The 134,809-nt window shown below is 43.2% G+C and overlaps 1 protein-coding gene and 1 long non-coding RNA gene across 6 annotated transcripts; one reads left to right on the forward strand and one right to left on the reverse strand.

Moving 5' to 3' along the window:
• Positions 1 to 21,568: 21,568 nt before the first annotated feature.
• On the forward strand, positions 21,569 to 25,611 carry LOC136390830 (uncharacterized). Its single transcript, XR_010748771.1, has 3 exons — positions 21,569 to 21,841; positions 23,697 to 23,874; positions 24,543 to 25,611. It is a non-coding gene; the product is annotated as an uncharacterized lncRNA (long non-coding RNA).
• Positions 25,612 to 44,568: 18,957 nt separating this feature from the next.
• Positions 44,569 to 105,319, reverse strand: CD46 (CD46 molecule). 5 transcript variants are annotated; one of them, XM_066361841.1, is made up of 13 exons: positions 105,080 to 105,319; positions 94,516 to 94,704; positions 94,152 to 94,245; positions 70,841 to 70,926; positions 70,059 to 70,256; positions 63,036 to 63,218; positions 62,060 to 62,104; positions 61,906 to 61,950; positions 60,843 to 60,890; positions 59,133 to 59,168; positions 58,587 to 58,647; positions 50,452 to 50,543; positions 44,569 to 47,675 (listed from the first exon to the last, which is right to left on the reverse strand). In XM_066361841.1, exons 1-12 carry the CDS (start codon positions 105,201 to 105,203, stop codon positions 50,492 to 50,494), a joined length of 1,161 nt encoding a protein of 386 aa, XP_066217938.1. In that variant the 5' UTR covers positions 105,204 to 105,319; the 3' UTR covers positions 44,569 to 47,675; positions 50,452 to 50,491. The 5 variants fall into 5 exon arrangements, with proteins under 5 accessions (XP_066217938.1, XP_066217940.1, XP_066217937.1 ...); XM_066361843.1 differs by lacking the exon at positions 50,452 to 50,543 and adding an exon at positions 57,985 to 58,023; XM_066361840.1 differs by lacking the exon at positions 50,452 to 50,543.
• Positions 105,320 to 134,809: the final 29,490 nt, after the last annotated feature.

Genomic DNA, 134,809 nt, shown 5'->3' on the forward strand with positions numbered 1-134,809 from the left:
TTCTGCCACAAGCCAGCCCTGGGACCAGGGGCGATTCCAGTTTTCCGTCTGCAGGATAATGAAATTGAACTTGAGCAGTGATTTCAAAAAAATATTTTTTTTACTGGAATGAAACTTTTTTTAAATCAAATAAAACATTGGATAGGTACAGAATATGAAACAGTTAAAAAACAGAGATATAAACTTTCAAAAAATAAAGAAGGAAAAGTCTGAGGCCGGTCACACTTCTCTGTGAATTGTCCGCAAGCCGCATAGCTCTGCTTTCCTGCTCGTCATTCCTGCCCCATGTCATTCCTGCCCCATGGCTGCCTTCGCCGCTGCCTTAGCCCCTTCTGTTTGTGTCCAAGGTTTTGCATTCTTCAGAGTCCCTCAGCCTCTGTCTCCTTCGCCTCCAGTGAATCTTGTGCCCTCCAGGATTCTGTTGTGTCTGTTAACTGTTTCTCTCATTGGGCCCTCCCATACTGTCTAGTGATGGCTTAAAAGAATTTATGTGTATAAGATATTTGCATATATGCATGGCATTTACATATATACAGTAGCACATGTTTCCATAGGCACTTACATATATGTCTGTATGCATGCATGTGTATATACTCAGAGCTTTTATTTATAAAAAGGCCATGTCTTTGTGTCCCCCGGCACCTGGTACATAGTAGGCCCCCGGTAGAGTTTTGGTTGTGAGGGTCATCGTCTGTGTCCTCCCTCCCCAGTATCTTGCCCAGGTCAGGTACCCAGAAATACTAGTGTCAGGTGATTGTATGATACGTTGTGTTGTGTACCTGGGAAGTGCTGCATATGAACCTTAGTTCTTCGTGTACCAGTTGTATAACTTCGGGAAACATATTTATATTTTCCTAGCTGTAAGTTGGAGACGATAATGCCTTCTGCGAGTGTTTACTGTGTGCCTACTGTATCCCAGGCGTTACTGTAGGCCCCGGGGATTCAACAGTTTACAGAGCAGATGGACGTGGCTGTCCTCGAGGAGCTTACCCTCCAGCCAGTTTCAGGAAGAAATGGAGGACTGCTGGGAGATGAGGAGGAGGGAAAGTCCTTTCTGCTTGGTGAGAGGCAGAACTGCAGCCGGGGTGGGGCTGCCGCAGGGTGGAGGCTGCCCTATGACCTGCGTGGGGCTAGGACGGCCTGGATAGGCTTTCCACTCAGAGAGGAGAAGGAGGAGGAAAGGGCACCCAGACTGGACTGAAGGGGCACCCACCCCACCCCACCCCAGCGTCTTGTTGTGCAAGATCCTGAGGCTGCCCTCGCCCCCCCCCCCCACAGCCCCTGTGGGCAGGAGGAACAGCACCAGGTAGAGAGGCCACATGCAGGCCAAAGCCCCAATGCCCTGTGCCCACCTGTGAGCGGAGACATGCCAGCTTCCGGCTCCAGCCCTTTGAGGGTTTGTCTGGCACAGGCATAGAGGTGGTCTGACTGTCAGGAACACATGGAGTCTCCTGGCCATGCAGGAGATCATAGCCATGCAGAGATGGGAAGAAGAGGCCATCTGACACACCAGAGATTTTTCTCCCCAGAGTGTGCCAGAGGCAGGCTGCTGAAGTCGCCGACCCCCCAGTGGCCTGGGGTAAATGGAGATGCTGGTGAATTTGCTGTGGATTTGGGTTTTCCATCACCTCACGCTATGACAGTTGGCTTTTGCTCATACACATGTCCCTTCCCTGCTTGCTGCTTTCTTCCTAGAATGAAGGAGGACAGCCTTGGGTGATGTTGTACCTGCCCCTCCATGCACCTCTTCTGCCATGTGGGAAGTGTCTCTTCTGGAAGTAGAGGAGGGTGCTGTGGTTATGGACAGCCCTGCATTTGACTCTGCCCATGACTGTGGTCACCTCTCACTGACCTGCTGGGCATCGAAGCCCATACCAGCCTTTCTGACAAGGATGCCCAATGTCCCTGTAACTTGTGTACTTCATTTAGGGTGAGTTTGAGTAAGTTTTACTTGACTTTTGCAATGCCTCAGTTTCCTCATGTATAAAATAGTACTGGCTGATAATAATTGGACTTACTGGGGTTTTTAAAGGATTAAATGAGCTGGTAAAGGCTGAAAGTAGCGTTTGGCTCATAGTAAGTGCTCTGTCTCTGTTAACCCTGCCACATTTGTGTTTTTATTGATGCGCTTGTTTGATTGGCCCTATGGCCAGAAGCTCACTGTGGACAAGAGATGTCGTACGTGTTCCCGTGGTCTCAGTGCCTGGCGCAGTGCCTGGTACATTGTAGGCCTTTGGCAAATACCTGTTAAGAAAACAGTGACCACCAGGTTTGGGCTGAAGTGAGGGGGAAGACTTGTCATAAGTGGAGGTATAGAGGAGGAGTGTGTGCGGAAGGGGCGGTAGGCTGGATCAGAGGGTGCAGTGTGGGAGATGAGAGAAAAGTGAGGTGGGAGGGGTCAACTGGGACCAGGTCCTGGGGGGCCTTGAGCCCTAGGAAAGTGCCTCAGCGGGGCATGGAAGGTTTCAGAGCAGGGGAAAGACATGACGGTCCAGGATTTCCAGGTAGATAGCTGTACAGGAATCTAGACTCGATAGGAGAAGAGATAACCTGGAGCTAGCAGGGTGGCCAGTCAGGTGACATTGGGGACACGTGGCTGGCAGTCACGAGCTGTGTGGGCAGGTAGCACTATCTGTTCTCCCCTATGCCCTCAGCACACGAGGAGCCGGGCCAGCCCGTGGACCTCCCCCCACCAGCCCCGACTGTTCCAGCCCTGGTACTTATCTACGTCCTACTCACTGACACACCTTTCTCAGGTTGCCAGGTTACCGCAGCCCGGTGCTGCGTGAGTCCTTGTGCCGCAGCTCCGATGCCACTTAATTACCCTCTCACTCTCCAGCCTCTGTATGTCCATGTGTTTATTATTTTAATCTTAAACCGAGAAACAGCGAGGTTGCTGGAAGTAGGCCATGAGCTTTTATTTGCTCTTCTCACCAAGGACAGGCATGTGCCCAAGCACTAGGAGCAGAGACCAGGAGCCCTGGGGGAGGGAGGTGCGAGGCGGCACGTGGAGGAAAGGCGGCCGCCCGCCCCCGGGAGGCACGAGTGTGCTCAGCCTGGCACAGGCCTCAGCGCGGCCATTTTGTTGGTGGCCACGCCTGCAGCTCGGAGCCTTCTTCTGCCTCCTTGTGGGGCCCTGAACGTGTTCATCAAGGCAGATGCCACTGCTGCAGAGTCGCTGTGTTCGGGAGTCTGGTCTCCCAGCCTCCCTGGCAGGGGAAGACAGGTCCTGGCTGTTGTGAACCCATGTGGCAGCTCGGCCCCGCCTGTGGCACTGGGCTTGGTCTCGCCGTCCGCGTCCTGTGACCTCGGCCACAGCTGTTTGGAGCTCTGGTGCTGCGTATGAGGAAGTTACTTTACACTAGCCTGTGTTAAGCACCTGCTGCACAGAGTTTTGTATCTGGTCTCCACTCTATACAGCCGGACGGAGAGTTCAGGAGACACCGGAGTTCTTGCCTGGGCAGTGGAGTTCAATAAAAATAACTGCCATTTAATGAGTATTTACTATGTGTTGGCCAGTGTGCGAAATACTTTGCATACATCATCTTATTTAGTCCTCACGGTCACCACATGCCACGGTAGTTATTAGCACTGTTTTACGGATGATGAAACTGAGACAGGATGAGGTTAATGAACTTGCCCTGGGTCACACAGCCAGTGCATGTGAGTGTCCCTGAGTCCTAGGCCCCGACTGTCAGCCCTGGTGCTTCTCTCTTGGTGGGAACCCAGAACACAGGACTGGCATTTGGAAATCCTGGGATCAGTTTACTTCTCTGCTGCTGACCGGCTTGCTGAGCTTGGCCAGCTCCCCTCACTTTTCTCATTTGCTCGTCTGCGAAATGGGAATCGTTGTGTACACTTCACAAGGCTTTGAGGGGGAAGGAAACAGGCTAATTTGTTACAAAACTACTTGGTACACTATAGGAGTTACACATACATTACACCTCATTAAATAAGTCAAACTTCTTTTATATTAAAATGAGTAAAAACTTATTTTAAAAATACTTATTTACAACAGAGGCACATGTGTGATTGCTGTTTATTTGTTAAAGGAAACATGGTTAGCCCCACCTTTTTAAAAATTATTTTTATTTTTATTTAATTTGTGTTTACATAGATTCTAGTGTTGCCCTGAATGCATCCCCCTTCCCCCATATTCCCCTCAACATCTCCCTTGCCCCCCTCCTGATAGCTCCCTCCCTCCTTCCCTTAGGTTAACTTCCATTCCTCAGTTCACATTGTTCCTTGGATTCCTCAAATGAGTGAGGTCATATGATATTTTCTTTCTCTGCCTGGTTTATTTCACTTAACATAATAGTTTCCAGGTCCATCCATGTTGTTGCAAAGGTAAGATTTCCTTCTTTTTCACGGCCCCATAGTATTCCATTGTGTGTATGTACCACTGCTTTTTAATCCACTCGTCCACTGACGGACACTTGTAGCCCCGCCTTTATACCAGGAGCTGTCAAGTGTGAAAGGGGGAAAGGAGTTGGGGGGTAGTCTTCTAAGATGCTGCTGCTAGCTTCCCTCTCTCAGTGGTTAAGAGTCCGGTTAACTGGCTGTATACTGTTTCACAAACTGCTCAGTTGCTGACCTGTAGAGCGGAGGTGGACATTGCCCGGGCTTCGTAGCACCATTGAGAAGATGTGAGCTGTGGTCCAGGCAGAGGGCTTGAGCATCAGGCCTGATGAGTGTGTAGTGCTTGATGGAGGTCGAATCTGCATTCATGATGATGAGGATGCTGTCTGGGCAGATAAAAGGCAAGGGGCGTTCTAGTTTGGGGGCTTGGTTGCATCTGAAGGCTGTCTCAGAATAGCGACGAGGGGACCATCCATGTCTGGTAGAACTGAGTGCTGAGGCCACAGGGCAACCTTTGGAGGAAGCCAGACAGACCACTGCTAGGGTTCTAAGCCAAATGAAGACTGTTTCTTCTATTAGTCCTCATCTCCCAAAGCTAGGGGTCAGCCGGGGTTGAGGATGAGGGAGAGGGAGGTAGCCTCTGTCAGAAGTCCTCCTACATGCCCCAGGGAGATGGCCGTGTCCTAGAGGTCAACTGGCCAGAGTCCAGCTTGAGCCTGAGCAGGTTGCAAATCAGCAGGAGGAGGGATGTGTTCTGTGGCGTAGCTTGGCGTCCACATGTTGGCCAAGGAGCAAAGTTTACTCACCAAGAGTTCCTGCCACTTTTTAATTTGTTACTTGGTTCTCTGTGTGAGAGAGTGTAAGGAACCAGGGGAGCCAGAAGTGGGGTGAGAGGTTCTCGCTGGGAGCAGCTTGCAGGGACACATTGATCTCTTTCCTCCATGAAGGTGACAGAATAGCCTCATGGTGTAGGTAGTGGTCAATTAATATCTGGGTGTTTTGTGATTCTGAAAACGAGAGGCAAACGTTGGTATTTTGGGTGTTTAGAAGTAGGCCCCAAAGTGGTTGCACAGTGTCTCTACTCCCGATCTCACCTGTCCATTCTGCCAGCAGACCATGGCCAGGAACGCATGTGCCATCCTGGCGGCGTAAAGAGCTGTGAGACGCAGTCCAGGGCCACACGAAGCTTCCTTGCAGTTAGGCTGTTTTATAACTGTTCCCAAATCATGTTAGCTCTGGAAGCTATTTTAGGAACTCCTTTGGTTATGAACCATATCTTGTATTTAATTTTTATTCTCTTTCTCCTCCTGTCCTGGATTCAGTAGCAACGTCAACAAACACTGTGTGCCTGGCATTGTCTTAGGTGCGGGAAGTATTGAGGAGAATCAGAGATACTTGGTAAGAGCTTGTTAATGAACTAGAGCCAGTACCTAGAGCAGCCTCCCAAGGACCTTAGGCCTTCTCTGCGCGGTCACCAGTGCTCCTGTCTCAGAGTGCCCTGAGTTTCTGTCGGGAGCCCACCAGGATCTGTGAGAAATGGCTGGAGCCAGCGCAAGGCTTTTCCTTGGTTGGTGCGTGTTCATAACAGCAAGAATTCCATCCCACCTGAGGAGGCAGCCAAACACAGGCAAAGCTCTGCCTTTCCACCAGCCTCCTGAGGGCTGGGGATGGTACTCCTTTGCTCCCTTCTCCCCTTCGCCTGCTGCTGTCTCAGGTGAAGAAGGGGTTCCACTCTTTCCTTAGCCCAGATCTAGTAAGTTGCCACAAGGAGCTGTTTGAGTGTCTTGTCTGCTCTTTGACTCTTTGGATGAGAGTGGGTTTGATAGCGCCTTCCCACCTATGAGATGTGGACAGTTGATTTCTGTCTCCTCCAATCTCAGGCTCACGTGGGGCTGCATGGAGAAGGAACCCGCATAACCAGTCCCCAAGGTTCAGAGCTGACATTGCACTGTATTTACGTCAGAGCATGTGCTTGCAGCATCCAACAACCGGAGGGTGAGGGGATCGCTGGTGTTTGTGAAAGCACAGATCAGGTGTCCCTTTGATAATTGCCTGGGGACCCTTTCCAGAGACTGGAGTAAGAGGAGTAAATTCACATTTGACAAGTCTAGATCAGCGGAAGGAGAGAGGAGCAGAAGTTGCAGAGGACCAGTGCACCAAGGAAGGGACCGGACCAAGTGAGCCCGGTTCCCATGTGTTCCTCTCCGGAACGTGGGCTGGTTGTATCGACAGGCAGGCCTCATCTAGTGCAGTCGGCCAATCAGCAAGTATTGGTTGAGTGCTGCTGGGAGCTCGGCTTGGGGAGAATGAAAGAGAGTTGTAAAGCTTGCCTGCTCCCTGAGAAGTTCAGACTTTAGTTGGAGGCACCAGATGAGCACACATGATGAGATATGACAGTGTATTGTCAAATCTCTAAATCATAACATGGGGTCACACATGTTACTGGCATTTGAAAAAGGGAGAACAATCACTGTGTCAGATGCTAGGCTTCAGGATTGTCACCGACCCAACCTGGGAAGGAGTGGAAAATGAAGGTAGGACAGACTGCTTCGTCCAGTGGAGACCACGGGCCTCAGATTCTCATCCAGAGTCAGCAGTGGCAGAGCGCCTACTTGGAGGAGCTTGGCCAGGCGGGAAGGAGCCCCTGGTGAGTACTCAGGAAAGGAGCAGGTGAACTCTGGGGTCAGAGAACAGGCTTTGAGTCCCAGCTAAGGGAAATCGAGCAGATTAGTGGAGGTGATATATGTGAAAGCACCTGGCTCGTGTTTTTCTTACAGAAATAATCAGCAAAGGTTTATTGATTTTTTTCCTAAAATCACAACTGAGAGAGTCCTGATGAAGACACCATAGCGGTGGGAATGAAGAGGCGGGGTAGCCGCCCAAGTAGACTAGTGAAAGGGCGTGAGCTACCAGAGGCAGTGGGGAGGGTGTGGGTGTGGGTGTGGGTGTGGGTGTGCTGATTGAGGTCAGAGTCTGCTGTCCCCTGGCCGGTTCAGGCCACTTTTGGAGGATTGTTCCAGTTCTTGATCCCAATTAGAAGGGAGAATATCAGAGCTTAGAACAAGTTCCAGAGAAGGATTGCTAGCGTGTGAAGAATGGTTAAAAACATGGGACTATTGACCGCAGAGAGGAGAGAATTTCAGCAGAGGGGGTTTGCTGGGCATAGTTTTGCATATTTAAAGAACTGTCATGTGGTATAGGTGTCATGCTTCCTTTGTGGCACTCCAGAGGGCAGCCCTGGGGTCAGTGGGTACAGTGACTGGGAGGCTGGTGTTGATGCATGAAATTGGGTTATTTTCCCGTCATTTGAGCTGGGGGTGGGGGTGCAGTGTGAAGGATGGAGGATGGGTGACTCTGAGTAGTGAGCTCCTTCTGTGGGGCCATAGTGTTAATAGGCAAGCGGAGTGTCCCTCACACAGGACACTAATAATGAAAACAATAGTAACAGCTACCTCATGCTGAACACTTGTATACCAGGCAGTGTTACCAAGTTCTTTACTCATATGGACTCATTTAAGCCTTAAACACCACAAGGGGTACGAATAGCTTTTTCATCGTGCTTTATAGATGAGAAGATTTAGGCTGAGAGATAAAGTATCCACCCAAGGTCCCACCCTTGGCCTTGATCCCAGGCTGATCTTGTATTGGTGAAAGGTGAGGCCAGATGACCGCTATAGAACTAGGACTCTAAAGGCTCCCTCTGGCGGGTCATCCTGTTCCATTTGGACGGGTTTGGATGGCTCTGTTGGGTTTGGGGCAGGAACGGTGCTTGCTGGTCTCAGGTGACTTCACTATGGGTGCTTTGGCCTGACCTCAAGGTTCGTGGGAGAGGTGCGGTCGGCAAGGGTGTTCGTTGGCTGTTACAAAAAGGCCTCTCTGGGGAAGTGGCTGGGGATTCCCAGGCTTATCTCAGCATCTCAGCTCCTGCTGTCCTGTGTCCTCCAGTCCCCCGGTGACGGTGACTCGGGGCTCTCGGAAGCACCAGTGGTGCTTTTCTCATGTCAGCCTTCCCAGAAGCTTCTTGGCTGTCAGCACACTGAGCCGCACGCGCCCCACCCCCAGCTCTGCCCCTCCAGAAGGGCACAGAGTAATGTCTGGGTGCCGTGACCCAGACGGGTGACTGGACTCGAGCCGCCTGATTGGATTCCTGTCCTAGTGGATTCCTAGGTCACCAGCCCCTGCTGGCCACGGGCAGGGTTCTGAGAGTGCGGACACATGGTAGTCCCTAACACATTTTTAGGAGTAGATAAATGCCCATTTGTGTAGGATTCACCTGCTTTCTCAGTGTTCACCTTGACCCCTGAAGATTTTGGAGTTTTCAGAGGAGGAGGGTGTCAGAGAGTGTCAGGGTGCTCCCTTCCCCCAAACCACATGGTATTGGGGAAAACATCTCAGTATAATCTTTCGTTTCTGAAGGCAGAGCTGTTACTGCTGTCTGGTTTTAGGGAAAGAACATTGACCCCAGAGGCTTAGGCCAGACCCTGACTTGAGAATAACAGCTACCCACCAGTCCCAAAGGGCTTCAGAGAGCTGAATCTTCTAGAGGGCTATCTTGACACCTTTTCTCTAAATCAAGTAATCACAGGACTGCCTCTCACCCCCAGGATTCCAGTCAACAGCCCCTCCCAACTCTCCAGCTGTCTGTAGGCAGAAGATGTAGTCACATCATAAAAGATTTTTTGGACCCTTAATTTTGTTAAAGTGTCATGTTATAAAAACAATATAAAATGCATAGCAGATGTTGCCCCAAAGTGGCATGAAATGTGATGTTTGAGACTGTCCCCAGCCCCTTTGCCACCCGTCAGCCCTGGAGGCCTTGTCCCTGACCCAGCTCCCGGCGGGGCTGGCCCTTTGTGGGGGCCCAGACTCACGCCCCGGTGTGTGTGATGGCCCCCATGTCCTGCCTCTTTCCTCTCTGGCTGTGGGTGTAGGCACGGGCCTGCCCCGTGTTGGGGGGGGGGCATATGGAAATTAAAGCTCCAGCCAGAGTGGTTTGGGGAACTCCCTGTCCTACTTGTGTTTGAGACTCTTGCTGTCTAGATCTGACTCAGCTAAGCGAAGCAATAGTTTGTTCTGGAGCAGGAAAGAGACTCCGTTTTTTAGTCACATGGTATAAACTTGTGGTCACACAGAGGTCAGTACAGCCCACATGTCATCACTCACCCAGTCTCTCTGTACCCTAAAGATATGTCCTCTGTACAGAGCTTCACTCCTTGGTCAGGAACAAGAACCCCAAGAGCAGCAGGAACATGTGAGAATTCCAGCCTGTGCCTGGAGGGGGAACGGCAGGACACCTCACTGTCCCCTCTCCGGGCAGGTCTTGCCTTTGGCACGGACTGCAGGTCTCACCGTGCAGGGATGGTGTAGAGCTCCCTTTAGTCCGACTCACATGGCCCAGCCACTCCGTCTCTCTGGAAATTATTTCCACTCGTTGACAAGGCCAGGATTTCAAGAGGAGCTAGCCAAGAGGCATGCTGGCTTACTGTCTGAGTCCCAGGAAGATTTTGTCCCCCTCCATCGTGGGCGACACTAGAAGCCTCTGGTCCAGGGGCTTTGGCTAGTGGAGTGACCGTGTTCACTCAGCCCCAGCCCACTGTCAGAACAGCAGGTGCCAGTCCCATTGCAGTCTGGGTTTTGCCCGTGACTGGGGCAGGAACTTCGATTTAATGACCAGTGGCCTAGGACAAGACAGACATTCTGGCCTCTTTTCACTTTCCCAGGAGGTGATGGAAACTAGCTTGGATAGGACATTTTGGAGCCTGGATTTTTGGCCTGAGTGGCCAACTGACTCAGTCTGCCCGGGAGAGAGTGTCTACTTAGAAATACCCCACCCCAGACCCGACCTCACCCCTAAATGAATGTGCCCCATCGCTGTATTGCCCGCGGGCAGATTCCGTGCGGAGTCTCTGTGGGTGCAGGGGTTTACTTCTATTTGTGCTGAGGATTCAGAACTTGGCTTGGCCTTTGCTCATCTTCCTTCACCCTGCAGTCATGGGAGTCCTGTGTGCTCAGGGCCAGCATCTGCCAGGCCACTTACTGTCTGCCGCCTGGCTCCGGCTCCCCGTCTGAGGCAGCATTCCGTGTCTGCAGCTGCACCTCACCTCGGCCAGGACCTGCCCTCCAGCACAGGCTGTCCCCAGCCCCTGTCTCTCAGACTTTCACTTGGCAGATGGCACTATATCGTGTCCTTTGAGTGTTTGTTGTCACTACTGGGCCTTGTTTCACATTAGTTCAGCAACCTAGGTGTCATGGGCCCTTGGGTTGGGGACTCAATGGGAAACACTCAGGGGCTCTGAGATTACCCGTTCCAGAGACGGACAAGCTGTGGTCTCTAGGGCTGACCATATCATGGTCATTATTGTTGATCGGAGCTGGTGACTGCTCTGTTCTTCACGAACCATCTCCCCGTGAATACTAACCATCAGGCTTTCAATCTGTGGGGTAACATTTCTGACCCCCTTGACTCAGTACATTTTCAGACTTATTCTGATTATATATATTTGTAGATTCTGTGCTTTTGTTTCTTTTTTCTTACCAAGAGTTTAACTGCCTAGCAATGTGGTTTTTACTTGGCGTCGCGAACCACTTTTCTCCAGGTTCCTCCTTTGTCGTGGGCCTACCACCTACACACGCTTGATCTTGTCTGCTTAGTCTTGCCAATATGAAGGTGGCCCTGGTTGGGCCTGGTTAGTACTTGGATGGAGGGTGGAGAATCCAGGTACTCTAGGTTTTTCCAGATGTTCATAGGCCATTCTTTCCAGTGCCTGGTATGGTACCAAGCACTAAATCATCACTGTCCATCGTCGTCATCATTGTATCGATAGCTGGCATCAGTTAAGTCTTTACTTTGTATTTACAGGCCATTGTATTTACAGGCCATTACAAGGCTCCCGTGTCTCCTAACATCCCCACCAAGAAAACTGCTAGGACGTATGGAGGAAGCTGAAACTAGAAACTGAGATCAGAATTAATCCAGTCTGCATAACTAGTGAAGAGGCTGTCCTAGACCTTAGGTTCAAACCTGTCTCATTTTAGAGTCTGAGTTTTTAACCACCATATATATTATCTTTGTGCTGTTGCATGTACTCACTTAATGTCTGCTGAACAGCAAGATTGCTCCAATAGTCTGCCTGGTCGCCATGGTATCACTAGCTCTGATGAGGACAGCACCAGCAGTTTCGAGTATTTACAATGCTGGGCTCTTGTATTAGATGGCATACATCAATTAAACTAATTAATCTGTACACATCAGTGAGGAAGGTTTTCCCCATTTTGCAGATTAGGAAACTGAGGCTGAGAAAGGCTGAGCTAACTTGTCCAGAGTCACACAGCCAAACAGAATACATTCAGGATTTGGATGTAGGTTGACTCTGACACAGGATGGGTCTATCCTGTGAATCACTGAGTTAACCAGCTACAGAACTCCAGATGCGTTTTTACCTGTGCCCCTTTTTTCCTGCTACCTACTCCTTACCTTGGATTTATCTTTGTTTATTATTCCTTCTCATTTGGTTCTTTCTCGGAGGCCTAGAGTGGAGCATCCTCTCAGACTATTTGTGTCCACATGGAACTCATTTTGCAAAACTGGCTCTTCGATTGATGTTTTCATAGACTTTACTTGTAGATAAATCCTCATGATCAATCACCTGATTTAAGATTAGTGCTCCATAATAGACCCATTTGTCTATCTTATTTTTGACCAAAGGAATGGTACAGGGAGCCCAGAAACAGACCCATACATATCTGGACACCTGATTTATGACAGAGGGGCCACTGCCGAGCAATAAGGAATGGACAGTCATTTTAATAAACAGTGCTGCTCTGGGACTGTGGATATCCACGAGGAAAGAGATGAATCTTGACCGCTACCTCGTGTCACACACAAAAATTTTAGAGAGATCATCAATCTAAATGTGCAAGTAAAGACAAAATGAAACTTCATCTACGTGATAGCACAGAATATTCTCATAACCTTGGGTGGCCACACATTTTTTAAAGAAGACACCAAAAGCACTAACTATGAAGGGTAAGATTGGTAAGTTGGGACATTAAAATGAGGAACCTCTGATCATAAAAAGACATTAATAAAAGAGGGAAAATGCAGGTGGTCCCTATAACTGGCAAGTGGATTTGTATCCAGAATATATAAAGAATCCATAAAATCCGTAAGACAAAGAACCCTTCCCCCAAAATGGTCAAAAGCATGCTCCCTACTTACCAATTGTGGGTTGTGTGCAGTTTTCTTCTCCCAATTCCAGGTTTTAAGCAGTTGGTCCTGGATCAGTGGCACAGCCTGGTGGCTGGCCGCGGGAACTGTCTTGTCCGGAGGCTGGTCTTCCTGTGTGTGTGGACCCCAGACCCCCCTTCGTAGGTCCCACTTCACTCGGCTGTTTATTTGGCCCCAGGTGCCTCTTTGTCATGAATGCATAATAGATATGTCTCTTCCTCTTTTCCTTGGGCTTGTTAATTTTTGATCAGCTATTTTAAGAATATTTCTCTCCGGCTTCCCCCCACACCCCCATCTCCTTTTTTCATTTCCCTTTTTGTACCTCCTTGTTTAGCCTACAAACTTGTAGTTGTAAAAGTTATCCTAAAATATCTGAAAGCTTCGGGGGAGGGGGAGGAGTAGACTTGTTCCGTGGGCTCCCGAGGCAGAGGGAAGACCCGAAGGTTAGTTGATAGTGACCTTAGAGGAAGATTTCCCTTCTGTTATATTCCAGTTGTGAGACCTCTAAAGGTGGGGTGGTGGTTACGGGGTCACGTAGAGGCTGAACCACACCGTGCCTGGGTCATCGTGTTGTTGGTGGAGGGCCCTGTGCCTTGAATGGGTGGCTGGATTAGGATAATCCCTTCCTATTTTATCAACAAAGCCCTGAGCAGACCCTTTGAGGGTGTTCAGAGCAGCACCTCTCAGCTGGGAGACTCTGGTTCTGCTGGGTCAGGCTGGGCACACGTAGCGCTTGAATTGAATGGTGTTGTGTGTCTTTAAAAATGATTCTGAGTCCCCCTTCTACCTGCTGCCCCCAACTCAGAGCTGGTTGACAAGCAGTGAGTCAAAGGTCATGGGTCCCCTCATTTTCCTCTGTGTCATTCTTGCCTCTAGTAGCAGCCTCCGAGGCAGAGTTTTCTGTTCTGTTCTTTGTTTCTTTATTTTAGTTGAATCCTCACTCTGGCAGTGCCTGTTCTTATTTTTTTCATTGCAAATGTATCGTATTTTGGATTCATTGCCACAGAGACGAAAACGTGGCAGGTCTGCAGGTATGATTTAGCTTTTCAAGTTTTGGGACATTAAAAATCAAGAGTTTAATATGATAAGTCTGGGTTTCTGCCTTCTCCCGAGAAAGTGGGTGATCTGGGCTCTGGGGCCCCCATTCCCAGCTGGCCCGCAGCAGGCAGGGCTGGAGGGCGGCTGCCTGTGAGGACGGGACGCCTGCCATGGGGCACATCCTCGCCCCCCACCCCGGCGGCTTTCCCTTTACTACCTGCCTGCCAGCCCACAGGCATTTGTGTTTGCGACTTCCTGACGTGGCTAAGATAGGCTTTTGTGGGCTACCCTGGGAACGCAAACAATATTTTTAATATATTTCAATGGGAAATGAATTCCAGCTTTTAAAGAGCAGGTTTCTGAAATATCAAAAATACAAATTTGGGGATGCTTATAGGGTCCTCAACTAGAATGGGTCCTCTGTGTCTTGTGATGATGGCCTGTGTCTTATATTTCATGCTGTAGTTGGCTTAGCACCTAGTAGGAACCTAATAAACGATTTCCTGAGTACTCGTCGTCTGCCCCTCCCGGGCGGTGAACAGAAACACCATGTCACTGTGGACCTGGGCCTGTCACTTCCTCCTGAGACTGGAGAGCTGCCTGATCTATCTAGAACACCCACTCTAGCCCTAGATACTCGTGTGCAGTTTGGGATCTGTTCCCTACACAGCTCCCGTCTCGAGAGAAACAGTTTCTTTCCTGATTAAAGACCCCGTCCCTGTAGAGCGGTGCTAATAAGGAAATGAGAGGACAGAGGCCCGCCTGAAGCCTGCTTTTCTGGCGGATGCCGGCCGACGAGTCTGTGGCAATTACAGGGTGCTTGCATTCCAAACCCTGGACAAGGGCTGGGTAAAAGTTCAGCTTATTCCCTTTAAAGAAAAAAATTTCTAAGTCTTTGGCATTGCAGAGTTTTGACCCAGATCCGTTAGAGGCCATGGAGAGCTCGCGATGTTTGGAGAGTGGGTCTTGTTTCTGAGGCCTGTAGCTGCAGAGGAGCCGAAGAGAGCCAGTGACCTGCTGGGCTTGAGTGGGAGCCCTGCCGTTCCAAGTGTGCCCTGGTCCAGCCTCTGCGGGCCCCAGAGGGAGACAGAAGGGGACATTTGATTATGCCCAAAATCAAATACCGCATGCAGCACTCTAAAACTGCTTCCTTGTAGGTCCGAGCGTGCTTGCTAAGTAAACATCCTCCCCTGTTTTTGGAACCAAATTCATTTCCGTTTACTGGTCATCTCTTTTGGGTGTTTCTGTTCTTGGTGCCATGCAGAATCAGGTTAATAGAAGAAAGAGCTACATTGGGCAGAGGCACCTATTCAATCCTAGTAAACTTGTAAGGACAGTGACGGTGTTATAGGAAGAAGAAGAAAAGACTTAGGTGAAAAGTGAAATCAAACAAAACCTTCCCAACTATAGTGCTGTCATAATGCTCTGCAAGTTGGAGTTGGTCCCGGCTGAGCCCCTGAGATGGGAACCTTTCTCTGCATTGACTCAGGCTCGGTGACCACGGTCGGCTTCTGTCTGTAACTTCGGTGGCTGTGTATGGCCCTCCTCTGACCCGAACTTGCCCTTGCTCCATCTCTCATGACTTAACCTCTTCTCTCTCACTTCCACCCACCGTGCCATCCCCATTGCCATGGCAGTGAGCAGCCACGTCATTCACCAAGTCACCGGGTGATGGGCCAACCCTGCGCCGAGCCCCATTTCCCTCTGGTTCTCTGTCCTGAAGCAGGAGGCTCCCTGGCAGAGCTCAGAGCCCTTTGTTTATTTGATCCTGGGCTCTTGGATAAATCAGGAATGTCCTGACATGAACTTAGGCATGTTTTTCTTCCATGGAAAAGGAAACTACGGCAAATGGTATTTAAGTAGGCAGAGGACCATTCCGGGGGACTTGCTTTAGTGCCATCAAGGCCACATTCCTTTGGTCATCAGACCAGTAGGTGACTTCTTTATTGGCATGCTCTACCCTGGAGCCCAGAAGGTGTGAATTTGAAGCACTTTCCCCCCTGCTGGGAGCCTGGCACAGATGCTCTGGGCTTCTTTTAAAACCGTAGCGTGCCATGGTTGTCTTCCAAGTGGTCTTCTCTCTGCTGGGTGAAACGCTGTCGGAGAGAAGTTGCTTAGAGAAAGCTGCTGGGGAAGCAGGGTACGGGATAAGGTGGCTGCCTGACCTCTCTCCAGCCGTCTTTCTGGGAGTTGCAAGGTTCTTGATGTGGTATATACTTTATGAGTCAACTACCCTAGGACCTGAGTATCTCTCTCACTTCCGGTCAGGTGTCTAGGCTTATACGGTACAACTGGTTATCAGAAACCTTTTTGGGTCTGCAATTTTTGGATGTTGCAATATGAAGCCCAAGGCTGCCTGGGCTGTCTAGGTACACAGGGTCCAGTGCTAGCACTGGGGCTGTTCTTGAAACATTTCTGGGTCTAGGGGGCAAGAAAATGTTGGGAGCTATGTGGTTTGCTGCAGGGGAGACCTGTCAGTGTCCAAAAACAATCTCAGGCAGTCTCCAGAACCTTGGTGGTCACCTGCAGCCCCCACCCCACAATCTAGGTGTGTGATTGCCTATGCATTAGCATCGTAGGGGCGGTGGGGGTGGGCTGGTGGCTCCTTCTCTCACTTGGCTGCCCACCTGAGAGAAGAACCCAGTTGCTGGCCACTCCAGTCCAGGCGTGGCTGCCACTCTGTTTTGTTGCTTTTCATGTTGTCAGAGAATCTTCTTGGGAACAAATGACTCAGCAACCTGGGTCTCCGGCTGTGCCTTTTGCGAAGTGTTTGCACATACCCACCTCGGCCCTGAAATTCTGAGCTCAGAAAGAAGGGAGATCCAGACAGTTTTATTCTAGATTTTTCAGGCTGCAGTTCAATGGGGTTTCTCCGGTTCTTGCCCCGATCGAGGATCTCACTCATGGGAGAAGCAGGCAATGTTTTAATTACACTTTTTGTCTTTAGGAAATTCCAGGGAGAAAAAGGTCCTGGTTGGTGGCCAAAAAGGCAGAAACAACAAAAGTCAGCTACGGCTGTAAATCTGGACTTGTCTGTGGCAGAAAAGAGTTAACAGGACGGTGGTCTCAGGGTGAGGACCGTTTTTTCCTTATGGCTGGGAGAAGCTCACATGGGTCAAGAAAAAGATGACGCAACATTTAGTGTGGGACAGCCCCATCTGCCTTGTGGGCACTGTCACTCAAAGAGTTAAGCTAGGTCTGTGGCTGGGAAGCCCGCAGGGAAGGTGTGAGCCTGCAGGGACCAGTCCCTCTATGCCCCAGAGTAGTGAGGTGCGGGGTAGAAATTGGACTGAAAAGTGTGGCCAGGGAGCGGAGTATAGGCCCAACTTTTTTTTTTTTTTTTTTTTTTTTTTTTTTTGCCTTGTTTGACCAGCCTTGGCACTGCCCTCAGGCTCTCCAGGGGAAAAGCTGCAGTTCTGCTCTTGCAACACAAGGAGCAGACTGGAGAATTTAGATCTGCGTCACAGAGCTCAGAGAGAGAGAGGGAGAGGGAGAGAGAGAGAGAGAGAGCGCTCCGTCGATAGGTCTGCTAGCAACAGCCGTGCTGCAGCAGAGAGAGAGAAATCAAGAAACAAGTCATAGCAACACCGGGCACCAGGTTCTGCCAGCTCACTTGCCAAGCGTTCAGAAATCTGTCAGGGGCCGGAGGCCTCTGGGTAGCCTAGGCTAAGGAGATGACACGCAAGGTGGCACGGGCGGTTCCCGTGGGGAGGAGGTGGAGTGGTGGTGGGGGCAGGGGTAGGAGCAAGAGGTTGTGGGGCAATGGTGGAAGGCTGAACGGGACCAGTTTCTGGAACATTCGGGACTGCGGCACCTTACAGCCAGACCAAGCTTTAGGTCTGCGCCGGCAACGATGGGTGGTCCGATGGGCTTCAGGACTTGATGGCGTAACCCCCTTCTTCCCCCACGTACGTATTTGCTGGGATCGGGGGTGATGTCTCTGCGTATGTGGGCGCTCTCTGTCTTTCTCACCTTCTTTCTCACTTTTTGCTATTTTCTTCTCTGAGGGAGGGTTTTTTCTTTTCACTTTAATTTCTTTTCCCTTAGCGTCAGCTGCTCAGACTTGACCCGGGGAGAGGAGAGAGGAGCAAGCTGTCCCCGGCGTCCCACCTGACCTGCCAGGCTTGACTCTCATTTGCTTCTATTGGACAGACACACAGACTGGTTTTCCAGGTTAAGTGTCAGCATCTGTCTGTCTGTGCAGTTCTCAGGTGGAAGGTAGGGAGTGGGGAGGAGAGGGGCTGTGAGGAAGGCCAGGGTACAGTTTCCCAGGGGCTGCCTTATTGAAATGTTTGGCCCAGGGAATCGGGCTGGCGGGGAGCAGGTGGGCAGGATGGGGCGTGGGCTGGGAGAAGTGGGGTAAAGCTGGTAGGTTTGTCACTGCGTAGTTGGGCAAAGTGGGGAATGGTGACGCAGTCACTGTTGCATCTTGTTAGGAGCTCTAGGGGGACAGGTAGTGAGGCTCCCGGGGTCTGTAGGGCCAGCTGAGAGGGCTTAAGGATGAGCTGAGAAGGGAAGCTAGCATTTAGAGATTAAATGTCATCCTTTTGGCGTTGGAAAGTTGTTTACCTTGCGCTCTCTGTGTCTCCATGTTGGCACCCTTCCAGTTCACATGTGATGGCCTTCCTTGTACTGCTGCATCATTAACTAAGTGACTGAGCTGGCCTTCCATTGGCCAGGGGAGGGCTCTCACTCGAGATACTTCCTCTGATTGGTGGGTTGGCCCATGGCAGGTGAAAACCTTTTTTTGATTGGCTGAGGGCAAGGTATCAAATCTGAATTTGCATTTCACTTGCTTAAAGGGGAGGGGGGAGAAGCCCAGCAGCTTTCTAAAATCTGTTTAGGGGTGTGCGTATGTTCCTGTGTGCCTGCTTTTGACTGACCAGTGGAAGCCTCTTCGTGAGCCTTTTTTTATTTCATGTATTCTAAGGAAGAGGAGCTTAGGGTACCCCAAACTTTTTGGAGGGAGAAGGGTTGGGGAGATGGGTGCGCAGATGGTTGGCCAAACTGGAAGAAAATATTTGTCCTTTAGTTTGGTGTCAGAAAAGGGAATTTTCCAATCAGCCACACCTCAGTGTTGCGGCAAAATAATTCTTGGCTCCCCTGGAAACGCACGGGCAAGGTAGGGCAGAGCTGCTGCTGCTGATATTGCCACCACCCTGGGCTTCCTGCTGACTCTGGGCTACTCCCAGGGGACAGAGATTTGCATTGCCTTCTGGGGCTGTTCAGAGCTGAACCCAGTATGGGAAGGACCTGCCTTCTGGACGCTGCTGCTTGGAAAGGTGAGGATGGGGACCGACCCCAGGATGTTGCTCAGAAGCTGCGTATTTGGTAGGATTTCGGGGAGACCCACTAAGCCATATGGGTTTCGAGGTCCCAGGTTAGAAAGGCTTGTCATTCTGGGGAGTGACAAGAGTGAGAGCAAAACTAGGACAGCAGGCTGTCCTTCTCTGGTTGGGGGTGGGGGATGTGGAAAAATCAGGGTCCCAGCTCCCCATCCTGTCCTTGGTGTGGGTCTCACGTTTGTGAGGAGGGGGTTTCCGAACCCCCGCACCGTGCGCAGTGGCCCCCACCCATGACTGCGCATCTGGGAGCGCAATGCGCCCTGGGTCTCCGGCCTAGGACAGCACCGCCCTTCTTGTTACATAACGGAGGGCACGGCTGTGCCTTTCGGCCCTTCCTTGCAACCCTACCTCCTGGCTCCCCCGGGCCCACGGAGCTGAAGGGGGTCTTCTCGGGGAGCGGTGCAAGATTTCACTCTCTTGGAAGGCTAGCCCTTGTCCGGTTAGTGGTAGGAGCTAGGTTTGAAGACAGAAAGGGACTGCTGTCCCTCATTTTGGGGGATAGGATGTAGAATGTCCTTCTGAATGCCTGGTGTCACCTATGGCATCACCTATGGCCCCAGGACCTCTCGGGGCATGGGGCGATGCCTTTCTTTTCTTCTTACGCTTTCTGGCTTTTGAGAGGAAGTCTCTGAAGGGAATAATGTGACAATTGGGAGAGTGAGGAAGGGTGTGAGGGGCCCAGTTGGGAGGTGGTTGACAGTTAACTGCCCTTGTTACTGGCTTTCCTTTCCCTAGGTGGGTTGATAATATTTTTTGGACTCTTTTTATGACCAGGCTGCCATTTTGGAGGTATTTCTACTGGTCTCTGACATGGTAGCGTTGGTGTTTCTGGTCCTGCTGAGTCTGTTCTGCAGAGTGGGTGAGGGGGCGGGGGCTATGATGGGGGGGCACGGCGCAGTAGAGGCGGGCACAGTAGTGACTGCCGCAGTGAAGGTAGCCCCAGCGGTCGGACTGCCCAGTCCCACCCTCAGACACAGCCCTGGGTGGGGCTGTCACTACGTGGGGCCCCGGCTTTACCAGAGCGTAGGCACTGCTAACCGAAGGCCTGGCTCTCTCCTGCCCTCAGCCAGAGGCTTACAGCCGTTCAGTGAAAAACTGAATTGGGGGGGGGGGGGTGGAGTGGAGGCAGAGACATGGCAGCTGATCTGAGACGTATTGGATCTGTGGTTGGTGTTCCCCAAATAGGTCTGCCTCCGGCAGTCTCCCCACAGGGATGGGGGGGTTCGTGGCAGCTTCGAGGATGTGTTCGGGTGTCCCTGCCTTTTTACCATTTTCCTTCTCTGTTTGTCCTCCTGCCCCTGCCAGTGCCGAGGTTCCAGATGTAGTCCAGCAGTGAGGCTCCCTGCTGCCCGTCCCTTTCCTCTCCAGGCCTTCTGCGTGCAGCGGCCATCTTGTCTTCCTTGCCCAGAAATTTAAAATGGTTTCTCCCCATTTCCAGAATAAAACCCCTTCCCTGTGGCATGCTGCCGAAGGCTCTCTGTAACGAGCAGTCGTTCCTGTGCAGCCTTCCCTCTCTCTGAGTTTCCCTAGGTGGACCGTGTACTCTAACAAAACCAGGTGACTGACTTTTTCTTGTTTTTCCCATTTCTCTGTTTTCATGGGTGGTATTCTCCATGGCGCCCACCTGCGGCAGTGTGCCGTCCTCCGTGCCCCTTCCCTGCTCATCGTCACAAGAAGGGGTCCTCATAACCACCCCTGACCCCTTCGGCCAAACTCCCATGTTCTTGATTCCTCCTGTATGCTGTTTTAGTTGTTATTGGTTTCTTTGTGTATAAATCTTATGTCATCTAGTAGATTGTAAGCTCCAAGAGGCTAGGGAGAGGAGGGAAACTCATGCCTAGTGGGTGCCTTCTGTCCACCGGGCACACCATCAGGCTCGTCCACGGCAGGTGTTTTGTTTACTCTCCTCACCACAGCCCTGCGAGGAGGGTCCATGGCTGGTAAGTGTTCTGATCATGGTTAGAACCCTGGTTTCTGAAAGCCTTTGCATTCTCTCTCTCTCTCAGTCCTCAGTGTCTGCAAAATGCCTCTTAACAAGGTAGATCCCCAAAACATGTCTATTTAAGGACTGTTGTAAATTCCTAATGTACTGTGGGAGTTTGGGTGGCCGATCCTCTTGGACCTGAGGTCTCGGTCACTTAGCTGTTACACCACCCTCGCTGCTACCTCATTCACTTTTTTCTCTTCCTTTGTGGCCAGTTTCACTCATGACGCTGACTTTTTTCTGTAGCTGAAATGGATGGATTGACAGGCTCCGTCAGCCTGGTGCTTCCATCCTGGAAGAGGATGTGGAGGTGGGGTGGGTTGTAGTATCTTCAGAACAGAAATATGCTCCCGGACCCAGAAATGAGTAGAGACCGTAGAAGGCTGGGAGTGGGGACAGTGCACTTGGGTAGATGCAGGTTTGTATCTTGACCCTGCCTCACCTTTGCTGGGTGGCTTTAGACAAATCATTTGATCTTCATGTCTTAGTGTCCTCAGTCAATGAGATGGAGCCACTATAACTTACTGCATAGAAATGCCTAATGTATTGCCAAGCAAACAGGTTCCCAAAAGAAAGCGTGACGCTCTTCCCCCTACCCATTTGTTTATCAGGGACTTAAGGAAGGAACATAGCACTTGACTCGGCTTGAGAAGAAACGGGGGAGAAGGGAGCTGCCGTGCCTTTGTTGGTATAAGAGACGGGCAGGAGAGGTCACTAGGCATCATGCACCTGAGGCCTGCCAGGCCGCGCCATTCCCCCACCTAGAGCAGATACCCCTTTCACTTCGGCGTCAAGAAGACACTGTGGGAATGAAGCCGGAACCGGGAGGACTGGTGGTGGCAGAGTGAGGGTTAACCGGGCGCCTTCCTGGGAACCTTTAGATGCCAGGTTAGTTTCCCTCTTCCCCTCGCAGCAGTGGCTGCCTGCCTCCTGACCCTGGCATCCTGGGGGAGGGGCGTTGGGCACCCTGAAGCCCCTCGTCACTGGGGCTGCAGAGCAGAGAGTGACGACAGCCCATGAGTCGTCAGCCAACGGCAGTGGGGACCCTGGTGACGGCTGCTTTGTTGTTTTTTTCCTCTCTGGATGATGACTCAGTGTGTCGAGAGCAGGGAGATGGAGCGCTCAGCTGAGTGGCCAGGACATTCTGTCAACATGAAAGCAAAAACAGCTTGTCGGGGCTCAGAGCTGACCCTTAGGCTAGGTCATTTTCAGGAAGGGCTTGGCAGCAAGAAGCCCACCCCGGACATAGGGTCGGAGGGGGGGGGCAACACCAGGTGACTCACCAGGGTTCTGTGGACCCCGGAATTTTAGAATCTGAAAAGAAAATGCAGCCGTTTGTATTTTTAGATGAGCTTGACAAACATGGTCGCTTCTACGGTCCTCTCTCGTTAGTCCCACACGAGAGACATCTTACCAAGGCCCTTGGGGACCAAGGCACTTGGCCTCATTGCCTTGGACAGAAGGCATGTTTCTTCTTGGGGTCAGGGTGGGCCGAGCAGGCGCACTCAGGAGCCGACAAGCAAGGGCCCATCATGGGGAAGCGCATCTCGGGTTTCTTCAGCTGGTATCCTGTGAAGAAGGTGGATCCACATCTTTGGCCTGAAGTTGAAGCCCAGTTCTTGGGCAGCTTGTTTCAGCCTCCCCTTTCCTGTTGTCCCAAACCAAAGCTTACCTCCTCCCTTTCATCTTGACTTCCTTCTTAGGAAGAAACGTGGGCCTTGAGTTTCTGACCCGAGTATCTGTGTGTGTCTGCGTGTGTGTGTTTGTGTGTCATCATGGCGGCTCAGGGTTCCAGGCTTTTCTTGAATCTGCTGCATTGCGCTGTGTGCGCGTGACGGTCCCGCAGGCCCCGCCCGCCCTCCCGCCGCGCCCCGCCCCACCCTGCTGTGCCTTCTTGGGAGCCAGAGAGAACATGGACGTCCATTGCCTCTGCATTGTGGTCAGACCATTACCTCCAGCGTCTGACTTCCCTTGCTCTCCTCTCCTCCAGTGTCTTGGGGCAGAGGAGCAAACAACCTGAGGGTGGGGATGAGGGACAGTCAGGCTCCGGAGCTCCCTGCCTCCTTTCCCCGTGTGCCGTTTTTCAGTCTCGCGTTCCCCTAGATGATGGCGGCACTGACATTTGTCACCGAGTGCCTCCTTCTTTCCCCCAGGGGCCCCCTGGCGTGACTCGCTGGGGATCTCTGGAAGGGGCGGCTTTGGGGCCTTGAGAGCCTGAAGGAGCAGGGAGACCTGACCGAGGTCAGAGCAGACAGTTGGCCAGGGCAAGGGATAGGAGCCAGGCGTCCCCACCCAGAGCGCACAGGCAGCCCGGCCCCTTCACGTCATGTCTTTCTGAGCCTAAGTACAGAGTAACTTGACCTAAAAAAAATTAGATACATGTGGGTGGTGGATCCTTTGAGCCTTGTGTTTCTTTGTCCAAAAGCTGTGCGTATGAGAAGAGCCCAGATTCTGTACTTGAGGGAGCTCTGCAGTCCTTCAGGTTTGTTTTCTCAAAGAGCCTACGGACAAGCCCTCCTTGACAAGACCCTGTGCCCTCTGGTACTGGTCTCTGTCCAGGCTGATGGGCCACGGATTGTCTTGCTTCTGTCACTGGCTGGTGAGAAGCAGCTGAGGGCCACAGTCCCTGGGCCACATCATAACCCCAGATGGGACCTTGATTGGAACCTGCACAATAAATTACTTGAGGTGGGTGGGCCCTGTGAGCTGAGACCACCCATCTTCCTTTTGCTTCTTCCCACAGAGAACTCAGGAGTTTAGTTTCCATGAGTAAGTGACCATCTCCTGGAGACCAGGCTCAGCTGGGAATGGTGCTGGTATGCAGAGGACAGCCGCCATACTGTGGGATAATGTGTGTACCCATTTGCATTTATTTGGAAAAACAACAACAACGACAAAAAAGAGATGCCTGGCTTTGTGCAGTAAGTATTTGTCTGCATTCTTTTATTTCTTCAAATATCGGAAGTGGATAGATGTTTATCGAACCTGGCCAGCTGCTGTGCCTTCTCCATTCTGTTCCCGCACACCCCCATCCTCGGTCCTCCAGAAGAGAGGACTAGATCAATTTTCTTGTGCTGCCAGAGAGCTACAGATTCGCTAGAACTCAGTGTTCAGCCACGCATGTCCCCCTCACATTTAGGAGAAGTCAATTTTCCCTAAAATGGAGCCAAAAGCCCGTGTCCCTCAGTGCAGAGTGTTAATGGACCAAATGGAAGGACCCTGTTTGCCCTCATTGCCCCCAGCAGGGAGGTGAGGCTCTCAGTTGGCTGGCTGGGGGAGGCTGGCCCTTGCCAGCATCTAGCATGGTTCTCTGCCAAGTTCTAGCTCCAAATCTCTAGGCCGGTTGGAACCTAGACTATATATAGCATTGTGCTAAGCAGTTCTTATCGGACGTGTCTGCCCTCCCCTGTGGGAGAGGAATACTTCTATCAGAATCAGAACCTAGAGAGTGAGACATCTCCGAGGGACCTTTCATTCTGGGAAGGGTTCGTTTGCGTGTTCTGTGTGCTGAGCACATATGTACATGCGTATGTGTGTGTACACCCTGTGTCTGATTCAGGGCTGCCAAGCTCTCTTTCCCCTGTTTCAGATGCTGATAGATTCAAAGGTCATATGGATGAGGTACTGATATGGGAGGGGCTGACGGTTCCCGATGGATTTGGGGTTTGGATGAAGAGAGACTGGGTGTACCATGTGGCTGAAGGCACAGTGTGACCCATGGTAAAGACCAGCCTCTGGTATGTCTTCTGGGTTTCCTGTTTGCCTTGCTTCGCCCAAGGATGTCTTCTGACCTCCCTCTTCCTTCTTTCGGACCTCTTTTCTTCCCTGCCTTTCTCCACGCCTTCCTCCTTCCTTTGATTTTCTTTGGGATATATGAGGCAAACTCAGCTCCGGTGTCTGGGAGCTCTGTCTGCTCCTTGTCCTCATCCCCACTTGGGGTTTGTGGAAATCTGCCTTTACTAGTCACAGGTGCCAGTTGTCTTGAGGAAAGTCAGGTGGTATAGAGAGAATGGGCTGGACAGCTGCCTTCTTCCTCTCACAGGTGCTGTTGAGCCACCACTCTGTGCCGTTCTGTGACCCAAAGTGCTGCTTAATGGAAACCAGAAGCAGCATGGAGAATACGGTTTAATTCCTGCCTCCCAGGTAAGTCAGGTGTGGGCTGCCTCTTTTCCATTGTCCCCGTACCCCGTCTTTTCCCAGGGAGACCATTTTCCTTATTCAATAAGGAGACCTTCAACGTCTTCATTCGGAATCTCCTAAACAATTGCTATTTTCTTTCCATTCTCTTCCTCCTGGCTTTTCTGTGAATGAGCTTAGTGACCAGTAGACACTTGAGGAGTGGTGGCCAGCCGAAGTGACCAGGCTGCTAGGATGTGTGGGAGATAGCTGTGGAGGTCGCTGGGTGTGGCAGTGGGCAGAGCAGTTGGCTTCCTGTGGTCACTGACCAACACCTTGGCCCCCCAACACCTCGCCTGAGATTCTGGGTTTAACCTGTCAGGGTCCTGGGGGCTCACACTGGGGTATCCTCTTCCCTGTGTCATCCCAGGGGACACCCTCTCTCTTATTCTAGACACCTTTAGCCTTACTGGCCTCAGTTTAGGTCTGAGGTCTGGAGATTAGACTGTGGTCTGGGCAGTAGATGTTGGGGCGCGCTCTCTCTCTCTTTCTCTCCTCCCACTCTCTCTCTCTCTCTCTCTCTCTCTAGTGAGTCACTTTCTTCCTCTAGGCTATTATTGCCTTCGCCTTAAAAAAAATCCTTGGCCGAGGAAGCCATTGCTGAGCATCTGTAGGCAGTTGATGTAGAAATGTTTTTCTCTGCCTCACTTGATGATAATAGCAACGGTGATTAAAAATGATGACGGCCAGCAGAACTGGGGAGGTCTGTCGCACGGTAGAGACAATTCAGAAAGCAGACTCTAGGCGCTTGCCATGTCACCGGGAAATCTGTCCCCTATCGAGTGGATCCCTGCAACATTCCGGGTCAACAGGGCTGCTTGGAATTAGCCGAGAGCAGATTTATCTGGGGTCTAAAGATAAAAGGAAGGGTGCTGCGTGATTTTATGATGCTCTTGGCTGACGTCAGGGAGCTACTGTGGGATCCCACTGCTCTGCTCATGTCTCTCCTGCACCCCACACCCACCGCTCTCCGGGGAAGACTGGCCAGTTCTGCCGCCCAGCGTTTCACCTTCTCTTCCCACCTGAGATGAGTCTGAATCGGCTCAGCAGCCTGAGGTCCTCGCTGACTGAGGAATCCAGGGCTGTGGGGAAGAGTCCGGTGTATCTGCCTTCAAGGAATTTGACAAGTCTCAGCCCCTCCGGCACTAATGTAGCAGGGGCTGGCTAGGGGTGTTGGATCTGGAACACAAATAAAGAAGAGGGACTGACTGTGGTGCAGCTGGGGAGAGGAAGAGGAGCAGGCCAAGTCCCTCCAGTCGAGTCGGCTCGAGTCTGGCCAACACTGGCTATAGGACTGGAGCCAGAAGGAAGCTGTTGGCCACGCTGGGAGCCTCTGTTCTCATATGTGTGGTGTGTCCCTAGGCCTGGCTCTGGTGACTGCTACTTCTATTCATGGCCCTGCCTTTGTCTAGGTTGGGAGGCTGGGATGACTAGGGTGGGAAGCAAAGGGGCCGTTGGTTTTGCTCCTTGTGACGCAGTTGTCCCTGTTGCCTCTGCTGTTTCCAGAGCTGGAGTTGGTGCTTCTCTGTTGATTTTCCTATTTGTATCCCTCACCTAGTTCTTTTCTCCCTGCTCACCAGCCTAACCTCTGCTGACATGACATGGGGCATTATGTGTCGCAAGTCAGGCTAGCAGAACAGTTGACACCTCTTGGGGGGGCAGGCATATCTGGCACCTCTTTCTTGACCTTTGGATCCTTGTGGTCTGGAAGCCAGGAGGAAGGGTGGGGCCTTCCATCTGGGTCCAGCAGAGGTTAACAGGGCTGGTGGCGCTAGAGCTGTGGTGGTGTGGCTTGGCCAGCAGGCGTTGGGGGCGGGGCCCTGTCAGGAGACCTGATTGGTCAGCACCTTCTTGATTCCATTGAATTCTGGTCTGGTCAGGGCAGGGAATTGTTTAATGCATGTCTTGGCTCTGTCCCCTGGCAGCCGGCCCCCCCACCCCAAGGCTGCAGCCACAGCTTTAGAGAGGATCTGCACCTTGTGCTGGTCACTTTTTTGGGTACATTGCCTCCCTGTGAGATATGTAAGAGATACTGCCCTTTTCCACTAGCTGGCTGTCCATGGGAGGCCCTCATTCGGCTTTGCTTTTCCAGGACTTGGAGTGTCTGTGAGGAAAGCAGAGACTGGGTCTGGTTTCTTGCTGGCTTCTTCCACAGGAGCCGCCTGTGGGCTGATAAAGTCCGGGAACACCACCAGGCCCCAAGGCCTGTGCAGAACCCGAGGCAGTTGTGTTGAGCCTGGGCAGGGGAGGGCTGGGGGGGATGAGGATGGGGAAAGCCCCGTGGGGCGATGGCTGTGCATTGTCCGACCACAGGATTAAGGCCAGGAGGGTGTGGGAAGATATGTCCAGTGTTCAACCAGGGCTGCCAGCTGTGGCCTCCAATGGATCTGTGTGTGCAGGGAGCCTAGATCAGGGTCTGTTATGAGACATAAAGGCATGAGATGGGCACCAGAGTTCCTGGTCTCAGCGTGCAGTCCACGGACAGGGAACTGACCTTTCTGAGGGGTCCCCCTTTGCTTATCTGATTTCACTGGCAGAACAACATATGAAGTAGGCGTTAATTCCATTTGATGATTAAAGAAACTGTGATTATTAAATGACTTAATCAAGATCACACACTTGGTCAGTGGGGTTATTGAGATTTAAAGCTAGGCACTTCCAAAGCCTGTACTTTTTTCCCCATCCTCTTGGGCTGAAGTGAGACATTCTGGGGAGCTAAGACCTTCAGAGGATAGGCTACCAGGAGAACTGACGTGAACCAGAATGAAAGGCCAGATGCCAAGAGAATTCTGCAGTCACCGGGGTTGGCTCTGCCACGTCCCTTTCTGAGGAGACAGGGCTGAGGAAGACTCCCGTGGGTGTCCACGGACAGGCAGGGCTGAGTAGGCACACGTGTTCCTTCCGCAAATCTGGGTTCGGCCTGTGCTGTCTACCCTGGATTGGACTAGGTGTTGGGGATGTAGAATTCAGCCACATTCCAGTGTGGGAGAGGTCATAAAGGATAATAAACAGAATGAAAAGCATACGGAGTAGATGTTGGTCAGGATCCCCTCTTCAGGCTCCGGGACCTGAAGGACCTCAGCCACACGGCAAAGCCATGGTAATCGGGCCTCCAGAGAGAGAGAATCCATATGGACGCCGACCCCTCTTTTTCTAACACAGAAAAATTATCTAGAGTCCCCATAGCTGAAAGAAACTTGCAGTGAGTGAGGGACGAAGGTGGCAGTAGACCACAGGCCTTTGGTTCCCAGAAGACTAGGGTTTTCCCCACTAGCTGTGGCTGCTCTTGGCCTTCCGTCTCCCACCCCCGCCAGGTGCCAGCTGGTGTCTCTGCTGCAGCCTGGTCACCATGCTCCTCGTGTCCACGCAGTCCAGGGGAACTCTCAGGTTAAGGCTTTGCCAAGTCACTGGTAGAATATGCGCCTGGGGGAGGCTGACCTCTGTGCCCAGCCTCTCCTGCCAGAACACATGATTCTGAGATTGTCGTGATAGGGAAGGGACAGGTGGAGGGGAAGGGATGAGAAGTCACCTTGTGTTAGATGCTTGGACGAGCTTTTGTGTCTTGAGAGGTTGAGGCAGGTTGGCGGTTAGGGATGTGGGAGGGACGCTGCCAGCGAGTGCGGCTCGCGGGCTAGCACTTGTTTACGTGGTAGAAGTGGAGCAGCAGCTGGCCCACGTGAGCCAGGCCACGTGAGCTCTCCTTTCCTCCTGTGCCCCATGGGCAGGCGGGTGGTGGGGGAGGGCAGCTGTGGAGACTGCCATCTGCTGCCAGGGGTCTGCTATTGCACAGGGTGCAGTGTGGTGTGGGGCTCCGGGCAAGTGAGCCTATGTTACCCAGTGTAGAAGAGTCAGCAGGTCTTGGCTCCCTTAGGGAAAAGTCACTTCCTTTTCCTCTTTGGGAGTATCTAAAAATGAGGGGATTGAATAAGAATCCTTTTGGAGGTTCCTGCCAGCTCTGACATGGGAGATCCCTGGATGCTCATGGAGGTATTGCTTAGTCGGAAATTTGGGACGAGGAAAACTAGACCTTGGTCACAGAAGCGGGGCAGGATCTGGAAGACCCGCGAGCAGCTGCAGGTCCGTTTTCTGAAAAGACCGCTGTTCCTGTCAATTAGGGCAGGTAGGTGAAGACAGTTTTTGAAGGAGCCCCTCCCCCAGAAGTAAGTGGGCAGGAACATGAAGGTGGCTGACCAGGACCATCCAGCTGACAGGGACGTGAGCTCTGGCTCCCACGGGGAGGCTCGTCTAGAGCTGGGCCAGGCGTGTGGCCCCTGCGGGGCTGGCCGTGCTGCCTCGGAGGACTGGAAGTGCCGTGCTCTCGGGAAGATGCCTCGTCCTTTCTGGCCTTAAGTCCGGTAGAGAAAGTGGAACTGCGGTTCTGGGTGTCCTCTGCGTCCCTGAGACATCTGTCAGGGTCTCTTCCCCTTGCTGTCAGGAAGTTTTCCTTTATATTTAGCCTCTTTTCTCATGTGGTTGTTGAAGCCATTCTATTTAAGAAGAGAGAGAGAGAAGAAAAAAACAAAAACAAAAATATCTCAGAGCTACCAGTTCCACTTTGGCTTTTTAGTCTTGAGTCACTAGTTAAAAGGTAGCAAAAATAAAACACAGGCAAGAAAGCTCAGTGTCCCAAGGTCCCCAATCTTCCCAGGCTGTTGTGCAAGGCCAGCCCGAGGCTAGGAGGCTGGGGCCCGGGGGCTCTGGCCTAGCTTTTCCAGGGCAGCCTCCATCCCTGGTGTCCATGGCTTCTCCAGGGCGGCATGGGTAGGAGCCCCTGGGGCTGAGGTGCAGCTCACCAACCAGAAGGCAGAGCTTTAAAATAGCTATGTTTTTCTAAGATACTCTTCGCTCACTAGACAATTACCTGGGCTTCATCACTGGGAGCTCAAGCCCCCCACCCCCAAAACGATGGCGTAACCAGGGATTTGGGCTGGGACTGCAGCCGGAGAGGAATTGATCAGCAACCATCTTCTCACATGCACCATGTGATGTTTCACAGTTCTTTTCACATTTCCCAGCTCATTCGGTCCCCTACACAACCCTGTGAGGAGGTGGTATTATCCCTGTCGTGGATGAAACTGAGCCAGAGAGCATCCTGCCAAGATCTGATTGCCGGTGCCTGCTGATTTGGGTCACCCACCCAGGTCCCCTGACTAGCTGTCATTTCCTTTGGTTCTAGTGTGTTCTTCCACTGAGCAGTGGGGCGGGGGCAGCGATGGGGAGTGGGTCCAGGCAGCTGACTCGATCTCTGGAGGCCGTAGGTCCCTTCTCCGAATATCCGGATTCTCCTGTGCGCCGATCTTCTCAGCTCCTCGGAGCTCTCGCGAGGACCGGCTGGCGCTTCTCGGCTGGGAAGCCAGCCATTCACCATGTGTCTGTAGTGAGGTTTCTGCATGCTTCACACCATTCTGCTCGTCTGCACGGCACTTTGTGCGTGTGCAGAGAGTCCTGTTTCTGCTAAGTGGCTGTCTCAGACATGGGGCCCTATCATGGGACCTCTGAGATTCTCTTCGACAGGTTTATGAGGTGTGCCCAGAGCTTTGCCAGTGTGCGCATGCGCTACGTGTGTGTCGTACCTGTCTGCTGGCTAATGGACAGTGTGAAGTCAGATACTGGAAACGCTGGCTTCAGCCCTGAATGCTGGCTTCATAATTGACTTGAAGAGGCAGACCTTACCCATGGAGAGGAAGGCGGGTCAGAGAATTCTTGGGCATCAGTGTTCCCTGAATAGTGAGCACGATGCCCCACTCTTTATAGGGGTGCTGAGGCAGAGCGGGGAACGGCATGTCTTCTTTGCCGTGTGGCCCTCTGAGGGATCTTCATCTGAATGGACCCAGAACTTGCGTGAAGAGGAAGAAAAGTGATTTATTTTCATTTCCATCACCTTTAGCCAGAATGGATTAGGCTTCATCTGCAGGTGTTCCTTGAGGAAGGTGTGGGACTGGACAGGGGGTGACATGCACGTGTTTGCACAGGCCTGCCCATCTGAGGTCCCTGAATGCAGCCTCAGTTTGTAGGGAAGCCCTGTGATGGGGAATTCACAGGGGAGTTGTGTCGGTGGCTGAAGCCTTCAGTAAGGTCACTTTGAAGGTTTGTCCTCTTGGGCCCAGTTCTTTCTGTCCACCTGAAGGGTGAGAAGGATGGCTGAACCTGCAGCAGGGAGGGGGGTTTAGGCTAGGCTTCAGGGAGAACTGTGCATGCCCTTTGCTGAGGGCTCCCAAGGAACGACGAGTTCCCTCTATCTGAGGGAGAGGCAGTGTCCTTCCAGTCCTGGTCTGTGGGACTCGTGGACTACCTGGAACAGCACGAGGTCGGGGTGCCAGGATCCAGGATGTGCTGTGTGGCCGCGCTGTCTCCCGTCCTGCCGTTGAGGCCAGCCTGCGCTGGGGGGTGGGAGCCACATGAGCATGGGGCCTGCAGTCTCACCTGTTCCCCTTTGCAGGGACAACTTCAGAACTGACCTATAGAACCATATCATTTGTAAATAAAAAAAAAGACAAAGAAGTGTTCCCCCTCATCTCTAGCAGGAAAGAGCCCTGAGCTGCCCTAAACCTGTCTGCACCCCCATCACTACCACCACCCTGAGCTCCCCGCAGGCCTGGGACCTTCGCTAGGCATTGGAGATGGGGGGGGGGAGGGGGCAGGGCCAGACACGTTTTGCTGGATAGAACGTAGGAGGAGGTAGAAGGGGAGCGTCCCAGGCATTTCCACAGCTTGGGGGCCACTGGCATTACCTGCTGTGCTGAAAGCACAGGTGTGTTAGCACCTGGGCCTGCTATTTAGAGGAAATTCAAAATCTGAAATAAATCAGCAAATGGCTAAATGAGGGTACGATTAAATACGGAGAACCATATCTCCTTTTCTGTTATTACTCCTGCAGATTAAGCTTCAGATGGCTAACAGGTTGGGGACATTGCCTTGGGCCCTGCTGTCTATAAGATGATGCTTATTTAATGTTGACTCCTTGTCTCCTTTTCTGTTTTTACTCATTTATTCCTTAAGTATCCATGTATATCTGTCCATGCATTTGTGTTATTGGCAGGGGGGTGTACAGTTCTTTTTGTGCCTCTGACATCATTGAATGTTTTACTTTTATTGCACGTGAACAAACCACAAGCTCACTGCAGACGGCAGCCATCTCTGAGACGGGGTGGGTGCCTGTGGACCCTCCCCCGCCCCCCAGGCATCCAGCCCCGTGGAGATGAGCACCAAGGGTGCCGGAGGTAGCCCACCTCAGGCCCCTTCTTTGGGGTGGGGGTTGCTCCAGCATGGATCCCCCAGACATTTTAACTGTTTCCTTTTTTCAGTTTAAACCCTGAGTAGTAGCTTTGCAAGTCTTGAGAGAGCACATGTTACCCTGCTAGGTGAGAAGGGGCCGGGGTCAGAGGGGAAGGGAGCACAGGCTCCTGGCGACTGGCCTCTCAAGACAGGTGAACTCTGTGTTCAAAAGGAACTCATTTCATCTTTTGGACCTAACGAAAGTTATTTGTATTTTCTCTCCCTCTCTTCCCTCCTCTCCCTCAACCCCGCCCCCCCCCACCCCCAGCCTCCAAAAGAATTTAATCTGCTGGACAACAAACAATACTGTTATAAAACTTGGAAAACAAGAGGGCGAGGCCTCCCTGACAAGGAGAAGGGCATGCTGGGTAACAGCAAGGGAGCCTGCCAGGCTGAGATGGAGCCGGGCAAGAGCCCAGTTGGCTAGATACCTGGGTGCCAGCTCCCGCCTAGCCCACCAGCCAAGCCATGCCATCCCCAGTCCAGAGGGGAAGGAACCAAAACGAAAGTGGGGGGAGAGAAGCACTTGAAAAGGGGAAGTTGTATGTGTTCCCCCTTCTCTGATCTGATGGGAATGCACTAGACTGTGAAACTTCCTCCTCCACCTCCCGCCCCTCCCATCCCTTGCCCTCCCTCCCTCCCTCCCTTCCTTCCTCCCTCCCTCTCCTCCCCTCCCCTCCCTCTCCTCCTGCCTCCTCCCGCCACTCACTGTTCCAGGTTCTGAGACTGGCAGACAGAGGCCCTGATAACAGAATGAGGCTGGTCGTGCAGCCTCAGTGTAGGCACAGCAACCAGCCTGGCCAGCTTCGGGGAAGCAGGAGAGGAAGGTGCCCTGAGTTGGCTTTGGACTCTGGACCTATCCTCTGTCTGCGCAGCCTCCCTCCCCCCCTGGGGAAGTGGAACCATGTCACAGGGTGTGCCCCTGTCCATGTGCTCAGCCAGGTGTGTCCCAGGTACGGGGTAGAACCACCGCTTGGAGGTTAGTGGGTAGGCCTCGGGCTCCCCGGTGCCGGCCAGGCCTTGTTCCCAGGAGGATGGCCGCCTTGGGGGGAGGCTCTGCTCTCCCTCCAGGAGCAGCGGGGGCCGTGCTGCCAAGACGGGGCGTGCCAAGAGCGGTCCTCCTGGGGACAGGAGCGTGCTTCTCCCAGCAGCAGGCCTGAGGCCCTGTGAGTGGGGTGCCCATGGGATACTCTTGTCTGCTGGTTGCTCTGACCGGGGAGGTGGGGAAGCTGGGCCCTGGGCCTTTCTCCTTCGACCTCTGGAGTTAGGTTTCACCTGAAACTGAGTTTCCCTTCTCTGTCCATCTTTACTGAGTCCAGGAGATGCTTCGGATCGTCATTGGTTTGGACCTAGGCACTGTGTGGTGGGCGTGGTGTTTGTGTAACAGGCATGCTCCCTTTTCCTCTTGCGGAAAACACCAGCTCAGGGCCCTCCTCGGCCCGGGCTGAGTCATTCTCTGGAGACATGGAGACATCCATCCTGTATCCTTCTATCCTTCACTCTATCCCTCCTCCTCCCCTTTGCTCCCCACTGCCTCCTGCTGCCTCCCACGCCTCACTGCACCCCAAGGGCAGGGTAGCCCTGGGGCATCCTGCCCTGCAGCCAGCCTGCCCACCTGCACCATGGTTCCCTGCCCTGGACCGAGTGGGAGATTTCCAGAGCCAGCTTCTCGCTGGTGGTGACAAGGAAGGGACAGAGGGCCTGCCTTTGTGGAAAGCCGCTGCCTGGGAACATAGGTCTCCACAACCTGGCCTCCGGGGAGCCCAGAATTGCTGGTGCTGGGCCCGGGCCCACCGAAGAGGCGGACTCCCTGCCCTGATGCCTCAGTGGAGCGTGTTCCTCCCACTTTGGGATCTGGGACCTGGGAAGTACGGTGGTTCCTGGGGAACAAGCTGCCCAAAAGACAGAGCCCTTCCCACGCTGGCCTCCACCCCAGGCCCCCGTACGCATGCCCTCCATTTCATTACCCTTTCCTCTGATCCATTCACCACAGCTAATTGGCAGAGGCTTCACCCTGACAGCTCAAGACAAAATGTCCAGGACTCTGGGCCTGGGCTGGAGCGGGGAGTGACAGGAAGTTGGGCTGGGCCTCTCAGTCATACGTACAATGGTCTGGGACTGAGGGCAGAACGTTCTCCTTTTTCAGGAGGGCCTTCCCCGGGCCCCTCTCTCACCAGGATGACTCTTCCTCACTGCCAGGAACCCTGAAACCAGCATTCCCAGGGGCAGGAAGAAGGACGATCAGGGCGATCAGGGCTCTGCTTCCGGCACCCCTCCCCCGCTCTGGCTGGAACTTGCGTCAGTCACGTAAGTAGCTGTGACTCAGCACCCAGCCCTGTGGGGAGGGAGAAACTGCTGTCTCGCAGGAACCATCTCAGCGTTCTGGATTGGAACACGTCGTGGTTGGGCAGAACAAGCCAGTCAGCAGCCTCAGGTTCCTGGGGGTGAATATCGTTTGTTCCATGGGTTTGGTTATGAATGTCATAAACAAGGATGCTGTTCCTTCCCATTTTCCTCCTGTGTTAGTTTTTGGGCACCATGCTGGGTATACAGTTTTTAGGACTTAAAAAGACAGAATGACACAGAGGATCTCCTTGCAGCCTCCAGACTGTTCTGTCACCGACAGCCACGAATTACATTTAACCTTCGGATGTTTTTGTTTGGCCTGAACAGTTGTTGGGTTTTTGTTTTAACGTGTCTGGTTTTGCATGCCTTTAGACAAAACCTGGCCTCTCCAGGTCACGCCGCTTCTGCTGCAGGCTGTCGCCGCCTCTCTGTCTTAAGTTTCCTGCCGGGCCCTCGGAGCATGTGAGCGCACGGTGACCTGTCTGCGCCAGCCCTCTTCTCAGATGAACGTTCTGAGGCCCATTCCAGGGCGGTTCTCACAGTCCGGGCCGAACAGGAAGTAAAGCCACCACATGCTGATTCTCTGCGTGGTGACCTTTCCTCCACACGCAGGTCCCTGCCCAGGCCGAGGAGTGTCTTGGGCGTGGGGCGTAGACAAACCTGCAGACAGACTGTGGGCCCAGAAACGCCCTGGGGCTGCAGTGGGGCTCCTGAAGCCACCTTTCGGGATGGTGGCACCTCCCAGGGTGTGGGTGGTCGGTTTTCCACCGCACGCAGCCCACCCGGCCCTTCTCTACAGGCAGTGTGTGTGTTTGGGGCCATTGCGCCAGGGTGGAAGGACCCTGTCGCTTGCAGGTGACAGCAGAGCCCTCAGCAGGCGCTCCCCTCTTACAGACCAGGTGCCCTGGAGCAAGCCCCTCCCGGCCCTCATCAGACCGGCTAGACCCGACTAGGGAACAAAAAGAGCGGCTTGTTTCAGGTAAGGGAGTCGTTGCTCAGCGGACTTCGAGGGAGAAGCCCAGCTCTGCTGGGAAGGCTGGGGCCTGAACAGACCCTTTCATCTGGTAGGATTGCAGGGGCAGAGGATTCGGGCACTAAGATTACTTTCTCTCCCCTCTTCTTCTTTTAGAATGTTTACAGTGATGCATTTTTAATGATTCTTTTTCTTTTTTTTATCTCTTCTTCCAGAGAACTAAGAAGGTTTTAGAGCTCAGAAGTTGGGAGCCCATACTCGGGTCGGTGTTCCGTAGTTCCGCAGTGACACTTGTCCCTGGGTTGTGTGCGGCCCCTCCTCTGAGCTCCTGGTTGACGTTCGCTTGGTAGCAGGAGAGACATGAATCACCCTGATGACCAGCTGTCATAGTGTGTTCGGAAGGAACAGAACTAGAGGCTGTAGGATGCTGACTTAGCCGCCATCTGGGCTGGGAGCTGGGTGGGGGGCTTTCCTCAGGAGAGCTGAAGGAGGACATCAGGCCACCTGGGTTACATGGGGGAGGGGGGTGGGGAGGGGGAGGGAGGGGTGGGGTGGGTAGACAGGTGGTAACAGTGGGAGAATAGATGGAGAATGTTCCAGAAAGAGGGGACAGCATGTGCAGAGGCCTTCTGGTGGGAGGAAGGGTGCCGTCTGGATCGCTGAAGGATGTCTGTGCGACGGCATCTTAGGGGAGGGTTTTATGGATATTAGCAGTTGGAAGTTGCTAAGGAAGAAGAATTTGGCTGAGGTAAAGAGCAGAAAAGCTGAGAATTACCAAATGTAGATCTCTTCACTTTGTGAGATTTAGACCCCATGGTAATGACTGTCATTGAACACTCATTCCTGACCCTGGAACCCTAGCAGTTACCTGGTTGGTGGGCCCTGCTGGTGACAGCAAGTGTCCTCACTCAGAGCCCCTGCGGGCAGAGCCGGCCCCAGCTCCCCGTCTGCAGCTGAGGCCTTGCCAGGCCTCACGGGCCCCACGGGCCACGTGCACTAGTGCGGCATCAGGATCACTCGGGAGTCCTGACAGCAATATGGGGAGGTTCGTCTCCTGCGGTCCCCTCTCCAGCAGCCGTGCCCTGGGCCACTGCAGGGGCTCCAGAGGTGCAGGAGACCAAGGCAGGCTGCCACCTACCCGGCCCCTGCACAAGCAGCCATGCATTCTGAGCTCAGCATGCTATGTGGTCGGGGACATCCCTCTGCCAGGTAGAAATCATGCCTCAGATCCCCACCCCGACCCGGTCACCCCTATCCTGCTCATAATTAAGTTCAACAGAGGAATGAGGTGCTAGTCCCGCGATGGAGCAGGCAGCAGGGCCAGAAGCAGACTTTACGGTTAGATCTGCGATCTACCCCATTTATTAGTCATGTGACTGTGGACCATTACTGAGCCACGTTAAAGAGCCATTTCTTCTCCAAATATGGGAGTGATGTCTGCTTCAAATGACTATTGTGAGGATTAAAGATACAACTCAGTGTTCAGATGTTACCTGCTTCTCTTCGCCCGAGCAGGACACCGTTATTTCCAGGAGCCGTAAAAAAACTTGTGAGCCTACATACCACCAGGCCTGAAGGATTGGCAGGCACCTGAAAGGTACAGATTCTACTGTTTCCTCCGTCTGGTGGTTACGGTCCCCAAGGAAATAGAGACATGTCTCCTTAGCTTCAAACAACCAAAGCTGATGATGTAGTTAGAAGATGGGAAATCTAACTTAAACACAGTTTGAAAGTTTTATTTTCAGGCAAATTTTGAAAACCAACATGAAACAAAAGTCAGTTCTTATGTGAAAGTGTTATCTACTCAATACAGTTTTAGGGCACTGGATTTTTGTGTCAGACCAGATGTTAAGTAAGATTGCCCATGTTATGAGACTTCCTTATGTTTGGGAAGGGGGAGCCCATCTGCTTTCTGAATACGGACCTGCAAGAGTTGCCCTGGCCCAGGTGAAAGGCACCTTTTTTTGTAGCAGCCAGAGCCTCACAGGCAGACGGGGCTTGTTTCCTGATGGAGTAAGATATCAGAAAACATTTTGCAGACTTTGTAGTATTTCACAAATGCGGGGCAAGAGTAATGTAGAAATGCATTTTAATAATAGCTTTGGCTGTTTTATCTCACAGTGTGTATCACGTAGGGGCTAGTTGTGAAACTTAACAAATTAACGTAGAGTGTATGGATGTTGTACTGCCGCGTGGACGTGGGGCGTCAACCGTGACTGGCGTGCTCCTGGAACATCCCTGTGGAGCACTGCCCTCGGCCTTTCCAGTGGCTCGTGACATTCTGGGACGTCACAAGTGGACCTGCAAGAAGACATGCTCCTCGGGCTGGGCCGAGGCCAGGCCTCCAATCGCATCTCCCTTTTTCCTTCAGTGACATCCTCTTCTTCTGGAAGCTGGTTTCACATGGTGGCTTAGATTTTTCCATCTTTGTATCTAGCACCATTTGAAATCAGTGTTTTAGGAGTAAGAATTGCAGCACAGCCAAGGGCCGACGGCAGGGGAGCTGCTGCTTGGGGACTGGCTCCTCCTGCCGCCTGAGCCGGCCCGACGGAAGCTACTTGGAAAGCCAAGCTCACCCTTGAGTAGGTTGCGACTGGGGGTAGCCGTGTGTGGGGGAGGGGTTGTGTTTGATGATACTGGGGGGGGGGGGTTGAGCAGGGGCAGAGGTTGCGATACTCATTGTGTTGACAGGTAGCCGCAGTCACCTGTCGGCGGGGCCTTTGAGTGCGGTGATGGGCACTGCTGGATTGGGCACTTGCTTGTGTAGCAGGGAAGGGCAGAGGGCTGTGTGCCCGGAGGACCGTTTTGTCCGCCATCAGCACTGTCCGCCTGCTCCTAGGTCCTGGAACGTTCAGCTGCACTTGCAGCGCAGCTGATATCAGACTTGCCACCAGGAGCACCACCGGACCCATCTCTTACACAGGCTGACCGATTTCTCCTGGTGTTCAGAGTCTGTTTTTGTCTAGCACCATTTGAAATCGGTTATGATGTAGGGGGAAAAGCAGCAGCCTCGAAGCCTCGTGCCAAGTATGCTCAGCAACAGCCTGTGGTTCCCTGGAGGACGGATGGGCAGGGAGTGGGGACGGGAGGCCACACTTGCTCCTACTAACTTCTTTAACTGCATTTACGGTACTTGACTGCAGAGGTAGGAGGTGATTTCATGGATTTTTAAAAACAGGTCACTATAATTTATCTGAGGTCTTCAGTTGCATTTACTGAAAAGTGGTAATTTATAATTCGATAAATTAGTTGCTTGTTGACTTATCTTTCTGTTAAGAAGAAACGATTCATGCATCTGAATTTAATAAACATTTACTGTATTCAATTTATCATGTCTTTGTTTTTTATTATTTTCCATTCATAGTTCTGTGATAATCAGAAGCAGGAACCGGAAAAGCTCATTTTCAATGTAAATCTTCTACATTATGAAGCATTTGAGCCCTGGCTGGATAGGTCGATGGTTACACCATCGTCCTGAGCACAGAGATCGCCAGATCGATCGATCCCCAGTCAGGGCACGTACAGGAACAGCTCGATGTTCCTGTCTCGCGTTCTTTCCTTTCCTCTCTCACTAAAATCAATAAATAAAATTTTGAAAAATAAATGAATAAATAAGTAAAGCATTTGAGTGCGTTATAGCAGACAGACAGTTATAAAGGAAGTCCATTAAGACAAAAAGGGAATTCTAGGAGCCAAGAAATAAAATGAGAGAAAAGATGACAAGCGTTGGTCCCCTGGGCCTAGAGGGGCTCCTACTGATGGGGAAACTGACCTGGACCCCAGTGGGCCACAGCCTTGACCTCCTGACAGGTAGTGTCGTTTGCTTAACTGAACATGTGGTCACACGGCCCCTGCAGGGGAGCAGCTTGATTTCAGTTGCCTTATATGCTATGCAGGAGTTCTCTCGGTTCTCTGTTCCGATCAGCCCTCGAAGACGGGAACACCTTCTGTAAAGGAATTCAGCAGTTACCCAGATCTGACGTGGTGTGAAACCTGTGGGATCGTCGGGTTGCAGGGCTGTGGCCCCTCGTTTGAGCCTTTGGCACAGAACACGCCTGGCCAACCGTGAAGGACCTTCAGTACTTTTACTCCGTGCCAGTGCTTCCCAGTCAGCGGCGGCAGCTAACTCATCCCCAGGGGGCTGCGGGCTGGGCGCTGCTGGCGAGACACTGCAGCTCCAGTGCTATTTTAGTCCGTTGAGTGAAGAGCCCATGTTCTCATGTCCAGGGTGTTATGCTGGAAATAGTTAAGATCCAAACATTTCATTTGCTCCTCTGCTGAGGTAGGCGAAGATAGTTCCTCTGGGTTTAGAAGCTTTGGGTCAGTTGTAATAAATTGAACAGGTTTTGCTCCATCTACTGGATCCTAAGCTCCAGCCTAGTTACTGGAGGGGACAAAAACATAAAAATAAGACATGGATCCTGCTGCCAGGCTACTCTGATTCCAGTCCCCAGCTGACTAAGTGCTGGAAGCGTGAAGCAGTGAGCAGAATGCTGCTTTTGGACACATTGAACCTGGTTTCCGAGGCCCTGCTTCCCACCTAGGTAGAAAATGCTTTGTCGGGGGCCGGCCCCACTCAGCTGAGCTGTGCCACATGGTTAGTGGAACTGAGTATTGGACAGAAAGCACACTCAAGCCTTGTGCAAGTAGTACTGGAAATAAATGCTGATGTGTTCTTAATAAGCATGAGAGAGATCGAATCCCTGAACAATTTAGGTGAAACAGATACACTAAATCTGGAACCTGGTAATTCTTCATGTGAGGTGTTGGCCCAGACCTCATGGAGAAGCTGGTATATAGTTTCAGGGGGCCCCAGGCAGATGAGCGTGTCTGTATTTGGGGAGCTTAAGAGTTTTCATTGAAAGCAAGGAAAGTTACGTTTTGGGTTCACTTGCAGGCGTCCCCAAACTACAGCCCACGGGCCGCAATTTGGCCCCCTAACACCATTTATCCAGCTCCCGCCACACTTCCAGAAGGGGCAACTCTCTCATTGGTGGTCAGTGAGAGGAGCACTGTATGTGGGAGCCCTCCAATGGTCTGAGGGACAGTGAACTGGCCCCCTGTGTAAAAAGTTTGGGGACCCCTGCATGTGATTGCTCCATCCCACCTGAATAGTTTCACCTAAGGAACCTTTACATTAGTGATCCTGAGAGTTGACAGTCACTCCTCTGTGGTCCTGCTTCTAAAAGGCTTTGCTATGCAAGAGTGTGCTGAGGACAAATGGCATTGGTGTATCGTTTCCTGCGACTGTTGTAACCACAGCAAACTGGGAGTCTTGGTCAATTTGGGCCTCTATAAAAAATACTACAGACTGGGCAACCTCAAACCAGAATGTATTTCTCACAATTCTGAAGGCCAGGAATTTCAAAATCAAGGCGCTGGCACTTTTGGTGTCTGGTGAGATCCAGTTTTCAGTTCATGGACAGTGACTTCTAACCGTTAACTTCACAGCGGAGGGGATGAGGGATTTTTCTAGGGTTTCTTTATAGGAACATTAATCCTACTCTTAAAGCCTCAGCCTTCATAACCTAATAACTTCCCAGTGGCTTCACCTCTTACTACCATCATCACCACAGGGATTTCGGAGGGACACAAAACATTTACAATGTCCTAGAACAACACGCATTTATTCTTTTCGTTATGGAAGTCAGGCTTGAAGTCAGTTCCTGCGCTGAAATCATGGCATTGGCAGGGCCACGCTCCCACCAGAGGGAACAGGAAAGAATTGGTTTCCTTGCCTTTTCCAGCTTCTAGAGCTGCCGTCTTAGCTTGAGCCTCCATCCCCCGTCCCCCAAGCCAGCAGCATTTTGCTTGAGTGGTCACATTGCCTTGTGTTGTCAAATCTCCCTGTCTTCCTCATATAAGGAGAGTTGTGCTTGTATGTAAGGCCCACCCCACCCAGAAAATCCAGGGTAACCGCCCTAACCAATCTCATCTGTGAAGACCTTGTGCCATACAGGTAACACCACAGGCCCCAGGTATTAGTACTGATATCTGTGAAGCCATTTTACAGGATACCACAAATGTGGAACTCACAGAACTACAACAGAATGTGGAACTCACAGAACTAACTGCAAACCCTGGTTCCCCTTAAGACCAACCTGATCAGAAAATGCATTTTAACAAGATCCCCATGTGATTCACCTGCACATTAAAGTTTGAGAAGCAGAGCTCTATGGGATCTTATCCAAGAATTCTCTCATAATTGAATCCATTGTCAAATACAAATTGAAGGAGTATCTTCCTAGGAGCATTTTCAGGTGGTGGTGGGTGACCAATGACCATTTTCCTGGAACACCATAAATAAGTGTTCATCTAAACATCAGATTACAAACCTGACACCACAAACCCTAACCTGTGTCCCAGGATAGCAGAGCTGTTGCTTGTTTCTGATACTTGGTACATGTTCCTCCATGTAACATACAATAATTGAGTGTTTTTAATAGCTGCATAAATTATATGTGGCTCCTGCAAACATCGATGTTACTACCTGTGCAGGGGTTCTTGGGCCAGCAAGTCAGGAAGCAGGGTGGGTAACTTTCTCTATGTGATCTCAGTGTAGGGCATTTGTTCCCTTTCTGCTGGTATGTAAATGAGAGGGAAGGAAAAATAGTTGACTGAGCTCAGACCCTGTGTTATACTTCCCCATATTAAGCAATACCGGACAGAGTTTAGACATTTAAAAAATGTTACTTTCACAGAAGGAAACCAGAAAAGAGCCAGCTGATAACCAGATCCAAAGTGAAATGATAAAGGGCTTCTGGTAATGACTGAAACCTCTGGTATAAAGACAATTTGAAGGGCTAAGGAAGGGCTTGTCAAATGCCCTAACAGTCCACAGGAGGGCAGCAGTGCTACGATTTACAAAGACAGCACATCTCAGTGTAACCTTCCATGGATGAGCCTGGAAATGATGAAAGCCTTGTTGCTTAGAAAAAGAGTAGTCACTCAATTTTGCATGCTTTTTGGAAGTCAGTACACTATGTTAAAGTCCCGCTATTGAGTACAAATATACAGTCTTAAAATATGTAAAAAAGTTCATTCTGGGTTTCAAGATTAGCTGTCAGGCCAGAGATGCCCACTCCCCTTAAACCTAGAATCTGCTTTAACAATGCAAATTAAAATTCAAATTCCTCCTGTTACAGGTCTCTTCAGCATTCTCGCAGAAAGCGTATTGTTAGTCACCTTCAATGTTCTCCTTGCATATATTATACCAATATGCAAGTATAAAAAACTAAACCGAAGTTAAAGCCAAATGAGATTTGTTAAAATGCTTTACTTATATATAGTCAAGCTAATTTTCATCTATTGGAATTAGAAAGATTGCTTCTGTGTTTTTAAACCAGATAATTTTGTTTGGTTAGCCAGGCCATAAACCCTTAATTCAAGTCTTGGGCATTTTCTGATTTAATAGATTGACTTAATAAAACCTTAAATTTCTTAATATAAGCCTTTTCCTTCTTCCTTTATAAGTTTCTATGTAAAAATGGACTGTGGGAGTTGAGAGTCTCCAGTGAAGAGGTTCTCAACCTTAGCGACATACAGTGTGTCCGTAAAGTCATGGTGCACTTTTGACCGGTCACAGGAAAGCAACAAAAGACAATAGAAATGTGAAATCTGCAACAAATAAAAGGAAAACTCTCCCAGTTTCATACCTATTCAGTGCAGTCCGATGTGGGCTCACGCACAGATTTTTTAGGGCTCCTTAGGTAGCTATCCCGTATAGCCTCTACAGACTCGTCACTGACTGATGGCCTACCAGAACGGGGTTTCTCCACCAAACTGCCGGTTTCCTTCAACTGCTTATCCCACCGAGTCATGTTATTCCTATGTGGTGGCGCTTCATTATAAACGCGCCGATATTCACGTTGCACATTGGTCACGGATTCGAATTTAGTGAGCCACAGAACACACTGAACTTTCCTCTGTACCGTCCACATCTCAACTGGCATGGCCGTGGGCTGCTCCACTGTATACACGGTGTTACGTCATCATCTGCACATGCGCACATGCTGTCACATCATACTACAGAAACTGGGAAGGTTTTCCTTTTATTTGGTGCAGATTTCACATTTCTGTCGTCTTTTGTTGCTTTCCTGTGACCGGTCAAAAGTGCACCATGACTTTACGGACACACTGTATTAGAAGCAGGTGGGGGCTGTAAAAGAGCTCTGGGTGAGAGCTCTCAGGTGACGAGTGCGCCATGGTTGACAGGCTGAGGCTTAGCAATCTGATTTAATGCCAAGAGCAAGAATTTTTTGCATAAAATGTAACCCTAATATTAGTTACACAAATAAAATTTTATAATTTCACTGCTGGACTTGGATTAAACGGATGCGGAAGTCAGCAGGCAGGTGTGCACAGAGACTTAGATGTGGTTAACTCAAGCTAGGGAATGTGATACCCGGCAGGAATCAGAAGCCTCAGGGAGTGAGCTGGTCTGAGGAGATGCCCAGGGCCTGACAGGACCATAGGCATTTCAGGCACCAGGGAGCTAGGATACGCACAGGGCAGCTGGTCCGGCTGGACCGAGTAGGTTATCTGAAGAAATGCAGCAGAAAGAGTTGGCTTGGGAAGAAATTTGGGATTTAATGGTAGAAAGTCTTTCAGCATCGTGCTGAGGAACTTGGACTTCATGCTGTGGGGTATGTGGTGTCACTGGACACCTGAGAGCAGGAGAGGCCCGTGATGAGCTGAGAGTGGAGAGGCCCGGATGCTCTTCAGGCTCTGAGATGTGGGGGCAGGAGTGCCGACTGTGGGGTGGAGCCGTCAGAGGGGACGGACCGATTTCTGATGTGAAAGAAAACACACTGGAAATAAATACATTAACACAAATTAAACTTCCCCAATTCCACACTTTATTTTTTTCTGATTTGAAGATACAATTTTCAAAAATTGAACAATAAAGACCACCATACACAGGGCTTCCCATTTCACTGCAAATACATTCTTCCAATTTTAAGAGACTTTTAATTCAAATAAGCTTACTTCTCTATTATTTAAACAAACTTTTCTCCCAAGAAACTTTTTTCCATAATTTTCAGTAACAGAAATTATTTGATAGTTATACATATACATATATATATATCAGTATCTCATATATATTAAATTGAAAAAAGTAAAAAAAAATTTAAGAGGAGGAGTATAGTGAGACTCCTGCATGTGCCCAGACCAGAATCCACCCTGTAATCCCCTTCTGGAGCCTATGGCTAAATCAACCGAGCTATCCTCAGCACCTGGGGCTGACGACCTGGGGTTAAACCAATCGAGCCACTGGCTGCAGAAGAGGAAGAGGGAGAGAAGGGGGAGAGCGAGCAGGAGAGAAGCAGGCGGTCGGTTCCCATGTGTGCCCTGACTGGGGATTGAATCCGGGATGTCCGCACACCAACCAGGGCCAAAAAGAAAGTACATTTAAAGCAAACACTACTATAGAAGTGAAATTATTTTGGTAAGCATAACAATCTTTGGTTGAAAAATACCTTAGTCTTAAAAAAAAAAATAAATAGAACAGACAGCCTAGCTTCTATGCAAGTACTACATTCTTGAAAATATGTGAAAATGGGTGCAGTAAACTTCTGCATTTAATTCAGAATTTCAGTTTATTTCTGCTCAAACTCTTCTTTCTTATGCCCTCATCTGATTAAAACAGGAAGGAACACTTTATAGAGTAAAACAATATTTACTCTGGTCCACTCTGACACCCAATCATGTCCATCTCAGGGCAACGTGTCTTTGGCTCAATTTGTGCTACTAAAATATAAAAGTGTAAAACAAAACTTGTAAGGATGAATGAGAGTAGCAGTCCCTCCTCTTTGCCCACTGGCTCATTTGAAGGAAACCTCACCTGGTGTGAGGCCTCGGAAGAGGGGGAATCTATTCCACCTGAGTGTAGAGTGCTACCTGAGCTAGTTGTATTCTCTCCCCTTTCTAGCACCAACCAACACACAAAGTGAGGTTTCCTCTTCTGAAATTTGTGGCTTAATAGTTAACTCTGTCTTTAGCAGGTGAGGGGAGATGCACACACAGATTACTTCTGATACAACTTGAGGTTATCTGAGGCTACTCCCTACAAAGCTCCCTACTGTTAGGTGACATGTTTAAGTGAGATAGCTTTTTATTCAAGAAGGGAGAGAAAACCACCAACACCAGCAGGTAGAGTGGATTCTATGTTTCTCAAAGAGTGGGATTTTCCCTAAGAAATCTGCAAGGCCACAGTGTTCACTTTGAAACAAACTGGCATTCTTGTTATGAGTGCTAGAGCCCTCTAACTTTTTTACAGAAACTGATACTAAATTTTTATTGTTCTGAGACTAGTTTGGTATTAAGGAAGATGAAGAACAAATGCCATGCATTAACTTTATAGCTTCTCTAAATCACCAAAATGTTGTAAATGATAGCATTTTAACCCATTTACTGTATGAGTCCTTTCCAGTATTTTTTTTTTTTTACTTATTCATTTTAGAGGAGAGAGAGAGAGAGAGAGAGAGAAAGGGGAAGGAGCAGGAAGCATCAACTCCAATATGTGCCTTGACCAGACAAGTGCAGGGTTCCAAACCGGTGACCTCAGCATTCCAGGTTGACGCTTTATCCACTGCGCCACCACAGGTCAGGCTTCCAGTAATATTCTTAGTTAAGGAAGTCAAACTTACTAAGTTAAATCTCTAGTTTTCAGTGATCTTGTTTTTTATGGCTGAAATGGTATATACGTATCTGTACAGACTCTTTACAATAACCTATATATAAACATAATGGAGTTTAAAGAACAAATCTTAAGAACTGGCATTACCATTTGAAAAAATTTCAAAATCACACTCTTTACAAATCTCATTTTGAACTGTATTTCTCTAATTTTGAAATTTTATAAAAACATCACTTATTTACCTTAATTCAACCAGGGCTACTCTATTAACTTGCCCTATAAATCCAAGTGTTCTTTAAGAGAAAACAGACAAGATGCTCATACCAAGTTCATACGTTTCAAAGTACCAATAGATCATAACTACTTTCAAGTGACATTAAAATGTTAGTATTATGTCTTAACAGTGCACTCGTGACAGTGAAAGAAACCAGAGAACACCTTTGGAGATCTTTTCTCCCCTTCTAGTTTTATTAAGATATAATTGATATGTAACATTGTGTAAGTTTAAGGTGTACAGCATAATGATTTGATATGTATATTATGAAATGATGATGAGCATAATAATTTTATCAATTCATATAGTTCAAAAAAATTTTTTTTCCTTGTGATCAGGATTTTTAAGATCTGTTCTTTTAGGAGCTTGCCAATATGCAATGCAGTATTACTAGCTGTGCTCACCATGCTGTACATTGCATCCCAATAACTGGAAGTTTGCATCTTTAGACCAACCACTTCCACCCATTCTGCCCATCCCACCACCCACCCCTGGCACCACAATCTGATTTATATTTTGTTTTTTATACTTTACAGAGAAGTGAGATCACACAGTCTCTTTCTGTATGGCTCATTTTACTTAACAAAATGCCCTCACAGTCCATCCATGTTGTTACAAATGTTGGGATTTCTTTAGGACTGAATAGTATTTCTCTGTACATGTACACACTTTCTTTATCCATTGATCTGTCGATGAACACTTAGGCTGTTTCCAGGTCTTGGTTATTGTAAATAATGCCGCAAAAAAAAGGGAGAGGCAGAGATGTCTTCCAAATAGTGATTTTATATCATCTGGATACACACCTATAAGTGGAACTGCTGGATCATTGATAGGGTGGTTCTATTTTCAATTTGTTCAGGAATCTCCATACTGTTTTGCATAGTAACCATATGAATTTAGTGCAGATCTCAGCATTTGAACATCATCAAAAGATAAAGTGTGTTACAGCAGTTTCTGGAAAAACATTTAGCATGTCTAGTCTGCTGGAGTGGCTGATTTACTCTGGCAAGCACTGTATTCAGCTTTAACATCTGCTTTCCTACAAGGCAAGATAGAGAGTAGCATCAGAGACAAACATAATTAAGTCCAGAAATGAACTTCAGAAGTCTACTTAGAAAGTGGACAATGAAAATAAATTGTACTGAGTTCCTGATCTAGGAAATAAACAATCCTTTCCAAATAATTTCAAATGTTCAACTCTCCTCACTCTAGAAACCCTTTTCCCCACATTATTTATTCCCTGCAAACAAGAAACAGAATAGCTGCAGATAAAGTACTTAGTCAATATGTCACCATTTATATTTAGGGCAAATGGGAAAGACTAAAGAGAAACATGTATTCTCCTAACATCTCAGTTTTAAATCTACCTCTGAGATGAAACTTAAAAAGGTGATGATACTAACAGTGTTCATGTTCAATAAAGCCTTTACCCATATTGTCAAGGAGATCAGGGGTTCTGGTAAGAAATTCTCCTAAATAACTGAAGTTTATATCACATTTCTGAAACAATAGATAGTTTCCAAAAATCTATTATTCTAGTCCAGCACTGTCCAAAATATGAGTCATATGGGTAATTTAAAATTTTCTATAAGTCACATTAGAAGAAATGGGAAAAATAATTTTTGGTATATTTTACTTGACCCAATACAGTGAAAATATGAACATTTGCCATGATTTTACATTTCTGGTTTGAAATCTGAAATCTGGAGTGCACTTCACACTCATAGCACATCTTGCATCGGACTAGCCCCAGCTGAAGTCCTCAGGAGCCACATACAGCCTCTGATTTTTAACTAGGAAAGGCAGTGGTTGTCCCACCTCAGTAAACTGGCCAGAACAGGCAGACTAAACCGAAAATTGGCTCAGCCAACACTTCCGCGAGGCCTACCCAGGGTCAGAGCTATGAGTTTCATTTGGATACTTGAATATATAGCTCTCTTTGTGGGGGCAGCGCTGTGAACCACCACAGCCAAGGACTGCACTTGTACTAGAGCAACTGCCTGACGACTGCTGTGGGCCTGACGTAATAATTAGGCCTGTCATTGAATTCTCCAACACTGATTTTTCTACTTTTTGAACTCAATTCATTGTTTTTTACTGTAAAAATGGAATCCTTTTCTTTACACAGAATTTGAAACATAATCCCAACATTGAGAAAGATCGAAAGGATTAACATAAATTTCTAAAAAACATTTACTTGATATAACATGAAGCTATTTAAAGGTGATAAAAATCTGAAACCCAATTACTAATTGTTTTATACATAACTTTGGCATTAAATTAACTTCAACTGTTTTTTAAATTTCATTTAGAAAATTAAATTTAATGGGGTGACTTTGATCCGTAAGAGTACATAGGTTTCAGCTGAACATCTCTCTAGTATTTAAACTGCTGATTGTTTTGTGTGCCTCTCAGCCAAAGTCAAATCATTTTCTACTACTGCATCTTTGTCCCTCTTTAAGGCCCTCCCCCCAGACCCCATCCCCTCCCCCTGGTAACTACTTCACTTCTATCTATGTCCAGAAATATCATTTTTATATCCCACCTATGTATGAAATCATATAGTGCTTAGCTTTTTCTGATTTACTTATTTCACTTAGTATAATGTTCTCAAGGTCCACCCATGTTCTCTTAAATGGCATATGTCTTCATTTCTTATAGATGAGTAGTATTCCATTGTATATATGTACAATGGATTCTTTAGCCAATCCTCTATCGAGGGACACTTTGGTTGTTTCCATGTGTTGGCCACTGTGAATAATGCTATGAACATGGGGGTACATGTGTCTTTGTGTACCAATGTTTTTGAGTTTTTTTGAAGGTGATAAAAATCCGAAACTCAATTACTAACTACAGTTTTTTGATATTAACTTCAGCATTCATTAAATTAACTTCAACTGTTTACAGACACCTTGAAGCTCATGACAGTCCCAAAACAACTTTCCTGCTTGGCTTTAGCCTCAAGAGACTCCTAAGAGACCAAGAAGAGAGAAAGGGCTGGGAGGCCCAGACTGCCCTTCTAGTTGGGGTGTTTTGTCTTCCTCTTTGCCCCGGGGATCAAAGACACCACTTTACTTTTACCAAACTGCCCTTCCCACTGGGCCTTGTAGAATCTGCTCCCAAACTCCTGATTGTACCCTTGGGTACAATCACATTACAGGTGTTGGGATACATACCTCCCTCTCTTCTCCCCTGTGCTGATACCCATTCCAACACAGAGTGACACTCTGTTCATTTCATTCATATAGAAGGTAGAGGGGTCAAGGGGTTTAAGGTAAAGCACCTCAAGATTTTTCAAAATCTGAATTTTCATTAGATTCTCTTTCATATACTAAAAATATTCTGGTCAAGGGAAACAGACAAATGCCTTCAAGTAGTCAATGTTTCTAAGTTAAAATTGAACACATTTGCAAAATTAAGTAAAATGTGTTTTGATTTCTGTAAAAGTACCCCCCCCCCCCCCCCCCCCCCCCCCCCGCCCAGACTTAAACAGAACAGATTCTGTGACTATTTCCCGTTCGGCTGAAACACTCTCCCACCTCTGGATTCACAGCTGCTCGAGGGCAGAGCAAGCAGTCTGACAAAAGGACAAGGGAACACTACTGGAGTTCCCCTCAAAGCTGAAGCCTGTCAGTCTGTATTATTTTACATTAATACTGGTATGGTATAAAAAATTATTTAGCACAGGAAGCAGGAATTAAGTGTTCTCTTTAATGTTTACTCATCATATCTTAGATCAGATTACTGACACCTACGTAATCACTGAACATTTTTCAAAGACAGGACAACTGAAAAGAAACACAGGAAGCAGATACCTTTTAATGATAAAGGCAAACCTTTTCTCATCTCTTCTTCTCAAAGACAAATAAACTTTACTTCTCTGTGGCTCTCACCAGTTAGGTAGGTGCTGAACAGAGGAAGGGAAGAGGGCTGAATAAAATAGTGACAACAAACCAAAGGAAGCCTGGCATAATGACTGGGGGGAAAATCACTGGTAGGGGAGTATGGCAGGAGGCTGACTGGTTCACACGTTATGACTTTCCTGGTTCTGATTTAGGAGCTGGAAAGAGAAAATGTTGTACAAGAAGCTACTTGAAGTTTGAAGTCTTACAGGCCATCCAGCAGATAGATGAACAGATTCTCAACTTCAGTGCAGGCTGTTTATCTCTGAAACATTGAGCCTGCTATGTATACTGTAAACTCTCACAGAGTAACAGGTTGGGGGAGGAGAAATGGCCCCAGTCGCTAGCACCTTAGATTTTGTGGGGATACACATGCATGGAATACTGCCTTAGAAATCTGTTTTATGACAAGTCAGAGCTCAAGGTCACTGGCATGAGCAAGGGGTCAGTCTACTGTAGCCCCCTGGTCAAGGTATATGAGAAAGCAATCAATGAACAACTAAGGTGCCATAACGAAGAATTGATGCTTCTCATCTCTCCCTTGTCTGTCCCTATCTGTCCCTCTCTCTGTGTTACAAATATATATATATATATTAGAAGAGTTTGTTGAATACTCAAGAATTTGATAACCAAGTAGAAAAATGTCCAAGTTCATTTGATTCTGCAGGTTTTTGGGTCATGTCATTATACTGCCCAACACCTGACCTGGCCATTACACCTGTATCAGTCATTATTTAATATTTAAGATAATATTAAAAATAGGTTTAAATATCCTTAATAAAAAAAAAACTAGTCACAGGTAATAAAATACATTAAGTTATACAAAGACCTCTAATTAATTTAGCAAACTTACTTATCTATGGATGATATAACCACAATACAGGGAGGGGGTCCACAGGTTACGACAGTCTCGACATACTATGTTTAGAGTTTACGAAGCTCACTCCCATAAAATCATAAAAAAATTAAGACGTGAGTGTTCCGGCTTATGCTGTCAGAGTCATAATGTGGCTGAACTAGTTTCATGCATGCGGCGGAAGAATTCATAACTCAGCGTATGAGTGAGGGAGTTAGCATCCCCTAGTATGCTTACTTACGCCATTTTGGACTGTTAAAAGCGTAAGTGTTCCATTTGTGTTAGGCTAGGGTGTGTTTTGACTTACACCAAAAATCGGGTTACTTCACTGTTGTAGGAATGGAACTGTGTTGTAACCCGAGGACCCCCTGTAAAGGGAAAAAATCATGCATCTGTGAAAAAAGTATTCACTACAAACAAGACATTAATGTAAACAAAATGCATCTGGTTTTTGGAAGCACACAGTCAAGACACGCAAAACAGGACTGCAGGAGCAGCAAAGGACAGGGCAAGCAAGGCCTGCAGATTCCAAAGGGGAGAGAGTGGGAGAACCAGCTCACGGCCACTGGGAGTTGGAAAAGAAGGAGTGTGTAGATGGGCCCATTGAGACCAATCTGGGATCCTGGTCCATTAGTACTCTTAGCTGAGAGCTAAGAAACAAAACTATACTAGAATTATTTTATAGCCATTTTCATTATTTAAATGATGTTTAATGATCTTAAAAATGACATCCTATTTTGTACTTTGTCCTCTTTAATTAGCCAATGGATAAGGGACAATTTTATTTTGACAGTGGTTCCCTTATATGTAATAATTTTTTATGACATTCTCCTATACAGACTCCCTAACATACGCTTTTTAGGAAATAATGTAAGGGCGTCTAATTTATTCTCTTACCTTCATATAACCCCTACCGCAGGTTGCCCTGCACAGTCTAGCAGTCATTTCTCCAGAGAAGTCTAAGGTATAATCAAATCTTACATGTATATGGGCAGCATTTATGTTTCTTTTGCTATACTATGTCTCATTCTTTTCATTTTTATGTTTCTTGTCTTCATTTCAATTTACCTATCACCACAAGCCCCTCCCCCTTGGCAACCCTCAGCTGTTCCCCGTATCTATGGACTTTTGTTTTCTTTATTCGTTTTGTATTTTAGATTCCACATATAAATGAAATCACATGGTATTTTGACTGTGACATATTCCACTTAGCATAATACCCTCTAGGCACGTCCATATTGTTGTAAAAGGCAAGATTTCATTTGATTTTTTCTAATTGCTGAGTATTATTTCATTGTATACATATATTTACCGTCATCTTCTTTATTCATTCTCTATCAATGAATGCGTAAGTTGCTTCTGTATCTTGGCTCTTATAAATAATACTATAATGAACATGAGGTTGCATAAGTCTTTTCAAATTAGTAATTTTGTTTTCTTTGGATAAATACCAGCAGTGGAATTGCTGGATTATATGGTAGTTCTATTTTTAATTTTTTTGAGGAATCTCCATACTGTTTTCTGTAGTGGTTGTGCCAGTTTACAATCGCACAGACAGTGCCATCATCCATCCTCACTAGTATTTATTTTGATAGTCATTCTAACAGTTATGAGGTGACATCTTATTGTGGCTCTAATTTGCATTTTCCCAATGATTAGTGATGTTGAACATCTTTTCATATGTCTGTTGGCCATCTTTATGTCCTTATGGGATGTCAATAGTAAATACTTCCTCCCATTCAGTAAGTTGCCTGCTTTCTTGATGGTTTTCTGTGTAAAAACTTTTTAGATTGATGTAGTTTCATTTGTTTTTTTTGCTTTTGTTTTCCTTTCCCGAGGCATATCCAAACAGATATTGCTAAGGCTGATGTAGAAGAGTTTACGACCTGTGTTTTCTTCTGGGAGTTTTATGGGCTCAGATCTTACATTTAGGCCTTTAATCTATTTTGAGCTTATTTTTATGGTGTAAGAAAGTGATCCAATTTCACTTTTTTTGCATGTATCTCTCAGGTTTTTCTAATACCACTTATTGAAGAAACTGTATTTACCCCATTGTATATCCTTGCCTCCTTTGTAACAGATTAACCAACCATATAAGTGAGAACTTCTGGGCTCTCTATTTTATTCCATTGTTTATATGTTTTTATGCCAGTGCCATACTGTTTTAATTATTGTTGTTCTGTAGTAATAGCTTAAAATCAGGGAGTGTGATACCTTCCATTTTCTTCTTTCTCAAGGTGTCACTGGCTTTCAAGGTCTTTTTTGGTTTCATATAAATTTTATGATTAGTTGTACTAGCCTGAGATGAATGTCATTGGTATTTTAATAGGAATTGAATCTGTATATGAGGATATTTTAACAATATTAATCCTTTGCAATCAATAAGCACATATCTTTCCATTTATTTGTATCCTCTTCAATTTCTTTCAGAGTACAGTATTTTGTTTTATTTTCTTACCTCTTTGGTTCAATTATTCCAAGGTATTTTATGCTGTCTGATGTAACTGTAAATGGGATTTTCTTAATTTCTCTTTCTGATTGTTTACTCACTATTGCTGGGTAGGAATGTGATGGGGTTTTGTATAGTAATTTTGTATCTTACTTTGCTAAATTTTTTTGTTAATTCTATTAACTTTTTGGTGAATTCTTTAGGGGTTTTTTATATATAGTATCATGTCTTCTACAAAGATTGAGAATTTTACTTCTTCCTGTCTTATCTGGATGCATTTTATTTCTTTGTCTTATCTGATTGTTATGGTTAGGACTTCTAATACTACGTTGTATAGAAGTGGTGATTGTAGGCATCCTTGTCTTGTTCTTGATCTTTAAGGGAAATCTTTCAGCTTTTCATCATTGAGTATATTTATCAGCTGTGGGTTTGTCATATATAGCTTTTATTACATTGAGGTATGTTCTATCTATAACCACTTTGTTGACATTTTTTAATCATAAAAAGATGCTAAATTTTTTCAAATGCTTAAAAATTTTTTTAATTGATTTTTAGAGAGAGAGAAAGTGGTAGAGATAGACATATCAATTTGTTGCTCCACTCATTCATTCCATCATTGGTTGATTCTTGTATATACCCTAACTGAAGATCGAACCAGCACCCTCAGGACCACGCTTTAACCAACTGAGCTACCTGGCCAAGTAGCTTTTTCTGCATCTATTCAAACAACCATAGGATTTTTATCCTTCATTTTGTTAATGCATCATGCTGATTGAGTTACAAATGTTGAACCATTCTTATATCCTGGGAAAAATTCCACATGGTCATGGTATTTTCTTGAATCTGGTTTGCTAATATTTTGTTGAGAATTTTGGCATCTATGTTCATCAAGGATATTGGCCTATAATCTTTTTTTTATGTATTTCTCTGAAGTTGGAAATGGGGAGGCAGTTAAGACTCCCACATGCGCCCGACCAGGATCCACCTGGCACGCCCACCAGGGGGCGATGCTCTGCCCATCTGGGGCATCGCTCTGTTGCAACCAGAGCCATTCTAGCGCCTGAGGCAGAGGCCACAGAGCCATCCTCAGCGCCTGGGCCAACTCTGCTCCAATGAAGCCTTGGCTGCGGGAGGGGAAGAGACGTACAGAGAGGAAGGAGAGGGGGAGGGGTAGAGAAGTAGATGGGCGTTTCTCCTGTGTGCCCTGGCCGGGAATCGAACCCGGGACTCCTGCACGCCAGGTCAATGCTCTACCACTGAGCCAACCGGCCAGGGCCTACAATTTTTATTTATTTATTTATTTAGTATTTTTCTGAAGCTGGAAACGGGGAGAGACAGTCAGACAGACTCCCGCATGCACCCGACCAGGATCCACCCGGCACGCCCACCAGGGGCGACGCTCTGCCCACCAGGAGGCGATGCTCTGCCCCTCCGGGGCGTCGCTCTGCCGTGAACAGAGCCACTCTAGTGCCTGGAGCAGGGGCCAAGGAGCCATCCCCAGCACCCGGGCCATCTTTGCTCCAATGGAGCCTTGGCTGCGGGAGGGGAAGAGAGAGACAGAGAGGAAGGGGGGGGGGTGGAGAAGCAAATGGGCACTTCTCCTATGTGCCCTGGCCGGGAATCGAACCCGGGTCCCCTGCACGCCAGGCCGACGCTCTACCGCTGAGCCAACCGACCAGGGCCTAATTTTCTTTTTTATAATGTCTTTGGTATCAGGGCAATGTTGGCTTCATAGAATGAGTCTGGAAGAGTTCCTTCCTTTTCAATGGTTTGAAATAGTATAAGAATAGTTATTACTTCTTTAAATGTTTGGTAGAATTTGCCTGTGAAGCCGTCTAATCATGCACTTTATTTTAGGTGTTTCCTTTTTTCCTGCTTCAATTTCATCGCTAGTAACCCATCTGTTTAGATTTTCCATTTCTTCCTGGTTTTGTCTTAGAAGTGTCTTGTATGTGTGCTTTTAGAAATGTATTCATTTCTTCCAGACTGTGGAATTTTTTAGCATATAATTTTTCACATTATTCCTTAATGATTCTGTGTATTTCTATGGTGTCTACTGTAACTTCTTTTTCATTTATGAATTATTTCATTGGGTTCTTTTTTCTTGACAAATTTAGCTAGGTTGTCAATTTTGTTTACCTTTTCAAAGAACCATCTCTTACATTCTTATCTATTTCATTTATTTCTGATCTGATCTAAATTATTTTCCTCCTTTGCTTACTTTAAGTTTTGTTTGTTCTTTCTAGTTCCTGTGGTGTAAAAGTTAGATTGTTAACTTAGGATTTTTCTTGTTTCATGATATAGGATGGTATATAGCTATGAACTTTCCTCTCAGAACTGCTTTGCTGCATTCCATAAATTTTAAATAGTTGTGTTTTCAATTTCATTTGTCTAAACAGAACTGTTCATTTCCTGTTTGATTTCCCCTTTACTTCACTGGTTGTTTAGAAGCATGTGGTTTAGTCTTCACATATTTGTGTTTTTCCAGTTTTCTCGATTGTCAGGCTAGAGGAGCTCTGGTAAGGGACGCCTTGTTCATCCTGCTTGCTCATTTCATTTGGACCCAAAATGAGCTACAGGGAGTGTAGTTGGGAACGCACTGCAGCGATCTTGCAGGTAGGCCAAAGCACCCAGATAGAGCTCCCACTTGTCTTAGGTGGAGGGGAACATATACAGTGGAGTTTATAGGCACCTCCTATCTGAAAGAGTTCCCACAGATCTCAGAGTGTTCCTGGGGTTTCCAAGATTTCTCTATTTGGGCCCTTCTTGTTTGTTCTTCAGAAGCTGTTCAATCAGCCCTCAGATGCCTATCAGGAGTAACTAGAGGTACATATTTTGATGTGGTTGTGGGGGGATAGGAGGGTAGTGTCTACCTACATCAAAGATTTCCTGGACCTCCTTACTCTTTTGTACTATGGTATGAATTCTATAGAAGGGCAACTGTGTTCCGAAATCACCATAAATTCAAGTTTACATCAAATCCATTTTGTGCCAAGTTTTAATGGTAATTTGGGATTATCTCTGCACAGTGTCCCACTCCCAGAGTTACCCCTACAAATACAGAAGAAATTATACTTATTTTATAGTTTTATAAAAGAGTCTCTAAGGCAAAAGCAGCCACCTTGCAGGAAGGGGGCAGAGCGCAAAGACTATGAACATGAAACAGTGCAAAGAATAAAATATATTTACTTTTAAAAAAGGAAAGCAAGGTGAAGCTAAGCATTACCTGCCATACTTTTTAGAGCATATGCATAGATGAAGTCTTTAAAAATCCAATTATTTTAAACAGAAAAAAATGTTTACCTATAAACTTTATTGTATTTCTTTAAATTTCAAATATATTGGGACATCAGTAATATTTCTCACCATGGTTACTCAAACACAGTCCAGGCCCAGCACATCATCACTTGGAGCTCATTAGAAATGGAATATCAGATCAGTAACGGTACGAAACCTGCTGTACTGCTTAACTGGTAGCTAGAGTGTTTGATTCAAATTTAAGTATTTTGATGCACTAATGTTTTATAAAAAGGGACACAAAGCTATATTATTTTGCTTTCTTTAGATGTTGTTTCTATTCAAACCATTGGGAATTGTAAAACTACTCCACTGATGGTATTTCCTATACAGACTGATATGTGTATGTAATTAAATAAAAATCTACTGAAAAAAAAATTGCATATGTATAGCATGTGTTCTATAAATATGATTAAGATTCAAATGAAGGCATTGTGATTATATTAAAAAGAACAATAATATAGAAGTATGAACTCTTTATGAGTACAAGTAGAATATAATTTTACTACATAGCCCAACCCTAATGATTGTCAGAGAAAAATATATCATAAAACTATGAATATCAAAAGTCTTAATATTACTGGTTTGATTTCCATACTATTTGCAAAGTAATCAGGAAGAACAAAAAACTGAAAATTAGAATTTTCAAAGCATGTGATCTTGGTCTATGTTCTAGGATTTATCTCTTTCTTTAAATTATAAATTATTTCACTAGAATTTAAGTTTGATGTTTAAAAATCCTATGACCTTAGAAGAATTTGTATATTCTTTTCTAAGTTTCCCACCTTTAAAAAATTTTATATATAAAATAAGACAGATAAATGAGGTGCCTTGTGAATCTTACCCCTCTCAGCAAGTTTAACCCCATCAGTTTTACTTCAACCTAGTAAATTAAGAGAACATAAGAGGGAAATCAAATAGTGTTGCTTTTAATTCCCCAGTTTAACTTGTACAAATAACAACTCTAAATTAAAAAAAAAATCAAATTGGGTATTTGACTGAAGACATCTATTATATAACTTTGTAACTACTTAAGTAATAAAGAAAAATAAAAATTTTCATCAAAAACTTCCAATGAATATATCTGCCAAAATTTCCAGTGATCAATTTTAAATTTAAGCCTGGCTACCAGCCCAATTTAGAACGTAGGGTATACCTAAGGTAGGAAAGGCCCCATCATGGTCCATGATTTGTTGTAGAACTTACACCTCAAATCCCAGAAATTTTTCTTAGACTCATAATAGCTTAGGCAGCTCCACACAGATTTCTTGTTACAATGATAGTAAAAGTAGCTGTAAATATTTTAGTAAGGAAATGCAATTTGATGGCACAATCATGCAGGCATGTTGAAAAGAATGCATGCAACACAGAGTGCAAACAAAGCTGCACAAAACTACGTAAAGAGTGAAAAGCAGCAATACACTCAAGAAACGCGCTTTAATTTACCCTTTCTTCTTCTTGTGACAGTAAAGGAAGACACCAGCACAAATTAATGCAACGCCACAACCTACAATAAAAAAAAACAAATGAAGTGTGACTGAAAACTAATTACCAAGATTCAAAATCTAGCAGAAGAAATTAATGTTGGTTACATTTCAGTGGCCAGCAATGCTATTTTATTTAAGCATATATACATTTATATTCCATCTGGACACTTCACCATCTAAATGCAATTCCCTGGATCACTTAAATAGTCCACAGTAAGTCAGAGAAGAGTCCTGGCTTGATTTAGAAAATTACCCACAGTATATTTGGGATGCAAACTCATATGACTAATCATCTTGAAAAAACATGTATTATTTAAGATTTGTTACCAGGTATACATATAGAATATAAATGAATACATAATCATAAACACATGAAAAGATCAGTTGTTTCTAAATTGGTTTACTTAGCTATAAAAACTGTAGAAATTGAAAAACCATTAAACAAATAATGCACTTCCTCACAGTAATACTTTGATTTAAGTGACACCCAAGTTGGGATACTTACAGACACCGACAACAATCCCAATGATGGTTCCTGAGTCTGAGAAAGAAACAAAGCCAGTGTGAAGATAACTGAGCACATGTGGGTCCCAGATAGTAAATACATTTTCATTTTGATCAGATCATCTATAAACTACAGCAAAGAAAGGTTTATCAATCTAGTTTTGTGTGACTGCTAGTGCATCCAGCTGATTTTGATCACAGAACCCTTCTCATCTGATTTCAGGCTTAGAGTCCAACATTGTTTTGTGCTGTAGCTATCACACCAGGTTATTTAGTAAAGGTTATTAAACAATTAGAATTCACTAGCTTAGTGGAAAATAATTTTTAAAATGTATTATCCCATTATAGTTAATTTATTCAGTATTCAGTCTCTCATTTCTTATAATTTTATTACAAAATTAATTTATATTCCTTTACCAACAGTGGGTATATGTGGAACGTTCTATTAATCTATTAAGCAAATGTAATTTGCAGAATCTTCACAAACCATACTGTATGTTATTTTATCATCAATCCTTCCTCATGCCCTCCCATCCCATATTAAGACATATCATAGAGATTCTAAGAATGTAAAAAATATACCAGGGCACATAATTAAAACTTATGCTTAGAAACTTAAACGTGCATTTTCTGACCATCCAGAGAGCAATAAAATAATACTACTAAATCTTAATCTTCCTAAATGTTGGTCAGTACTCCCTGTGCATTTAAACTGCCATTACTTTTATTAAATTTCTATATGTCAAAACATACAATGTCATGTTTACCTTTGCTCTTTTCATTTCATAAAAAATTATCAAGTGTTTAACATCTTAAGATGGCTTTGGATTTACTGGCACAATGATAGTTTGACCACAGTGTTCAAAGGGAAAATATAACAAGCCTAAGGTGCATTTTATAAAATGATTAACTTTACTACTCTAGTTTAATGTAATGAAAAGTTATACATATTTCTCTTCATTTATTCACCAAGAAACCTTTATATTTCATTTAAATGATACAACTATACTTTATCATTTTCTTGAATATATAATATGCGAACTATGTAATCCTACGTAAAATGTGCCACACCAGCCTATTCTGAAAATAAGTAAATAAAAATGAACCCAATTTATAGTACTTTAAGACTTATACATACAAGGCATGAATAGGAAGAAAACTTACCTACCAATTAACAATACAAAATAATACTATCACATGGAAGCAAGTTATATTCTATAAATTTTAACTTACCTAAAAACATGGCATTTGAGAAAGTTACCTAATTTACAAGGAATCCTGATTTGAGGCACCTCAGGAGTGAGGTTTTCTTTTTTTCAAAAAAATGAAATTAGTTCCAGTTACAGTTTTATTAACTTAAAATCATGTTTGTTTGATAACCAATTTATGGAAACAAGAAGAACATACATTTGCCTTTTTTAAATGTTGCTTTACACGTTTTTAAAATAAATTGTACTCTGGATGGTCAGAAGGCACAAGGACGTACATGAACGTTCGTACTACCCAGAGGGTTAATTTATGAATTCTGACAAATAAACACAACTAATTCGGAAACTTAATAGACAAATGAACAACAAAAATGAAGATATGTGTAAACCAAAAAGCTCATTCATTGATAATTAAACAAATGCAAATTAATATATGACATCATTTTCTACCCATTGTGCTATAAACTTCTTAACAATACAAATAGGATAAAAAGTTTTTGAACCTGGAGAACTTGAAACTGGAGGCTCGGTGGGCTGAATAGGCGGGACACCTGGAAATATAAATTTGATTCCATTTACCAGCCTTATCAATATGATATGGATATAATTTTTATTTTTTGAAAAGGTTAAAGGTTAATTAGTCATTAATATGAAACCGCATAGCACTCAACTAAGCTACCAGGTATACAGGAATTATAGAAAGGTGTTCTAATTACCATGGTAACATGCACAATCCCCCTCAATCTTTTAAAGTATTAGGACAACAGAAAATATACGTGCAAATTAGAAGCCAATGATTAACATTTGAGTTCAACACCCTTATTAAACAATGGGAAAGTAAAGCCCACAGAAATGATGTTACATGAGTAAGCAGAACCAAATTAGGGCCCTGAGTGAGGTCAGCCCAGGCTAATACTCCCTCTATTGCTCTTGTCTCTTGTTTCTGCTGAAACCAAAGAGAAGCCAGAGATAGCAGCACTGAAATCAGAAAGACAGTTCCTTCCACCATATTAAAATAATTTCCCAAGTCTTAGGCAGAGCAGAGGGGAGAGGTGGGAGCAGTAGAAATACAGGTCTTGTTCTAGGACAGCAGAAATTTCCCAGTTTAAAAGGTAGTACATAAAAAGAATGAAACTGGTTGCAGTCCAGGAAATAAAACATCATCCTGGATCACAAAGATAACCTGTAAAGGTGTCAACAGGTCATTTAAAAAAAATAAAATAGCCAAGTTGGTGACATAAAAACATATGTATTAAAAAACACTTAAAAATTAATACACACACACACACACACACACACACTTAATGTTTACATCACTTGCCAAGTTAGCACAGCAATTTACTTCCTTCTGAGGGCTATGGAAAATAATTTTAGAATCACTAAGTATAACAACTAGGATGGCTATAAATATGTTCTTCCTTCTTTCATTACTAAAAATGATGAACTGAGTATAAATCATCAGATATTTAAAGGATTTTGAAAAAACAGCCAGGAATCAAAGCGACTTTAAAAAAATCACCAGCAACTTAAAGTATTTTGAAAAATATAAGTAGGAAGTTACTAAACCTGGGACACTGGAAATTGGAGGTTTTGTGCTGGGAGGAGTCGACACTGGAAAAGAAAACAATGCAGATTGGATCAAATATTTGGGAGTTATCACTGGCATCTGCACTAAGAATTTGAAAGAGTTTTGAAAAATATAAGTAGGATATTACTAAACCTGTACTCAAAATCGGAGGTTTGGTACTGGGAGGAGGAGTCAACTCTGGAAAACAAAATAATGTCGACTGCATTAATCACTTAGGAATTACTGCCTTTTCACTGATATGAATTATGCCTTTAATACTTGACTTATTTAGAAGAAAATACTCATGCTTCAATTTTCTTAAAAATGGCCGCTATCCAGTTTTTTTGGGGTTTTTTTGTATTTTTCTGAAGTTGGAAACCAGAAGGCAGTCCACCCAGCATGCCCACCAGGGGGCGATGCTCTGCCCATCTGGGGCGTCAGTCTGTTGCAACCAGAGCCATTCTAGCACCTGAGGCAGAGGCCATAGAGCAGCGGTTCTCAACCAGTGGGTCGCGATCCCGGCGGGGGTCGAACGACCAAAACACGGGGGTCGTCTAAAGCAATGAGAATACATAATGCATATCAGGTATTTATATGAAGTAGCCACCAAAATTATTTTTTGGTTTGGGGTCACTGCAACATGAGGAACTGTATTGCGGGGTCACAGCATTAGAAAGGTTGAGAACCACTGCCATAGAGCCATCCTCAGCGCCCGGGCCAACTTTGCTCCAATGGAGCCTTGGCTGCGGGAGAGGAAGAGAGAGACAGAGAGGAAGGAGAAGGGGAGGGGTGGAGAAGCAGATGGGTACTTCTCCTGTGTGCCCTGGCTGGGAATTGAATCCGGAACTCCTGCACACCAGGCCGATGCTCTACCACTGAGCCAACCGGCCAGGGCCATGCTATCCAATTTTACACATAAAAAAAGCCGAAGAAAAATTTATACACCTGTGTGATGTTTATAATGTGCTAATCCTATGAAAATATACGAAACAAAAGCAGAATTCTTTCACGTGTTTTGTTAAGACATAAAGGCTAAAACTGCTTCATTTCAATTAATCCGTATCATTGATACATAATATCAAAGAAATAAAATCTAAACAAAAAAGAAAGAAAAAGACATCCTCTGTACCTTTAGTACACTTTGGCAGCCCAGGCTCCCAAGTACTGTTAGCTCCACACACAACAGTTCTGCTGCCTTCAAGGAGAAATCCCTGCAGGCATTCAAATGTAACCCTCGCTTTGTAGTAAAATTTTGATCCAATTCCTGACGTGGGTCTTCCATTCTTGACTACTGGATACGGACATTTGACCACTGAAAAGCAGAGAAATTCCAGAATTAATGCAAAGCTTCTTTAACATAGGAAAGGAATCTAGTGAAAAATAGTAATTTCCCCTGGAATAGAGACAAGGAACGGAAGGCAGGATGTTAACTTAAAAAAAAAAAAGACTTTGGGCCCTGGCCGGTTGGCTCAGTGGTAGAGTGTTGGCTTGGCGTGCGGGGGACCCGGGTTCGATTCCCGGCCAGGGCACATAGGAGAAGCACCCATTTGCTTCTCCACCCCCCCCCCCTTCCTCTCTGTCTCTCTCTTCCTCTCTCGCAGCCAAGGCTCCATTGGAGCGGAGATGGCCCGGGCGCTGGGGATGGCTCCTTGGCCTCTGCCCCAGGCGCTGGAATGGCTCTGGTCGCAGCAGAGCGATGCCCCAGAGGGGCAGAGCGTTGCCCCTGGTGGGCGTGCCGGGTGGATCCCGGTCAGGCGCATGCGGGAGCCTGACTGTCTCTCCCCATTTCCAGCTTCAGAAAAAAAAAAAAAAAAAAAGACTTTGTGCATTTAATTCCAATTAAACGGATTTCACAAAATCAAGTAATCTTTTCCCACCTAGACTTTTCCCACCAGACTATCATTATAGTTTGTTGGCTTTCCTACATTTTTTTTTTCTCTTACTGACAAGTTTTGAAAAAGATCTGCCTACCAGATACTATCTCCTGTAAATTCAAACACAACCTTTGGATACTCTTTAGCTCTAGGGATTTGTTAAAATTTTATGCTGACACTGATTATAGTACCCTACTTTTGTAGAAAGGCAGGAGAGACTCTTGTGATAAAAAAAAAAATACTTGAGCTCAAATGTAAATAGTTCGAAAGAAGCCAGCCATACAAAGATATGCAGAGAAAGTTCTCCGGTACTAGCAACACGCGAGAACTGGGATGGCAAGAAAAAGAAAGGGCAGTGCCGTCAGGGCTGTTTTCCAGACAGTTTTTACTCTAACTCAGGAATCAAAAAAACAAACAAACAACAAAGCACCCCCCCCCCCCATTTTCTATTGTAAATCAGTATATAATCCCATAGGCCTAAGATAAAGTTAAAAGTTAATACTTAAAACTTCACACCAGCGTACTGTGTACTTCCCATTCTACTCTGCTTTTCAAGAAGTAAAACGTGGGTCATGATCTTCTAGACCAGGGGTAGTCAACCTTTTTATACCTACCGCCCACTTCTGTATCTCTGTTAGTAGTAAAATTCTCTAACTGCCCACTGGTTCCACAGTAATGGTGATTTATAAAGTAGGGAAGTAACTTTACTTTATAAAATTTATAAAGCAGAGTTACAGCAAGTTAAGGCATATAATAATAATTACTTACCAAATACTTTATGTCAAATTTTCGCTAAGTTTGGCAGAATAAATCTTTATAAAACAACTTACTCTAGTTAAATCTATCTTTTTATTTGTACTTTGGTTGCTCCGCTACCGCCCACCATGAAAACTGGAACGCCCACTAGTGGACGGTAGGGGCCAGATTGACTATCACTGTTCTAGATTGATTTCAGGATCCAATAATGGGTTTGGCAGATTTGGAAAAAGACAAAACACACTGGCTGGCACTAAGTATTAGAGAACATCTTAGGAGGTTAAATCTGAGCAACAGACAAAGAAGGGCCCACAATGCACAGTGTTTTAAACCAGGAGAGTGCTCTTCCTCCCTGCGTGGGGATCTGAATTTCCATCCTGTATCATTTCCCTTCAGCCTGAAGAACTTCATTTAGCAATTGTTATAGTTCAGGTAGGGCAGTGACAAGTCTCTTAGCTTTTGTTTTTCTGAAAATGTTTTTATTTAGTTCACCTTCAGTTTTAAAAGATTTCTCCTTGAAAGGTGAAGGGATTAGAAGTACAAATCAGCAGTTACTAAATAGTCACGGGGATATAAAACACAGCCTAGAGAATAAAGTTAGTAATACTAGAATAACTGCGTATGGTACCAGGTGAATGGGTGCAAGAATTATTGGGTGGGAATCACTTTGTAAGTTATATAAATGTCAAACCACTATGTAGTACACCTGAAACTAATATAATATTGTCAACTGTAAATAAAAAGTTTTTAAATAAAGTATGTCTTCTTGACAGAGATTTCTAGGTTTCCCGTTTTCTTTCAGAGTTTTAGTAGATGTTATTGTTGTCTAGTCTCCACAGTTCCATAAGTGAAGTCAGCTGTCATTCCTACTTAAAGACATGGGGTAATTTTCTACCCCCCTCCCATTGGCGGCTTTACCTTTTTTGTTTTCAGAAGCTTTACCATGATATGTTTACTTTAGCAGGAGTTTCTTGGTAAATTTTTTAAATTTATCCTGCTAGGGTCACTGAATTTCCTGGATTTGTGAGGTGGTGGTTTTAGATCAAATGTGGATAATTTTTGGCTAATATTTATTCAAATAATTGCTTATACTGTTGTTTCTCCTCTCTTTCTGAAACTCTATTAATATGCCTATTTGACTGCTTGCTATTCTTGTATGTCTTTCTCTTTTAAAAAAATATTTCTTTCAAATTGGTTGGTTGGTTTCTATTGTCCCCACTTTGGGTTCACTGATCTGTGTGCTAAAGCAGTGGTTTTCAACCTTTTTACACTTGGCGACTGGTGAAAACAAAATTATTTCAGGGACCACTAACGCAGAAATTACCATGGGCATAAGTGAATCTGACTAAGATCACTGGGTCTATAATCTTCATACAACATCAAGGTGGTTAACTCTTACGCAGACCAGCACAAAATTTCTGGTGGATGACCAGTGGTTAAAAAATATTATCCTAAAATCACAGTAAAGATTTCTGTAAGTTAGAGTTACTAGATATAATTTATATACATAAAACTCAACCTTTTAGTGTACAGCTGAATGGTTTAATCAATGCGAATACTAACCATGTAATTACCACTTCAATAGAGACATAGAAACATTTCATTACCTCCAAGGTTTCCTCAAGCCACTTCCTAATCAACACTCCCCACCCAGAGCCCCCCCAACCACCTTCCTCAACCAGCCAGAAAGATCTGTTTTCTATCACTGTAGTCTTCCTTTTCTAGAATGTCATAATGGGATCACAGCCTCTGAGCACAGCTTATTTCACTTAGCATAATGCATTTGAGATTCATTCCTGGCTTTGCAAGATTAGAAGCTCATTCTTTTTAAATTGGAGAGTATTATCCCATTATATACACGTATGGTGGTTTATCAGCCATTCACCAACTGAAAAATATGTGGCTGTTTCCAATTCTAATGTGGGTGATTACAACTAAGGCTACTATGAGGATTCTCATATAGGGTTTCATGTGAATGTATTTAATTTACTTGGCTTGCTGAGTTGTACAGTAAGTGTATGTTTAACTTTATAAGAAACCACCAAATGTTTTCTTAAGTAGACATACCATTTTGCATTCTAACTTGCAATTTGTAAAAGTTCTAATTACTCCTCATTTTTGAGAGTAGTGGTTTTACTAGGTTTTTAAGTTTAGTTTTAGCCATACTAATAGGTGTTTAGTTGTATACCATGTGGTTTTAAATTTTATTCTGTGATTACTAATGCTACTGAGGAACTTTTCATGTACTTTTTTGCCATTCATATAACTTCTTTGGTGGAAAAGTTCTATTAAAATATTTTGCCCATTCTTTAAAAATGAGATTTCTTATTATTTGTTTTGAGAGTTCTTTACATGTCTATCTATCTACTTATTTTTGCTTTGCAAATATTTTTTTCCAGTCCTTGACTCATCTTTTTTTCTTATAAGTTTATAAGAGCATAATTTTTGAGCTTTCAGGAATTTCCTTTTCTTTAACTGATCATGCTTTTAGGGTTGTATTTAAGAAATCTTTGTCTAGGTCACAAACACTTTCTGTTTTCCAGTAAAAGTCTTATTTTTTAAGCTTTTTATATTTAAGTCTATAATGCTTTGAATAAATGCATATGGTGTTAAAATGGGTTGAGGTGGTTGTTTTGGTTTTTTTGGGGGGCATATGGATATCAAATTGTGCCTGTACTTTTACCATTTTTCTACTAAATTGTTTATATGCCTGAGGTAAATCAACAGACACGACTGAAAGGGTCTGTTCTGCACTCTATTCTGTTCCACACTGTACTGTACAATTTATAGTATGTTTTATAATAAGAGTTGACACCAGGTAGAATTAGTCCCCTAATTTTTTCAAAATTTTAACTATTATACTTTTTTTTGGTCTCTGCCTATAAATTTTAGAATCTGTTTGTCAATTTACAGAAGTTCTACTGGGACTTTTAGTGGGATTCTGCCAAAATTGTAGATTATAGAAAATTGGTATCTTTACTACAATTCAGCTTTCCAATCCACCACCAAATTTCTCTTTATTAAGGACTACTGATTTCTTTTATAAGGAGTTAGTCATTTTTACCATTCAAATCTTGTACATGTGTTATAAAATTTATTTTCAAATATTATATGTAGCTTGGAGCTGTTGTAATTATGTAAAAAAATTCCAATTTCTTATTATTTATTGCTAGTGTATAGACATACAATTGATTTCTGTAAGTTGACCTTGTGTTTACAATTTGGCTAAGACTTAAGTCTTCTGAATTTTCTAAATAGGCAACAAGTCACAGTGAATACAGTCTACTTTATTTTTTCTCTTCAACATGTATACCTATTTCTACTTCTAGCCTTATTGTTCTGGGCAGGACTGCCAGTACAGTGCTGAAAAGAATGAAGAGAATAGGCATTCTAGTCTTATTCTTATCTTAGGGGGAAATATATCAGTCATTTACCAAGTAAAATGTTAGCTATGGGATTTTCTGTAGAAGCCATTTATCAGGGGCAAATAGTTCTCTTCTGTTCTTAGATCGCCGAGAACTTTTATAATAAAAGGATGATAACTTCTGTCAAATGCATATTTTTACCTTAAGATGATCATGTTTTTCTTCTTTATATCTCCTGATATAGTAAATTATACTGATTAATTTTTAAATTTAAATCAACTTTGTATTTACAGAATTAATTCTACTTGATTATAATGTATTGTTTTTATTCATTATAGGATTTAACCTGTTAATAACTAAAGAAGTTTTTGGTTCTATGTTCATTATGTATATTGATTTTAATGTTCTTGAAATGTTTCTGTCTTGTTTTAGTATCAGGGCAATGCAATCCTCATGAAATGAGGTGAGAGGTAGCCCCACTTCTGAAGAGTTCATGTAGAGCTGCTTGAATTGACTTCTGAAATGTCTGGTTAATTCCCCCAAGGAAAACAGTTCTCTTTATGAGAAGGTTTACGCTGTCAAATTTATATACATAAATTGTTTGTGTTAGTCTCATTATTCTTTAAACATCTGTAGGATATATTTAGTGATGTCCTCTTTTTCATTCTTAATATTGGTAACTTGCATTTTCTTTTTTTCTTGTCAGACTGGTTATGTTAAAACATTTTATTGCTCTTCCCCAAGAACTATATGTTGGTGTCATTAATTCTTTTTTCTCTTCTCAATTTCATTGATTTCTCTTTATTCTTTCCGTTTGTTTCTTTCTTTGGAGTACAATTTGCTCTTCTTTTTTTAGGTTCATAAAATGGAAGCTTAGATTACTGATTTGAGGTATCTCCCCTTTTCTAATATAGGTATTTCATGCTACTGATAACCTACTAAGCAATGCTTTTGCTGTATCCCACAAATTTTGATTCTACAATATGTTGTATTTTCATTTTTATTCAATTCAAAGCACTTTCTAATTTTGCTCAAGTCTTCTTTGTCTCATTGGTTAGACAGCAGTGTCTTGCATAATTTTCATGTATGTAGGGATTTTATATATATCTTTGTTTTGATTTCTACATTCACTTCATTCTGATTAGATAATATACTGCAAATGACTTCAAATATTTTGAAATTTATTAAAAATTATCTTAATGCCTAGGATATGTAATTAGAGAATATTCCATTTGCAGTTGGCAAGAGCAGTTAGTTAATTTGTAATTATTCAGTGGTTCCTTTCTTTCAAGAGTCAAATAACCCCCACTGCCTCCCTGTTCTAAGTCATGCTCTTATGCCTTAAACATAAAAAGATATAGCGGGTTTGGCATCAAACCACAACAATAAAATAAACATCGTAATAAAGCAAGGCATAATCTTTGCTGGTGAGAGTCTTCCCTTCAATTTTTAAAAACACAACACCCGTGAAATACAATAAAGCAAACTGCAATTAAGGTATGTCTGTATGTTTCGTCTAGAGTTTACTAATCTTATTGGTGAGGTTAGTCTTTTACAATTCATTCTACCATTTTCTTTAGCCAGAACTCTTAGACTTCTTGTAATACAAAACAGATCTGTTATTTTTAAGCCAATGTGGGTTGAGTATTTGTGATACTCTGAAGTAAAAAACCCAAAAAAACAAAAAAACAAACAAACCAAAGAAACCCCCCAACTCACACATTTACACAGTAATTCACAATGTATAAATCAGAATGCCAAGAACATATGTGGTGAATTCTACAACTAGAATTAGTTTTGATTCCATTTGCTTTTTAAAAATAAAATTAGAAACCAATTTAACAGGGTGAGCGAGCACATACTGCTGTTTTGTTTACTTGTTGGTAAAGTATTTACAAAGTATTTTGATACTATTTACAAATATAGAAACAAATAAAAAACCTACCTTTCGCCTGACCTGTGGTGGCGCAGTGGATAAAGCGTCGACTTGGAATTCTGAGGTCGCTGGTTCAAAACCCTGCACTTGTCTGGTCAAGGTACATATGGGAGTTGAAGTTGATGCTTTCTGCTCCTCCCCCCTTTCATACTCTGTCTCTCACTCTGTCTCTCCCCTCTGTATAATTAATAAATAAAAAAAAGAAAGAAAGAAAAACCTACCTTTACACTCAGGAGGGTCACTACTCCATTTGTCTGGCCCAGAACAAATCAATGTGCTCTCTCCAATAAGTGAAAATTCATCTGGTCCATTTGAAGGATTACAACTGTAAGTTACTACTTCATTATATTCATATGTATCCTTGCCGTTATTGGTGTATGTTCCATCTGGTATTTCTTTAGGTGGTTGACACAAAATTTCTTAAAAAGAAAAAAAAAAAAGAACAGGAAAGGCAAAAGAAAAAGTAAAAAATTAAGATAGCATTAGTAACATCCTATGAACTACCTTCAAAAACTGTACTGACATACGATTTCTATAATGTAATTATAATCCAATATCCATTTAGAAAAAAGTTTCTATGAAAAAATGTGTTGTGTTTTCCATTTTCATCCTTAAGAATGTATTATGAAATTTGCCGATGGTACAAATGGTGTGTTAACGCAACAACCCAAAACCTGAGCTCTTCCTTTAAGCCAAATACTGATGATATTTGCAAAGATGTAAAACAATGCCACTATTCTCATTATTTGGAAAATTTTGATAAATTTCATAAAACATATGATGCAAACATTAATATGTATTGTGCTTTGTTCTTAATAATGAATTAATAAATAATTATTTTTAAAATTTGTCAGTTCTAATTCCAGTATAAGGAACAGCAATAGCCATAGCCTTCCTAATGAGACGCTATGGTGGGTCTTTTTAAATTTAAAAGCATTAAGTCAAGCCAAGGCCAGGAATTTGAGAACTGCTGCTCTATACTATAGAGACAGAATATACTTACTTTCACAAATTGGGGGATCACCACTCCATTCCAAAGTATCTCCAGAAAGTTCACAATATAGGACTTCTGATCCAATTAAGTAAAATCTAAATATGATAAAAGATTACTGTTTTTATTTTTTACTAGTTAACATGATGCAAATAATAGAGAAAAACTTTTATTTGGTTGTTTTTCTGCACTACAGCAGTTTGAGGGAGAAGTTTCTTAAACAGTCTATAATGAAAGTACTAACTAAATCTATGATTTAACAAAATAAGAGTTTCTGCATTGAAGCATACATTGACCTAGAGCAAATTATCTACATATATGCCCGCCAGTCTGGCTTCTTTCCCATCTCCGGCTGGCACATCAGTGCTCACTCTGTGCCCTAGTTCATGCCATTCTGCGCAGACAGAAAAATTACTGAGTGATCAGGCCCCTAGACCTTCTATGCCTAGATTTGAGTCCCACCTCCACAGCTGCCTTGTCATTTTGAGTTGGGCAAGTCCCTTAATGTTTCTTTCTCAGTCTCCTCATCTATAATAGTATACACCTTGAGGGGTTGTTGTGACTAGTAGATGAGTTAGCATGTGAAATATGGCAAGTGTTAGGTAAGTTTTAAGTCTTATGAATATTCTTCAGATCAGGGTACCTTCCTAGCAGTAGCTTAGAAAGATCCCTTCTTGATGAAATCTCTAATGATTCAAATTCACAGTAGTCTCTCCTCCTGGGGACTGTCATTGTAATGATCATAAATACATCTATTTTTTTTGGGGGGGGTACTGCTCATTATTAGCTTTGACATCTGTCTGTGTATATTGTGCTTATAAATAAGGCAGAAAGTTCTTTGAAAAGAGTGTATGTCTTAACCTTTTGGTATTTCCCAAAGTCCCTACCAGATTCTAACTTTAAACAAAGTATGTTTCCTTGATCAAGTAAAAACATAGTCAATGAAATTGCCCATAGCTGCTTCCAGCTGACTTTTCGCCCAAGGCTCACTCCATGGTTCTATCTGATAATGTATTAGGAGAGGAGTAAGGGATGACGGTAAGGTAGGAAACACCAAGAATCTGGCTTCCCACCCAGACAACAATTATAGTGCTATAATTTACAGAGTGTAACTGTTTTGGAAATCTGGAGTCCCTTGAAGGCTTGCAACTTCTAAGGGAAGAGTTGGACAGGAAAGTGTATTAATATCGGTCACTTTCAGCTCTTAGTGCCCTGGCAGTTACTCATCACACTCCGACAGCAGGCAGCTGTGCGTGTGCTCCTGGGGCCACTTAGGAAAAGCCTACAGGAACCAGGGAAGGATCAAGAACTCTGTCCTCACAAATATCAGGGATCTGCACTCTTATTACGGACTGCTGCTTCTCATCACAGAAAAGCACACAAAGAAGTGGGCAGCCATTATTGTCACACATGTCCCACTCTTACAAGCCTATTCCTTGCCAACTGAAGTGAATTCCTGGATTTTTACAGACCACTGTCCTTTGTTCCTCCCTTCAACTTTTGCTTTTTACCCTTCAGGAGTCAGGCCTGACAACTAGGACACACATATGTAGAGAATATTAGGTGACTGCACATGCCCAGGGGAAAGCTAAGAAAAGACCTGAGAAGACCTTCAGTTTACATATCATGCTGATCCTCAGACCCTACAACAATCAAAACACCAAGAAGAAATGGAGAAAATAACAAGTGCTGGGATGGAGAATTTTATTTCTAGAGTTACCCCATTATAGACTCAAGTGTCCAGTACAAGAAAAAGATCACAAGGCATACAAAGAAACAGAAAAGTACGGTGCCTTCAAAGAAAAAAATAAATGAACAGAAATTATCCCTGCAAAAGACCCAATTGCAGAGCAACTAACAAAGATTTTAAAATAATGGTTTTACAATGCTCCAAGAATTAATGGAAGAAATGTAGAAAGTCAAGAAAACAATGAATGAATACATTGTGAATATCACCTGGGAGACGGAAAACCTCAAAGAAACTGAAGGCAATTTTGGATTTGAAAAGTACAATAACTTAAATGAAAAATTCACAGTTGAAATTAAAGGCAGTTTTTAGCAGGCAGAAGAAAAAATCAGTGAACTTCAAGAAAGGACAATGGAAACTGAGTCTGAAGAACACCAAGAAAAAAGACTGAAGAAAAGTGAACAGAGCCGATGGACCTGTGAGAAACCAGTAAGCAGACTAACGTGCACTGTGGGACTCTCAAAGACAGAGAAAGGGGAAGAGAGAATATCTGAAGAAATAATGGCTAAAAGATTCCCAAATGTGATGAAAGACATAGATATAAATACTCAAAGATCTCAACAGACTCCAAGTAAGATGAATTCCAGATACCCACATTAAGAAACAAAATCATCAAACTTTCAAATGCCAGTGACAAAACTTTAAAAGCTGTGAAAAAGTGAATCATCATATACAAGGGATCCTAAATAAGATTATCAGCAGATTTCTCAGACTCTTGGAGGCCACAGGGCAGTGAACAGATAGACACAAAGTGATAAAACAAAACCTGTCAACCAAAAATCCTCAATCGAGCAAAACTGGGCTCAAGTGTGAGGGACGTAGTAAGATTTTCCCAGAAATAGAAGCTGGGAGAGTTGTTACCACTAGACCTTGTCTGCAAAAATTGTTCGACCAAGTTCTAAAAGGGTAAATTAAGGGAAGTAAGAGCATGTGGATAAATAAGCATTTCACTCAAGAAACATACACAGCTAATTATTAAAGCTACTATTATTGGAAGAATTGTTTGTGCCTGTAATTTTTGTTTTCTATGTGACTTAAGAGACTAATCTTTCAAAAGAAAATACATTACTGTAGAAGTTTGTATTACAGTTATTATTGTAGAGGTAGGATGACATGAACAACCAAAAGGGGTGGAGAGTGTTGTTTGTAAAGGTGCAGGTTTTATAATTTATTGAAGTTAACTTGGTATAAATATAAATTAGAGTATTATAACTGTAGGATTTTAAATATAATCTGCATAATAAGAATAAACAAAACCCCTACAGAATGGACTCTAACGTAAAAAAATAAAAAGGAATTTTAGCATTTCACCATGAAAATCTACTAAACAGGAAAGGAGGGACAAAATAGCTAAGAGGCACATAGAAAACTAGTAGCATAATCACAGAAAACAGTCCTTTCTATCAGTAATTCTTTTAAATTTAAAATATTAAATTAAAATTTAAATTTATATTCTCCAATCCAAAGAAAGACATTGGCAGAATAGTTAAAAACAAAGGATCCAACTATATACTGAAATGCACTTGGGATTAAAAAACATGAACGAGTTAGAAGTAAAAAAATGGAAAATATATTTCATGCATATAGTGATCATAAGAAAGCAGGGGTGGCTACACTAGTACATACAAAAATAGACTTAAAATAAAAAAAGATGACAAGAACCAAGAAGGGCATTATATTTTAATAAGAGTTCAATACTGTAAGAATATATTATGATTTTTAACATTTATGTATCCAATCACAGGTCTTCATAATATATGAAACAAAAAATAATAGAATTGGAGGAAATACACATTTCTATAAGACTGGCATTTCTCCAATAATAGTTGGAGACTTCAATATCCATCTCACAATAGTGAATAGAACAAAAAGAAGATAAATAAGAAAACAAAGAACTTCAACAATATAATAAACAAACTAGATCTCAGAACACTCTACCCAACAACAGAATACACAGTCTGAGGTGCAAAGGAGACATCTTCCCAGAATACCATATTTTAGGCCACAAATTAATAAAAATTAAATTTATTAATAAATTACATAATAAATCCATGATTAATAACATAATTATGTTTGGCCACAAATAAATTTTTTCTTTTTCTTTTCTTTTCCAAGTGAGAGGAGGAGAGATAGAGAGACAGACTCCTGCACGCACCCCGACTGGGATCCCCTGGCAACTCTGTCTGGGACTCATGCTCTGCCCATCTGGGGCCATGCTCTCAATGGAGCTTCGTTTCAGGCCTGAGGCAGAGGCTCCACAGAGCCATCCTCAGCACCCGGTGTGATGTGCTGGCACCAAGTGAGCCATGGCTGTGGGGGGGGGGGGGAGAGAGAAAAAGAGGGAGAAAGGGGGGGAGGGGAGGGATGGAGAAGCAGATAGTCACTTTTCCTGTGTGCTCAGACTGGGAATTGAACTCAGAACATCCACATGCCTGGCCAATGCTCTACCACTGAGCCAACTGGCCAGGGCTGTTTTTAAAAAAAATTATCTGAATTTATTGGGATGACATTAGTTCACAAAACCATACAGGTTTCAAGTGTACAAGTCAATATAACACCACCTATACACAGCATCATGGAACTTTCCACTCCAAGCAAAGTCTCTTTCTCCATTCCCCCCACCCTTTGCCCTCCTCCACCTAACCCCACTACCCTTCTTCTTCTGGCTATTGTCATTCTGTTGTCTGTACCTATGTGTTACATATATGTTTTTTGTCTAATCCCTTCACTTTCTTTCACCCAGTGCCCTTGCCCTCCTCCCTTCTGACAGCTGTCCATCTGGTTCCATCCGTCCATGCCTCTGTTTCTATTGTTCATCAGATCACTGAGTTCATTAGATACCACATGTGAGATTCTATGGTATTGTCTCTGACTGGCTTATTTCACTTACCATAATGATTTCCAGGTCCATCCACGCTGTCACAAAAGGTAAGATTTCCTTCTTTTTTTTATTTTTATAGCCATGTAGTATTCCATTGTGTAAATCTACCATAGCTTTTTTATCTACTTATCCATTGATGGGCACTTGGGCTGTTTCCAGATCCTGATCATTGTAAGTAAAGCTGCAATGAAGATGGATGTGCTTTTATTCTTTCGAATTAGTGTTTCAGGATTCTTAGGATATATTCCCAGGTATGACATCACTGGATCAAAAGACCGATCCATTTTAAATTTTTTGAGGAAACTCCATACTATTTTTCACAGTTAGTGGGCTGCACAAATCTGCAATCCTACTAATGGTGCATGGGAGTTCCCTTTTCTTCCATCAGCACTTGTTTGTTGATTTCTTGATGATAGCCATTAGGTGTGAGGTGATACCATGTTTTGGTTTTAATTTTCATCTCTCTGGTGATTAGTGACATTGATCAATTTTCCATATGCCTTTGGTTATCTGTACGTCCTCCTTGGAGAAGTGTCTATTCAGGTCCTTTGCCCATTTTCTAATTGGATTGTTTGTCTTCCTGGTGCTGAGTTGTATAAGTTCTTTATAAATTTAGGATAGTAACCCTTTATCAGATGAATCGGTGAATATATTCTCCCATTGAGTGGACTGTCTTTTCATTTTGTTGACAGTTTCTTCTGCTGTACAAAAGCTTTTTAGTTTGATATAGTCCCATTTCTTTACTTTTTCCTCTGTTTCTTAACCAAGGAGATATAGTGGTAAAAATGTTGCTACAAGAGATGTCTGAGATTTTATCACCTATGTTTTCTTCTAGGATTTTTATGGTTTTGCAATGTACATTTAAGTCTAGCTTCATTTTCATTTTATTTGCATGAACCTGTCCAATTTTCCCAACACCACTTATTGAAGAGACTGTCTTTACTCCATTGTATGCTCTTGCCTCCTTTGTCAAATATTAACCAACCATAAAGGCATGGGTTTATTTCTGGGTTCTCTGTTCTGTTCCATTAATCTGTATACCTGTTACTTTTTCATTTTAATCTTTTATTATTTTTATATTTTTTTAATTTTTCCAAAGTGAAAAGCAGAGGGCAGCGGACAGACTCCTGCATGCGTCTGACTGGGATCCACTAGGTATGTCCACCAGTGGGTGATGCTCTGCACATCTGGGCCATTGCTCCACTGCAACTGGAGCCATTCCAGAGCATGAGGCAGAGGCCATAGAGTCATCCTCAGCACCCGGGGCCAACCTTGCTCCAATGGAGCCTTGGCTGTGGGAGGGGAAGAGAGAGATAGAAAGGAGAGGGGGAAGGGTAGAGAAGCAGATGGCCGTTTCTGTGTGCCCTAGCCGGGAATCGAACCCAGGACTTCCACATGCAGGGCTGATGCTCAACAACTGTATATGCCTGTTCTTAGGCCAGTACCAGGCTGTTTTGATTACAATGGCCTTGTAGTATAATTTGATATCAGGCAGTATGATACCTCCCAATTTGTTCTTCTTTCTCAAGATTGCTGAGGCTATTCAGGTTCTGTTTTGGCTCTATATAAATTTTGGAAATATTTATTGTAGGTCTGTGAAACATGACACTGGTATTTAATAGAAATTGTGTTGAATCTATAGATTGCTTTGGGTAGTGTGGACATTTTAATGATGCTAATTCTTCCGATCCATGAACGTGGTATATACTTTCACTTATCTGAATCTTCCCAAATTTCTTTTTTCAATGTCCTATAACTTTCCAAGTACAAGTCTTTTAACCCTTAGGATAAATTTATTCCTAGGAACTTTATTTTCCCTGGCCACAAATTAATAATAAATAGTCAATAGATCTAAAAAGTAGATACTCATACAAAGTATCTTTTGACCACACAGGATGAAGTTAGAAGTCAATATCAAAAGGAAGACTGGAAAATTCACAAAATTGTGAAAATTGAACAACATACTTTTAAACAACCATTGTATCAAAGAAATCACAAGCAAAATTATAAATTACTTTCAGATGAATAAAAATGGAAAAGCAACATCCCAAAACTTCTGAGACACAGTAAAAATAGCACCAAGGGGGAATGTATAGCTATAAAAACTTATAATAAAAAATGAGATCTGGCCTGACCTGTGGTGGCACAGTGGGATAAAGTGTAGACCTGGAACACTGAGGCCACCAGTTCGAAACCCTGGGCTTGTCTGGTCAAGGCACATATGGGAGTTCATGCTTCCTGCTCTTCCCTTTCTCTCTCTCTCTCTCTTTCTCACACTCTCACTCTTCCTCTTTCCCTCTCTCTCTCTCTCTCTCTCCTCTCTGAAAATTGAATAAAGTCTTTTAAAAAAATTCAGAGGAGTGGCAAGATGGCGAAGGAGTAGGTGAACGTACCAACTTCCACCTCCCAGAACCAAAGTGGATTCCAACTTAAGAACCACCATCTGGAAAAACCAACTTTGAACTAAACTAAGAGGACTCTTTAACCAAGGAACACTGAAGATGCCACACTGAGACTGGTAGGAAAAACGGAAACACGGAGAGAGCTGCCCAGCTCCCAGGAGCAAAGGGCAGCCTGGAGAGACTCCCATGGCAGGAAGGAGTTTAGCAGAGAGAGGAGGGTCCTGAGCCTCAGTAACAAAGCCCCAGCCTGCAGCCCCAGAGCCTAGTAGAGGCGTATGGACAGTATTTATCTGTGAAACAAGTCAGGATACTGTTTGTGAGAAAAAGACAGATTTCTCAGACCCAGGATTTTTCATAAAGAGTCCGCGCAGAAAACCTCTCTCACAACCACCCACCTGGAGCTCCGGGGGACAGGAGAGAGGAGAGGACCAGAGTAGCAGGAAGAGAGTGTAATCTAGGAGGCACAGGGAGAAACACTTTGAGGGGCAGCCACCCTAACCCTAGGCTGAATCACTCCTCAACTCTGAAGCGAATATTTCCCCTGGAAACAGCAATACTAGCAAATGTAAGCAGGACACCAGCCAAACAAGCTCTCCTGTGGCACTCAGAGCAGAGTTAATTAGAAGGAGGGAGCTTCTGGGACTACAATAGTGATTCTTAGGGTCAGAGCTACAGCACCTCCACCCACATGACCAAAGGTTCGTGGAGGGCAAGCAGTGCTGGGACACGGAAGCGCAGTTCCATCGGCAAGGGCAGAAGCTGGCCGGCCATGACTGAGACCCGGCTGTGAGCTCAGTTTTGCCTGACGGGGCAAAGGGGACACACGAAAGTGTTCAGGTCCAGCTGCGGGCCCACCTGCAATCCCGCCTGTGGGGCAGGGGGCAGAGACTCGCCACTGAGCAAGGGTGCGCAGGGCACGGCTTCGCCCCGCCCGTGGAACAGAGGCTTGCAGCCCAACGCAAGCTGGCTCCTCCCGTGGGGGTGGGGTGAAAGCCTAGAAACAAGCAGAGAACTGCAGCTGAGCAAAGGTGCTCAGCCCTTCCAGTGGTGCCGAGGATTGCTTGTGACCAGGGCACAGCGCATACCACCACCTGTGGGGGGTGGGGCGAAGGCTGAGGCCGCCGACACTTGTAGACCCAGGCATATGATCACAGACCCTCCCATGGAGGAGAGGTGGAAACTATAGCAACTGCCCCAGTGGGGTGGCACCAGCAACGTCCATACCTGAATGCCCTAGGCAGCAGTGGCAAAGGGGGTGGTGAGCCTGCAGACAGACCACACCTAGGGAACACAGAGGCCACACACATTGGACTCCAGTGGCCAAAATCTTCTTATACATAGACAAAATGAAAGGCAGAAAAATGCAACACAAATAAATCAAGAGAAATTCCCAGAAAAGAACCTGAATGAGTCAGATATAACCAAATTACCGGATGCATAGTTTAAAATAATGATTGTTAGGATGCTCAAAGATCTTAAAACAACAATAGACTGTCATTACAAACACCTAAAGACATAGCAAATATAAGAAGGACATTGAAATGATAAAAAAAAAATCAGTCAGAAATGACAAATACAATATCAGAAATGAAGACCAAAGTGGAAGGAATTTAAAGCAGGATAGATGAAGCTGATGATCTAATCAGTGAGTTAGAGGACAAGATAAATGAAGGCACAGAAGCAGAGCAGAAAAAAAAAGAAACTCAAAAAGTCTGAGGAAACTCTAAGAGAGCTCTGTAAAAACATGAAGAGAAATAACATCTGCATCATAGGGGTTCTTGAAGAAGAAGAGAAAGAACAAGGGAGAGAGACTGTTCAATCATATCATAGCTGAAAACTTCCCTAAATTAATGCAGGAAAAAGTCTCACAAGTTCAAGAAGCACAGAGAATTCCATTAAAGAGAAACCCAAAGAAATCAACACCAAGACACATCATAATTAAAATACCAAAGCTAAGTGATAAAGAGAAAATATTAAAAGCTGCTAGAGAAAAAAAGGCTATCACCTACAAAGGAGCCCCCATAAGGATGACATCTGACTTCTCAACAGAAACACTTGAAGCCAGAAGATAATGGCAAGAAATATTCAAAGTAATGCAGAACAAGAGCCTACAACCAAGACTACTTTATCCAGCAAGGCTATCGTTTAAAATTGAAGGAGAAATAAAAACGTTCCCAGACAAAAAAAGAAAAACTCAAGGAATTCACTACAACCAAACCAATGCTGCAAGAAATGCTAAGGGGCCTGTTGTAAACAGATCAAAGGAGAAAAAGAATATAGCAAAAGAGGAATACAGCTTTAAAGAATAAAATGGCAATAAATAATTACATATCAATAATAACCTTAAATGTAAATGGATTAAATGATCCGATCAAAAGACATGGTGTAGCTGCATGAATAAGAAAACAGGACCCATACATAAGCTGTCTACAAGAGACACACCTTAAAACAAAAGATGCACATAGATTGAAGGTAAAAGGATGGAAAAACCTATTTCATGCAAAAGGAAATGAAAAAAAAGCTGGGGTAGCAATACTTATATCAGACAAAATGGACTTTAAAACAAAGGCTATAGTAAGAGATAAAGGTCACTATATAATGATAAAGGGAGCAATCCAACAGGAAGATATAACTATTATAAATATCTATGCACCTAATATAGGAGCACCTAAATATATAAAGCAGACTTTGATGGATATAAAGGGCAAGATCAACAACAATACTATAATAGTAGGGGATTTCAATAACCCACCAACATCACTAGATAAATCCTCAAGAAAGAAAATTAACAAAGAAACAGCAGACTTAAAGGACACACTAGATCAACTAGATTTAACAGATATCTTCAGAACCTTTCACCCTAAAGCAGCAGAATATACATTCTTTTCAAGTGCTCATGGTACATTCTCTATAATAGATGACATGTTATGGCAAAAAGCGGTCTCAACAAATTTATGAAGATTGAAATCATATCAAGCATTTTCTCTTACCACAATGGCATGAAACTAGAAATCAACCACAACAGAAAAACTGAAAAACACTCAAACACTAGGAAACTAAACAGCATCTTACTAAATAACGAATGGGTTAACAATGAGATCAAAGAAGAAATAAAAAAATTCCTAGAAACAAATGATAATGAGCATACATAAACTCAAAATTTATGGGACAGAGCAAAAGCAGTCCTGAGAAGGAAGTTCATAGCATTAGAGGTATACCTTAAGAAGCTAGAAAAAGCTCAAATAAACAACTTGACCCTGCATCTAAAAGAACTAGAAAAAGAACAGCAAGTAAAGCCCAGAGGGAGTAGAAGGAAGGAAATAATAAAGATAAGAGTGGAAATAAATGATATAGAGGCTAAAGAAACAATACAGAGGATCAATGAAACCAGGAGCTTGTTTTTTGAAAAAATAAACAAGATTGATGAACCTTTAACAAGACTCATCAAGAAAAAAAAAAAGAGGGCTCAAAAAAATAAAATTAGAAATGAGAGTGGAGAAATAACAACTGATACAACAGAAATACAAATATGAAAACTGTATGCCAAAAAATTAGACAACCTAGATGAAATGGATAAATTCTTTGAAATATTAATTCCAAAAATTAATCTGGAAGAATCAGGAAACCTAAACAGACCTATTACAACAAATGAGATCGAAACAGTTATCAAAAAACTCCCACCAAAAAAAAGTCCTAGGCCAGATGGCTTCACAAGTAAATTCTACCAAATATTCAAAGAAGAACTAACTCCTATCCTTCTCAAGCTATTTCAAAAAATTCAAGAAGAAGGAAGACAGACTTCCAAGCTCCTTTTATGAGGCAAGCATAATTTTGATTCCAAAACCAGGCAAAGACAACACAAAGAAAGAAAATTATAGGCCAATATCCCTGATGAATTTAGATGCTAAAATCCTCAACAAAATATTAGCAAACCGGATCCAGCAATATATGGAAAAAATCATACATAATGATCAAGTGGGATTTATTCTGGGGAGGCAAGGGTGGTTGGTACAGTACTCGCAAATCAATCAATGTGATTCATCACATACACAAAGGAAGGAGAAAAACCACATGATAATTTCAACAGATGCAGAAAAAGCATTTGATAAAATCCAGTACCCATTCATGATCTAAACTCTCAGCAAAGTGGGAATACAGGGAACATACCTCAACATGATAAGGGCCATCTATGACAAACTCATAGTCAACATCATACTCAATGGGCAAAAATTAAAAGCAATCCCCTTAAGATCAGGAACAAGGCATGGGTGCCCCCTTTCACCACTCTTATTCAACATAGTTCGGGAAGTCCTAGCCACAGCAATCAAGAAGAAGAAATAAAAGGCATTCAAATTGGAAAAGAAGAAGTAAAACTATCATTATTTGCAGATGATATGATATTGTATAAAGAAAACCCTAAAGTCTCAGTCAAAAAACTACTAGACCTGATAAATGAATTCAGCAAGGTGGCAGGATATAAAATTAATACTCAGAAAACAGAGGCATTTTTATACACCAACAATGATCTGTCAGAAAGAGAATTTTCAGAAACAATCCCCTTCAGTATTGCAATCAAAAAAATAAAAGTACCTAGGAGTATAGTTAACCAAGGAGATTAAAGACTTGTACTCGGAAAATTATCAAACATTGATAAAACAAATCAAGGAAGATACAAACAAGTGGAAGCATATACAATGTTCATGAACAGGAAGAATAAACATCATTAAAATGTCTATATTACCCAAAGCAATTTATAAATTCAATACAATATCAATTAAAATATCAATGACATACTTCAAAGAACACATATTCCAAAAATTTATATAAAACCAAAAAAGAACACAAATAGCCTCAGCAATCTTGAAAAGAAAGAAAAAAGTGGGAGGTATCACACTCCCTGATATCAAGTTATACTACAAGACCACTGTACTGAAAACAGCCTGGTACTGGCATAAGAACAGGCATATAGATCAATGGAACAGAACAGAGAACCCAGAAATAAACCGACACCTTTATGGACAATTGATATTTGACAAAGGAGGTAAGAGCATACAATGAAGTAAAGACAGCCTCTTTAACAAATGGTGTTGGGAAAATTGGACAGCTACCTGCCAAAAAATGAAACTAGACCACCAACTTACACTATTCACAAAAATAAACTTAAAATGAATAAAAGATTTAAATGTAAGCTGTGAAACCATAAGCATCTTAGAAGAAAACATAGGCAGTAAGGTCTCCGACATCTCTCACAGCAGTGTATTTGCCGATTTATCTCCGTGTGCGAGTGAAATAAAAGACAGGATAAACAAATGGGACTATACTAAACTAAAAAGCTTTTTCACAGCTAAAGACAATAAGAACAGAATAAAAAGACAAACTACACAATGGAGAACATATTCGACAGTACGTCTGATAAGGGGTTAATAACCAAAATTTATAAAGAACTTGTAAAACTCAACACCAGGAAGACTAACAATCCAATCAAAAATGGGCAAAAGAAATGAATAGACACTTGTCCAAAGAGGACATACAGATGGCCAATAGGCATATGAAAAAATGCTCAACGTCACTAATCATTAGAGAAATGCAAATTAAAACCACAATGAGATATCACCTCATACCAGTCAGAATGGCGCTCAATAACAAAACAACAAAGAATAAGTGCTGGCGAGGATGTGGAGAAAAGGGAACCCTCCTGCACTGCTGGTGGGAATGCAGACTGGTGCAGCCACTATGGAAAACAGTATGGAGATACCTCAAAAAATTAAAAATCAAACTGCCTTTTGACCCAGCTATCCCACTCTTAGGAATATACCCCAAGAACACCATAGCACTGTTTCAAAAGGAGAAATACATCCCCATGTTTATACCAGCATTGTTGTGGACCATAAATGGCAAAAAGCCATTGTAGATTCATGGCTTAGCAAAAGGCTAAGTTCTCCCCCTACCACCTCCATATTTGCTATGATACTGAGTATTTGCACCCACTTCACTTGCTTCCTTAAGTTGCTGGAAGCAATTAACATGTCCTTCTTCTTACTCTTTGTTTGTTCAGATGTTGGTTGATTTCACTTATGCATGATAGGGAGATTCCTGTTTATGCCTTGGGAGAGTTCCTGTTTTAGCCTGGGACCTGTAACTTTGCATCAAGGACTTCTTTGATTTGCATATGGCTATATAATAAAGCAAACTGGGGCTATAGGGCACTCAGATATTGCCACCAGCATTGAAGAGTCCCCCAATCTCACCCTTTTTTCTTAATAAGTCTGTTTTCTTAATTCTGCACCGTTCTTACTCAAAACCCAGAATTAGGAGCCACGCTGGTCCGAGGCAAGTGGCGCCCGAACAGAAGACTTGAGTATGAGGAAACTGAAGGCAGGTGATGGAAGTCTCCAAGTGAAGTGTGCAGAGTAAGAAAGTTTTGGGGGAAAGTATAATTGGGAATAAAAATTTATGGGACAGTTAGGGTAAAAAATAAGGGACTTTTTCTTAGAAATGTTTCCGTATGAGGACCAATCGTTGTCTGAAGAGTATCGGGGTGAGCTGGAAACAGAGGGATGTGAATACGAGGCTAACTTGGAGTTTGAGGATGACAGGGGGGATAAAAAATCCGCGGCTATGGCTGCCTTAGATGCGGGGCCTCCGCTGCCCTTGGCTCCTTCCTACATTCAACCCTCTGCTCCTCCGTTCCCTTATTGGGCTGATTCTGGAGTCTATAGCTCAAAATCTGGGAAATCTCCTGTCCAACAATCTATAGACCAGGCTCGAAATATAGGGGAAACAATAAATAGCTTTACCTGTTTTCCTGTTGTATAAAGACAGGATGATATGGGGAAACTAGTGCGAGAACATGAACCTGTACCTTTTAGAACTCTGAAAGAGCTTAAATTTGCTTGTGTTCAGTATGGGCCTACTGCCCCTTTTTCACTTGGTTTATTAGCTACTTTTAGTGTAAAGGCTCTTCCCCCAAATGACTGGAAGGCGATTGCTCATGCTTGTCTCTCCAGGGGTGATTATTTGCTGTGGAAGTTGGACTTTCTGAAGGGGCCATTGAGGTAGGGGAGAAATCTCAGCATAGTCAACCTGAGAAGCAGGTTACAGTGACTATAGAATTTGAGAATGGATAGGAGATTCAGGTATTAGGAGTGTTACAGCTTTTTCTGTTATGGTCTGATTTTCTTTAATGTTCTAACTACAATCTTCTGAACTATCATTTTGTTTCTTTCTTATTCTTTGCCTGGAAATTGAGGCAGGGGACCTGTGTTAGATCTGACTATGGAAAATACCACAGCAGCTGCTGAGAGCAAATTTTCTCAGGGAGATTTTGTTTAGTCCCATCCTTCAGTCCCTCTGTCAGAAAATGCCCTGACTAAAATCAGGCAGGCATCTTTCTAATCTGGTAGTGCTCTGAAATTCTGGGTTTCTTTCTGGTTTGTCTGGTTCATCTTTCTTGTTTCTGTTTAGTCTTTGTTCAATGTTGTCTAAAATGTGTCTGTTTTTAAGGCCTGAATTCTTTTTTTTGAATGCAAAAATTGGAAATATTGGCTCTAATATTTAGAAAAAAATAAAATGTTTTTAGAACTTGTAAGGAGCGTTCATTTAAATTTAAATAGAATAGAATGTAGATCCTTAAGACTTACTGATTTGGTTAGTGCAGAGGTAGTCAACCTTTTTATACCTACCACCCACTTTTGTATCTCTGTTAGTAGTAAAATTTTCTAACCGCCCACCGGTTCCACAGTCATGGTGATTTATAAAGTAGGAAAGTAACTTTACTTTATAAAATTTATTTATTTATTTATTTTTTCATTTTTCTGAAGCTGGAAACAGGGAGAGACAGTCAGACAGACTCCCGCATGCGCCCGACCGGGATCCACCCGGCACGCCCACCAGGGGCGACGCTCTGCCCACCAGGGGGCGATGCTCTGCCCATCCTGGGCGTCGCCATGTTGCGACCAGAGCCACTCTAGCGCCTGAGGCAGAGGCCACAGAGCCATCCCCAGCGCCTGGGCCATCTTTGCTCCAATGGAGCCTTGGCTGCGGGAGGGGAAGAGAGAGACAGAGAGGAAAGTGCGGCGGAGGGGTGGAGAAGCAAATGGGCGCTTCTCCTGTGTGCCCTGGCCAGGAATCGAACCCAGGTCCTCCGCATGCTAGGCCGACGCTCTACCGCTGAGCCAACCGGCCAGGGCCACTTTATAAAACTTATAAAGCAGAGTTATAGCAAGTTAAAGCATATAATAATAATTACCAAATACTTTATGTCAAATTTTCGCTAAATTTGGCAGAATAAATCTTTATAAAACAACTTACTATAGTTAAATCTATCTTTTTATTTATACTTTGATTGTTCTGCTACCGCCCACCATGAAAGCTAGAATGCCCACTAGTGGGCAGTAAGAACCAGGTTGACTACCACTGGGTTAGTGCATTGTGAGGTATGTTCAGAGTTAGGAGCCAAATAGCAATTCAAGTATTAGGATTAATCAAAGTTATATGTTATACTTGTGTTTTCTGTGCGTAAATTGTCTTGTTAATGTATAAGGTTATACTCAGGCAAAACAAAGAAATTGAGCAAAATTAAGAAGGGCCCTAATAAGTCATTTGAAGAATTTGTCTCAAGCTGCTTCAGGCAGTTAGAATAGTATAAAAATGCTAATTCTGCTTCTCAGGCCAAACCCTGCAAAAGGGGCCCCAAGGAAATTGGTGATTTGGCTTCTCTGATTTTGGATATTGGATCAAAAAATAGGTTAGGAACACCCTGAAATAGAACTAACAATACTAGAGCGTAAAGTTAAAGGACTTTTAGATACTGGAGCGGATGTATCTGTTGTTGCTAAGCTACATTGGCCTCCTTCCTGGCCCACTCATGCAGCAGCCACAGAATTACAAGATATAGGGCAGAGCAAATCCCAACAAAGCTCTAGTATTTTACAATAGGAAGATAAAGAAGGTCATTCTGAATTTTTTCAGCCTTATGTGCTCCCTGAATTGCCAGTTACTTTATGAAGTAAAAATGTTTTGAAAAATATGGGAGCATTGCTTGTCAGTCCTAATAATTAAGTCAATACTCAAGTGCTTAATCAGGAATTTTTGCCCACTAAAGGACTAGAGAAAGAACAGTGGGGAATTCTCACCCTTTAGAAGTGGCACCCAATACCAGAAGGTATGGATTAGGATATCAAAATTTAGCATAGGGGCCTTGGTAGCTCCTGCTACCCCAATAATGCATTGTGCAGACCCAATTAATTAGAAATCAGATAATCCTGTATGGGTAGACCAATGGCCCCTTTCTCAGAAGAAACTTAGGGCAGCTGCTTGATTGGTAGAAGAGTAGTTACAGCTTGGGCACATTGAACCACCATCTAATAGCCCATGGAATACGCCTATATTTGTCATTTAAAAAAAAAAAAGAGGCCCTGGCCGGTTGGCTCAGCGGTAGAGTGTCGGCCTGGCTGCAGGAGTCCCGGGTTCTATTCTCGGCCAGGGCACACAGGAGAAGCGCCCATCTGCTTCTCTACCCCTCCCCCCTCTCCTTCCTCTCTGTCTCTCTCATTCCCTCCCACAGCCAAGGCTCCATTGGACAAAGTTGGCCCGGGTGCTGAGGATGGCTCCATAGCCTCGGCTTCAGGCGCTAGAATGGCCCTGGTTACAACAGAGCAACGCCCCAGATGGGCAGAGCATCGCCCCCTGGTGGGCATGCCGGGTGGATCCCGGTTGGGTGCATGCGGGATCTGTCTGACTGCCTCCCCGTTTCCAGCTTCAGAAAAATACAAAAAAAAAAAATTTAAAAAAAAAAAGAAAAATCAGGAAACTGGAAGCTATTAAAGATTTGAGAGCAATAAATAAGACTATGGAAATTATGGGTCTTCTCCAGCTAGGACTCCCTTCTTCTACTGCCATTCCATGGAATTTTCACCTTATAATTAATTGACTTGAAAGATTGCTTTTTTACTATTCCTTTAAGCCCACATCATTGCAAGTGTTTTGCATTCAGTGTTCCTTCACTTAATTTCCAGGCTCCAGTGGAGCGATACCAGTGGAGAGTTTTGCCTCAAGGTATGGCTAATAGTCCTACCTTGTGCCAAAAATATGTTGTTCAAGCTATCTCTTCAATAGAAGACAGAACCCTAAGACATATATCATTCATTATATGGATGATATTCTTATTGCTCATCCAGATAAAGACACTGTATTGACCATTTTGCAACAACTAGAATATTCTTTGAATCAGGACTTTATATAGCTCCTGAAAAGGTATAGCAATCTTTACCTTTCTCTTATTTAGGACAAATTCTTGAGGGACAACAAATTCGTCCACAAAAATTAGAAATCAGGACAGATCATTTGCAAACTTTAAACAATTTCCTGAAATTATTAGGAGATATTAATTGGCTTAGACATTCTTTGAAATTAACTACCGGGGAACTGAAGCCACTTTTTGATATTCTTCGAGGCTCAGTTAAACCAGCTTCTCCTTGGCTACTTACAGCTGCAGGACAGCAAGCTTTAAAGCTTGTAGAAAAAGCCTTGCAACAAGCACCACTAAAATGCATAAATCCTGAAGAATCGTTTTACTAATTTGGCCCTCGAATTACACTCCAATGAGACTATGGTGGCAAGCTTCAGGTCCTATTGAATGGATCCATTTGGCTGTTACTCCTAAGAAAGTTTTATCTCCATATTTTGATCTTGTCGCCTCCTTGGTTATCAAGGGGCATAGGCGACTCTTACAGCTTATAGGTTTTGAGCCTCAAATAATTGTTGTTCCTTTATCAAAGGATCAACAACAATGGCTCTGGGAAACTTCCACTAAATGGCAAATTGCTTTTGCAAATTTTACAGGCCAAATTGATTCTCACTACCCAGCTAATAAAATAGTTCAATTTTTATTAATTACTACATTTGTATTTCCTAAAACAATTGTTAATGAGCCCACTCCTGAAGCATTTACAGTCTTTACTAATGGGTCCTGCTCAGGAATAGCAGGCTTAATAACTGATGGACAAGTTTATACTAAAATAGTTTGCCTTAAAATCAGCTCAGAGTAGAATTAAATGCCATTATCATGGCTTTTCAGCATTTGCCTGGTCCTCCTTTCATCTATATACAGACAGCAAATATTTATTTATGGTTGTTTCCACTACAGAGACTGCTGTCTTAGGGACAACTACTGATGAGGAACTATTTCAGCAATTTCTCCTTCCTCAAAGATTTATACGTCAACATAGAGCTCCATGTTTTTATAGGACATATTCAAGCTCACTCCATGCTCCCTGGAGCTTTAGCACAAGGAAATGCCCTTGTTGATCAAACTACCCAAAAGAAAATTATTGGAACAACCATGACAGATGAAGCAATTCAGTCTCATACTGTTCATCACAAGAACGCGCAGCCCTGTAAACAGTTTCAACTTTCTCGGGAAGCAGCATGGCAGATTGTTAAACCCTGTCCAAGGGGTCCTATACTACAATCTGTCCCTTTGGTGTTAACCCTCGAGGACTCCTACCAGGACAACTTTGGCAAATGGATGTTACTCATATACCTTCATTTGGCAAAAAGTCCTTTGTGTGTGTTACAATGGATACTTACTCTGGATTTATAGTAGCCCTTGCCAGAACAGGAGAGGCTGCTAAGCATGGTATAGCTCATTGTTTGTATGACTGGACTTCCTAAACTGATTAAAACTGACAATACTCCTACATATGTAGGAAAAGCATTTACTATATTTTGTCAATCCTTTCAAATTATGGGTATTCCTTACAATCTTTAAAGTCAAGGTATTATTAAAGTGTACCCAGCAAATATTTAAGGTCAATTTAAAAAAACATAAAAGGTGGAGTCATATCCTGGAACTCCTGCAAATCTACCTTATCTTTAAAAAATTTCTTTTGAATGCTGATGTACAGGAGACGCCAAACCTCTTTCTCCTGTAAACTTTCTCCCTCTTTTATTTGGTTCAGCTAATAACACTGTTTTGTCTTTTTCCAAATAGCTCCAGATATATGGAAAAAGTTTACACAGGCAGATGGGGATCCTCAAACCCCTCAGTGAGATCTTCTGAGAATGGCTTTTAAGGTCTATAATGACCAAGAGGCAGAAAAAGCCCAAAAGAGATCAGGTGAAAACCAGCTCTTGGCATAAGCCCTTAAAGGCTCCAACACCTCGAAGGGGCCTCATAGGACTCCATCTGGGCTCTGCTTCAATAGTGGAAAGGAAGGTCATTGAGCCAAAGCCTGCCAGGCTTACATGCCTTTGCTGTGGGAAAAAGGGACACTGGAAGATAGGCTTCCCCCTTGCTCCACTGAGGGAGGGTTGAGTTTCTTCCAGCACTGCTCCAGCCACCTGTGACCTAACCTTGCCCAGCCTGCTGGGACTTGCCACTGAAGGCTAAAGGTGCCCGAGGTAGTCAGCCCCATCTCACGTGGACAAGCCTAGGGTATTTCTTCCAAGTAGCAGGTAAACTGATCTCATTACTTATGGACACAAGGGCCACCAACTATGTCTTGCCTGAATATTCGGGTTTTTACTCGTCCCTCGAAGATCTCTGTTGTGGGTGTTGATAATCCCATTTTCTGCTGCTTTATTTAATTTTTTTAAAAGATTTTATTTATTCATTATAGAGAGGGGAGAAAAGAGAGAAAGACAGAGAAAAGGGGAAGAGCAGGAAGCATCAACTCCCATATGTGCCTTGACCAGGCAAGCCCAGGGTTTTGAACCAGCAACCTCAGCGTTTCCAGGTTGACACTTTATCCACTGCGCCACCACAGGTCAAGACTTCTGCTGCTTTATTTAATATATAGTGCCTCCTTTATTCCTCCTGCCTCAATGCCCCATGCATACCTTAGGCTGGGACCTACTCCTAATATAGAGCTCTCTTTCTCCTTTTTGCCAACTTACAAATTTACCTCTGCCACCCAGCTTAGTATATCCTAAGGTTCTCCTCACCACGCCACGGTTGCAGAGCTCCAGGGAAAAGCACCCTGGTCTCATCTCTCCAGGCTAAGGAGAACAGAAGCTCTATCTCCACACATGCTGCAGATGGCTTTTCCAGTCTACCTGAATCATTACCAGCTGGAAGCAGCAGACATTGGGACTTGGATGCGAGCTGCAAAGTATAGAAATGTGACAACAATTCCAGTGCCATGAGGACTTCTGGACTCCTACTCCTTGTGACAGCTCTTAATGGACTGAACTGGGGTTGGGTTGCATTTGCAGGGATGTAGAATGGTGATGGTGCCAACTTGGACTTGGTGAACATGTTAAGGACATTCAAAACAGCAAAGATATTGGCTAAGAATTTGCTTAAAGGCTTTAATCACTGTAATGTATGAGAATACTTGTTTGGGTGTCTGTTAGCATTGGCTATACTAATTTTGTGTTTGTTCTGTATTTTTTCAGTCTGCCTCCAAATTAGAATCAGGGAAACTAGAAAATCAGATGAGTGCAAATATCAGCACACAAATTAAAAATTAAGAAGAAAAGAAGGATATGTTGTGGACCGTAAATGGCAAAAAGCCACTGTAGATTTGAGGCTTAGCAAAAGGCTAAATTCTCCCCCCACCACCTCCATATCGGCTATGATGCTGAGTATTTGCACCCACTTCACTTGCTTCTTTAAGTTGTTGGAAGCAATTTACATGCCCTTCCTCTTACTCTTTGTTCAAATGTTGGTTGATTTCACTTATGCATGGTAGGAGGATTCCTGTTTATGCCTTGGGAGAGTTCCTGTTTTAACCTTGGATGTATAACTTTGTATCAAGGACTTCCTTGATTTGCATATGGCTATATAATAAAGCAAACTGGAGCTATGGGGCACTCGGATATTGCCATCAACATTGAAGAGTCCTCCCGATCCCATCCTCTTTTCTTAGTAAGTCTGTTTTCTTATTTCCACACCGTTCTCACTCAAAACCCAGAATTAGGAGTCGCACTGGTCCACGGCACAGCATTGTTCACAACAGCGAAGATCTGGAAACAGCCCAAGTGTCTGTCAGTGGACGAGTGGATTAAAAAGCTTTGGTACATATATACTATGGAATACTACTCAGCCATAAGAAATGATGACATCAGATAATTTACAACAACATGGATGGACCTTGATAACATTACACCGAGTGAAATAAGTAAATCAGAAAAAACCAAGAACTATATGATTCCATACATAGGTGGGACATAAAAATGAGACTCAGAGACATGGACAAGAGGGTGGTGGTTATGGAGGGGGAGGGGCACAAAGAAAACCAGATAGAAGGTGACAAGACAATTTGACTTTGGGTGATGGTTATGCAACATAATCAAATGTCAAAATAACCTGGAGATGTTTTCTCTGAACATATGTACCCTGATTTATCAATGTCACCCCATTAAAATTAATAAAAAAAGTTTTTTTTATAAAAAGACAAAAAATATGAGATTTGAAATCAACAACCTAACGTCACAACTTAAGGAACTAGAAGAACAACTAAACCCAAACTGAGCACAAGGAAGATAGTAAAGATCACATAAGAGGTAAACAAGATAAGAGAAAAACAATAGAGAAAATGAATCAAACCAAAAACTGATTCTTCGAATTGACAAACCTTTAGCTACATGGACTAATAAAAAAAGAGAAGATACAAATTACTAAAAGGAGAAATAAAACTGGGGAAAGTAATACCAATTATACAGAAATAGAATATATTTTAAGAGTACCATGAACAGTTTCATCCCAACAAATTTACTAACTTACGTAAAATGGAAAAATCCTGTAAACACAAAACCTATCAAGACTAAATCACAGAGATATACAAAATCTAAGACCTGTATTAAGTATGGAGGATCAAATCAGTTATCAAAAATCTCAAAATAAAGAAAACCCCTGGATCTGATGGTTTCCTAGTGAATTCTAACAATATTTAAGAACTAAATTCAATTCTTCACAATTTTTTTTTTAAACTGAGGAGGATGGAAGTCTACTGAATTCATTCTATGAAACCAGCATTGTCTTGATACCAAAGCTAGTAAAAGATAACACAAAAAAACCCCTAACAAACTAAAACACATATCCACATGAACCTAGATGTAAAAGTCTTCAATGAAAGACTAGCTAATGAAATTGAGCAGCATATTAAAGTATTATTCACTATGACCAAGTGGGGTTTATTCCTGGAATGCAAGGATAGCTCAACATATGAAAATTAATGTAATATGCTACATCAATTGAGCAAAGGGGACAAAAAAACACATGATCATCTTCACTGATGCAGTAAAATGACTTGACAATATTTACACTTTCATGTTAAACATAATCTATAAACTAGGAAAATAAAAAAACTACCTCAAAATAATAAACATCATATACGAAAAACCCACAGCAAACATCATAAAGGCAAAAAGCTGAAAGATTTTCCTCTAAGATAAAAAACAATGCAAGGATGCCTGATTTTACCACTTCTATTCAACATACTAGTGGAAGCTCTAGCCAGAGCAACTAGGCAAAAAAAAAATTACACAAGGCTCCTGAACTGCGCAGTGAATAAAGCATTGAACTGGAATGCTGAGGTCACCTGTTTGAAACCCCGAGCTTACCCAGTCAAGGCACATATGAGAAGAAACTACTATGAGTTGATGCTTCCAGTTCTCCCCCCTACCACCTTGCTCCTTTCTCTAAAATCAATAAAACTTTGAAGAAAAAAGAAGTTTTTATATATAAAAAAACAACACAAGGCATCAACATTGGTTAGGAAGAAGTAAAAATATCAGCATTTGCAGAGAGTATGACTTTTTATGTCATACTCATATGACATAAAAGATCACACCCATACACACACACATACACACACAAACCCTGTTGAATATATCAATTCAGTAAATTAGTAGAATACAAAGTTAAAATATAAAAAGTCAGTTCCATTTTATAGTGTACTACAGTTACTCTATAACACTGACAGGGTTATCTCAATGTAAGATATTTTTGGTTGGCAATTAATTCTACCTTCTGTTTCTGTAAGTCCTCCTTCAACTCTGAGGGTTGCTCATTTTAAATAGGGTACATTTTATTGTCAAGGATAAAGCTACCATTATTACTACATTTTTAATGCTTACTATAGGCTTATTATATAAAGCATTATACAATGTTGCTTTCTTTCTATTCATCACATGTCTTTTCAGCATCCATAAAAGGCCCAAGAGTTGCTTGGCTATGAGGACAACTGGTCAGCCAGAAAGCAAGATGAAACCAACATTGTGGGAATACATGGAAGAGGAGCAAAACAAAAACAGAACTAGTAATATTTACCTTTTTCCTTTACTTACCCCTCATTACAAAAATATTTAACCTCTGAACCAAACTCCAAATTTCCTTCCAGACGGCCATTTACGGGCTCTGCTGGCCGTGGACATGATTTTTCTGAAAGAAAATTTTGAAATTTGTTGTTTAATACAAATATCAGAAGAGGTTTGAGTCAAAACCAAAATCCTACATTGCTCTACTGAATTCATGGTAATACTATTTTCTTTCTTTAGCTATTAACCAATTGCTAAGAAAATAATTCCCTGAAAATCTTTCAAAGCCTAAAAAAATACATTGCTAACTAAAATCTATTGCAGTAGTGGTATACACATCCTAAATGTGAGAAAATCTCTAGAGCAATAACAGTAAGAAGTTTTGTGTGCTTACTTGTACAAGCCTCCTGGAGGGGTGTCCACGTGTTATTAGCCTGACAAACAGCACTGACGGGAAGAAGAGGAACAATACGCATATACCCTGGGCGACACTCATATTCTACTTGGTCCCCAGGACGATAAACATCTTGAGAAGCACCTTTGAGCTTCATAGAGTTGTATCTCGGTGGATCATCACAGGCATCTGGGCAGAACAGAATAAGAACATGAAAATAAAGTATTTTCTCATTTTCAACAGCCACGGATTGTGGACTGGCAGCAAGCAGGTAGTCAGAATAAAGAGAAAGGTCCTTAGAAAGATTTTAGTATAAAATAAATGGAAAGGTCCTTGGAAATATTTTAAGTGATTGTTCCATGTTTTTACTGGACAATGTGCCATGATTACTTTAAGTGACATTCAATTAGCTTTTGGTTTCTTGGGGAATAAGATGAATATTCATTCAACAGTAAACTGAAGAGAGAGCAGCAATATTTTTGACTTTAATATATATATATATAGGTATGTGTCTTTCCCCATTTTTTCTAAATTCATTTCACTTTCACCTCTCCCCTAAGAAGACTTCTATGCTATAAAGCCCTCAGGGAGATCTCTCCCACAGTCTGAAATGCAAACTGATGAGGATGCTGACCTTGCCTTGTTACTTCAGGCTCAGTCTCCGCTTGGAAGGCAAGACCTGGAGGTCAGGGATCCTGTGTCTTCTTTTCCGTGTACACTCTCTACCCAGTGGGTGCTCAAGAAATGCTGTGGTAAGTGTAACTATTAAATAAGCATTGTGGATTTCATAGAGCAAAATAACCATGGACTGTCAAATATTTCAAAATATAAGACTGCATTTCATATATTAGTGAAGTGAGCATTTTATAAGTGAATAGATGCCATTTAAAATAAAATTTTATTGCTTTGAATAGCCTTACATAAAAATAAAATCTGCTTTCTTCACATTACTTCAAATAATCAGTTGACTCATGAACAATGCAGGGGTTTGATTCATTGGCCCTCACGCAGCTGAAAATCCACCTATAATTTTTGAATTCCCCAAAACTTAAGTAGAGTGTTTCCTCTATGTCAGTGGGGAATAGCTCCAGGACTTTTGTGGCTACAAAAATCCCTGGATGCTCAAGTCACTTATAGAAAATAGTGTAGAACAGTAGTAGTCAACCTGGTCCCTACCGCCCACTAGTGAGAGTTCCAGCTTTCATGGTGGGCGGTAGAGGAGCAACCAAAGTATAAATAAAAAGATAGATTTAACTATAGTAAGTTGTTTTATAAAGATTTATACTGCCAAACAGCAAAAATCCAACATAAAGTACTTGGTAAGTAATTATTATTATATGCTTTAACTTGCTGTAACTCTACTTTATAAATTTTATAAAGTAAAGTGACTTCCCTACTTTATAAATCACCATTACTGTGGAACTGGTGGGCGGTTAGAGAATTTTACTACTAACAGAGATACAGAAGTGGGCAGTAAGTATAAAAAGGTTGACTACTGCTGGTGTAGAACAAGGCATAGAGAAGGCCCTCTGCATTGTTGGATTTCATCATTCCAACAGATGAAAACTACTGTTGGCTGTTTCCAAAGACATGAAACCTGGATATCAGCAGACATGGTATTTATATTAAAAAAACCTGCATACAAGTGAATGTGGGGCCTGACTGGTGGTGGCACAATGGATCGAGTCAACCTGGGATGCCAGGGTCCCAGGTTCGAAATCCCAAGGTCACTGGCTTGAGCACAAAGGTCGCTGGCTGGAAGCCCAAGATAGCTAGCTTGAAGCTGAAGGTTGCTGGCTTGAGCAAAGGGTCACTGGCTCGGCTTGAGCCCTCCAGTTAGGCACGTATGAGACGCAATCGATGAACAACTAAAGTGCCGCAACTACGAGTTGATGTTTCTCATCTCTCCCTTCCTGTCTCTCTCTCTTTCTCAAATAAATAAATAAATAAATATGGGCAGTCAAACCCATGCTGTTCAAGGGTCGACAGTAATTTAATCTTACTTCACTGATCAATAGATCACGCACGACCTCAGAAACTCCCTGAGGTGGCTGTTTGGACTGTATGTCCAATGTCTCTACAGTAAAGCTCCTGTATTGTTATGCTTTTAGAATTTTTTACTTCTAATTTTTTCTTTGGAGGGGGGTAGGTTTCACTCCCTCCAATAGTATCATTTCTACTTAAGCAATTCCTCTTCCTTTAAATTATGCATGGGCTTGAAAGTCTAACAAATCTGTTTGAACAATTATGTAAAGAAACGTGATGGATACTCATACAGTAAAGTCCTAAAGAACAAAAAGAACACTGAGGTCTCTGCTACAAGGTTAAGGACCGAAGGAGAAAGGAGATCTATTCAGATTCCTGAGGATACTTTCCTCTCTCACTCCCTGGACTGGTCTTACTTCAGACTGAGAGACCAGTCAAGGTTCATTCTAAACAAGTGAACTTTTAGTCTTCACATCATATTCTAAATTCTAAAATTCTCTATCTATACACAATCCAATATTTTTTTTTCTATCATGTCCTAAAATCTACCTACTGGCAAATGTTTTCAACATTTCCACTAAGCTGACCTTAATATCTGAATGTTCTTCAATCAACTGCTTAAAACAAAAAAGCAAAAAGCAAACCAAAAGCCCTAGTAATTAAAAGCATTGTTTAAGAAAAAGGTTAGTATAGTGGTAAGTTTTATCGATAACATTACATTTACTGAATACCCTAAGCTAGATATTGTTACTTGCAACAGGAAAACAAAAATGAGCTAGAAATATTATATAATTCTGTTCAGATACAACTGCATATCATTCTAGAATTTCCTGGAACCATCAAGGAAAAAAACACAAATAAGAGCATGCCCAAGATTAAATTATACAAGTATTCTGTTTTTTGCATTCAGTCTCAGTAACTATCTTGAAGCCAATAAAGAAGGACCCCTAACATGAATTTCACATGTAGTCTCTGCATTGAAAAGGAAAAGTCAATAAAATAATCTATTCGATCAACATGATGTATTTCTTCCCACCAACATGCATCAGTGTGCAGAGTGTTAAGTTTGGTTTGACAACCAGTTGCTCATAAGCTTTATACACTGTAAAAACAACCTGATATCACACCTTTTAATAAGCAAATTTCTTCCCTTACTCAGACCACTGAGTATTTTTCCTACGGGAATGTTCAAACTAAATATTCCCAAATCAAGAAATACAGCACCCTGACTTAGTTTTTTTCTAGGCAGTTTAAATATAATTTTTACTTGGCTGCAATGCTATACTTTAGCAATAGATGACATTGGAAAATTCCCCAATGTTCCAGAAGAGTTTCAAGAAAATTAAATAAGTAATTCTCTGCTATAAATCAAGAGAACTGTTCACTTTGTCTACATTTGCCAAAATTGGGTAAGCACTCTCTACCTGCCTGCAAAAATTAAAATCACATTCTGACATGAGTACACACATCCCTGCTCAGATTGGTGCCTTCAGAAAATCATGGTCTCTGACCAAACTGGAACCCCAGTGAAACCTGACCATCTGCTCCTACCCCCATTGTCCCCATAATCTTTTAAAAACTTCCTTTGCTTCTCAAATTGCAGACTCTGGCATCTTAATTTTATTTCTCACTTCCTTATTTCTAGGTCTACAAAATCATCTTAATTACTTTCCAAGTCATTAAGTATCTTCCTTGTTTTTCAATGAATCCTAACATTGTCTTCCTCAGTAATTTTAGTTACTGTCTAACATCTGGAGTTGTTAATGTTTGTCTTTGCTCTTTTCTGCCGGAAAAGCTCTCTTTGGTTTCCAGGACAGCACAACCTCCCTGGTTTTCAGCTTGACCTCTGACTGCTCTTCCTTCTCTGCCTGATAGGGTATGATGTTTCTAATGGGTCTCTCCAGGAAGTCTTGTTATTTAATTCTGTAGACACCCTGTGGGTAGATACACTTCCATGACTTCATTACACTGGAGAATAGCTGCCTCCCAAATCCCTCTCCTTCCTAGATTGCTTAGCTGGAGTTGTCAAGTCTTATATATTCAATCGCCACCCCACCCCACTCCACTTGGAAAGTGCCATGCTGGCTCAAGTAACATAAAGAATGCACTCGTTCGATTCCTCACAATCACACAAACTCAGCAAACTAGGCATGTTGTTTCCATAACTATAATACTTGTTCATCCCTCTAGTTCTGTCCTTAACCTCTACAGCCACTATCATGTTATTTCTGGATTATGACCAGAGTTTTTGGATAGGTCTCCACACCTACCTTGGCACTATTCATTTAATTCATTTTTTTCATGTTGCAGAATTAAAGATAGTCTCTAAGGACCTTCCAAGTCAAGAAGGTACTTTTCAATGGATCCTCCATGCCCTCAATATAATGTCTAAAGCTCCTTACCATGGCTAACAGACTTCCATGGTCTGTCATTACCTGAATCCTGCTTTCCCTTGTACACTACTCTCAAGCCATAGTCAATCCTTTGTGGTGCCCATTAAATTACTCAAATTACATGAGCACTGTAGGCCTCCATGCATCACTGTACTTCACTGTGATCAGAGGCCGGGTCATTCTTCCCACCCACTCACCCTTCAGTTTCATCTTAGATGCCAATTCTTTCTTGAGGCTCTTCACATCTCTCACTCAAAATACTGGAATAATGTTGTTATGACACCCCAATATACTTTTCATAGAACATTTTATTTGTAATTAATTTCCCCCCTTTTTTCAACAGAGAGGAGGGGAGATAGACAGACTCCCACATACACCACTACTGGGATCCACCCAACAACCCCCCTCAGGGGCTGATGCTCTGCCAATCTGGGGCCACGTTCACAACCAAGCTATTTTTAGTGCCTGAGACAGAGACTCCAGGGAGCTATCCTCAGTGCCTGTGGCTTACGTACTCGAATCAATCAATCCATGGCTGCAGGAGGGGAGAAAGAGAGAGAGAGAAAGAGAGGTGGAGAAGCAGATGGTCATTTCTCCTGTGTGCCCTGACTGGGAATTAAACCTGGGACATCCACACACAGGGCCAACTAGCCAGGGCCTATTTGTAATTCTTTATTATTTTTATCTCCTATAAGACTGTTACCTTTTTGAGGACCTCATCTCATTCATCGCTGCAGTTCTAACACTAGTGTCAGAGCTGAATGAGTACTCTTATCAGTTCCATACACTCTTAGATAAAATTCACATTTTTTTACTGTTGAGCTAATTTATTCCAGAGATATCTGCAAATCATAATTTTTTCTTGTTTTTGCCTGTATTCAATTTTTTTCATTGGTTTGGTCATAGATATTTCCCTTTATTAGAGTCTTAAATTTCTTTCATGTCAAAATAGTTATACTTAGCTTAATATGAACCCATATTCCACTACTGCTATTATTAGAACTGGTATTTTAACATTATCGAAGGTGGACTGCCAGCCAGCCAGTTTCAGTAGAAACAGCCTGGTTCCCAAAGGAATCAGCCTAAAGTTGTAGAAGAATAACCTGATTTCAAAAGTCATGCAAGTCCTGGCTGCATAGCTCAGTTGGTTGGAGTGTTGTCCCAATACACCAAGGTTGTGGGTTCAATCGCTGGTCAAGGCACATACAAAGAATAAGCCAATGAGTACACAAATAAGTGGAACAACAAATCGATGTTTCTCTCTTTCTTCCTTTCTCTTGCTATAATCAATTAAAAAAATTAAAAAGTCATGTAAAAGTATGAACCTAGTCTCTCAGACAAAACAAGGTCTTACCCAGAAGAGGATGAAGCCTTAAATTAGATCTGGAAGAAAGTCCTTTAAGTAAGGCCCATTTCTCCTGTTTCAGTAATGATTCTTACTAAATAGCAAACGTCATGCTGCATAAGCAATATCAATATCCTTTGTTGTAACTGAAGCTGCATTTTTGTCTCTGACTTACTTCAAGGCCTGTACCCAAGCCAAGGGCAATTTCTGCTGAAAGCATTCTTCTAATGCTTTCGGGTTAGTTCATGATGTTGGAATTTTGTGGAAGCAACATGGCTTTCCTACTTCCAGCTGAAATAAAATAAAAAATGGCCCCTATGTTCAGGAATTATTGGGTGCTATACTTATACCTGCTGCTTTAGCTACTGATGAGATCCCAGGGCATTCTAAACTTGACTCTCCTGAAGCTAAAGAGAAATCACCTTGCTGATACTTCCACAAGGAATTCTGTCCTTCAAAGGAGCCAACAGCTGTCAAACCTCCTGTATGGTTCAAAGGGATATTTCCCCAAATGATAACTTAGAGAATCTGGCTAAAGGAGCCCGATAATTGGCCTCAGGAAAGGAAAAATAAAATTGCAAATTCAACAATTGTTGGTTTGATGAAAAGAGGAACCTCTGGACGGAGCCAAATAAAAACCCAGTCCAGCCAGAAACTCTAAAATCCCCACTCCTAACTACTGTACATGCATTAAACCATTGGTCCATTGACAAAATGATATTGTTAATGAATCAATATTGATGGGGAACTATTAATAAGGCCACAAAAAAGCAACTACTTGTCCCACTTATCCAAAGTACAACCCAGGAGAGCCTGATCCCACTGCTCCCAAGCATTTTAAATTGCCTAATGGACTGTTTGCAATCCAGCAAATGGATTACAGCTCCCCTATCTGATGGATATAAATGTATTTTAGTCATGGTCTGTATGTTTTCTCACTAAACTGAAACTTTCCCTTGTAGATAGGCTACTGCCTCCTCTGTGGCTAAAGTCCTTGTGGAAAATATTATCCCTACCTAGAGAACTCATCCAGAACCCATAGGGATAGGGGAACCCATTTTAGCAGTCAGGTGCTTTGACAGGCTATCCAGCCAGTTTGACAACACTTTCACTGTGCAGACCAGCATTAAGAATCAATTGACAAAATATGCAGAAATCCTCTAAATATCTTGGCCAAAAGTACTGCTACTGGTCCTTCTAAATCTCAGATCCACCTCCTTTGAAACTCAAACTCTCACCCTTTGATATAGCCACAGAGAGCCGAATGCACAGCTGATAAAACGAGATATACTTCCTTCAATATTTTAAAGGCCTAAGTTCTTCTATCAAAATAAACCATGTCTGGTAACGCAACCTTTTCATAGTGCACTCGGGGACATGAAGATCTTAAACAACACACTGTGTGTCCTGGACACTTCCATCACTGGCACAGACACTTCCAGAAAGACTATTCAATCTTGCTACAAAAGGCGCCACTGGGTTGTTCTTCTAATGCCAGGCAACAGACACCTGGGTTCATGTGACACATCTAAAAAACAGCACTTAATCCTGACTGAACCTGTACATCATCTAGTGACCTAAAGGTAAAAAATTTCCCAAAATTGGCCCTGGCCGGTTGGCTCAGTGGTAGAGCGTCGGCCTGGTGTGCGGGGGACCCGGGTTCGATTCCCGGCCAGGGCACATAGGAGAAGCGCCCATTTGCTTCTTTACCCCCACCCCCTCCTTCCTCTCTGTCTCTCTCTTCCCCTCCCGCAGCCAAAGCTCCATTGGAGCAAAGATGGCCCGGGTGCTGGGGATGGCTCCTTGGCCTCTGCCCCAGGCGCTAGAGTGGCTCTGGTTGCGGCAGAGCGACGCCCCGGAGGGGCAGAGCATCGCCCCCTGGTGGGCAGAGCGTGCCCCTGGTGGGCGTGCCAGGTGGATCGCGGTCGGGCGCATGCGGGAATCTGACTGTCTCTCCCCATTTCCAGCTTCAGAAAAATACAAAAAAAAAAAAAAAAAAAAATCCCAAAATTGATGCAGAGTACACCTGGTGAGGCTGCTTCTCCAAGATGTTCAGACCAGGCCAGTTAGAAGATTCAACATTCACAGAGATCAGACTATTAACTGACTGCAAATTCTTACCCAACTCATAGCGTCTCTGGATTTGCAACCTACAGGCTTTATCATCAGTAAGACATTTTGTTCCAAACAGTTTCTTTTACAATATCAATACTGTTTAATTGCTTCACATTTTCTACCTGCATCATGTCTTTCCAAAGCTCTTGTTTAATTCTTTCAGCTCTGAATATGCCTTTGCCAGATCTCAGTTCTAAAACACAAACTTGAGATGGGTAATTCCTGAGAGATCTCCCCCTCGACCCCTCTTCTTACTCAAATGTGATAATAGGTTTAGGATCTGTATATTTTCCTCCAATGTGGGACATGACATTCAGGACAGGTCCCTCCTGTCATCAAGGAACAAAAAGCCACTGAATCCAGAAAAACTCGATTCTTGATCAGCAATGATTTTGGAAAAAATCATCAAAAGAGGGGCATGTGAAAATTAATAAATAGAAGCTGCACTGAAAATGGAGTCAGGAGGCTAGAAAATTCTCATGCACATTTCAATCAACATACATTAATGACCAGTTAGAGACCTCACCGTGCATCTCCCACAAGAGGTGATACTACTTTGTTGCTTCAACAGGAGGAAGAAAAGATTTCTCCTTGCCCATTCAAGGTTCAGCCAGTGAGAGACTGCCATAATATAACCAATGAAGTCACTACACCTTGCACTTTCAGTTCCCTCTCATTTCTTCTTTCTCTGGACTTGTTCTTGGTTTACCTTTAGAACACATGTCCTGAAGTGCAATTCTTTGTTGTTCCAGAGTAAACCCACTTTGCTGGAGAAGTATCTGGCTATTTGTTTAAGGAAAACAGATAACAGACTCTTCCCTCCTAGGAGAATTTTTTTTCCTGAGCTCTAATACCCAGCTTATATTTAATTTAATTAAACATAATTAAATTATATTTAATTTCCTGCTACTTGACATTTATACAAGAGTGTTGATATAGAGGCAAAAAAAAATGAGCATTTAGAACTACAAGCATGACAAGACACACAGATTTCTATATCCCAGTGGGGAGAGAACAGAAAACATAGTTTTGGAAGGGTGACTACAATTTAGGGATGATTTGAACTGAAGTGTGTGTATCCCTGAGATTGTTTGTTCAGAGAAGGTACCTCTGAGGGGGTAAGGTCACAAATGAATCTGAATAAGGAGCCAATTATACAAGAGGCCGGAGAAGAATGTTCCCAGACTGGGGGAACAGCAAGTAGCAGTTTGGTCTGTCTGATAAGCACAAAAGTCTTCCTTTCCACTCAGTCATTTGTTAAATGCTGTCAAGAGAATTGTGCTTTTTCCCTCCAGAGTATCTATCCTGGGTTATAATATATTATTATGGTTTGGGGGCTGTCTGCTAGGTCCAATAAATTTTAGCAAATATTTATTTGCTACTGTGTGCCTGGCTCTGGGGATCCAACACTGAGCAAAACACAGTCCCTATTTATTTCATGTTTCTACAGGTGCAGACAAATAGTGAAATAAGGATCGTAAAAGGGTCCTACAAATAACTAAGGTTTAAAAACACAAATGCACATAAAGACAGTTGGAAATACACAAAAGTATTAAATGGCCGTCCTTTATGTATAATTTCTACAATAAGCATGTCTTTTTTAGCATATACTTGGTCCATTCAATGAAAAACAAAACAAATTTAGTGAACAGGCCTTCACTTTAGTTTATGACTGTGTAGGGGAAAACCATATTAACATTATTTATTGTCCATTCCTTAGGATACTAATTTCTTACTAGGTTTGCCAACCAATATTTTTTTGGTTACAGATATTACCTCAAATATAACTCAACCAAACAAACAAACAAATAAATAAAGTCATTTGGTAATTGTTTATTGATTGCTTTCTCATATGTGCCCTGACCCCGGGGGGGGGGGGGCACAGCTGACCAAGTAATCCCTTTCTCGAGCCAGTGACCTTGGGTCCAAGTGGTGAGCTTTGCTCAAACCAGATAAGCCGCGCTCAAACTGGCGACCTCGGGGTCTCGAACCTGGGTCCTCCGCATCCCAGTCCGACGCCCTATTCACTGCGCCACCGCCTGGTCAAAGAACCTGTTAACTAAGTATAAAAGCACTGCGAGCCCTTCCAAAACGGCACCTCAGTCACAGAGGGCTCAACATGCGCCCTCTATCTGCCACACAGAGCAAGCAGTGAGCTTCCTCGCCCCACACTCCGCACGGTCACCATGGCCACTTCCGTAAAGCACACACCGTATAACACCTGCCCGGCTCCGCTGGCCAGCGGGCACAACACCCCCACTCGCGAAAGCATCACCTCACCCAGGAAAAGCAAACACTCCCTACCCGCACAGCAGGGACCCTAGCAACATCCCCACCCACCTGGGCACTCAAGAGCAAGCTCTCACCTTGAGCACCGGGTCTGCGCTTCCCCTCCGGCTTGGCTCAGTCCCGAAACACCTGCAAGCTTTTGTTTGGCTCCAGGCGCATTACGGCCACGCCCAGCGCCCCGCGCGGCTCAGAGCCGACCACTAAGCAGCCTTCACCGCTGGGACTAAAGGGTCCCCAATTCCCTGTATCTGCGCCCAGCACAACCTGGGGGAGCTCTGGCACGCCTTCACCCCAACTCCGCATCACCACGAAGGACCAAGAGACGCCTCTAACCCTACCCATCGAACAAACCTCTCCCCGCCCTCGGCTCCGGTCGGCCAGCTCCCCGACCCGCTCCAGTTCGCCCTCGGAGCGCACAACCTCTCCAGCCTCCTACCGGTGAATGTGGGTAGCAGGAGCACTAGGGCCACCAAAACGGTCGCAGCTAAGCTCCAACAAGAAAAGGAACTCTCGAGACAGCGAGGAAGTGTCGTTCGAGGCCTGCAAGAAGGCGTCATCATACGAGATCTCGGCAGAAAACCTGAGAACTCGCGGAGAATACAACCTTTGGAGTGGGGATAACAGACCCTGCAAGCCTCAGACTCACAAAATGTTGAGTGCGGAACTGCGGGTGGGGGTGGCTTGGACCACGCCCAAGCGGAAGTGACGTTAACTGGGCGGAGGGGCCAATCTGCGGACTGCGGGCTGTGGCCTCGGTTCTCTGGAATCGCCTTAGCGCTGGAGGGAGCGGAGAGTGGCCTGGCCGCGGCCACCCACCCCCACCCGCTGACAGCGGCCACCCACCCCCACCCGCTGACAGCTCAGGCTCCGCCCGCACCCGCGGCGCTGATCCATCTGCTTAGCTACCCGGAAGCACCGCCGTTGTTTGCGGGAATTTGTGTTTCACTGCCACCACCCTTAAAGGGCAGTTACCATTTCACTCCGGAAGGTTAGAAAGGAAACAAGAGCCGGCGGAGTCATCGTTGCGCCTGTTCGGAAACCCTGGATGGCAGAATAAAGCGCATGGTCCTAAAAATAGAAACCTAACCTCGAGACAGTGAGTCGCCTAGGGGTCGGCGCCCCTAGGTTTCCACTTTTGTCGTGGGGCCTCCAGAATGTCGGTAGTGCCAGGGCCCTTGCTGCAATTTGGCATTAATAAGGCATAATTAGGACCAATATTTGAGATTTTCGTAATTTATGGTCTGCTACTGAATCCTGCTAGGTTTCCAAATCACAGAGTTGGTTTGGCCCCTGCACCCACAACCCCAATGTAAATGACTGCCACCTACTTTCTTGACAAGACCCCTGGGAAGGTAAATTAATACCTGGCCATAAGCACACGGGGCTCTTGCTCTTGAGCAACTGTTTCATTGAAGCGGAAGTATACATGAATGAAAAAGGTAAGTCGACAGAGTGTATCGACGCCAAATTCTTGGAAGTGATGAATGCCATTATTCTTGGGATAGATAGGAATTAATAATAAGGAGAATTTTTCTGATGAAACAGTCTCTCAATGATAGAAATATAAGGATGAGCAAGATATATTTTTAGAATTGTAAGTAAACCTGTATAACTAATAAAAGGGGGGGGAAAGGTAAGATGACCAGTATTGAAAGAATAAACAAAAGAATTAACATTTTTTCCCTATGTTCTCATGTATAAGACGCACCTTTATTCGAAAATTTTGGGTTCTAAAAACTGGGTGCGCCTTACACGGTGGTTGCAGATTTTTTTACTTGCATTTCCCGTTTTTTTTGCGCTTGTTTTTGTGCTCATTGTTGAAGTCAGGGATTCGTCCTCAGACACAGATGAGGACAAGCTAATGGATGGGAGTTTTGATAGTGATGAGTTGTATGAATTTTGTGATGAATAAAACTTGAGTTTAATAACTTTATGTAATACATATTTTTTTTCAAAATTCGGGCCCCAAAATTAAGGTGTGTCTTATACATGGTAGCATCTTATACATGGGGCAATACGGTAGTTACAAAGAATAAAAACATCGAACAATGGGAGGAAACACTGGGTGGACCAGCGCCCACAAAAATTTAATTTTTAGTATAATTTTTTTGCGTGTTTTTGGAGTTTTTAAATGGACATGACTTTTAAAGCAGGAGTTCCATTTAGAGTTCATCTTACAGAGGTCATCCCACAGAGATCATCAGACCTGTGAACAAATATGTATAATTTGGGGGAAAAAATAAGTTTTTTAAGTGTCTAGCAAAAGTATAAGATGGCTTATAAAGTATATTTGCTAGGTGGCTTATGGGTTGGAATTCTATGCAGTAAGCAGTGTAAAAATATCAATGTGAGAAACTCTCCTCTGTTTTAAAGTGGAAAAAGCAGATTCCAAATCAGCATGTGCCTTTTGGTTTTCCTTTTATAAAACAAGTTTATTGATACACAAAAAAAGAGATTAGTTGGAAATATACCAAAAATAACTAATAGTTGACAGGATTATTATGCATGTTTAATTTTTTGTGTTTTCCCGTTTTCTATATTAACCTAAGTTACATTTGGAATAAGGTAAAGAAAAAGTTTTAGTAACCCAACTTATACATTAACATATATTTTGTTCACAGAATGGTGAAAGAAACTATCACAGAGGGTTAAGGAAGGTGAGGAAATGAAAGCTGTCAGTAAAAAGCTCAAATGCATCTTCTGGAATTACAAAATTTTATATATTTTTAAACAATTCTGCAGTTGACACGTGCTAAAGACTTTCAGGGTTCAACAAATCATGAAAAATCCTCTTCCTCCCAGACCAACAGTGTTTGGATTTTTACCTAAGCATGTCAGACAATTAGTATGGAGGTGACATATAAAATAAAAACCTTAGAATCTTGGATATTGAATCTAGACACTTTTTTTTTTTTTTTTTTTTTGGCAGAGACAGAGAGAAAGACAGATAGGAAGAGAGATGAGAAGCATCAATTCTTTGTTGCGGCACCTTAGTTGTTCATTGATTGATTTCTCATATGTGCCTTGACTGGGGGGGGGGGGGGCTACAGCAGACCTAGTGACCCCTTGCTTGAGCCAGCAACCTTGGGCTCAAGCTGGTGAGCCTTGCTCAAACCAGATGAGCCCGCGCTCAAGCTGGCGACCTCGGGGTCTCGAACCTGGGTCCTCCACATCCCAGTCTGACGCTCTATCCACTATGCACCTCCTGGTCAGGCTGAATCTAGACACTTGATGATACTTGAAGGAGTGATGTATATATTTAAGGCAATAACTAGGAAACTCAAATGAGAGGGAATTATAATTTGCCTTGGTCATTACAGTTGTAAAAGTGTGATATAACGAAATGTTCTGTGGCTCAATGTGGGCACTTATTTGTAAAAACAGGGAAACTGGGCCCTGGCCGGTTGGCTCAGTGGTAGAGCGTCGGCTTGGCGTGCAGAAGTCCCGGGTTCAATTCCCAGCCAGCGCACACAGGAGAAGCACCCATCTGCTTCTCCACCCCTCCCCCTCTCCTTCCTCTCTGTCTCTCTCTTCCCCTCCTGCAGCCGAGGCTCCATTGGAGCAAGGATGGCCCAGGCGCTGGGGATTGCTCCTTGGCCTCTGCCCCAGGCGCTAGAGTGGCTCTGGTCCGGGCAGAGCGAAGCCCCAGAGGGGCAGAGCATCGCGCCTTGGTGGGCAGAGCGTCACCCCCTGGTGGGCGTGCTGGGTGGATCCTGGTCGGGCGCATGCCGGAGTCTGTCTGACTGTTTCTCCCCGTTTCTAGCTTCAGAAAAAAATAAAAATAAAAAATAAGAAACAGGGAAACTGTTCTCTACAGCCATCTGTATACCATACTATGTCAATTATATCTCAGTTAAGTAAAAAAGAAACCTTTTTCATCTATTTGTAGACTTGGAAGTAAGTTTTTGATATATTTTTTCCCATGAGAAAATTTAACAGGGGAAAAAACTGTGGCTAGTGTTTGGTTTCCTAGTTATAGGTACCAGATTAGCTTTAACTATTGGGGTTTAACTTGTTCTTTCAATCAGTGAAATTTCTATACTTGGGAATCATCAAACCATTCTTAATATATTGATGGTATTCTTGTTGATTTCTTTAACTTATTTTGAGTTGACTCAACTGAGGCTCCTTTTCATATGTTCTGAACCTTGTTCTCTATTTTTCTGGTCAAGCTCCATGAGGGGGAAATAAAGTTTTCTTGCTTTTTCTCCACTGTTCAGATAGTTCCAGGTCTGTGGTAGATGCATAATGAATACATATTAATTACTAAATGAAATAAATATGTGTAGTTGTTAAGTAATTTAACATGTTTTTGCCCATTCTCTATAAACATGGACTTAACAAGTGTTGAGAAAAGTCTGAAAGGTTTTCTGTTTGTTTGTGACAGAGACAGAGAGAGGGACAGATAGGGACAGACAGACAGGAAGGGAGAGAGATGAAAAGCGTCAATTCTTTGTTGCGGCACCTTAGTTGTTCATTAATTGCTTTCTCATATGTGCCTGGGTGGGGGGCAAACCGAGTGACCCCTTGCTCGAGCCAGCAACCTTGGGCTTAAGCTTGCGAGCCTTCCTCAAATCAGATGAGCCCATACTAAAGCCAGCAATCTCCGGCTTTCAAACCTGGGTCCTCCGTGTCCCAGTCCGACACTCTATCCACTGTGCCACCGCCTGATCAAGCTAGTCTGAAAAGTTTTAATTGTAATAATATTAGACACTAAGAATAAATCTGGATTTGTCTTTAAAAGGAATGAACTCCACAGTGGCCAACACATGGAAACAACCAAAGTGTCCCTTGACAGAGGATTGGATAAAGAAGATGTGGTACATATATAAATACAATGGTAGCACAGTGGATAAAGTGTCGACCTGGAATGCTGAGGTCGCCAGTTCAAAATCCCAGGCTTGCCTAGTCAAGACACATATGAGTGTTGATGCTTTTTGTTCCTCCCCCCTTCTTTCTCTCTGTCTCTCTCTCTCTCTGTCTGTCTCCTATCTCTAAAATGAATAAATGAAATCTAAAAAAACAAAAAAAAATTCTAAAAAAAATACAATGGAATGCTACCCAGCCATAAGAAATGATGACATATTGTCATGTACAACATGGATAGACCTTAAGAATATTATACTAAGTGAAATAAGTAAATCAGCAAAAGCTAAGAACTGTATGATTTCACACATAGGTGGGATATAAAACTGATACTCGTGGACATAGATAAAAGTTAAGTGGTTGCCAAGAAGAGAGGGGCCAGAGGGAGGGGAGTAAAGAGGGACAAATATATATCCTACATAGGTGAAATATAAAACTGAAACTCATGGACATAGATAAAGGTGAAATGGTTACCTGGGGAAGGGAGTGGGGGGGAGAAAAGAGGGACAAATATATGGTGACAGAAAATGATTTGACTTTGGGTGATGGTCACACGACGCAATCAACAGTTCAGATGCTATAGAGATGTTCACCAGAAACCTGTGTACTCTTATTGATCACTGTCACCCCATTAAATTTAATTTCAAAATTAAAAATTAAAAAAATAAAATAAAAGGAATGAACTACCACTGTCTGCACAGAAAACCCTCCTAAATCAGGCAAGTAAGCCAACCCTTAGATTGGCACTAATGTCTGTCCCTTAGCCTTGGGGTCATTTTAGTGATTGGGTTCATAAGAGATTATTGACAGTGAACTTCCTAAGGTTCTGACAGGAAAAGAACTCAAAAGCGTTAGGTAGCACAAAGGCAGCTCCATTTTGTCCCTCCTAATTCCCAATTTCATTAGGACTTTGCAGATCACAATGACCACAGTCTAATCCAATAGGAATGGATATGGTTGAGAGACTCAAAGGCTATAAACACCTTTCTAGTATTCATGGAACTGATTAACTGAAGACTAACCCACCTGAATTCCAAGGAGCAGATAAAGTTTTACCAGTTCCTAGCATGCAAGTAAGCAAGAACTTTCAAACCCTGTGTAGCCCCCAGACTCCCTCCTATCAGGGCTGATGCCTTTTTTGGCCTCAACTCATCTGCACCCAGATGCACTAATAAAGTCCTTTTTTTTTTTTTTACCTCCCTTGGCTTTGTGTGATTCCTCTCTGCTAACATAACAAAGAGAGGCAAGGCTTTGAGTGAAGTAAGGGAATAAACACTAGTGGTTCCTCCAATTATTCCTTAAGATGTTGTGAAAGTGCCAAAAGAAAATGAGAGAATGGAAAATATATGTTTGTAGACCAGGTTTAGAGCTGTGTGATAGATCTCCTTTAAGGCTTTATGAATGGAGGAGGTAAGTGTGTGTGTGTGTCATTAAATAGAGGTCAACTTCTTTAGAATAAAACCTAATAATAGCTGTTTTTTTGCCTTCTAAATTAGTTTATTTACATGCTTTTCAGAGGTGAGAGTAGCAGCGTGAATAGACCTATGAATTCTTTCAAAAAAGGGACTCCATTGGCCTGGTGAATTACAACTTAGGTGTTTGTGAAAACCTGAAAGAAGATAAATCATCGTTTTATGTTGGCCCTGGGAGCTGTGCCTTCTCTATTTGCCCCTTGCTGTTACCAGTAAGAGCATTACTGTGGTATGCTGCACCCAAAGCATGGAATCTGAAGCCAGTCAAATACAGAAGGGAGGGCATTTCTCAGAAGGAATGTATTTTCATTTTGTTTCCTGTTGGTTTTTGGTGGCTTTTAAAAGTAAATATATTGCAAAACATATTCCACAAGTAGATTTGCAAAGATAAAAGGTTTCATTTCTACCTCATAATAATGGTGCAGATAAGAATATTTAGCCCTGGCTGGTTGGCTCAGTGGTAGAGCGTCGGCCTGGCGTGCAGAAGTCCCGGGTTCGATTCCCGGCCAGGGCACACAGGAGAAGCACCCATCTGCTTCTCCACCCCTCCCCCTCTCCTTCCTCTCTGTCTCTCTCTTCCCCTCCCGCAGCGGAGGCTCCATTGGAGTGAAGATGGCCCCGGGCGCTGGGGATGGCTCCTTGGCCTCTGCCCCAGGTGCTAGAGTGGCTCTGGTCGCAACCGAGCGACGCCCCTGGAGGGGCAGAGCATCACCTCCTGGTGGGCAGAGCATCGCCCCTGGTGGGTGTGCCGGGTGGATCCCAGTGGGGTGCATGCAGGAGTCTGTCTGCTGTCTCTCCCCATTTCCAGCTTCGGAAAAATACAAAAAAAAAAGAATATTTCACTTAAGCTTCGGAGTATTAAACTAACTTACATCTCACAAGTGTACAAAAAAGCAAACAAAACAAAGTTAGAATACTAGCTCTAGAAATAGCTTTTGACAGCAATTGGTCCAGTCCAGGCTGTTCAGATGAAAAATGTAAGGCCAGAGGTTAACAGAAGTACTCAAAAACATAACTTAAATTAGGCAGTATGGCATTTTATGCATAGTTACTACACTGCTCACAAAAATTAGGGGATCAGGGAATGTGCAGATACTCCAGTTCTTTCAGCCTTTTGTATAGTGCATTTTCACCAATGAAATAAAAGTTGGTTTTGCATCTCATTTGCATAATCTAACAACTTTCTTTGACTTGATTTCTGATGCTCTTGTTTAATAAAGAAAATCAAATGCTTCTTCTTTTTATCGCTTCATACTCATTTTGAAATATCCCCTAATTTTTGCGAGCAGTATATATACAGTATTTTCCATAGATAACTGGTGTAATAGAAATAAAATCTAGTGGATTTCTTGCAATTAAAGAGTCATAGGCATCAGATATTTGTTAATCATTACTTACTGACTTAATTCTAGAGGGGAAAATCTACATTTTTTCTTGTGATGAAAAATTTCATTGCTAAAAATGGCCAGTTACTGAGCAATTCATTTCTAGTCCTTTAAAAGTTTATTCTTCAGTAACCTCTGAAATAACAGATTTCCTGAAGTTCCAACTAACAAAACCACTGAGCATCTTTTCAGATACCTGTGGGCTACTTACTTTTCTTTTTTTCTTTTTTTGTTTTTTTTTTGGTGAAAAAAATGTCCTTCTACCATATTTAGGAAAGTGAGGGGAGGACTGTTCTTTGATTTTTAACCCTTTGTCAATGATGTGTTGCAGTTTTTTTTCTCCCAATTTGTCAATTGACTTTACCTACGCTGTTTTTTTTTTTCTATCTTGCATGATTAAAAATTGAAATTCAACTTGCCATCCAGCTTACTCTTTATATTTCTCAAGATAAATGTGACAGAATATACTTTCAAGGAACTTTTAAAGCCAGAATTACACAGAAGTAGTCATATACAAATGTGTTCTTACGTACCCAGAAAGATGCTTATATTTTTTAGAAATCATCAGCATGGCCCAAAATACCACACTAAATGAATTTTTCATTTGTAAGAATGTCTTTTTTTTAGAGACTTTAGGGCTATTTTTCAATAACATTTAATACACTTTATGAATTTGATAAATTCTTAAAGTTCATGCTTTGTTAATTTAGCATATTATGAATCTTTCAAAAATAAGGTAGTTATTTTTTTTAATAAAAACTAATCTTTTCATTTCAGTATGCTTTTTATAAATAAGAGTACAAAATGCTTTTGAAATAGAGCCTAGGAACTACCCAAAGCTTAATTTTTCTAGATTTTTCTCTGAAATAATCATGACCCATCTTTTCTGTAATCATTTAATGTCCTTTTAATGAACAGAAATTGCATTTTTCTCTTTGAGAAAGTGAAAATAAAGATAGGATATATTTTACTTCAATCTGTCTAAAAGGAGAGGATTCTGCACTCTACAAGAAAAAGAAAGTATTTTTTTTCTTTTTATAAATAAATTTTTATTTTAATGGGGTGACATCAATAAATCAGGGTATATATATTCAAAGAAAACATGTCCAGGGTATCTTGTCATTCAATTCTGTTGCATACACATCACCCAAAGTCAGATTGTCCTCCGTCTCCTTCTATCTAGTTTTCTTTGTGCCCCTCCCCCACCCCCTTCCCCTCTCTCTCCTTCCCTCCCCCCCCCCCCTCCGTAACCACCACACTCTTGTCCATGTCTCTTAGTCTTGTTTTTATGTCCCAGCAATGTATGGAATCCTGCAGTTCTTGTTTTTTTCTGATTTACTTATTTCACTCCATATAATGTTATCAAGATCCCCCCATTTTGTTGTAAGTGATCCGATGTCATCATTTCTTATGGCTGAATAGTATACCCTGGTGTATATGTGCCACATCTTCTTTATCCGGTCTTCTATTTTTTATTTATTTATTTTCAGTGATTAAAGCCTTTAAGCAAACTCTTGGCCAATACAGCAAGAGTCCATAAAAGAGTAGTGTCCTTAACATGTTCACCAAGTCCAAGTTGGCCCCAACACCATGCCAAATCCCTGAAAAATGCAACCCAACCCCAGTTCAGTCTGTTAGGAGCTGTCACAAGGAGCAGGAATCCAGGAAAAGTCCACATCCAGGAAAAGTTCGCATGGCACTGGAATTGTCACAATTCTATACTTTGCAGCTCACGTCTAAGTCCCAATGACCGCTGCTTCTAGCTGGTAATGATTCAGGTAGACTGGAAGAAAAAGAAAGTATTGAAGAAAGTCATGTGTTTATAAAAATAATAGAAATAGACGTAGATAAAAAGAGCAGACTGATGGCTGACAAAGGAGAAGGTGTTTGGGGCCTGGGAGAAAATAGGTAAAAGGATTAAGAAATACAAATTAGTAGTTACAGATTAGTCACAGAGATGTAAATGACAGCATAGGGACTGTAGTCCATAATATTGTAATAACTGTGTATGAGGCCAAGTGGATACTTGAAATATTGGGGGAATACTCTGTAAACTACATGATTGTCTAACCATTGTGCTATACACCTGAAACCAATACAGAATAATATTGAATATAAAATGTAACTGAAAAATAAAAACAAAACAACAACAACAAAAAAATGAGCAAATATTCAAATATTAGCAGTTATTATCACTGGGTAGTATAATTATTTGTGACTTATTTGTATTTTATATCTTTCTCCTGCATGTTCCAATTTCTCCTTACTGAATCTATTCCATATTATAAACATTTAGAAAAATGACAAACTTGTAAATAGAAATCCTAGGCAACACCTTCTTCCCTTGAGTAATTGAGACTATTTATACATATATCCTAAGCACAGTTTTTCCCATGACTACATAGTGTGTACTTTCAGCACAAGGAAAGAAAATGAAGGAGTGACGGAACCCAAACTAAGAGGCGGAGCTTCCTCAGTATAGGGAGATCGTTGGCATCCTCAAGTGCTTGTGTTTGCATCTCTGCGAAATCACTTCAAAGCTTTTATGAGTTGCTGTGGCCTGATAGCTCTGTTGAACCATTGTCCCGATTAAGAGGTTGCCGGTTCGATCCCCGGTCAGGGCACATATAAGAATAAATACATGTTCCCCCACCCACATTTTTTCTCTCTCCGTTCCTCTCTCTCTAAAATTAATAAATAAAATTTTAAAAAGACTTTATGCTTCTTGGATTTTATTTTGTTGAATTGATTCCTTTCCAGCAATCATTTTAATTTGAGGCATTCTTCAGCCTTATAGTACTTTGTCAAGGAAGAACATTGAATTAGCAGGAATTTTTAGTTAGAAGGCAGCATGGTCAACAATTGAATTACCCAGAATTTATATACTGATGATCACAGTGCTAGCATCACACATACATTACAAGTTCAGAAGAAAGGCTTGTTGCCCTTTGCTGTGTTTGTTATGTAGGGCATAAACTGAGATACTGAGTAGATAAGAGAGAGATTAATAATTAACTGACCTTTACGCACTGCTTTTTCTGTCAAAAGTGTTCTCAGAGTCGAGCAACAAAATACAAAGAGTTTCCTCTATCCAGGAAACATACAGATCCCCCATAACACACAAACTCTCTGAGTCTCTTTTTCTGAACCGTGGTGGTGGCAGAGGGAGATAAACAGGGGCAGATAGTTCGGAGGAAGTTCTGCTTCGGAGAGCATGGCTTGCACTTATCACAGTCGAGATGGGAGGAGGTGTTGTACAGCGTAAGGTATCCACATGCTTCCTTAGCCAGGCTGAAGCCTCTCCTCTTTGTTAAGGCCAGGAACTCTTCCACCAATGGATAGATCCCTGCTGAGTCCCATTTCTCCATCCAACTCCTTAACTAATTATTGCCACCTGAGCCCTCTTTCTAGCTCATAGATCTTCCCAAGATTATGTCACATCATCATTGAGCATTCTCGTGTCCTTCAACACGTGACTGTGTCTTTGGAGTCTGCCTCTTCACTGGTATCACCCCCTCTCCCCAGTTCCCTGTACCTGTCCTGGACACGCAGATTTTCGGCTTGGTACAAACTAGTTCACTCCTTGTCTGCGAGATGTTGCCACAAATGATTAATCTCCCATAGAAAACCTGTGGTCAAAATTCCAATATTAAAAGAGAAATCGGAGATAATTCATTATAGAATTTCTACTTTTTTAGTAAACGGTGTACAGAATTTAAGATTTACCCTGATGTAAGACAATGTGTCCAAAAGTTGAGGATAAATGAAATTATTGAATATATCTGTATTTCTCATTTAATTAAGTCTATGCTCAGAAATTTTGGGAAATTTAAAAAGTTTTTACTCATAAGATAATTTACCATGGGAATAAAAACATGTAAGCACAATGTATAGTATTTCATAAGTGACTAATTATTGTTTGAAGAATGAACAAAAGATTAAGTAAATGAATGCAATAGAAACAATATGCAAAAAACAACAAATTAAATGTCATATACAATGGGATATATTCATATACAGTTTTTAATGACGGGAGAATGGTTGTCATTTGGTGGAAAAAAAAACAGGATTATACAGTCAATATAATCTCAAGGTGTAACCCTGTAAATGTAAACTAATGTACAAAGAAGCTTAAAGAATACTAACCAGTGGGTAGAGGCTAATACAGGTAATTTTTATATTTTTTTATGTTTTTCTGTATCTTTCATATTATCAATAATAAGTGCATGTTAATAGTTTATTTAAAAATTGAACTAGACAGGGAGTGCTGTGAGTTTCAGAGAGACATTTTTTGGACTAGAGTTGCTTGGGAGAGCTTCTTGCATCAGCGAAGGCTGAGCTGGGTCGATGCAACTTAGATCGGGAAGAAGGTGGCAGTGTGTTTTCGGCAGGTAACCTGGAAGGAATAAGGTGAAATCAAATGATATTTAAAGCAGTCTTCTGGAATATTTTTTAAAAATTTTAATAAAGCCAAACATTGCCCTCACAGTCTCGTTATTTAGTCTCTTTCTATTTGGTGGCAGCATGGCTGACTACAGATCAGTTTTGCAAAACGTTTCCATCAAAGTACCCTAAAATAGAGGAAAACAAATGCATCGCCCCAAGATCCTTAGAGTCTAACATCAAGCATCCCGAAAAATATAACATTTTGTGCCTCATTTTATCTGAAAATCTCCTACATTATTTGTCTTCTGTTCCCTATTAGTCTATTTGTATTAATATAGAAATAACACTATTTTTTTCAAACTATTGGGATAATATTAGAAAAATATATTTTCCTAAGTGACCATGCCATTTTTACTCATGACTTCTGTATCCCTTTGGTAGACTAGCCACACATTCCCCAGGCATATGTATTGAATACATACCCATTTAAGAAGGATCAAGGTCAATTTTTAAAATCTTCAAAAAGTTAATTACCAATTCTAAATTTTAAAAATTCAATGCACATTTTGTTTGCTCTCGTAAACATCATAAAAAAAACAAGTTATTGGATAAAAGTAAAGTAAGTATAAACCAAATAAATATAAGACTGGTTGGTTTGTTTAGAACAATTTGATTGACGTATATTTTAGTTAACTATAAATGCCTCTCCCAACCTGTCACCTCTTCCTGTGGCCATTTCTACTGTCCTCTGGTCAATTTAGGATTTCTGACATGTGTGTAAATACAACATGCCAAGTTTAGATTACTGCACACTGATATGGAAAGAGGTAGAACAGAAAGAAAGGAAATTTACTAGGAAATGTGGTGTGGTTTTTTTGTTCGTTTGTTTTTTGCATTCTGTAGGAGTGGCCTACTCCCTTTCCAGGGCCTTTGGCGCTGTTGTTTCTGAAAATACCCTGTGTATCTTCTGGATAGGAAATTTCAGGACTCCAGGGCATAGCCAGAGTAAGGAAGGGCCAAATGACTTGTTTTGTATAATTAAGGAAAATGGGAATATTTTGGTTTGGTGTACCATACAGTTTTTGAATCTCTGTGGCTTCTGTTCAACTCTGCTGTTGTTCCAGTAAAAATTTATTTTTTTAAAAAAAGTTACTTTGTTAATTCAGTAATGTCTAATATTTAATTCTGTGTGTGCCACTTTGGGTTGTAGTGTAATTTCTCTTTGCACCCCAAACCTTTGGCAAACAGCTGATCATTTACACAACAGCCTGTCGTGGGGCTACCGGACTAGGTGGACTGAAGGGATAAGCCATGGTAACCAGCCCAAGGGGAGGAGGACAGAAAGGAGAGAGCAGTCACTGGAGTTCAGGTGAGGGACAGAATTCAGTGACAGTGGGAAAGCAGGGGAGAGGGGAAGTGAAAGTCTGCACTGTACCCTTAAGAGACCCTGCACATTTAAGAGCAGCTGAAGAACTCAGGGGCACATGCAAGTGGCAAATGCTTGGGTTCCACTAGGAGAAGAAAAGCTTACTACTCCTCAAAGGTTCATAGCATAAATGCACAAAAATATAGGGATGCTCCGCAGAATAGTTCCTGAGCACATCACTGACCGAGTCCTCACTACAAGCCATTGGAAACAACTAGCCAAGAAAAGACAGCAGCCCTACCATGGCCAAGTCCTGAAGTACTTTCAAACAGCTTCATTATCCGTGACCTGCCTGGTGCAATACCATATGCAAATCCTGTTTGCATTTTTTATATCTGTGTTGTTGCATTTTGAATTCAATTCATGTATAAGGTACCTGCCAAGTTCCTGATTTGTTTGCAGACTTTGAGCATGCTCACAGCTGCCTTGGGGATTTAAATAGATATTCACTTTTTTAGGTTTTCCATCGGTAGTCCTGCTAATTGGCAGGGGGAAAAATAAATTAGTTATATACATTTTAGGTTTGAAAAAAATTAGTAGTTTTTATTTTGAAACTTAGGGCATACTTTGCTTCACAGCTCTGAAATATTTGTAAGATATATAAAAAGAAAAACAATCAAATTCCACTTTTCAAGATTAAGTAAAAGCCTGGATTAGAAATACTAAAACCATCTTATATGTTGTGTCAGAACTCTAAACTGATTATAGATAAGTGCTCATGCCTTAAAAGAACACATTTCCCTATTTTAAAAGTAGTTTTGATTAGTAAATATTGTTACAAGATTGTGACATTTAAGCTTCACACTGTAAATACTTTGCACTTCAATCTTATACAAGGCTTCCTTTTAATCTCCTATAATGAAGATATAAGTTCTGTTTTCTGTACATTTAATACCCACAGTAGAAAGCATCAGTCATTTGAAGGAAGGAATATGAGAACTGACTGTTAAAACAAGTACTTAACCATGTTTATATGCCAATAATAACAGTTATGTATAAACAACAACAGCTAACCTTTTCTGACTTTCATCATGTTGAGGCACTATGTTAAGGTGAGGTAAGAACAATCATTATCCCTATTTTTCAGGCAAAAACTTTAGAAAGATTAAGCATCTTGCCCAGGGTTTCAAAGCTGGTGAGGGAGTGTAAACACAGTCATTACTGTATTTGCAAAGCCCATGCATGGTCTTATGTGATATGTTCACTGCCTCTGGGGTTATTTAATGAGCACTTTATTTTACATAAATGAAATGATAAATACTACCAGTTCCTTTAGATTTCCCATATGCATTGGTTTCTGGGACCTAAGAATGGAAGCACAGAAGGCAAACTCACTGTACCACTTTCCACTACTTCCTCTTTACCCGCTCTTTACCCTCTCATGGAAAATTGGCGAGGGCACCACTTGAGACAAAGAAGCAGACTGTGAGTCAGGAGCCAAAGCATTCACAGGATAAGGAAGGGCCAAGTTGAGATCAACATAGGAATTGTTGAGGTTTGCACAGCTCAGTGGGATGGGCTTCTAAAGGGCAGTGACTGAGTGGTTAGATGAGTAATGGCCTCCAAGTCGTCATGGATGATGAGTGGTACAAGGGGTGTGAGAGAATACCACCTTAGTGAGTGTATGTTGAACGAATGGCTGTCCAGTTTGTTAATGGTGGTTAATGTGACTATGGGGCAATGCTACAGAGTGGCCTTAATAGATCTGTCCCTCCAAACATCATACGAATGAAGACTTTAAAGCTTTATCTGACTGAACAAGAAGGCTGTTTTATACAGAAATGGGAATGGATTAGTCAGAAACAAGAGGCGAGGAAAAATAGGTTCTGAGTGTAACAGTCTAACAGCATTATTCCTCAGATATCAGTGTATGACTATAAAGCCAGTAGCCACGGCCACCATCACAGCCACCTGGCCTGTGCAGGTTTACATTTGATTTGGACAGATGGTAATGAAACAACGGAGCCAAGAATTGGTGGGCCATTAGCTTTAATCCTAGCTTGCACCCGGTGAGCAAGAAATACACACAGTGGGAAAACACTTCCCTTTTCATTCAGGGCTCCCAAAGTTACTGACTTATTTGAGTTTCCCAGAATCAAAGATTTCTACCTCACCAGCCTTATTCACCTCTGTTCCCCATCTCCTTTTCTCTGTACAAACTCTGCACAAATTGGCTTCTCCCTCAGCACTCCACCATCTTGGCTGCTTCTCCTCTCCTCCACGTGGCCTTTCTCTGTTCTCCTTTTTTTTGCTCTTCACCTCTGCCCCATTTTATAATGTAGAAATCGAAACCTTTAATCCAATATACAAACAGGGAAGTCTCTGATACAAAGTCACTTATCTGAGGCATAATGGGATTCCTCATAAGAGTGCACCACCCCCTATCATGCAACAGTCAAGGGGGTGGGGAAAAGCTTAGTTTTAGAACTAAGCCTTAGGCTATAATGACCCTGCCTGCTTACAGCCTGTCCCCCACACCCAATGCAAACTATAAGCAAGCAAACATATACATCATATTTTCACTTATTTGACCCACAATGACTTATCTTGTTTAACATTTATCACAAGTTATTGATTTGTATATACAGTGAAACATCATAAGTGCAGATAACAGTATGTATTTTTTTCATTAGTGAAATGTCACACTAGTGAGGTTAAATCAGTTAAACACAGAAATAACTTGCAAGTCTTTGTGATCAAACAAGAAAAATTTTCCTAAAACTTAACATGAACAGAGACCCTTACAGAAATATTATAATTTTCCTATAGTGCCTGACCAGGCAGTGGCGCAGCGGATAGAGCGTTGGACTGGGATGCAGAGGACCCAGGTTTGAGACCCCGAGGTCGCCAGCTTGAGCGTGGACTCATCTGGTTTGAGCAAAGCTCACCAGCTTGGACCCAAGGTCACTGGCTCGAGCAAGGGGTTGCTTGGTCTGCTGAAGGCCCACGGTCAAGGCACATATGAGAAAGCAATCAATGAACAACTAAGGTGTCGCAACGAAAAACTGATGATTGATGCTTCTCTCTCTCTCCATTTCTGTCTGTCTGTCCCTATCTATCCCTCTCTCTGACTCTCTCTCTCTGTCTCTGTAAAAAAAAATTCCTATAGGCTAATAATGGAATAGAGTATAAAAGGAAAGATTGTATACTGTTCTAAAGAAAGACATTAGCTCAAGATACCCAAGTAGCTAAAACAAATTCAATAAAATGAAGTTGAGAGAAAATATGAAAAAATAAATAAAAGAAAAACTTCAGTTTTGTACTATATGCAGGTCTGGATACTGAATTTCAATGAAACAGAATCAGATTCAGAAATGGGCCTCTAAAATTATCAAGATTTCGAGTCAGGTGGTTGGGACTAAAACCCTAGATCTTCACTTCCAACTGGTACCATTTTAAGCACATAGCTGAATTTCTCTGAACCTCAGAATCTTCTGTGCTTTGGATAACATTATTGGGCCTCCCTACCTCTCAGAGTTGCTTTGAGGATCAAAAGACAATAAATGGTAAAGCAAATATGTTAGCTGTTGCTATTCTTAATATTTATCTTGACTACTGTTAACCTGGAGGTCTAAGATCATTAAATAAAAGTTGTTTGAGTGGCTATAGGTGGTCCCTGCTCACAAGGAGCTCACTGTCAGGGGAAGAGGATGGTGAGGAGTGTGGTGGGGACCAAGAAGACAAGAGAGAAGTTAATAGGGTGTGGGATAGACCAGTGTTTTTCAACCAGTGTGCCGCGGCACACTAGTGTGCCTTGAGACATGGTCAGGTGTGAGTATAAATACATTTAGAAACTATATTATTAACTATATGTATAATATGTACTGTGTTAGAGTGTCATTTTATGTCATTTTGGTAAGTGGTGTGCCCCAGGATTTTTTGTAAATGTGAAAAATGTGCCGCGGCTCAAAAAAGGTTGAAAATCACTGGGATAGACTAATGCTGGGGTGAGAGAGGACATGCACAGAATAATTAGACATTGTGAATGTGGAGACGCTAAGGATTGAGGCGACATGAAATCTTCAATAATGTGGTATGAATCTGAAACACACAGTGCTCACCAAGTTCAGTGTTAGCATATTAAAACAATGATCATCCTGGAACCCTGAGGTAAGTTAGGACAAGTGCAAGATGGACTATTTAACTTGGTGGAGTGTTGTGGCAGAATGCCTCAAAGGAGAAGAGTGACAGTGTATTGGTCACAACACAACCCTTGGAAGATATCACTAATTATCACAACACTGCTTTCTGCTGAAAACTAGCTACTGTATCTAACCACATCAGCCCACTTACAGGTATTTGCAGTGGCTATGTACACCTGCCCACATCACTTCCTGGAAACTTCATTCTTAATCCTTTCTCTAAACAAAGCTTTCAAAACCAATGTCTCTCCCCCTCCCTCCCTCCCTCTCTCTCTTTTTTTTAAAAGCATAAGCTGTTTGAAGATTTACTAAGAAGTTAAAATGAGACAAAAGTAGAAAGAATTACACACACACAATTATGATCTCACTTTAAAACATTCTTCCATGAGGCTGACTCTAGCTGTCATATGTAAGAGGCCATCTCCACCCATGTTCTTGATCTCTTTTACTCTGCTCTATTTGTTCACTGTCTTTAATATAAATAATTAATTGTCTTGTTTATGGTCTCTCTCTCTCCACTAGAGTGCAAAGTCCATAAAAGGCTCGGGTTATTGCCTATCTTCACTGACAGATACAAAACAAGCCTTCGAACTTTTCTGGCCCACAGAGGTGCTCAGTAAATCCTCGCTACATGAAATGTGTGTGCTTAACACCACTTCCAAGTGTTACCACAAAATAAAACATAGCTAGTTTCTTGGTTGTCTCCTGAGTCAGAGGTAGACTTCAGCCTGCACCCTTCCCTTTTCGGCCTGGTTTGACCTCATGTCCCCGACAGGGCAGGCCCTCTTGTTCTACACTATTCCATCTCTATCCATTGCTGTTGTTGTTATTTTTCTCTGAGATCAACTGCTCTTCTGGCTAGACAGCCCCCAAGGTCCTCTCCGCTCCTTTGTTCTGCATCTTCCATGTGGTCCTTCTTTACCATGAGGACCTTATTGCCCTTCCCTTCCTGTGGGGAGAGCCTGAGTTCCAGATAAGAATACCCAGCCCTCCCAATGCAGCTGCACCTCCTTAGCTTATCAGCTTCCCCCACACACATGACCTACGACCAACCGAGTGATTAATCAACCCAGTTGCTCCTAGGAGAAGGGACGTCTGCATTTTGATTACTTAAACTTACAACCTCCTCTCTTTAATTGTAGCTATCCATTATTTCTAACATGAAAATATGTGGCATTTTGTTAAACTGAGAAGGGTAAAAAATGAGATGACAAATGTTTTGAAATCTTCTTGGCTTACACTTACATAATAAGCTTTATTGGGGGTTACTTAGCTGTTTGGGAACTTTGCTCCCTGACCTTGTTAAAGAGGACCTGCCACACGCCACTGCCGGGTGGTCACTGGTCAGGGAGAGCATGGCTGTGTCATGGGCTTTGCACTTAATGTGAAAAAAACAGGAGGCAGGTTTCAAGAGACAAAATACATGAAGAAATTGTTATGATCTGAGGTAGATTAGACTAGGCAAGATAACCAGTGTAAGCAAATAATCTTTATGAAACAGTGATTGAATCTTTTTTATGCCCGAGGATGACTAACATGAGAAAATGATCTTAAATTATGTGGGTGAACTATATCAACAATCATACTTGGGACTTGGACCTTCCAACTCATTAACAAAGAATAGACCATGGAAGTGAGGAGTGAATTAGTTGGGAGGTGATGGGAGGTCATCTTGACTATCTTCAAGAAGGAATTATTTGCCCTGGATAGTGTTTGTTTGTTTATTTGTTTTGTATTTTTCAGAAGTTAGAAGCGGGGAGGCAGTCAGACAGACTCCCTCATGTGTCTGACTGGGATCCACCCGGCACGCCCACCAGAAGGCAATACTCTGCCCATCTGGGGTGTTGCTCTGTTGTGGCGGAATGCCTTGGCTGCGGGAGGGGAAAAGAGAGATAGAGAAAAAGGAGAAGGGGAAGGGTGGAGAAGCAGATGGGCGATTCTCCTGTGTTCCCTGGCTGGGAATCGAACCCGGGACTTCCACACGCTAGGCCTATGCTCTACCGCTGAGCCAACCGGCCAGGGCAATGCCCTGGGTAGTTTTAACTGGAGACTGGTACAGAAAAAGAAAATTAGAAGCCCCAACTACCCTAATCCTTATTTTTTTAGAGAAAGCCTCCTAAAGGCTTTCACTAAAAAGCCTTTTTTTTAAAGCATAAAACTTAAAGAAATGAACTTATAAATTCTAGTGGTACTAAGTGAGAAACTTAAGGGGGAAAGATTATTGACACAAGACATATGTTAATGTAAATTATCAGGCTATATCCATTTTCTTTTTATAATGAAGAAAGGCAAAATGCATTGGAATGTCAAGTCAAACATATAGAGAAAATTAGTTAGGAAGGATAAAAATTCAACTTCAATTTAAATCTCTACTAATTATTTTATCATGAAATTGAGTTCCTGACTGGATTGTTTATGAGAAGTTCTGCTGTAATATTCTGCTTTTGAAAGTTTATATTGGCATCCTCTGTGAAATATCAAAACTTCAATTTCTGTAAAGTTTGTTGTAGGAGAATGAATTTGTTTAGATTGTTTGCTATAGAAAACTGTTCATTTAAAGTGATAAACTGTTTTTCAGGGTTATAGAATTTGCTCATCAAGCTTATAACATTGATCTCCTTGACTTTGACCTGTTTTTGCTCTAATTAAACCAACTAACACAAAAGCTACGTATGTCCTCTTCCCAATCAAAATGTTTCTTTATAAAGATCTTAATCCTTGGCCCTGGCCGGTTGGCTCAGTGGTAGAGCATCGGCCTGGCGTGCGGAGGTCCTGGGTTCGATTCCCAGCCAGGGCACACAGGAGAAGCGCTCATCTTCACCTCTCCCCCTCTCCTTCCTCTCTGTCTCTCTCTTCCCCTCCCGCAGCCAAGGCTCCATTGGAGCAAAGATGGCCTGGGCGCTGAGGATGGCTCTGTGGCCTCTGCCTCAGGCGCTAGACTGGCTCTGGTCACAACAGAGCGACCCCCCGGATGGGCAGAGCATCGCCCCCTGGTGGGCGTGCCAGGTGGATCCCGGTCGGGCGCATGCAGGAGACTGTCTGACTGCCTCCTCATTTCCAGCTTCAGAAAAAAATAAATAAATAAAATAATAGATCTTAATCCTTGTAAAACTTTTGCAAGTTTAATAAATAATGTGTCTAAGTGATTTATTCAAAATAATTTTTTTAAATGCTCAATACAAAGTGTTAATTCTTTCGCACTGGCAGGCTGTGGTGTGTGTACCAGTGGGCACACTCCATAACTTCAAGGGCTAAAGAAGGAAAAGGTGTAGTAAATGCATGAGCAAGTCCCATCTCTTCCTTCATTCCATCACTGCTACTCAGCTTTCTCACTTCAGTTATAGTACTGTTTGGTTTTTAGGTTGAAGCCCAGCCAAAAGTCTCTGTATCTGAGGGACCAGAATTCAGTCCCTGGCAGGAACTCTAATAATTAGAAGCCTAATTATTCTAAGGACTCACCATATCCTGTAATGAATGTAAGCAAAGCTAGTAACTTAATAGTCCTGCAGACGTCATAGTCCAATGTCACTACAGAAGTCACTGAACACAGAGTTGGACCCATCCATAATTCTATCACTCATCATAGCTAATATTTTGCTATGAATCTATCTAGACCTTTTATCTAAAAATATGCATGTAACCCAGATGTCAACAGGGCTAACTTACCTTTAGATAAGAGAGCTGGTTAAATTGGAGCACAAATTCCACCTCTGTGAAATATAGATTCCTATCTGCCCTCCCCCACCCCACTGCCATGAGTTCTCAGATTTCAAGGGCTTACTTCCTCATGTTTCTCTCTGTTTCTTTGCCTCTATAGTTCAGGGTTCTATTACAATATTCAGCCTACAAAGCCCAAGCCCTTTAGGCTTTCACTAAAAATTTCACACGTTCAAGAATGTTACGACTTTATTACTTTTACTTCAGATTTGGAGGTCACATTTTGAAGAGCGTCTCTGGCCATCTTTCTGTCTCCTCCATCCTTCATCCTCCCTCACTGGAATAATAAATATCTTACATCCACCTGTAGCAGAATTGTCCTATCCACATTTAGTTTCCACTTTTTTTCTAAGTAGTTTCTCAAGCTAATGCAATATCTTCCCTAAGAGGATGAGTAAAATTTTTAACTCTTCAAACCTTCATCAATGGTTTAAACCAAATGTTTAAGCTCATATGCACTTGTTTTATAACCTTTTTCTCATTTTCAGTTTGTTTCATTTTTATTTTTAAATTAAATTAATTGGCATGACATTGATTAATAAAATTATATAGGTTTAGTTCTATGATACATTATCCGTATATTGCATTATGTGTCCAACATCCAAAGTCAAGTTTCCTTCTGTCTCCATACACTGGACCACCCCTACCCTCCACTACCCACCCACATCACCTATCCTCTGGTAATCAGCATACTGTTGTCTGTATCTCTGAGTTTTTGTTTTCGTCTTGTTTGTTTATCTGTTGCTTTGTTTTATATTCCACATATAAGTGAAATCATTTGGTTTTTTACTTTTTCTGTTTGACTTATTTCACATATTATTACTTTCTTTGATAATTGTGAACTACATTGTGAAAATTTTTTTCATTACTCTGTATTACTCCCCACATCATTATTAGTGGCTGTTTATTGGTTATTTCTTGGATCAATCTATTTCTTATTGTTGGAAATTGAGTCATTTCTCAACTTCATTGTTGGGGGAAAAAAGACACTAGGAAGAACATTTCTATCTGTAGAGATGATAAGAAATGAGACATGAAAGAAAAAAAAAAAGACTTCAAAGAAATCTTGATGATTCAGAACTTTATTATGCCTACCCAGAGAGAAGATTTATAGATCTGGGCAAAAGGCTGTACTTAGTTATAATTCTTTTGGTTCATTTTTTCAAATTGCCCTGTAGGAAACTTTGATTATTAAAAAAAATTTTTTTAATAGATTTTAGAGAGTGAGGAAGGTAGAGAGAGAGAGAGAGAGAGACAGGAACATCAATCTGTTATCGTATGTGCCCTGACCGAGAATTGAACCAGCAACCTCTGTGCTTCAGGGGAGTGATCTAACCCAGTGGTCTCCAACCCCCAGGCTGTGGACCGGTACCTGTTCGTGGGCCATTTGGTACCGGTCCGCAGAGAAAGAATAAATAACTTACATTATTTCTGTTTTATTTATATTTAAGTCTGAACAATGTTTTATTTTTAAAAAATGACCAGCCTGACCTGTGGTGGCGCGGTGGATAAAGTGTCGACCTGGAAATGCTGAGGTCACTGGTTCGAAACCCTGGGCTTGCCTGGTGAAGGCACATATGGGAGTTGATGCTTCCAGCTCCTCCCCCCTGTCTCTCTCTCTCTCTCTCTCTCTCTCTCTCTCTCTCTCTCTCTCCCTCTCTCTCTCCTCTCTAAAATGAATTTTAAAAATGACCAGATTCCCTTTGTTACATCCATTTAAGACTCACTCTTGACGCTTGTCTTGTAAGTTCGACAATTATATTTAGAAATAACACAGTTTTTATGCCGGCCGCATAATTTTATTTTGAGCATTTATCCGTCCCACCCTAAAGGCCAGTCCGTGAAAATATTTTCTGACATTAAACCGGTCCGTGGCCCAAAAGGTTGGGGACCACTGCTCTAACCAACTAAGCTACCCAGCCAGGACAAAACTTTGACTATTATTAGTAAGTCATAGCAGAGCATTTTTTCCCAGAGTCTCTATTGCTACTAGGTTTTATTCGTTTACTAAGCTAATAGGCAAATATGACATTGCATTTTTTATTTTAAAGAGTACTTTTTATATTACAAGTGGAGCTAATTTTTTTCCATGTATTTTTTTACTATTTTAATTTTTTTTTACGATTTTAATTTTTTTAAATTAATTTATTTTTTTACAGAGACAGAGGAGTCAGAGGGATAGACAGGGACAGACAGACAGGAATGGAGACAGATGAGAAGCATCAATGATTAGTTTTTCATTGCGCATTGCGACTTCTTAGTTGTTCATTGATTGCTTTCTCATATGTGCCTTGACTGCGGGCCTTCAGCAGACTGAGTAACCCCTTGCTGGAGCCAGCGACCCTGGGTCCAAGCTGGTGAGCTTTTGCTCAAGCCAGATGAGCCCGCGCTCAAGCTGGCGACCTCGGGGTCTCGAACCTGGGTCCTTCCACATCCCAGTCCAATGCTCTATCCACTGCGCCACCACCTGGTCAGGCTATTTTAATTTTTTAATACATTATTTAATAGTAACACTACCATTTTTCAACTTTGGTGTTCAGTTTTTGATAGAGTGGCTTTTATATTTTTTCCATTTGTTGTTTATCTTTAAATTATTTTTGTATATAGTAGCTATTTTCCCTTAATATATGCCTCTAGAGACTCAAATCAGAAATATGTTTGTCTATGTATTCACCTAGTTCTTTCACAGTTTTATTTTTAATATTTCTTCTTTAATCCATATGAATGTGAGGCAGGGATTTAACTTCCCTTTTCAGATAGTTGCCTTAATATTAAATAATTCTGGTTTTCCGTGTTTTGAAATGTCATGTTTATTACTGCCAAAGGCTATTTCTTGGTCTCTGTGAGGTTTGTTTTTGTTGTTGTTGTTGGTTTGTTGTTTGTTTGAGAGAGGCAAAGAGAGAGATACAGGAACATCAAGCTGCTTCTGTATGTGCCCTGACTAGGGATTCAAATCAGCAATCTGGGAGTCCACTCCAACCAACTGAGCTATCCGGCCAGGGCTAAAATTTTTTAACTGATTGATTGATTCTTAGAGAGACAGAAAGAGGAGGAGAAAGAGAGGGAAGGGGGTAGGGAAGCATTTATTTGTTGTTCCACTCAGTCATGCACTCATTGCTTTCTGTGTGTGTCCTGACCGGGGCTAGAACCTGCAACCTTGTCCTTTCAGGATGCCGCTCTTAACTGACTGAGCTAACTGGCCAGAGCCAGGCTCTGTGTTTTGTTCTGTGACTCTAGGTCTCTATTTCTCCATCATGTCATTATTTTACTCTTTTAAATACATTTTAACAGAACTTCTATTTTACAATGTATTCGGATATCAAATATCCCTCTTGTTAGTATTAATATTTCAGAGAATTCTGTTGGTCAGTCTCATGACATTTCAATTATCTTGTTAAACTGAAAAAAGAATGCCATTGGACCTCTAATTAGAATCGCATTAAATTTGCATACTAATTCAGAGATAACTAATATCTCTATAACATTAAATTCTCTTTTAAATACAATTTTTATTCTTCACTTAAGTTTTTGATTTGTTCTTCAGTTATTAATTTCTAGTGTTATCGTAGTGTAATTACAGTTTATAGATGTTTTGATTTCTCCTGCTTATCTGTGTTGAGCTACACACTGGGGAGTGATATGATAACAACTTTCATAAATTGCTCCTAGAGCAGAGATGGCGAACCTTTTTATAAAAACCGCCCACTTTTGCAGTGCTGGTCAACCTGGTCCTTCCCGCCCACTAGTGGGCGGTCCAGCTTTCAAGGTAGGCCTGGTAGAGGAGCAACCAAATGGCGCCGCAATTGGCCCACCATGAAAGCTGGAACGCCCACTAGTGGGCGGGAAGGACCAGGTTGACCAGCACTGCAAAAGTGGGCGGTTTTTATAAAAAGGTTCGCCATCATGGTCCTAGAGAAAGTTTATACTTTTTGTAATGTACAAAGTTCAGCACACATGTACCAAAGCAACCTTATCTCTCAACATCTTATTTTTTGTATCTTTAAAAAAATTTTAAATCAATTTTAGAGAGAGAATAAGAGGTGGGGAGAGAAACATGGATCTGCTGCTCCACCTCTCCAGTATTCACGGGTCTAATGCTGCATATGTCCTAACTAGACATCATATCTGGAAGACGATCTAACCAACTGAGCTATCCAGCCAGGGCTTATATTTTGTATATTTACTTGCCCAATATGAAGTTTTCAACTATTATTATTTTACCAGTTTATCCTTTTATTTCTTTTTAAACTTCTCTGATCTTGAAAAATTCTTTATTCTAACCAGGGATTGGCAAACTAAGTCTTCAGGATTAATGAATTCTGCAGCCTTTATTTGTAAATAAAGTTGTATTAAAGCACAGTCACACATTTATTTATCTGTTGTCTGATGCTACTTCTCCCTTGCAACTACTGAGCTGAGTCGTTACAGCACAGATTGTATGGCCCACTGTGGGGAAAGTGGCTGTTAGGCTTGCGTGCAGGTTTACTGGCTGCAAGCTCTTTACCTGATTGGTGCATGGGTGCATGGCAGTGCCACCTGTGTGTTGTCTATGTAAAGCTGCAGGTGCTTTCCCCGGGGTCTCCCAGGTCGCTTTCGTACCACTACGAGGTGCAGTTTCCCTTGCTCCCTTGCTCTTACTGCAAATAGCAGATTTTTCTTTGTTAATTGGCTCTTTCCCTTTTTGTTATTTATTCGTTCACCTGTCTTTGTGAGCCTCCAATAAAGAAAGGGGTATGGCCCAACGCTTTCTGGCTCTGCAGTTCCTCTGCTGTCTGCCTGAATTCACTGGGAACCTGCCTGGTCACGGCCACCAGCATTACATCTGGCATAATAGGCAGGATTCAGAGCAGATCTGTATGGAGCCACTGACACCCTTGAAGGGTGGGGTAGAGGAGTGGTTGTTATTCTCCAGTGTATAGTTCTTTCTCTGTGGCTGTCCTTTTGGGGGCCATAGGCTATGTGTTTTTTACAGCCCTGTAAGAGGAAACTGAGAGCTCTGTGCAAGAGGCAGCCCAAGGTCTAGAGCTCCAGGGTGAGCTGAGGACCAAGCGGCAACAACAGCATGAGCTGGAATGGTCACTGGAGAAAGAGCTGCAGATCTGAGAACTGCAAGTCAGACTGCAGGCTGAGAACCAGCAACAGAGTAAACTGGAATGAATGCTGGAAAGGGAGGCTGACTGGGTTTGAGAGCTGCAGTGTGAGGTGCAGGCTAAACACCAACGGCACCTTGAACTGGAGCGGTCTCTGGAGAAGAAATTGTGGGTTTACAAGTTGCAGTTTGCCTCGGAAGCTGAACGTTGGCAGTGACAGCTGTTGGAGAAACAACTGCAGGTTCAGGAGCTTAGGAGTCAGCTTCAGGCCGAGAGTTGGCAGCTACAGGAGTCGAAGTGGGCATGAAGGATGGAGCTGCGTCCCTGCCAGTGGAGTGGCTCTGAGTCAGCAGGAACAGGCGTTTCTGACTCCCCCTCTTCTGAGGAAAAGGCTCTGGCTGCAACTGCTGTCCACAGACTCAGAGCCCGGCCAGTGATCGCCAAGAAGATAAAATCCCAGTAGCAGAGTCCTTCAGGGGCAACCACAGCCACCTCCACAGATAGTGGAGCACTCGGTAGGCCTGTCCTACACCCAGGCAGAGCTGATGGAGTTAGGGGGGCAATTATCTTATCCTCTGCAGTGCCCCATCAGCCCTTTTTTGGGTCACTAGTGGCTATCTTGAGCTCCTATGTGGGGCAGCCCATCAATTTGGTTACAGAGATGGCAGCAGATCCAGGGGAGCTGAAGATAGCATGGAATCACAAAGCTGTGAGGGCTGCTGCCCATACTGCCCCTCCAACTAGCAAGAAGAATGGGCCTGTGAAAGTTACCTGAACACAGATGTGAGTAGATTTGATTCCACCTGGGACAGATGTGGAGAAATTGGATGGCAAGCCTAACAAGGTTCTTTTGGAGTTTTTGGAGCAGCTGAAACCAGGACAGAGATTCCAGCCACTGAGATGAATGGCCCCAGCAGCTACCAATAAAACGGTTGGTGCATAGGTGGCATGGTTACAAGATTATATGATGGAGACCACTGAAAGAGAGGAGGACCCCCAAGACCCACTGTTCCAGTTCGAATAGGTGGAAGGCCGAGGGATCTGTCTAACAGGTATGGGCAGAGACCGAAGGCCACACATGGAACTGGCTATCCACTGGTCCCCTTCTAATGTACAATAGTATTGACCTTGGTGGATACAGGTGCAGAATGTTCCCTTCTTTATGGGAACACAAAATGGTTTGCTGGGACCCCAGTGGCCATTGATGGTTATGGGGGCCAAATTGTTCATGTGAAGTCAGTAACTATTCCACTGGGGATAGGAAGACTGCCTCCTAAGTCATATAAGGTATATATATCTCCTATTTCTGAATATATTTTGGGGGTAGATGTCTTACAAGGACTGTGGTTGGAAACTACATCTGGGGAGTTCCGCCTGTGAGTCTGGGTTGTGAAGGCAGTGTTGTGGGGACATGCAGCACATTCCCCCTTGCAATTACCCGTTCCCTGGCATGTGACTAGCACAAAGCAGTACTGCCTGCCAGGAGGCTATGAAGATATCACTACAACAGTCCTCGAACCAGAAAAGGTGGGAATAATCCAGCCAGAACACAGCCCTTACAATTCCCCAGTGTGGCCCATGCACAAACAGATGGAACCTGGCGATTAACAGTGGATTACAGGGAACTTAATAAAGTTGTTCCCCCTTTGCATGCTGCTGTACCCTCGATAGCTAACCTGATGGATCAGTTAAGCCATGAGTTGGGGACATACCACTTTGTGGCAGATTTGGCTAACATCATTTTCTCTGTTGATATAGCTACAGAGAGTCAAGACCAATTTGCCTTCACTTGGGAAGAGCGGCAATGGGCTTTTACAGTATTATCACAGGGCAATTTGTACAGCCCCACCTTGTATCATGAGCTGGTGGCTGCTGACCTGGCTAAATGGAAACCACCAGAGGCAGTTCATATGTATCATTATATTGATGACATTATGCTAACTAGGGACTTTCTTCCAGAATTGGAGCAAGCAGTCCCTACCCTGCTATCCCATATGAAAGCATGTGGCTGGGCAGTCAACAAGGGCAAATTACAAGGACTTGGGTTATCTGTTAAGTTCTTGGGAGTTGTCTGGTTGGGTAAGACAAAGGTCATCCTTGACGCAGTTATAGATAATATCCAAGCATACCTTGTGCCCACTACGATAAAGCAGTTACAGGAATTCCTAGGTCTGTTGAGGTATTGGCGAACATTCATACCCCATTTAGCTCAGTTACTGCGTCCCTTATATTACCTTACTTGGAAAGGGGTTCACCAGGATTGGACTGAGCAGGCACAAGGTGCATCTGCAGCAGCTAAGAGAGCTGTCAAGGTGGCACAGACCTTGAATGTGTTTGATCCTGCCAGGGCCTGTGAGCTGGATGTCCATGTAACCTCTGAGGGTTTTGGATGGGGCTAGTGGCAATGGACAGAGCACCTACAACAACCTATTGAGTTTTGGTCCCACTTGTGGAAAGGCACTGAAGTCCGTTACTCATTAGTGGAGAAACAGTTGGCAGCTGGGTATACTGCCCTTCTAGCCACTGAGAGTATTACGACCACAACTCCAGTTACAGTCAAGACCACATACCCTATTGCAGGATGGGTAAGAGACTGGGTGACCAAACCACATAGTGGTATGGCCCAAATGTCCACCCTGGCCAAGTGAGGTGCCTACCTGCAACAACGCTGTGCTCTTAGCACCAGCCCGTTGAGGGCAGAGCTGCAGGAAGTCTTGGGTCAAGTCACCTATCTGACCTTAGATTCAGGTGCAGCTGGGGCTCAGGAGGCAGAACCTAAAGTCAGTCCCTACCAGGAAGGGTGAATGCTCATCTCCAAGGATGCCTGGTATACTGATGGTTCTAGCTGGGGACAACCTGTCAAGTGGACAGCCATAGCCTTCCATCCGGCCACTGAGACTATTTGGATGGACACAGGTACAGGCCAGAGCAGCCAATGGGTGGAATTAAGAGCTGTATGGCTAGTTGCCCATAATGAATCTTCACCTCTGTTAATTTGCATTGACAGCTGGGCTGTCTACCATAGAATGACCCTTTGGATTGCTGCTTGGCACATTAGCCAGAGGATGGTAATGCACCATTTGCTATTGGGTCAGGCCATGTGGCAGGACTTATGGGAAACAGGACACCAGAAGCAGGTGACAGTATACCATGTCACAGGGTATGTCCCTTTAGCCCATCCTGGGAATGATGAGGTAGACACTTTGGCAAGGGTGCGATGGTTGGAGACTGCACCTGCAGTTGATGTGGCACAGTGGCTCCACTGGTGTCTGCTCCATGCGGGACAGAAAACTATGTGGGCTACAGTTAAGGCATGGAACTTGCCTGTATCCTATGCAGAGGTACTTGCAGCTTGCGAGCAATGTGCAGTGTGTTCCAAGAAGCACCCGCGAAGATCAACTGGCATCACCTGGACAGATCCAGAGAGGTCATGTTCCACTGACACGGTGGCAAATAGACATCATTGGACCCTTACCAAAGTCATATGGGTACCAGTATGCAGTCAAATGTGTAGATACTGCCACCGGTCTCCTTGCTGCTTACCCTGCCTGTAACCCAGACCAAAGGGCAGTCATATATGCTCTAGACCACCTGAGTGCTGCATATGGGTGGCCACTGGTCCTTGAAAGTGACAATGGTACCCATTTTATAGGTTCTATGGTGAGGCAATGGGCTTAAGACC

The sequence above is a fragment of the Saccopteryx leptura genome, chromosome 2 (genome assembly GCF_036850995.1).
Source record: "Saccopteryx leptura isolate mSacLep1 chromosome 2, mSacLep1_pri_phased_curated, whole genome shotgun sequence".
Lineage (NCBI taxonomy): Eukaryota > Metazoa > Chordata > Mammalia > Chiroptera > Emballonuridae > Saccopteryx > Saccopteryx leptura.

Coding starts and splice junctions, on each gene's coding strand:
- CD46 (XM_066361840.1), bottom strand. CDS start 105,203: ATGATGACGCCTTCTTGCAGGCCTCGAACGACACTTCCTCGCTGTCTC. Junction 70,257..70,840: donor TGATCCCCCAATTTGTGAAA/GTAAGTATATTC, acceptor TTTCTTTTTAAG/AAATTTTGTGTCAACCACCT. Junction 58,648..59,132: donor TGGGATTGTTGTCGGTGTCT/GTAAGTATCCCA, acceptor TTTTTATTGTAG/GTTGTGGCGTTGCATTAATT.